The sequence below is a fragment of the Schistocerca piceifrons genome, chromosome 7 (genome assembly GCF_021461385.2).
Source record: "Schistocerca piceifrons isolate TAMUIC-IGC-003096 chromosome 7, iqSchPice1.1, whole genome shotgun sequence".
Taxonomy (NCBI): domain Eukaryota; kingdom Metazoa; phylum Arthropoda; class Insecta; order Orthoptera; family Acrididae; genus Schistocerca; species Schistocerca piceifrons.
The window spans coordinates 81,336,101-81,480,279 of NC_060144.1; positions in this window are offsets into that span (position 1 = coordinate 81,336,101).

The following is a 144,179-nucleotide window of genomic DNA, read 5'->3' on the forward strand; positions in this document are numbered from 1 at the left end:
AAATGCATTCAGATTGACATAAAATATTTAGAATAAAAAGTCACTTTCTAAATTCAGTAAACTTAGACATTACAGCACTGTAATCAAACCTGAACATCCTTATGGAGCATAAACTTTAATTTTAAATAGAAAGAGGGATACTGAAGAAATTCAAAAGAAAGTAAGATTATTAGGAAAATATTAGGCCTCAAAATTACTGATGGAGAAACTTGTAGGTTATAAGAAAATAGAAGAATATACACACACACAAATAGTGACATGAGAAAATGAAGACTTAAATTTTATTGGTACATTAAAAGTATGGCACCTACTAATTTGACAAAACAAATAGTAGAATTCTATAAAAACAGAAGTAAGTCCAAAATGGAGCCAATTAAATGGATCACTGTGTTTAAGGAGGATCGTAAAGCAGCTGGTATAACTCAGGCAGATGTTACAGATAGAAAAACATTCAGACAAAAGATATTTGATTGGAAAGTTGGCCAGGGGGAAATTAGAAAATGGACTGGAACACTGTGCTCTGATGAAAGAAAGAGACTTCATTCTTAAAGGATGAAACAAATTTAGACACAAAGGAAGGCCAACCATCAAAAGTGACATTGATTGATTGAATCTTGCATTGTCCTGTTGGGCTCATACGTGAATAATAATAATGCCATAATGTACATGAAATAAGGTCATTGTAACAGCAGGATTCTCTGAACAGAATTACACTTCTATCGTAGTGGTAACACTCGCAATCAACTAGGCTCTGTGATAAGTCCGATGAAATGTAGGGCAAGTGTTATCAATGAGCACATTTTGATGAACCAGTTATATTACTGTGTAGCCAATGGTGAACAGATTGCACAATATGCAAACATAACCACAGATTATCATTTGTAAGACAAAAAAATTGTATCAAGTGTAACAGCTATAAAATTAATAATAATAAAAATTGTAAAACCAATGGTGAACAGTATGCATAATGTGCTACCAAAATTCCCTCTGTCAGTTATAAATGGATTAATGGAGTCAAGTGTAATAACTATAAAGACATAACACATTCCTTTTAAAAATGGTTGTATCTTGTGCAGCTTACTGATTAACTATTTTCTTTTCATACAGTTAAATGTCAATCTGAAGACGATAGCACAATTCTGTCAAAACTAGTAATTGGAATAAAGGTTGTAAAATCAAGTGATCAAAGTTTTCACAAAAATATATATATATCTTTAAAGGCTGTTAGTGATGTTCCTCAATTATTCCCTCATCAATCCTTTTTTACATGGATGGCCAGTATCATATTTTTGAAATTTTTTGAATCAACAATGTCGAGTACAACTACTAAAATACCTCTCCCATAAAATTTTGGAAATGGCATTTGTTGAGTTTTGTTAATATGTTCTTCAATTGATAGCAGAAGAACTAACTCCAATAAAGCCCAGGAAGAAACATCATGGACAGAATGAAGAGTGCAACCAGGCAGTGGGGAGAAGACACCAAGTTTGGATAACCATCAAGCCTAAAAGTCGGAAGAGTCAAATTGAGAACTAATATAACAGAGGTATCACACTCATAAAATTATGAGACAAACAAAATGTAAACATATTAAAGACACCATATAAATGAAAGAACCAAATGTCAAGAAAATGAAATCACAAGAGTATCACAAACTTTTAGTAGTTATCTTAAAAAATGTGAACTGCCAACATTAGTGCACAGAAATAAATCAGGAAAGTTAGTACATACTAATCCACAATTTGCAGAGATCTTCAATGATATAACTTTTAAATAGCGATGACCCACTGGAAACGTTTGAAGTAAATATGAGTATATCCATTTTAACCACCCCTCTTGTAACAGATCCTCCAACAATAAAAAAATAGAACCCGCAATCAGAGAACTAAATATTTACAAGGCATGCAGTGAAGACCTAATCTGTGCAGAAATCTGGACAAATGCAGAAAAACCTGCAATCATAAATCACTACCAACATGTAGTCAAAATGTGGATCACAGAGCAATGGACCACATGAATACACTGTTCATTATTTTAAAAGAGAAGGTAAAACCAACCCCCATGATTGGAAATAAATAACTCATAAGCAATCAAAACATTAACACACTTCTACAGTTTAAATGTCTTGGAGAAAATGTCAATTTCTAGTATCGTTAATTTATGAAAACAAATGTTGTCAATACACATTAACATCCAATACTACAAAACTGTAACTCTCCTGGAAGCCATTTAAGGCTGCTAAACCCTGTTCCAAAGTAAAAATGAATGAACAACTGATCATCACCTCAAAACTGAAAGAAAAAAATCATCAGGACTTGCATAAACAAAGAATACCATGTTGTTGAAGCTTGGAGAATTGTTTCCAATGAAACACTCTATCAGGAGATTGACACAGTTATCAGTATAACAAAGAGGAAAAGAATCTATACTTTCTTTCATGTCTATTGAATATGTGGAAACAGGATTTCACAACAACTTGTAATGATAAATTTTAGGAAAACGGCAGGAAGACAATGAATCTCGCAAATTCAGCAACACCTTAAGGCAGTTGGATTCCAGGATAGCAGATGCAGAGGAAAAAAATGACCAAGTGACTGCAGGAGGGTATGAGCTCACTTGGACAGAATTTCTAGTTGATGTGAATGGTAGATAACTCTAAATGTGGAAAAATGCAAGTTAATATGGACAAGTAGGAAAAACAAACCTGTAATGTTCAGAAGTAGCATTAGTAGTGTCCTATTCGACACAGTCACATCATTTAATAGATCTGGGTGTAACACTGCAAAGTCATATGAAATGGAATGAGCATGTGAGGATTGTGGTAGTGCCAGTGAATGGTTGATTGGTTTGTGGGATTGAAGGGACCAGACTACTATGGCCATCGGTCCCTTTTTTCATAAACTTTAAACACCCACATGAAATAAAAACAATCAATGGAGATGACAAGAGATGACACAGGACTAGAAAGACACCAACAGAGACCAGACAAAAGGAATTAAAATCACACCGTGACAGTGGTTGGCGGACCATAGGAACAAAAAAAGGAAAAGCCAACCACCAAGAAATTCACTAAAAACCCCAGTCTAAAATCGTATGCCAAAGGCCAGACTCAACACAAAAAAATGACAAATACTTACATCAAGCGATAAAAATCCCCTGCAAAAATAAAACTCAAAACTACATCTGCCATTGCAACACCATATGATAAAAGTGCAGGAAGCAAATCAGGCAGTGCAAATGTCTGCCTGAGCAAAGTTAAAGGCAGACAGTCCAACAAGATGTGGACCACAGTCAAAGCTGATCCGCAGCGACAAAAAGGTGGGTCCTCGCGGCGCAATAAATAGAGGACAACAGAGTCCTTGTAAGAGACCCGCAAGGTGGAGCACCACGCACCGGTAGCCTCCTTGATGGCCCAAAGTTTGTTGGGTGAAGGAAGCGCATGCCATTCTTCACCACAGGTGCGAAGTATCTTCTGCCGCAAAACCGACCTGAGGTCACTCCCCGAAAGGCCAATCCCCAAGGCTCGTACACCAACAGCCTGTTTGGCCAGCATGTCAACACGTTCATTCCCCGGGATGCCTACATGACCCAGGGTCCACACAAAGACCAAAGAGCAACCACAATGGGCAAGAGTATGGAGGGACCCCTGGATAGCCATCACTAGACGAGAGCGAGGGTAACACCGCTCGATAGATCGTAAACCACTCAAGGGGTCACTACAGATAATGAAGGATTCACCTGTGCAGGAGCAGATATACTCTATGGTGCTAGAGATGGCGACTACAGCCAGCCGGTAATGAGTGTTGTTCATAATAATCCCCTAGAGTAAGAGCATAACCGACATGACCAGCAACCATCGAACCGTCAGTACAGACAACATCAGAGCCTTCAAACGTTGCAAGGATTGAAAGAAAGCGGTGGCGGAGGGCTTCAGGAGGGACTGAGTCCTTCGGGCCCTGTGCCACATGGAGCCTAAAGCATGGGTGGGGCACACACTACGGGGATATACGCAGAGGGGCCCAGAAAATAAGTGGAAAAGGGAAAACCTCAAGCCCAGAGAGAAGAGCTCTGATGCGAACTGCGATTGTATGCCCTGACTGGGGCCGCCGTTCCGGAAGATGGACAACCGACTGAGGGAACAGGAGACTATAATTAGGATGTCCGGGCAAGCTACAAATGTGTGTAGCATAAGCACCAGTAATCGTTGACGCCGGAAACACAATGGAGGGACAACTGCTTCCACAAGTACGCTGTTGACAGGGCTTGTCCGGTAAGCTCCAGAGGTGAGTCAGATCCCACTGTGAAGGATGGGGTCCAGCAACCGCAATGCGGAAGGGGATGCCAAACCATAACCCAGGCTCCCATAATCTAGACGGGACTGAATTAATGCCTGTGTAGATGGGTAGACTGATCAGCACCCCAGCTGGTGTGACTCAAGCAGCGAAGAGAGTTAAGATGCCGCCAGCACATTTGTTTAAGCTGCCGAATATGAGGCAGCCGGGTATCGAAAACCAATCCCAAAAACCAATGCATCTCCACCACAGAAAGAGGTTTTCCGTCAAGATAAAGCCATGGCTCAGGGTGAACAGTGTGTTACTGGCAGAAATGCACAATGCAGGTCTAGGCAGCCAAAAACTGGAAGCCATGCGCTACAACTCAAGACTGCGCCTTTCGGATAGTGCCTGCAGCTGCCATTCAGCAGCTGCAATGCCAGTGGCGCTATAGTATAGGCAGAAGTTGTCAGCACACAAGGAAGCTGAGACAGACGTTCCCACCACCGCATCGAGCCCATTCAATCAAAAAGAGGCAGACACTTGAGACATATCCTTGCAGTACCCCATCCTCCTGAACTCAGGAGGAACTATTGGAGGCCGCAACTTGCACACGGAAGGAACGAAGTGACAGAAAATTTAGTTGAAAATCGGGAGTGGACCCCAAAGGCTCCAACCATGAAGTGTAGGGAGGAAGTGATGTTGTCATGTCGTATCATATGCCTTCCACATGTCAAAAAAGACGGCAACCAGATGCTGATGGCTGGTAAGGCCATACGTATGGTAGACTCCAGGCACAGAGCAGAAGAGCAGCCCTTACGGAACCCACCCTGATACGGAGCCAGAAGGCCCCAAGACTCAAGTAGCCAACTCAACCTCTGGCTCACCATGCATTCGAGCAACTTGCAAAAAATGTTGGTGAGGCTAATGGGGCAGTAGCTGTCCACCTGCAGCGGGTTCTTGCCAGGTTTCAACGCGGAGTTTACGAGGCTTTCCCACCACTGCAACGGGAACTCACCCTCAACCCAGATACAGTTGAAAAGGTCTAGGAAGCATCGCTGGCAGTCCACCAAGAGGTGTTTGAGCATCTGACAGTGGACGCCATCTGGCCTGGGAGCCATATCAGGGAATTTCCACTCACTGAACGGAGCATTGTACGATTCAGGGTAGCGCGTGTGAAATGAAAGGCTCCAACGTTCCAACCGGTCTTTCAGGGAGCAGAAGGCCAGTGGGTAATTCGCAGAAATGGAACTCTGAGCAAAATGCTCTGCTAAACAGTTTGCAATTGTGTCGGATTCAGTACAGACTACTCCATTCAGTGAAAGCGCAGGTACGCTGATGAGGGTCCGATAGCCATAGAGTCATCTAATCTTGGCCCAAACTTGTGATGGAAAGGTATGGAGGCACTACTGCTTGCATTGGCGAATGAGGCAGCGGGCTCACGCACGGATCCGTTTAAAGGCAATGAGATGTTCCAATGAGGGATACCGCTTGTGATGCTGGAGTGCCTGTCTGTGATCTTTAATCACCTCAGCGATCTCGGGCGACCACCAAGGCTCAGTCCTCCACCGAGGGGACCCAGAAGAACAGGGAATGGCAGATTCTGGGGCAGTAATGATACTGGTGGTGACCGAGTGAACCACCGCATCAATGGCATCATTAGAAAGAGGCTCAATAGTGGCAATGGAGGTGAACAAGTCCCAGTCAGCCTTATTCATAACCCATCTGCAGGGGTGCCCAGAAGTGTGACGCTGTGGCAGTGACAGAAAGATCAGAAAGTGGTCACTACCACACAAGTCATCATGCACACTCCGTTGGACAGATGGTAATAGGCTAGGGTTGTAGATCGAAAGGTCGATGGCTGAGTACATGCTGTGCACCACACTGAAATGTGTGAAGGCACCATTATTTAAAAGAGAAAGGTCGAGCTGTGCCAATACTTGCTCAATGATGCTGCCTTAGCCTGTTGCCACTGATCCACCCCACAGAGGGTTATGGGCATTGAAGTCGCCCAGTAACGGAAAAGGTGGTGGCAATTGGGCTATCAGCGCAGCCAGGACATGCTGCGGGACATCACCATCTGGTGGAAGATAGAGACTGCAGACAGAAACAGCCTGAGGCGTCCACACCCAAACAGCAAGGTGTTTGTAGATGGACTGATTTGCTGTAAAGGGAGTGAAGGACATAGATACAGACGCCACCAAATACCCTCTCATAAGCTGCCCAGTTCTTATAATAACCCCGATAGCGATGGAGTGTGGGGGTTCACATCACCAGAAACCAAGTTTCCTGAAGAGCAATGCAGAGAAAATGGTGAAGGCTGAGAAGTTGTCGGAGCTCAGCGAGATGGTGGAAAAACCGCTGTAGTTCCACTGGAGGATGACACTGTCTAAGGCCAAGAGAGGCGTGAAGGGACCGAGGAGGCAGATTACGCTGCTGGGTCACCTGCTGCCACCAATTTAGTACCTGTGTGAGTGACATCCATTGTGTCTGAGAGTCCAGTGAGATCTAGGTACTCAGCAGATGCCAGAATCTCTACCTCGCCCTCTGAGGAAGAGCTTGTAGGTTGCGGTGGGGTGGGTGCCACCACAAGATCCTTCATCTTAGAGGTCTTCTTCTTGGACTTTTCTCGTTGCTCCTTGGGTTTCACTGGCTGGGAGTGCTTCACTGATTCAGTCTCCGGGACAGAGGAGGATCGTGAAGCCCTACGACCAGCTGCTTGTGGGCACTTATGCCACTGCTGGGCGGCATCCTTCCCACTTGTGGAGACGTGGGAAGGGAGGGACTCAAAGGACCTCTTGCAAGTGAGAGCAGCTGAAGAAGTTGGACACTTCTGTGGCTTAGAAGCGGGGATTGACTTGCCTGATGGGTGGCGGGGTGTTGCTCCCGAAGTAGATGGCGCTGGAGTAACAGGGTGGGTAGTGCCCCCCATGGGCAAGGGGGCATGTGGAGTTGTACAGCTAGGTGAGCCAACTGGAATTTGCTGAACTGATGGGGCTATCACAGTTGTCATAGCGGTGGCATATGAGGAAGTCATTCGCACAGGATGAAGTCGTTTATATTTTCTCTTAGCCTCAGTATAGGTCCGTCGGCCCAGGGTCTTATATTCCATGATTTTCCGCTCTTTCTGTAAGATCCTGCAGTTTGGCAATCAAGGTGAATGATGCTCTCCGCAGTTGACACAGATGGGAGGCGGGGCACATGAAGTATTGGGATGTTATGGGCATCCGCAATCTCGATATATGAGGCTGGAAGTACAGCGGGAAGACATATGGCCAAACTTACAGCACTTACAGCACCGCATCAGAGGAGGGATATAGGGCTTGACATCACAGGAGTAGACCATCATCTTGACTTTCTCCAGTAATGTATCACCCTCGAAGGCCAAGATGAAGGCACCAGTAGCAATCTGATTATCCTTCAGACCCTCATGAATGCGCCAGATGAAATGAACACCTCGATGCTCTAAATTGGTGCACAACTCGCCATCAGACTGAAAATGAAGGTCCCTATGAAAGTGATACCCTGGACCATATTTAAACTCTTATGGGGTGTGATGGTAACTGAAACATCCCCCAAATTGTCACAAGCAAGTAACCTTCATGACTGGGCAGAGAATGCCATTTTTATCAGTACTGACCCAGAGCGCATTTTGGATAAGCCCTCCACCTCCCCAAACTTTTCCTCTAAATGTTCTACAAAGAATTGAGGCTTCATTGGCCTGAAAGACTCCCCATCCGGTCTCGTACAAACCAGGAACTGGGGTGAATAAGTGTCACTGTCATCCTGAGCCTTACGCTCCTCTCATGGTGTGGCCAGGGAGGGGACCGATTTTGGATCGTATTTCTGAGCTTTGAATTGAGCCCGAGAATGCTTAGAGACTGCTGGCAGCTGCCCACCAGCAAGAGATGATGTACCATGCTTCATTGCGGGTCACCCACCTTGATGCCACCCACTCCGACCAATGGCCCTCCCCACAGGTGCCACCAAGCCTCAGCAAGGGCCACCTGGCAGGATGGCCATTGCCAGGAGTCCTGATGCCCCAGGAAGATGGGCATCTACTCCTTGGCATACGTGGTGAGTTAACGGTGCAGGCATTAGCAAAGTGATCCCTGTGTTGTCAGGGTGCTACAATCAACAGGGTACACGGTGGCCGCACCACAACAGACTGGCTACCATGCTGAATATTAGGTGCAAGGAAGTCCATGGTTATCATCTCTGCAAAAAGCAACACTGCACAGTGCATGGTGGCACCCACGATTGTATCCTCTCCCAAGAGATGGAGAACAAGCTGGACGGCAATGTGACGAAGAGAAAGCTGGCTAAAGGACTCAATGCATTATGGACACAACGCACCATGTAAGGCGCCCTTCCCCAATTGGCATGCTCTTCAGAAGAATTTGGAAATATGGTGGTCAAACTCAAGAGGGGACCATCACAAATAAGCCGAAATGTTTGAGACTCCTTTTAGTTACCTCTTACGACAGGCAGGAATACCACAGGCCTATTCTAACCACTGAACCCACAGGGGGAAGTGAATGGTCAACTTTAGTTTATTGGAAGAATTTGGGAAAGCTTAGTTCATCTGTAAAAGAGACTCCATATAGGATGCCAGTGCAACCTATTCTTGAGTACTGCTTGAGAATTTAGGATTACACCTGGTTTGATTAAAGGAAGATACTGATGCAGTTCAGAAGTGGGCTGCTGGATTTGTTTCCAGAGGTTTGAACTCAAATTGAAACCCCTGGAGGGAGGATGATATTCTATATGTATTCACTATTGAGAAAATTTGAAGCTGACTGCTGAATGATTCTACTACTGCTAACATACATTTTGTGTAAGGACCATGAAGATAAGGTACCTGAAATTAGGGCTCATGTGGAGACATATACACAGTCATTTTTCCCTTGCTCTATTTGCCAGTAGAGCAGGAAAGGAAATGACTAGTAATGGTACACTTTACTCTCTGTCATGCACCACATGGTGGTTTGTGCAGTATGTTTGTAGATGTAGATGCAAGCAAAATGTAAAACTTAATACTCTTGTTAAGAACCACAAATTTTCAGCACAAATGACACATAGAAGGGCTACTGAGATTTCTGACAAATTGAGAAAATTATGATCAGAAAGAGTCAAATAGTATTTGATGAGTTGCAAGAACCAGTCAGTACAATCTTTAAAAAAAAAATTGGATATGCAATGATGGGAATGGTCCCATGTGGCCAGTAAAGTTAGTAATAATAATGATATTTACAATAATAACAACAATAATAATGATAACAATATTAGGTTGGTGCATAAGCTCGAACAATTTTTGTCTTGCATTTTGGTATTCTGGATGCTACGGGTTTATTTATCAATCCTCATTTTTTATTTTTAGTTCACTATTGCTACCCGTGTTTGCAGATTGTCATTTGGAGATAGTGAGTGGAGCTGCGGATGCTAGAAAATGGAGTGCCAAGTGGAGAAATCTGAGCATTTCTGACAAATTCTTCCATTTGAGTTCAATAGTGGGGTGACAGCACTCGAGGCAGCCAGAAACATTTGCGAAATGTATGAGGATAACACCTTTGGAGAGATCATGGCAAAAAAATGGTTTTCTCGTATCAGGGAGAATTGTTTCAACATTAGTGGCTCATCTCATTCAGAAAGGCCTTTGTGGATGAAGATCGTTTAAACACATTACTCTATTGTTGTTGTTATGATCTTCAGTCCATAGACTGGTTTGATGCAGCTCTCCATGCTACACTATCCAGAGCAAGGTTCTTGATCTCAGAGTAACTACTGCAACCTACATGCTTCTGAACCTGTTTAGTGTGTTCACCCCTCGGTCTCCCTCTGCGATTTTTACCTGCCACGCTTCCCTGCAATACTAAATTGGTGATCCCTTGATGCCTCAGAATGTGTCCTACCAACCTATCCCTTCTTCTAGTCAAGTTGTGCCACAAATTCCTCTTCTCCCCAATTCTCTTCAGTACCTCTTCATTAGTTACGTGATCTACTCATCCAACATTCAGCATTCTTCTGTGGTACCACATTTCAAAAGCTTATATTCTCTTCTTGTCTAAACTATTTATTGTCCAGGTTTCACTTCCATACATGGCTACACACCACGCAAATGCTTTCAGAAAGGACTTCCTGACACTTAAATCTATACTCGATGTTAACAAATTTCTCTTCTTCAGAAATGCTTTCCTTGCCATTGCCAGTCTACATTTTATATCCTCTCTCCTTTGACCATCATCAGTTATATTGCTGCCCAAATAGAAAACTCATCTACTACTTTAATTGCCTCATTTCCCCCAACATCACCTGATTTAATGCAATTACGTTTGATTATCCTCATTTTGTTTTTGTTGATGTTCATCTTATATCATCCTTTCAATACATTGTCCATTCCTTTCAACTGCTTCTCCAGGTCCTTTGCTGTCTCTGACAGAATTACAATGTCATCAGCAAACCTCAGTTTTTATTTCTTCTCCATGGATTGTAATTCCTACTCCAAATTTTTCTTTTGTTTCCTTTACTGCTTGATCAATATACAGATTGAATAACATCGAGGATAGGCTACAACCCTGTCTCACTCCCTTCCCAACCGCTGCTTACCTTTCCTGCCCCTCAACTCTTATAACTGCCATCTGGTTTCTGTACAAATTGTAAATAGCCTTTTGCTCCTTGTATTTTACCCCTGCCACCTTCAGAATTTGAAACAGAGTATTCCAGTCAACATTATCAAAAGCTTTCTCTAAGTCTACAAATGCTAGAAAAGTAGGTTTGCCTTTCCTTAATCTATCTTCTACGATAAGTTGTAGGGTCAGTATTGCCTCACATGTTCCAACATTTCAATGGAATCCAAACTGATCTTCCCTGAGGTCCGCTTCTACCAGTTTTTCCATTCATCTGTACAGAATTTGTGTCAGTATTTTGCAGCCGTGACTTATTAAACTGATAGTTTGGTAATTTTCACACCTGGCAACACCTGCTTTCTTTGGGATTGGAATTATTATATTCTTCTTGAAGTCTGAGGGTATTTCACCTGTCTCATATATCTTGCTCACCAAATGGTTAGAGTTTTGTCATAGCTTGCTCTCCCAAGGCCATCAGTAGTTCTAATGGAATGTTGTCTACCCTCGGGGCCTTGTTTCGGCTTAGATCTTTCAGTGCTCTGTCATATTCCTCACACAGTATCATAGTTTCCATTTGATCTTCATCTACATCCTTTTCCATTTCCATAATATTATCCTCAAGTACATCGCCCTTGTATAGACCATCTATACACTCCCACCTTTCTGCTTTCCCTTCTTTGCTTGGAACTGGATTTCCATCTGAGTTCTTGATATTCATACAAGTGGTTCTCTTTCTCCAAAGGTCTTTTCAATTTTCCTGTAGGCAGTATCTATCTTACCCCTAGTGATATATGCCTCTACATCCTTACATTTGTCCTCTAGCCATCCTGGCTTAGCCATTTTGCACTTCCTGTCAATCAAATTTCTGAGGCGTTTGTATTCCATTTTGCCTGCTTCATTTAGTGCATTTTTATATTTTCTAGTTTCGTCAATTAAATTCAATATCTCTTCTCTTATCCAAGGATTTCTAATAGCCCTAATATTTTTATCTACTTGATCCTCTGCTGCCTTCACTATATCATCTCTCAAAGCTACCCATTCATCTTCTAATGTATTTCTTTTCTCCATTTTTGTCAATCATTCCCTAATGCGCTCTCTGAAATTCTCTACAATCTCTGGTTCTTTCAGTTTATCCATGTCACATGTATTTAAAATGCCACCTTTTTGCAGTTTCTTAATTTTTAATCTGCAGTTCATAACCAATAAATTGTGGTCAGAGTCCACATCTACTCCTGGATATGTCTTACAATTTAAAACCTGGTTTCTAAATCTCTGTCTGACAATTATATAATCTATTGAAACCTCCCAGTGTCTCCAGGCCTCTTCCACATATACAACTATCTTTCATGATTCTGTAACCAAGTGTTAGCTATGATTAAGTTATGCTCTGGGCAAAATTCTACCAGGCAGCTTCCTCTTTCATTCCTTACCCCCCATTCCATATTCAACTACACTTTTCCTTTTCTTCTTTTTCATACTATCGAATTCAAGTCACCCATCACTGTTAAATTTTTGCCTCCCTTCACTACCTGAATAATTTCTTTTATCTCATCATACATTTCTTCAATCTCTTCATCATCTGCGGAGCTAGCTGGCATATAAACTTGTACTACTGTGGTAGACGTGGGCTTTGTATCTATCTTGGCTGCAATAATGCATTCTTTATGTTGTTTGTAGTAGCCTTCCCACACTCCTATTTTTTATTCATTTTTAAACCTACTCATGTTTTACACCTACTCGTTTTTTGTATTTATAACCCTGTATTAACCTGACCAGAAGTCTTATTCCTCCACCACTGAACTTCACCAATTCTCACTATGTCTAACTTTAACATATCCATTTTCCTTTTTAAAATATAGGTACTGCATGCTTTAAGCCAAAATCACAAAAATCAGCATCTCTGCTTGCTTGTAATCAATTTGCTCATGAACAACACTGACATTCCCATTCTGTATCACTACTGGTGACAAGAAGCTGTGCCTTTATGCAAACATTAGGGGAAGAAAGGAATGATTGAGGCCAAACAAGTCAGCAACTTCCCAAACAAAGACCTGCATGTATCCACAAAAGATTATGTTACGGCATCTGGTGGAACAGTGATGTGTAATGTACTATGGATTGATTCCCCGAAGTGTAACCATGACTACAGGCATTTATAGTCAACAACTGAGATGTCTTGTACACACAATCCAAGAACAACCACTAGGAAGACAGCTACTCCATGTTAACAACCCTTGCTTTCTGCTAGACTGACAAAAAGCACTATGCAGGAGATGAATTGGGAATTCATTCTGCACCCTGACCTTGTGGCCACAGATTTTCACCTTTTCCTCTCTCTATCTGACAACCTCAAAGGAACTTCCTTTCTGGATGAAAATGCTCTCCAAATATAGCTCGAGGTGTGCTTCACCTCCAAACCAGCCTCTACAGTCACGTAATTGAAAAGTTACCCCAGCATTGGCAGACTGTTATAAATAGTGAAGGCTTCAGCTGCCACAGACTGTGGTCATGAGTGTGTGTGAGTTGTGCTTGTGTGAGTGTATGTGTGTTGTCTGTGTCTATTTTTGACAAAGACCTTGTCGGCCAAAAGCTTATTTTGTGACAATCTTTTTGTTATACCTATCTGTGACTCAGCATGTCCACTACATGGTAAGTAGCAACTATACAGCTCATAATATTTTTACATTCCATCCAGGATTTTCCATTGCCTGATTTTGCCTGATGGCTGTTCTTCCATCCTAACCAAGTGCTGTTTCCCTTTGTTACTATTACAATACTCAGTGCCCTTTCTTCCTTCTCTTCTTTCCTGTGTTTCTCTTGCTACCTTACAAACCACACTGCATGCTCTGCTTACGAGCCACACTGTAGCAACCATCTCAGCTGTGCACAACAGACAGCTACAAGACCACACTGAATGTTGGTGTGGCATCTTATGTCCCACACTACTCCCACCAATATCATTAATTCTATACCTTCAAATTGATCAATCTCCCTGCCTCACTCCCCATATTTTCACATGTTATTTCACACATTTTTCTGGTGCCACACAATCTTGTATCTCATCCTACCAACCTCTCCTCATCCCACACTTCTTCTCAGTTCTACACCAGTTCGCCTACCCCCATGAACCATGGACCTTGCCATTGGTGGGGGGCTTGCGTACCTCAGCAATACAGATGGCCGTACCATAGGTGCAACCACAACGGAGGGGTATCTGTTGAGAGGCCAGACAAACGTGTGGTTCCTGAAGAGGGGCAGCAGCCTTTTCAGTAGTTGCAGGGGCAACAGTCTGGATGATTGACTGATCTGGCCTTGCAACACTAACCAAAACGGCCTTGCTGTGCTGGTACTGCGAACGGCTGAAAGCAAGGGAGAACTACAGCCGTAATTTTTCCCAAGGGCATGCAGCTTTACTGTATGGTTAAATGATGATGGCGTCCTCTTGGGTAAAATATTCCGGAGGTAAAATAATCCCCCATTTGGATCTCCGGGTGGGGACTACTCAAGAGGACGTGGTTATCAGGAGAAAGAAAACTGGTGTTCTACGGGTCGGAGCGTGGAATGTCAGATCACTTACTCGGGCAGGTAGGTTAGAAAATTTAAAAAGGGAAATGGATAGGTTGAAGTTAGATATAGTGGGAATTAGTGAAGTTCAGTGGCAGGAGGAACAAGACTTTTGGTCAGGGGAATACAGGGTAATAAATACAAAATCAAATAGGGGTAATGCAGGAGTAGGTTTGATAATGAATAAAAAAAATAGGAGTGTGGGTAAGCTACTACCAACAGCATAGCAAATGCATTATTGTGGCCAAGATAGACACAAAGCCCATGTCTACTACAGTAGTACAAGTTTACATGCCAACTAGCTCTGCAGATGATGAAGAAACTGATGAAATGTATGATGAGATAAAAGAAATTATTCAGGTAGTGAAGGGAAACGAAAATTTAATAGTCATGGGTGACTGGAATTTGAGAGTAGGAAAAGGGAGAGAAGGAAACATAGTGGGTGAATATGGATTGGGGGAGAGAAATGAAAGAGGAAGCCGTCTGGTAGAATTTTGCACAGAGCATAGCTTAATCATAGCTAACACTTGGTTCAAAAATCATAAAAGAAGGCTGTATACATGGAAGAATCCTGGAGATACTAGAAGGTATCAGATAGATTATATAATGGTAAGACAGAGATTTAGGTTTTAAATTGTAAGACATTTCCAGGGACAGATGTGGACTCTGACCACAATCTATTGGTTATGAACTGTAGATTAAAACTGAAGAAACTGCAAAAAGGTGGGAATTTAAGGAGATGGGACGTAGATAGACTGAAAGAACCAGAGGTTGTACAGAGATTCAGGGAGAGCATAAGGGAACAACTGACAGGAATGGGGGAAAGAAATACAGTAGAAGAAGAATGGGTAGCTCTGAAGGATGAAGCAGTGAAGGCAGCAGAGGATCAAGCAGGTAAAAAGACGAGGGCTAGTAGAAATCCTTGGGTAACAAAAGAAATATTGAATTTAATTGATGAAAGGAGAAAATATAAAAATGCAGTAAATAAAGCAAGCAAAAAGGAATACAAACGTCTCAAAAATGAGATCAACAGGAAGCGCAAAATGACTAAGCAGAGATGGCTAGAGGACAAATGTAAGGATATAGAGGATTATCTCACTAGGGGCAAGATAGATACTGCCTACATGAAAATTGAAGAGACCTTTGGAGAAAAGAGAGCCACTTTTATGAATATCAAGAGCTCAGATGGAAACACAGTTCTAAGCAAAGAAGGGAAAGCAGAAAGGTGGGAGGAGTATGTAAAGGGTCTATACAAGGGCACAATATTATGGCAATGGAAGAGGATGTAGAAGAAGATGAAATGGGAGATACGATACTGCGTGTAGAGCTTGACAGAGCGCTGAAAGACCTGAGTCGAAACAAGGCCCCGGGAGTAGACAACATTCCATTGGAACTACTGACGGCTTTGGGAGAGCCAGTTCTGACAAAACCCTACTGTCTGGTGAGCAAGATGTATGAGACAGGCGAAATACCCTCAGACTTCAAGAAGAATATAATAATTCCAATCCCAAAGAAAGCAGGTGTTGACAGATGTGAAAATTACCAAACTACCAGTTTAATCAGGTGTTGACAGATGTGAAAATTACCAAACTAGCAGTTTAATAAGTCACTGCTGCAAAATACTAATGCAAATTCTTTACAGACGAATGGAAAAACTGGTAGAAGCCGACCTCGGCGAAGATCAGTTTGGATTCCGCAGAAATGTTGGAACACGTGAGGCAATACTGACCCTACGACTAATCTTAGAACATAGATTAAGGAAAGGCATACCTACATTTCTAGCATTTGTGGACTTAGAGAAAGCTTTTGACAATGTTGACTGGAATACTCTCTTTCAAATTCTAAAGGTGGCAGGGGTAAAATACAAGGAGCAAAAGGCTATTTACAATTTGTACAGAAACCAGATGGCAGTTATAAGAGTAGAGTGGCATGAAAGGGAAGCAGCGGTTGGGAAGGGAGTGAGACAGGGTTGTAGCTTATCCCCGAAGTTATTCAATCTGTATATTGAGCAAGCAGTAAAGGAAACAAAAGAAAAATTCGGAGTAGATATTAAAGTCCATGGAGAAGAAATAAAAACGTTGAGGTTCGCCGATGACATTGTAATTCTGTCAGAGACAGCAAAAGACTTGGAAGAGCTGTTGAATGGAATGGACAGTGTCTTGAAAGGAGGATATAAGATGAACATCAACAAAAACAAAATGAGGATAATCAAACGTAATTGCATTAAATCAGGTGGATAATGGAATGTAGTCGAATTAAGTCAGGTGATGCTGAGGGAATTAGATTAGGAAATGAGACACTTAAACTAGTAAATGAGTTTTGCTATTTGGGGAGCAAAATAACTGATGATGGTCGAAGTAGAGAGGATATAAAATGTTGACTCGCAATGGCAAGGAAAGTGTTTCTGAAGAAGAGAAATTTGTTAACATCGAGTATAGATTTAAGTGTCAGGAAGTCCTTTCTGAAAATAAATTGTATGGAGTGTAGACATGTATGGAAGTGAAACATGGATGGTAAATAGTTTGGACAAGAAGAGAATAGGAGCTTTCGAAATGTGGTGCTACAGAAGAATGCTGAAGATTAGATGGGTAGATCACATAATTAATGAGGAGGTATTGAATAGAATTGGGGAGAAGAGGAGTTTGTGGCACAACTTGACAAGAAGAAGGGATAGGTTCGTAGGACATGTTCTGAGGCATCAAGGGATCACAAATTTAGCTTTGGAGGGCAGCGTGGAGGGTAAAAATCGTAGAGGGAGACGAAGAGATGAATACACTAAGCAGTTTCAGATGGATGTAGGTTGCAGTAAGTACTGGGAGATGAAGGAGCTTGCACAGGATAGAGTAGCATGGAGAGCTGCATCAAACCAGTCTCAGGACTGAAGACAACAACAACAACAACACCTGTTCGCACCTACTAATTTCACTCATCCAGTCACATCTGTCCCCCTTCTTCACACTATCCAGAACTGCAACCCACAGTAAAATATTTTTTATTTATATCTTTTCTGTGACTTCACGCCAATTTTAGTGAGTTTTCACATTTCACTATGGTCATACTCTCTCAGATTTCATCTTGTTTGCCCTTTTTTCATCCGTTTCATCCTTTTCATGACTTTTCCCATGTATTTGGGTGTATTTCTGAGAACTTTTTCAGACGTAATTCTAAGTTATTTATGTATTTTTTTTAGATTTTTTCCAACACCATAGATCCTTGCTCCTTCCTTCCATCTGTGTCAGTACAGAAAAGTTTCCTTATCCTTAGCCAGAGCCCATCCCCACATTCTGTTCCTATGTTTAGCTTGACTCTTGGAATCCCACAAAATGGCCTCACCATCAAATTAACCACCCTTCCTTTCACAACGCCCTCCATCTGTTCATATTCTGCCAATCCTTAGCCACATGAACATAGTCCTGCTAAACCATATCAACCGAGCCAAAACCTCCTTGGAATACCTTCTCTCCATGTGTAAAGCTCTCCCACTTTGCAATCACTAATTCCAGGATCCCATAACACACATTGAAACTCTTGCCCTCCAGGAACTAGAGCAACGTGCTCAATGCCACTTCAAAAAACTCTCCACCCTGCTCACTTCCTACTACCACCTTGGAGTACTACTGTCCACAACCTATACAACAGCCTCCAAACCTCCCCCACATCCCCTCATAGCCGACAAACACCATCTCACAGACCTACTACGTTTGCCCTACCCTACAAAACTCCCCCTCACCACCACACATAATCCAGAATCTAAACAGACCCAAAACACAGTCATGAACATTTCCTCCAAAAGCGTTAGCCCTGCAGGAATACCAGTCTTTTCCAAAGGCGTCTCCCTTTCCCCCACTCCCAAATTCAATCATGCAGTACTTGTTCAAGACCTCCCTCCTTCTCCCGGTCCCTACAATGAAAACACTTTTTCACCACCAACTCTACCAATCAGACTCAACCAAACACCAATGTTGAACCCTGCCTGACTCAGTTCACTCCTCCATCCGACTGTGATCCATCCCCACTGCCCCCAAATCACCCCCAGTTAACTTTCAAGAATTTCTTAACCTCAGATCTTGCCTCACCATCATTAACCAACATGCAATCCACAGAAAGAACTGCAGTTCACCATCTAAAAACTGATCCTGACCTTATAACCCTATCTGCAGACGAAGGCTCCACCATAGTTGTTTTGAATTGCAAGGATTACCTGACAGAAGGACTCTGCCAGCTGTCAATTACATCCACCTAAAATCTTTCCACAGTGACTCCACTCCAGAAATTCTACAGGATCTCCAGTCTCTTCTCCTGTAGGCCCATCCAAGATCCTCTCCCCAGAGTCCATCTCTCTCCTCATCCCTACCACTCCATGCACTCCTACCTTCTACATGCTTCCCAATGTCCATATAACCAACCACCCAGGATGCCTCGTTGTGGCGAGTTACTGTGCTCCAACAGAGAATTTCTGCTCTCATAGACCAACACCTTCGGCCTATTACCCAGAACTTACCCTCCTATATAAAAGATACCAACCATTTCCTCCACTGACTCTCCACAGCTCCTGTCCCTTTACAACAGTGCGCTGCCTGTCACCATTGATGCCACCTCCCTTTACACTAACATCCCCAGTGCCCATGGCCTTACCACTATTGAACCCTACCTTCCCCAATGTCCTATGAACTCCAGACCAACAACCTCCTTCCTAGTTGCCATGACCAACTATATACTCACCCACAATTACTGCTCCTTTCAAGGCATTAACTACAAACAAATCCAGGGTACAGCTATGGACACCCACAGGGTACCATCCTATGTCAACCTATTCATGGGCCGTCAAGAGGAATCCTTCCTAAACACCCAGAATCCTAAGCCCCTCACCTGGTTTAGATTCATTGATGACATCTTTGCGATCTTGATCAAGGATGAGGACACTATCCACATTCCCCAGAGCCTCAACAGCTTCTCACCGATTCACCTGGTCCAACGCAACCCAACAAGCCACCTTCCAAGATGTCGACATCCATCTCAAAGGTGGCTATATCACTACCTCTGTCCATATCACAACTACTAACCACTGGCAATACCTCCATTTCAGCAGCTGCCACTTGTTCCATACCAAGTAGTCCCTTCTATACAGCCTAGCCACCCATGGTCATTGCATCTGCAGTGACGAGTGTCCCTCTTGAAATATACCAAACATCTCACTGAGGCCTTTACAGACTGTAATTATGCTCACAACCATGCACAAAAACAAATCTCCTGTGCCTTATCTTTCCAGTCACCTACCACCTCCCAATGTGTCACCATCTGGCTACAGAGAGCATTCCCCTCATAACTCAGTACCACCCAGGACTGGAGCAACTGAATTACATTCTCCACCAGGGTTTTGAGCACCTCTTGTTATGCCCTGAATTGATAAATGTCTTGCCCACTATCCTTCCTATCCATCCCACAGTGTTATTCACCTGTCTACTGAACCCACTCAATATATTCATCCATCCCCACATAACCCTTGCTCCCAACCCCTTCCTTCATGGCTCATATCCCTGGTAACAGACCGATTACAAGCATCACTTATCCCATCAAAGGCAGGGAGGCAGGGCTACCTGGGAAACGAGTTATGTAATCTACAAGATAGTCTGCAAGCACTGTGCTGCATTTTATGTGGGTATGACAACCAACAAGCTGTCGGTCTGCATGAATGGCCACCGACAAACTGTGGTCAAGAAATAACCGAACCATCCTGTTGCTGAGCACGCTGCCCAATCTGACATTCTTCATTTCAATGACTGTCTCACAGTCAGTGTCATATGGATCCTTCGCAGCAACACCAGCTTTTCTGAATAGTGCAGGTGGGAACTCTCCATGCAATATACCCTACATTCCTCTAACCCTCCTGGCCTCAACGTTCGTGAGTGATTGTCCTCACACATTAGCCTCTTCCGTGTGTGTGTGTGTGTGTGTGTGTGTGTGTGTGTGTGTGTGTGTGTGTCTGTCTGTCATCTATTTTTGACAAAAGCCTTGTTGGCCAGAAGCTTACTTTGCAACAGTCTTTTTGTGCCTCTTTTTGTTGTGTCTAACTGCAACTCAATGTCTCCGCTATATGCTGAGTAGCAAGTGTCCTTCACATAATATCGTTACATTCCATCCTGGATTTTCCATTGTTTGAAGTAAAATATTTTATTGATGACTAAAGTCTCTGTTGTGTGTATCTGTTGTGCTTATTAAACTTATGGAAAAATGCTAGGAACCTGTGCACCAACACAATAATAATAATAGTAATAATAAAAAAGGTAAACTTTTTCAAAAGCATCAGGGAACATCACTCAGTCTGACCTTTATAATTGTGTTATCAAATGGTATACGTTGTGGCACTGGAATGAACTTTTGATTATTATTTATATTTAGAAAATTCATTTTCTGTTGGCTGAGCATGAGACACATCTTATCTTACCAGCATTTGAACATTTGTTCTACATAATGTAGGTCGGCAGGAAGTTTTAACTTTTTCTCCTCACATCATAAATGTGAGGAGAAGTGTCTGCACTGGTAAAATTTTACTTTGTGTGAATCAAACTTTTGGTTGCATTTCAAAATAACAATTTTAATCTCATTACCACAATAATGTCCAACATTAAATGCCATAGATCCATAGCAAAGTTATCAGTGATTCCCCAGTGAAAAGAAATTCGAATCTGCTGTAATTACCAATTGTGTGTGTCCACAGCTTTGTGGTTCACGCGTGACGTTTGCACTTGATTTGGCCCCTAGAAGCCACCCAGCCTGCTAATACAACAGCAGTTGTGTGGGCAGCCTTCTTGCTGCACCCCCTGTTGGAACTTATGTCTATATAGGCTGGACTGCAAGGCTCTGCCAGCTCTTTTTGTATTGTTAATTGTACTGTCCCTTGTCTTCCATGTATGTGTGCTGTTGAGCAGTAAATTACAGCATTCTTGCGTTAGAATACTTTTTTGGAAATGAGAACAGTATTTGACTCTATGTGTTCCACTCCAGTCACTAGTCCTTTGAGTTTTATCCATGGAGGCAGGGTCCAAATCTCTTCTCCAACAACTGCAGGTTCTGGCAGTTGCTATTTCCAGTTTAACAACTATGTTGGCAAAACATTGCCAACAACATATCCACCTGTGTTGCCTGAGTACAATGATGCAGCAGAAGACCAGGATGCATATGGAAAACACTTGTAGCAATATTTCTAGGCATATGGGGTAACAGATGTAAATTTGTGCAAGGCCGAGGATTTCACCTCAAGTGTATCAGCGGCTGCATCACCTCGCCATCTTCCAAGAACATTGAAGTCCTTCTTTGGGACAGGTGTGTGAGTTACTTTCCATCAGTCACTGTAAACATACTCATGTTATTGGTGCTTGGGTGGAGTTTTATCACTGCCAAGAATGGCCGAAACAGTCATACTGTTTTCAGTATGGGCAGAAGAATTACACAGACTTGGCCATCATTGTAATTTTGTGACATATGTTCATAAGAAATCCTATGCAGATCAAATGGTTTGTGATGCAGTCATACATTTTGCTCCTGATAGGAAAGTTTGAAAGTGAGCTCAACTAAGTGCAAATCCTATTCTTAAGGAAGTGCTGGACATATCTCAGTAATTTGAAATTTCATGGGCTGCAGGTAGTCAGATAGAAGCCTGGTCCAAAGTTTCAGCAATCAGTTCCTCTCACCTCTCCCAGCCTTCCATTAGTTTGCAAGGGAACATAGATGCTATTGTGGCAGTCCAACAGACATCTCACATTGTATAAATTATAGTTGTTTGCAACAACTATGGTCCGCATTACAGCAGTGACAGCCTCTTGCATCATTGACTTTGTGCCCATACAGCTTCATTCAACACAAATGGACTACTAATCACAATTGCTAGGTAATATGAAATAGGTGCCACAAGAAAGGGCATGTGATTCTGTATAGGACTCCTTTCCAAACCTGAGTGAGGATGCAACAAACATGGATGTAAAGGATGTGTCAACAGTGGTGGTGTCTCAAAGCAAATTACACATTCAAGTGTGTGTGTTTAACAAAAATTGAGAATGCAGGTAGACATGCATGCAGCAGCAACAGTTGACTTACAATAGGCGATGAAGTGGTGTAGCCAATCTACAGATAGGTCCTCACTGATCCAATCTGAATTGCTAACTGCTACTATCATATCAGCATTGTCTCCATGCAGCAACTGAGCATTCATTTGCTTCCTCTTAAAAATAAAAATAAATAAATAAATAAGAAAAACGGAGGAACATACTTTCCTGGAGTACAAAATGTGCTAACAACTGAGTGCAGCAATGATGTCAGTGAATTCTCAGACTTATGTGGATCTGGGTTCTCTCCCACTGACTCCAGTGTCATGAAGGCTGATGAGTTATACCTAAGCAACAGATTCCCATTCTTGGGCAGTTTTCTGCAACATTGACTTACAAGGCAGTGGTTTGTTCATTAACATTCCTAGTTGTGGACAATGCTTGCACTGCAAATGTGTTTGATTTGGACACTTTTAAGCTGTTTGGATTCTACATTAATGATGAAGTGCATTTTGTTTCTGATAGGGTTAGTTATTAGCAGTTAAATGTTCTCTGTGCCAAATTCTCCTCTCTATTTTCTCCAGGACTGGGTTGTGAAGTAGAATTTCAGACTCACATTACAATGAAACAGTCTGCCCACCCCCATTTTCCCCCAGTCTGACCAGTACTAGTAAATTTATGGCATCAATTAAAGGCAGAACAACAACATCTTCAGTCCCTTGATGTAATTCGACTTGTTTCATCCAGTGAATGGTCAACACCACTAGTGATAGTAAAAAACCTGCAGGTAAATTAGTTCTTTGTGGTGATTCTAAAAAATCAATTAATGCACAGTCCATCACTGATACTTAACCTTTGCTGTGCTCAAATGAGTTGTTAGAAAAGTTATGGGGAAGCCATTAGTTATTGAAGATTGCCTTGGTAGAGGCATATTTACTTGATGAGGAAGCTAAATGACTTCTAGTTCGCAATACCCCATTGGGCTTTATCAGTATCAGTGTTTGTCTTTTGGTGTGGCAAGTGCTCCAGCTATTTTTCAGTGCTTTTTATAGTAACTTATTGCTTCAGTTCCAGGCTGCATCAGCCATTTAGATGACATAGTAGTGCCTGGTGCCTTTCCATAGAAACATTTGCAGAACCAGAACCTCTGTGATCTATTTTCTGTTTTACAGTCTGCAGGGCTAAAGTGCAATTTGGACAAGACAAAGTTTTTTCAACTATCCATTATTTATTTGGAGTTTCAAGTGTCACGTGCTGGCTTTAAATCACTGTACTAGCATATTGATGCTACTGCCACATTTCCATGCACCACGTCCATCAAGTAATTACAGGCATTTTTAGATAAAATTGCATACTGCCACAATTTCATACCAGACGTTGCTACTGTGGCACATCCATTCCATCCATTATTATGTAAAGATGTTTCTTTCCACTGGTCCCCAGCTTGTGACCAGGCATTCAAGTTGTTGTCATTCAAGCTAAAGTCAGCCCCTTGTTTGGTCACTTGTCAGCCAGGACAGCAACTAGTGTTCGCAATCGATGTGTATCAGTTTGGCTTTGGTGCCACTCTTGCATATTAGTATGTGGATTGATCTGAACAATCTGTTGCATATGCCACTAAATCCTTAAATTCAGTGCAAGAGTGTTATTCTCAGGTAGAAAAAGAGACTTCGGCAATTGTGTATGCTCTCAAAAAATTTAATGTTCTTCTATATGGGTCTAAACTTCATCTGATCACAGACCACAAACCATTTGTGTCTCTTTTTAACCCTCTGGCATCCTTTCCAGATAAAGCCCCACATCACTTAAGTGGTGAGCTCTTTTACTGTCACAATACAGTTATGAGATACATTTTAGGCCTACAGCACAACATGCAAAGGCTGATGGCTTATCTGCCAACTGGTCCGGATCCACTGTTTGATAAAGAGTAATCACTTTGTTTTCATTTAGACGTGGAAGTTTAAAATGTTATTGTTTCACTATTACAAGCATTAAAATTGCAGTCCTGGTAGCTGTAGATACTGTATTAAGTAAAGTTGTTTCTTTTGCCCAACATGGCTGGCCGGACAAACCTCCAAGTTGTGCTTCTGATCCTTTGAGAGATTATTTTTCATTACAAAATTGGCTTTCTCTTTGAGACAAATGCTGCTTTTAGCTGCAGAGGACACTGCTCCCCAGGTTGTCAGCCTGTCTGCCCTTGAGTGTTAGATGGGTTACTGGGATGTGTCACGTACAAAACTGTTAGCACGCAGACATATTTTTTGGCCAGTCATTGATGGAGATACAGCATGAGTTTTTGAAGTGTGTCCATACTGTATCACCCATCAGGCAGCGCCCTGTGCTTCTCCTGTGCTTCTTTGTCACCATGGTCATACCGACTGCAGCCTTGGGAACGAATTCATTTAGATTTTGTGGAACCTTTTTTGAATTTCTACTAGCTTGTTGTATTTGACATTTATTCTAAGTTTCCATATGTCATGTGTTGTCTGTCTACTTCTCTGGTGGCAACAATTTCAGCTTTGTCAAAAATCTGTGCAATGAAAAGTCTCCCATATACATTACCCACAGGCAATAACCCCTAGTTCATATTTCAGGATTTTGAAGAGTTTTGTAAAGAAAGTGGTGTTCACCATATAACTCCACCCTCAGTTGAATGGGGAAGCAGAACAACTAGTATGAACATTTAAGACTCAGGTGAAAAATACATTTCAGATTTGTCACTAGAAGTAGCTCTGGATCAGTTTCTCAGTTCTTATAGGATCACCACTATTGGTGATAAGTGTCTGGCGATGTGTTGTATGGCCATCAGCCAGGGATTCTGCTACATCTGCTTTGGCTGATTCCAGGCCATCTGCCAGCACCAGCACAGCAAAGTTTTTGGCCTTGCACAGCTGCTTGCACTCATGGGTTTGGTCACCAGCGAAAATGGGTGCCAGCGGTAATGAAGTGTACCCGTGGCTGACAGCTCTGCATCGTCTACATGGCTGAGGAGAGGGCATCGTGATAAGTTGACCAGCTATGACCTCAAGTGGACGGCTGTGCCCCAGGTGTACCTCTGCTGCCTCACTTCCTCTGCCTCCCTGACCTCCTCCTACATTGCAGCCAGTGCCCCCACCTAGTCCGCCACCACTGCTGCCAATTTCACAACTATCTCCTCTGCTGTGGGTGGCCCCTTCAGCTATCAGAGGCCACAGTGGGACACCAGTCCCAGCTCCTCTACTGTCGCAGCTGACACCTCTGTCGCAGGGCCTCCACACAGCCAGCGCTGTCTATTCTGCCACCACCTCCTTCGCTGAGTTTGACCTCAAGACATGGAAATGGAAGCCATGCCAGTATCGCCTATACTATCACGTGGCCAGTCAGAGGAGGGTTGCTGCCGCACCCATCAGCGCTCACGTCACTTACGATGATATGAAATGGTGGCAGTGCATCACATGACTTAATAACCTACTTTGGCCATAGAAGAAAGGGACATGAGAACAGTGCTCACTTCTTTACAAAGGAAGAGGAGAGCTTTAACTATCAATTTTGTGTGGGTGACACTTTGTAGCTTGCACATGAAGTTTGTGCTTGATTCAGCCACTAGTGGCCACCTGGCCTGCTAATATGCCAGCAGTGCAAGAGATGCCTGCTGACTGTGCCCCCTGTTAGAACTTATGTCTATATAGGCTGGAGTGCAAGGCTCTGCCAGCCACTTGTGTATTGCTAATTGTATTGTATCTTGTTTTCTATGTGTATGTTTACTGTTCAAGGAATAAATTACAGTGTTCTTGGGTTAGAACAGAATCCTGTGGGAAGAATTTAAAGATGGAATGTAAGTAAACAAGATACTATAAAGTTTCTTACAAACAGTTGAATGAAAATATTAATTCAATGTGCAGATTAGACATCACTAACAGAAAAAATATCACATATATTTTGAGGTAGCTATTATGAATACTTAATGACTCACCTAGAGATTATATGAGTATAGAAGTAGAGCATTTGAAATCGTTCTTGTTCTTGTGGTCTTCAGTCCAGAAACTGGTTTGATACAGCTCTTCATGCTACTTTATCCTGTGCAAGCTTCTTCATCTCCCAGTAACTACTGTAACCCACATCCTTCTGAATCTCCTTAGTATATTCATCTCTTGGTCTCCCTCTACGATTTTTACCCTCCACACTGCCCTCCAATACTAAATTGATGATCGCTTGATGCCTCAGAACGTGTGCTACCAACCGATCCCTTCTTCTAGTCAAGTTGTGCCACAAATTTCTCTTCTCCCCATTTCCACTCAAAATGTCCTCATTAGTTATGTGATCTACCCATTGAATCTTCAGCATTCTTCTGTAGCACCAGATTTCGAAAGCTTCTATTCTCTTCTTGTCCAAACTATTTATCATCCATGTTTCACTTCTATACATGGCTACATTCCATACAAATACTTTCAGAAACGACTTCCTGACACTTAAATCTACACTCTATGTTAACAAATTTCTCTTCTTCAGAAACACTTTCCTTCCCATTGCCAGTCTACATTTTATATCCTCTCTACATTGGCCATCATTAGTTATTTTGCTCCCCAAATAGCAAAACTCATTTACTAGTTTAAGTGTCTCATTTCCTAATCTAATTCCCTCAGCATCACCCGACTTAATTCGACTACATTCCATTATCCTCATTTTGCTTTTGTTGATGTTCATCTTATATTCTCCTTTCAAGATACTGCCCATTTGAAATTAAAGAATAATAATTTGTAAAAAATAAAGGGTATTTTAAAAAGAACAGCTGGGAACAGCAAAAGAACCAATGGATTTCTGAAAGAGCCATCAACTTTTCATATCTAGTATTAAGAATGGATGTTGATACAAATTAAATATCAAGTTTCTTTCTATAACTTTTGATTTACAATAAAATTCACTAAGGAGGAAGAGGAGGTTAGTGTTTAACATCCCATTCACATCAAGGTCATTAGATATGGAACACAAGCATGGATTAGGGAAGGATGGAGAAGGAAAGTGGCTGTGCCCTTTCAAAGAAACTATCCCAGCATTTGCCTTAAGTGATTTAGGGAAATCATGGAAAACCTAAATCTGGATAGCTGGATGTGGGTTTGAACCCTCATCCTCCCAAATGCAAGTCCAGAGTGCTAGCAACTGCGTCACCTTGCTCGGTAAAATTCATTAAGTGGCCATCATAGAAATATACAGAGTGGTTATATTGAGAATGCCATAACACATAACTACTGTTTAGTTTACTCGGCAGAAGTTATTTTAAAGCCTAATCATATTCATTCAAACAAGATTTGTTGATATTAAATTAATACTTGCAGTTCTTATAATACGAACAGCCATGAAAGCAATTTAATTTTACTTTAGTTCAACACATTATTTATTTCAGTACTATACTGTAGTGATTAGTTTTATTACAAATAGAAAGAATATGAGCAAAATCATTTAACTAGATGAAAAAGTGGTAGGCAGCCAAAGACTGGTTACAAAAAAATCAACTTTTAGGGCTACATCTGGTTCATTTCTGCATATAAGCAATTTATCAAAGGATACGTGCTTTCATATTATGCACACAGACAGACATTATTTTGCAGAAGTGGCTATTTTCAAGAATAGGATGTGAATAACTGCAGCCTATTCTGTATTATTCTCATCCCCTTCCTTCCTCACGTCCCTCTGGCTTTTGTCCTCTCAATTCTGATACAGAGTTAGCAAAGAGATTTCTCTACAAAACAAGACCAGAAGATTAAATCACTTGGTGTCACTTCTGTTCTGTATACCTCCTACATCTGAGCTCACTGCACAAACATACTCTAGTCACAAAACATTTCTTGTTCATCTTACACAAACCCTAGATTAATAGGAATTTCTTCTTTCCCTCAGAACCTCTCTCCTCTTCCCTTTATTTTGTCTGGCTCCTCTTCTGAGATTTTCAGTGTCCCCTTCTTGTCTGTTCTACTGGTGATTTTTTCTCATTTTGTTCTAGTCTTTGTAATTGACCTCTAGCATATTTATCAGTGTCTACTTGCTTCTCTACTTTTTCTTCCTCCTTATCTACAAACATTTGTGTTTGCTCTATTACTTTTCTCATAAGTGATGTAATAAAAAATACCATGTACAACCTAGCTCAATAGTAAGTGAGGAAGAGACTGTTTTTCACAATGGATGATGAATGTACAACTGAGACAGAAGAGGATTACCCATTCACTGACTGTTGAAACAAAGTAAGTGAAATGGAATCAGTAAAACAAATTATGAGGTATGTCCACAAAGTAAGTTCTGTTTGGTTATATAAAACAAGCATGTACAGATACAGAAAAAATATTTATTGTACAAAAATCAGCAACAGTTAAACTACTTTTCTACATCTTCTTCTTCTTCTTCTTCTTCACGCGATCAGGCCCAAGGGACCGCGCGCCACCACAGTTAGAGCTCTCCATCCGTCTCTGTCTTCTGCTATCTGTCTCCAGTTTTCCGTGACTCCCAGCTGCAACAGGTCTTCTCTCACCTCTTTCTAGGTCTTCCCACTGGTCTACTGCCTGACGGGATCCAGTCCATTGTGATTTTGGGCCATCTTGTTGCCTCCATTCTAACAACATGTCCAGCCCATTGCAGTCTTTTGCTTCTCATCACTCCCAAGATGTTAGGCTCCTTGTACAGTTCTTCTAATTCAGTGTTATGGCGTCTTCTCCATTCTCCAGTAGTCTGATCTCTGACTGGTCCAAATATTTTCCTGAGGACTTTCCTTTCAAATGTTAGCAGTCGCTTAAGGTCTTGTTTTCGAGTGCTTCAGGTTTGAGAACCATAAAGTACTACTGGCATTATTAATGTCTTATACAACCGTAGCTTTAGTTGTTGTGAGACACTTCTACATTTTAATATAGGGTCTAGAGGGTGATAGTATCTGTTTCCCGCCTGCAGTCGTGCTTTTATCTCTGCTTCAGTTGATGTTACTTCTGTAAAAAATGATCCAAGGTATTTGAACTCTTTCACATGTTTATACCTGGTGTTGTTCACAATTAAATCTTGAGAGTTCTGGATCTTTCTTCCTATGGTCATACACTCTGTCTTTTCAGAGCTAATTTGTAGACCGATCCTAGCTGCCAATAACTACAAGGTCTGGATACTTCTCTTCAGATCTTCTTGTGTGCATGCTAATAGTGCAATGTCGTCTGCATAGGCCAGATATGTGTAATGTGTTCATTACCAATTTGAATGCCCTTGATGTTTTCTTTGTTGAAATCCCGCATTACCTACTCAAGTGCCAGGTTGAAGAGGACAGGTGATAGCCCATCTCCCTGGCGTAATCCTGTTACAACTTGGATGCTTTCTGTCATTTGATTGCCTACCTTAACCTTAAGTTTTGTGTCATTTAGGCATACCTCTACCAGTTTGACTAACTTCTTTGGTATACCAAACTCTGTCATAGTTCTAATCAGGCTAGGTCTATGTATACTGTCGTAAGCCTTCTTGAAGTCTACAAACAGGAGATGTATCTCTCGTCCGTATTCGTACATTTTTTCACAGACCTGTTTTAGGACAAAAATCTGGTCCGTGGTTGATCACCCTGCCTGGAAACCTCCTTGGTATTCTCCAATTATGTCTGTTGCTATAGGTTTTATTCGTTCTAATAGGCAGTTGGAGAAGATCTTATAACAGGTGTTGAGTAGCGCTATGCCCCTGTAGTTGTCACATACGGATTTGTCTTTCTTTTTATATATGGGGCATATCACAGCTACCTTCCATTCCTCTGGTATTTCATGTTTTACCCAAATTTGCTCGATTAGCTTGTGGATTTTGAAACAGAGGATTTCGTCTCCAGCCTTGAGAAGTTCAGCAGGAATACCGTCCTCACCTGGACTTTTACCATTCTTAAGGTTTTTAATCTGGTTCCTTATCTCTTCAATGGTGGGTGGAGGATATTCTGGGTCTACTGTTACTGGTTCATCAAACTCAAGTAGTTTGGTTGGTTCATCAGAGTTTAGTAATTCTCTGAAGTATTCCATCTATCTTCTTCCAATTTTTTGATCTTCTGTTAACATTCTTCCATTGGCATCTTTTATAAATCTGTGTTGATGGTATGTCCCTCCTTTAAAACTTTTCACTTTTCTATAAAGTTCTTTATACCTATTTCCATGAAAGTCTTGTTCAGCTTCCTCCATGATACTTTTAACATATTTTCTCTTTGCTTTCCTCAATGTGGCTTGGGTCTGCCGACGTGTTTCTTCAAACTTCGATTTTTCTTCTTCTTGCATATTGCTTTGTATCCACAGTAGTTTGGCCCGTTGTCTCTCCCTGATAGCTCCCTCACACTCCTCATTGAACCACACTCTTTTTCCCCTAGTTTGCTTTGGGATTACTTCTTGGGCTGTTTCTTTAATGGTCTCTGCAATCGCCTTCCAGTTCTGATCTACCACAGTATCTACTTCCTCTTCATTCAAAGCCTCAAAACGGTTTGTTAGTGCTATCTTGAAAGTTCTTCTTATATTATCTTCAGTCAGACTCTCATGCTCATATCGAGTGACTCTTTGCATCCTTTTGTGCTTCCTGGCTCTCCATATTGTTTTCATCCTTCCTCTGACAAGGAAGTGGTCTGATCCACATTCCGCACCTCTTGCCGTTCTAACATTTTGTATCCACTTCTTTATTCTCTTCTCTACAATTAGGTTGTCAATTTGGTTCACTGTTTTCCCATCTGGAAACACCCAGGTTCCTTTATATATTCTCTTCCTGTCAAAATCAGTACTACTTATAAACAAGCCTTTTGCAGTCGCAAAGCTAACCAGCCTAGTGCTGTTATCACTGCTCACATCATGTAAACTGTGCTTTCCGATGGTCCCCATCAAGGCTGCTTCTTTCCCTATTTTCGCATTAAAATCTCCAAGGATAATTTTGTAATGTTCACTTGGTACATTGTCTAAAACCGTTTCTAATTCCTCGTAGAAAATATCTTTTTTGATGTCATCGCTTTCTTCGGTTGGAGCATGACAATTTATATATGTGAGTTTGTGTTTTCCCGTGTCTATGGTTAGGAGTGAGATTCTGGGGTTGATTGATTTAAAATCTATGAGAGTGGTACAGAGTGATTTCTTCACTGCAAAACCAGTTCCTAATGAGTGGTTCATTTCTGAGGCTCCATGGAATATGACATAGTTTTCCATTTCTGTAGCTCTGGTTTCTGTCCACCTTGTTTCTTGCAGGGCCAATAGATCAATTTGATACTTATCTGTCTCCCTTACTACACATTTTGCTGCCCCAGGTTGGTATAGGCTTCTGGCATTCCAGGTCCCTAGTTGTATTTCCTTCCGTAGTCCTTGTTCTTGCTTAGGTCATTTTACAGAGATCAGTCCTATCTGAGGCTCTTCTGTGATGCTAGTACCGGTGATTATTTTTTCCAGGACGGGTTGGTAGCCCATCGCCAACCCCCAACCTGGAGGACCAGGATTTTTCATTCGGGGTTTTCTCCCGTAGAAAGATTGGCTTCTCCACGCCTATAGAGGTCTTTCTGCCCTTTTGTACATATACCAGGGAATGACAGGAAAAGGAAATGGTGAGGACAGGTTTGGGATAGGAAAGGGGGGCGATAGATCGTTGTGGGACACACTTTGTCTGGCTCCTCCCCTTTGGCCTGTCCGGCATGGGTGACCCTGCTGGTAGCTACGCTACCGCCAGCATAGCCCTCCGGATCCGGAGCACGCAAACCTCCTCGCCCGCACGGACAGTGCTACGTTAAGGCGGTGTCCCCTGAGGAGGACTTTTCTACATAGCTCCCGAAATTTTGTAGGCACTTGTCATAGCGTGGCACAGGTTTTTGTATGCCTTCCTCATAGAAGGTTGCCGCCCGTGTATTCAGCCATGTGGTAACATGTTCTTTCAGCTAATCATGAATTAATGATCATGAGATTGTGGAACTTCTATAGAAAGGGCACTAAGTGTAAACTTACGGTTGTGCTTAATCTTCATCAGTAACCACAGACGGGCGTCCACTTCATTCTTCATCATGCACTTGATCACGTCCTTCATTTAACAATCTGACCCATCTTCTAACCATTGAATCACGCGTAGCATTTTGTCTGTAAACCTCACAGATTTGCCAATGAATTTCCTTTGGTTTAACTTTCTTTCCATTTTGAAAACAAATCACAGATCCAATTTCACATGTGGCAGCATTTTCAATTATGGCTGATATTATAAAGAAGCACTACAAAGCACATGGCAGCAGCAGCAATCTGAAAATGGTGTACATGTCTTCTCCTTGAGTCAGAGTAAATGCCGTGCATGCTCGGAACTGCAATCATAGTGCTGCCGCAGATAGAAATAGAAATGGAACTTACTTTGTGGATGACCCTCATAAAAAGAAAAAAAAAACCACTTAAACTTTGCTTTATAAACATTAAAGCAGTTGTGTCATAAAGAAGGTAGCTTTTGTTATGTTATTTGAATTCAGAGAAAACAGCAAATGAACCGGGCAGTGTATGTCTGCAGTCTCTCACTAGTGTCGTAACCCTTGTCCTGGCCAATACTTGCCGGCTGACAGTCGAGTCTTGCTTTTCACTGGGGTTGCCTCCCCTTTCCTCCACCACATCTTACTGTCTTGTTTGGATTTGGGAGTGTAGTGGTGACCCACATTTTGTTGCAGGTGGCAATATGACTCAAAAATGAATTATTTTCTTTCCAAACATTGCTGTAAGCCTCTGACAGACCTCCAAACATCTCAACTTCTAATTTTTGGTCAAAAGGTAAGGGACCCTCCTGGAAAACACTTGTCATGTGTCCTGATCACTTGACTGATCTCACAGTTTCTTCCAACCTGTTCTGAATTTCTGATACTCTTGCCTGTTGATTGCCTTCAAGAATGTATCAAATCACATGAATTTTTTCATTTGTAACGTTAATCTGTAAACTTTCAAGAATTCCTCATCCAACCACCATCAGTATTCTGTGCACTGAGCTCCTTTTATCACCTTCTTAGCACATACTTAACACTTATTATCACTTTTAATTGCATTTGTGCCATGATGGCTTTCAGCCAGGTGACTAGCGTGAGTTTTGGTCTTCTTGTAAAGATAAGTCATTTTAGATTATAACGACATTTACTTTGGTTCTGATTGCATGGTAAATAGGTGTATTAGTGTGCTTTTTAAGCATAAAGGTTTTATTTTTCTTTACATAATATAGCAGAAAACATTAAAAGGTAGTACGGTCGGGTTATAGTCGTATTTTCTGTTTTTGCTGCAGCAAATCTATAGAATTTTGTTCAATTGTTCTTTGCTCTTTCCAGTAATTTAACTGTAGCATACCTCTTCATTATTTAACTCACATTTCAGGAAAGTAGCATAAGGTTCAAATTGTTTCAGAAACTTTGCACTGTTGTTTTTGTTTACACACAGTTGCATATAGACCAAATTTGTGGAACCATATTTTCGTGTTTATCTGATATTTAACTGACTTATTCTTAGTACACTGTTTGTTTATCATGAGTGAAAAGCGCTTGACTTGCCATAGAATTGTTAGGTTGAGGTTTTGGTGTGATGGGTGCTGTAGTTTATTCCATGTGGGTGACTGTAGTGGCATGGGAGTAGGGGAACTAAATGAGACTCATCAGTGGTTTTGTAGGAGTTAGACAAGGCCAGGGGATATCTTGACAGGTTCAGGTTAGAGAAGGGTAAAGAAGTGGGACGTAGCAACAGGCAACAGGAGGAACAGGCCTAGAACTTTGTCTGACAGCCTTGTTGTGAATGTGGAAAATAGATTTGACCTGTTGCTTCAGTTAGATGCTGGTGAGCCTCAAGCAGTAGCAGGTGTAGACAGAGCACAACAAACTTTCAGCAGCAAATAGAAAAGTAAGAATGTAGAGAAATCAGTAAAGAGAAAAAAAGTGTTGTTGTTAGGTAGTTCCCATGCAAGAGGTGCTGGCCAACTTTTGCATGATGAACTAGGATCAGAATACCAGGTCACCAATTTTTTAAACCTTGTGCTGGTCTGGAGCACGTGATAGAGGATTTAGGATCACTTTGCAAAGATTTCAGTAAGGAAGACACTGTGGTTATAGTGGATGGGCCAGGACAGAGATCTTGGGTAAAGTATAGAGTGTGACGTGGCAAAGATTGCATCAACATTGAATAATACTAGTGTTGAGTTTGTATCTGTTCTGTCAGGAGAGTTAATTTGGAGTTGGAACGGCTGTTTATGTTGGGTGCAGTGTCACACATTGTTGTGGTTCCTGTTGATTCTCTCAATAGATGGGGTTATATTAGGCATGGCCTTCGCCTCAACAAGAAAGGAAAGGGTAAACTGGCTGGGAAAATAGCAGGAAAGTTAAAGGGAAGAGGCACTGTCATGAATGATAAAATACAGTGGTTATAGGGTTCAGAAAAGACACTTTTTTGGTAGGGAGGACAGAAAGAAACCAAATTTTAAGAGAGGTTAGAATTGAGACAATCCTTCAGTTTGAGGAAGAAGCCAAAAAACATAATTCTAGCTTATTGCTCATCAGCATAAACAGCTGTTGGTTAAGAATTTTCAACAATCAGCAGAAATTTCAACTCTACTCAATTTTAACTCAGTCGGTGTGAAATCTCAGCTGTCTTTATTGCATCAAAATATTTGAGGACTGAGAAATAAAATTAATCAATCAATTATCTGCATAGATGAATTAGAGTCCTCAAATCCAGCTGACATAACCTGCCTCTCTGAACTTCATGTGACTCTTTTTAGTGTTACAGGATTTAGGTTAGCATCTCATTTTTATAGAGTAGAAATGGAGAAAGGAGGAGTTGCCACATTCATCAGGAACTGTCATAAACTAAATAACCTAGGCATTCATAAATTTTGCCTAGAGCAGCATATGGAAGCATGTGCAACAGAAGTAGAATTTCATAAAAAATCCTTCATAATATTAAGTGTATATTGAGCACCTGTAGGTAACTTTAATCTGTTCATAAACCACCTTGGAGCTGTACTGGCCCATTTAACAAACAAAAACAAAGAAATAGTGGTTACTGGTGACTTCAACATAGATTACTTCAAAGACTCTCCCAATAAGAACTTATTTGAGTTAGTAACACTATTATTCAACTTGATTCCCACTGTAAAGTTCCCAACTGGGGTAGCCAATTGCTCAGAAACAGCCATTGATAATATCTTTACAGTAAAGTCCAATGAACAAAATAGACCATGACATGCAGTTCCTTCTGTTAAATGTTAATACTGAACAGGACATAAAATCTGTTAAATTAGAACTCAAGAGGGTAATCAATAAGCCCAAAATTGATTACTTTAGGACACTCCTCAGAGACATTCACTGGACTGATGTTTACAGTCTTCATGGCATGAATGAGGACTGCTAATAAAGTGCTTACCTTATATGAACACTGTTTTCCTCCAAAACTAACCAAGGTTAAACCAAAGTCTACGAAGAAGCCAATGATTACTCAAGGAATAGAGGTATCTTGTAAAACAAAAATAAAACTGTATCTGTCAATCTGAAATAGTTCTGATGTTGATGCTGTAGCAGTTTACAAGAAATACTGCAAAATATTAAAAACTGTAATATGGACATCAAAGCAAATATATTACAAGGAAAATACAGTCATATCAGATAACAAAATAAAGACAATATGGGATACAGTGAAGAAGGAGACTAGTAGAACCAGACATTAACAGGGCAAATAGCATTAAGAGTAAATGATACATTGGTGACAGATGTGTGTAGTGTTGCAGAACTTTTTAACAAGCATTTTATAACTGTTACTAAAAAAGATGGGGTTGTTAGGTTCTGCAGATGCTGACATGGGATATCTCAGACCAGACATTTCAAGTAACTTCCATAATATGAATTTGACCCTCACTACCCCAGCACAAGTAATGTCACCAGAATGAGATTTTCACTCTGCAGTGGAGTGTGTACTGATATGAAACTTCCTGGCAGATTAAAACTGTGTGTCGGACCGAGACTCGAACTTGGGACCTTTGCCTTTCACAGGCAAGTGCTATACCCGAGTTCGAGTCTTGGTCTGGCACACAGTTTTAATCTGCCAGGAAGTTTCGGAAGTAATGTCCATCATAAAATCTTTAAAATCAAAAATGTCTAGTGGGTATGATGAAATATCAACAAAGTTAATTAAAGAATGTAATTCTGAGTTAAGTTACATATTAAGCTACCTGTGTAACCAGTCGTTTATCAGTGGAATATTTCCTGAATGCTTGAAATATGCTGAAGTTGAACCACTGTTGCCAGCATTCTCAAAAATTTTAGAAATAACCATCTTATTACAAATAACATACAGTCAAAGTCACAGTTCAGATTTCTAAAGGGTTCTGATATTGAGAAGGCTATCTACACTTACAGTGAAAGTGTACTTAATTCATTAGACAAAAATATTACAGGCAACCAGTATATTTTGTGATCAAAGGCATTTGACTGTAAATCACAATATCCTTTTAAGTAATTTAGAATATTATAGTGTAACAGGAAATGCTGCGAAATGGTTGGTGTATTAAGCTATCAGGCATCATCCAACTGGGAACTAATTACATATGGGGTCCCACAAGGTTCCATCTTAGGGCCCTTACTTTTCTTGCATATATCAATGACCTTTCATCAGTTACATTACCAGATGCCAAGTTTGTTTTTTTGCCAATGATACAAACATTGCAATAAATAGCAACTCAAGTGTAATCTTAGAAATATGGGCTAATAAAATATTTGTGGACATTAAACACTGGTTCCTAGACAATTCTTTGTCACTAAACTTTGAAAAAACACACTACATGCAGTTCAGAACTTGTAAGGGCTATCCCATGAGTATATGACTAATATGACTAATATATGATGACAAGCATACAGAAGAAGTGGACAGTGTTAAATTCTTCGGATTACAGCTTGATAATAAATTCAACTGAGAGGAGCACACCACAGAACTGCTGAAGTATTTCTATTTGCAATGTGAATTCTGTCACCCTTAGGGGATATAAAAATGAAAAAGCTGGCATACTATGCTTACTTTCATTCCATAATGCCATATGGGACTATTTTTTTGGGGTAATTCATCAAGCCAAGCTAAAGTTTTCTGGGTAAAAAAAATGTGCAATAAGAGTTATGTGTAGTGTGAGCTCAAGAACATCCTGCAGAGGCCTGTTTAGGGAACTAGGGATACTAACTACTGCTTCCCAATATATTTACTCCTTAATGAAATTTGTCATTAAAAATATCTCACTTTTTCAAATCAACAGCTCAGTTCATGGAATCAATACTAGAAATAAGAATAATCTTCACAAGGATTTAAAGTCACTTACTCTTGTACAAAAAGGTGTGCATTATTCAGGAACACACATTTTCAATAACTTGCCAGCAGCCATAAAAAGCTTAACAACCAAAGAAATTCAGTTTAAGGGAAGCCTAAAGGATTTATTGGTGGCCTACTCCTTCTACTCCACTGATGAATTTCTCAGTAGAACCATCTGATTTTTAATATATATATATATATATATATATATATATATATATATATATATATATATATATATATATATATATATATATATATATATGGTCTTTAAATATGTCTGCTTGTGTCTGTATGTGTGGATGGATATGTGCGTGTGTGCGAGTGTATACCTGTCCTTTTTTCCCCCTAAGGTAAGTCTTTCCGCTCCCGGGATTGGAATGACTCCTTACCCTCTCCTTTAAAACCCACTTCCTTTCGTCTTCCCCTCTCCTTCCCTCTTTCCTGATGAGGCAACAATTTGTTGCGAAAGCTTGAATTTTGTGTGTATGTTTGTGTTTGTTTGTGGTCTATCGACCTGCCAGCGTTTTTGTTCGGTAAGTCACCTCATCTTTGTATTTATATATAATTTTTCCCACGTGGAATGTTTCCTTCCATTATATATATATATATATATATATATCTAAAAAGAAAGATGATGAAACTTACCAAACAAAAGCGCTGGCAGGTCGATAGACACACAAATAAAACACAAACATACACACAAAATTCTAGCTTTCGCAACCAATGGTTGCCTCGTCAGGAAAGAGGGAAGGAGAAGGAAAGACAAAAGGATATGGGTTTTAAGGGAGAGGGTAAGGAGTCATTCCAATCCCGGGAGCGGAAAGACTTACCTTAGGGGGAAAAAAGGACAGGTATACACTCGCACACACACACATATCCATCCACACATACACATATATATATATATATATAGTACAATCTAACTTCTGCACCATTTCAGTGCAGTAATGTGTTCATTATAAATAAGTATTGTAATAGTTCTATTATATGTTTATTACCTTATAAATAAAGAAAACTTTTTTTTAAATTCTAAATTCAGTGCATTAATGGGGTCTTAGTAAATGAGTATTGTAAAATGATCCTTTCATATAGTGTTCATTTAAAAAAAAAAAAAAAGAAATAAGAAGAAAAGGAAAGCACGATCATTCCACTTGGGCCCTTTGGGAGGTGTACATTAGCTTATTTGTTTTAGTGGTGAATATTTGGCATGTATTATTGTTTTCCTGACATGTTCTACATCCTGGAGGACCTCCTCAGTACAGATCAATTGGAATGAAAGTACATGTAGTCTAATCTAACCTAATCCAATGATGGTGATATACTGCTGATTTTCCACATGTTCTCATTCTTCCTTGAACTCTTTATGCCAGGCAAACAAATGTGTCCTTGACAATGTTTGATCCCCAAATTGTGCAGTCATTCTCTGCAAAGTTTCCATCATGTGAACTCCTTGAGGAGCAGGAAATTTTAAAATCATTGATTTCACAGTGAAGGGGTGCAACTAGTGCTCCAACATCGTGAACATTACTGACGAAGCTGTTAGAAGTATGTACCAGCTGACTCTCCCCACTCCTAATGGCCCCACCCAACAATACTCGAAGTGCAGGCCTGGTCCTAGCAACTGCTGATGCTCAGGAACAAAAACCCCACTTCTTTTTGATTCACCATCATATTTGTAAACTTTCAGGAAGACTGCAATATGACTGGGATGGAATAAGAAAGAATGACTAACAATGGCTAAGTAAAACAAGGACATCCTTTGAAGTCCCATATCTGTCAAGGAAAATTACTATGAATATTTCAAAATGATATTTAGATGCAATCAGAGATTCATTGAAACTGTTGTGACTCTTCATCTGCGTAGGTTCGGTACCGGCCACATGATCCATTGTCTCATTACTGTCTCTTCACCACAGACAGCTCCAGATATGTGCCAAAAGGTATTTATGCTTTTATGCTGAGACTACATGCTCCAAAGTCACCATCAAGTACTCTGTAGCCATCATATTTACACTTCAGTGTTAGAAGTATGTACCAGCTGACTCTCCCCACTCCTAATGGCCCCACCCAACAATACTCGAAGTGCAGGCCTGGTCCTAGCAACTGCTGATGCTCAGGAACAAAAACCCCACTTCTTTTTGATTCACCATCATATTTGTAAACTTTCAGGAAGACTGCAATATGACTGGGATGGAATAAGAAAGAATGACTAACAATGGCTAAGTAAAACAAGGACATCCTTTGAAGTCCCATATCTGTCAAGGAAAATTACTATGAATATTTCAAAATGATATTTAGATGCAATCAGAGATTCATTGAAACTTTTGTGACTCTTCATCTGCGTAGGTTCGGTACCGGCCACATGATCCATTGTCTCATTACTGTCTCTTCACCACAGACAGCTCCAGATATGTGCCAAAAGGTATTTATGCTTTTATGCTGAGACTACATGCTCCAAAGTCACCATCAAGTACTCTGTAGCCATCATATTTACACTTCAGTGCAAGTGTCCACTTGGAAGCTAGAGATGCCTAACAGAGTTCAGGGGCATTATATGAACTATATCATCACATTGTGTACTCTCCTTTGGAACTAGCAAACTAATGTAGGATGGATAAGGTTGTTGGAGGCCCTATTATTATATGAAATTGTTGTGTGGAAGGATGGTCCCGTCAGTATAAGGGAAGGCTGGGGCAATGGGAGGGGGGAGGAGTACTGTGTTGTCATTAGAGGAGCAGTAACATCAGAATGGATTGTTAAGCAAAGCTCATTGACTTCAAACATGGACTAGTCGCTGGATGTCACCTGAGAAACAAATCCATCAGGAGGATTCCAATCCTTCTAAAACTATCCGAGTTGACTGTTAGTGATTTGATTGTTAACTTGAAATGTAAATGAACAACCACAGATATTTCAAGACCAGGCAAACCTCATATATAGGGACATCGAGCAACAAGGATGTGGTTGTAAAAAATTACATATAATCAGTGGCAAGAAATACTAGTGAGTTTCAAAGTGCAAACAACAGCCCAGCTAGCACACTGACAGTGTTTAAAGAGTTAGAAATAAATGGATTCAATGGTTGAGCAGTTCCTCATAAGCCACACATTTCTGTAGTCAGCGTTATATGACACTTGAGGTACTGTAAACAGCAGTATCACTGGATATGGATGACTGCTAGAAATGAATGATTTGGAGTGTAGAATCAACTATGTCTTGTGGCAATCTGATGGAATGATTTGGGTTTGGAGAATATCTGGAGAATTTACTAACCACTACGTGTAGTGCCAAAAGTGAAGTACGGAGTTGCTGATGTTATGGTAAGGGGGTATTTTTCATAGTTGTGGAGTAATTCCCTTACAGCACTTAACAAAATGCTAATTGCAGAAGTGAAAGACCACATTTTACATCACTGTGAACTTTGCACTGTAAAGAAACAGTTTGGAAATGATGATTGATTGTATCTGCATGAAAATACACCCTGTCAGAGCACATTTGTGAGACAATGGTTTGTGGACAAAAACATTGCTGAAATGGATTGGCCTGCCCCAGGTCCTAACCTAAAACCAATGGAACACCTCTGGTATGAGTTAGAATGTCAGTTTTTCTCCAGATCCCAGCGGCCTGTCACTGCTTTCTCTGGTTGTGGCGCTGCCATTCTTCCACAGAAATTAGAACACCTCACTGAAAGTGTCTGCAGCAGGTTTCAAGCCACCATCAAAGTGAAGGGTGGAGTGGGTGTACACATATTTTTGATAAGACAGTGTAACTTGCTGAAGGAATTTAAGCTCTGCAAAAGGCTATACAACTAAGAAAACTTATTGAATTGCTCTCCCTCTCTCCCTCTCTATCTCTGTTTGAGTAGCTCATGGTAGCTTGTAGCTTGGAAACATGAAAAGAAATTTAGTTAACTAGTCCACGTGGAAGAATGATAAGAATATGAATATTAACATATGAGGAAACAGGTGACGTAGAGGTTGAAGAAAGCTGTAACTGGAACGAAGCAACAAAAAAAAAAAAAATGGGGGAAAATGACAGTAGAGACATAATCTTGCTTTCTAGCCACAGTTAAATGAAATCAGGGAAAAAATTGATCAAATATTAAAGCTTTTTGAAATTACTTATTGACAGTGCATGAAATCATTCATCTGGAAATATTATTGACTCTGTATAGTCCTTCACTTTTGTAACATTATTACGTGTAACATGTTTGATCCTCACATTAATTTTTATTTCTGTTGTGGTCACAAAGAAAAATGGATTCTGACCTGGAACACAAGGGAATGGTTGGTTATCCCATGTACCATTGGTGGTACATGTGAGAGCAGAATAACTGAACTCCTCAGTCTTCATGTAATGTGGTTTACATGCAAGCTGTGCTTTGCTGCCCACAGACATAGGTTTATTGCATGCGGTCTTCTGCCCAAAGCTTGAGTAGCACTTGATATCAAGCAAATCATGTATCAGAGGAGAGCACTGAGCTGGAACAGTTTCTGAAATTTGTATTATACTTAAGAAATGTAATGGAAGTTATAGTAATTTTGTACATATTCTTTAAAATGCCAGATAAATTATTATACAACTTAAATGACAATACATTATTCAGTACCATAATGTAATGTGCTGTACCATAATGTAATGTGCTGCATGAAGAATATTCGCTACTCTTCTCACAAACTGGTGGTGGCGGAGTAAAGATCTCATCAATGCAATAGGAATCATTGGGCCCACTTATGTGATATCCTTCATCACAGAAGAACTGCAACTGTGTGGCAGGAGGTACTTGTGCTCCTGGCTGAAAATCACAAAATTGGGAGTGACAGCCAAGGACCTTGTAGCCACCATTTTCATGCTTTAGTGGAAGTGTGCACTTGGGAGCTGGAGATGTTCCGCACAGCTCAGGTGCTTCATCTGAGCCATCACCTTCACAATGGATGGTACCATCACACACTGCATTCCCACCAACACAGGCACCATATGCACATTGGAAGAAGGCAACAGAGCAACTGAAAGATGGGTGAAGATTGTCTTAATACCTAAAGCTACCACCAATTTCTCTCTGTAGACAAGAATAACACATTTTCATTACTGTCTACATCCACAAAATAAAATGTTGTAACAAGTATTAAAATTAAGGTATACGATATGTCCAATAAAATGTGAAACCATACGTTCAATGTGCTGCACATTTACATAAAGCTATTTGTGTATTGGGCTGCACTTTTTTCCATTTATGTGGCAAAAATATAAAAATCAGAAAACTAATATTATATTTAAAAGAACAGCCACACTGTTGGTAGTCTAAGATATCTGCTCTACAATGTTAAATTTCAAAAGAAAGTGAAAGGAATAATTCCAATACAAATATTGTTTTCTTTTCCAATATTCCACTTTTCTCTCATTACACGTATTCTTATTGTGATAAAAGTAATCTCCAAAACTGGAAATGGTTGCACTAGGGCCTTATACATATATTTCTCATCATGTCCTTCAGCAACACAACTGTTTTCCATCCCATTATGACAGCACAACAATTCATCAATACCAGAATCATCAAGCAAATGTTACTGCAGGTTGGGCCAGATGGGAAAATTAACTGTAGTGGAAAACATGTTTTTGACTGACATTGCCCAACACTCTGGTTCTTAGTCTGGAGAAGAGTTAACATGACTATTTGTTCAGCAAAGCCACTGAAACTCAAACATGAGAATAGTTTTAACAGGAAAGAAGGAAGCCTCAAGATACATGGGTCCTGTACTCCCTTGCTGCAACGAACGATGGGATGCAAGTAACAATGGCGACCTACAGCAATAATGAGCAGGGAAATGCTTCATGCATATGTTAGTGTTTGGTTTCCCCTAAAGGTAATTACAAGTGGTCTCAACACTATTGGATCTTTCTGTCTCTTTATGTAGGGTACATTACATTTATTTGCAGAGAGAAACAACTGCCACTCTCCCCATTAGATACTGACCCTTTACACATCTTCCTACATTTTTCTGCAGTTTTCTTGCATAGCAGATTTCCTACATATGACAGCTCCATCGGCAAGCATCATTATTCACAAACAGAGTCATGAAGCTTCCTACATTATCCACCAGATCAATGTGGAGGCATGCTCTTACACCTACACACATTTGTTTCAGATTCCAAACAAAGTCTGTATTACACCAATATTCTGTCTTCATTCAATATATTGTTTTGATATTATTTTAATGTGATATTAGTTTTGAAGACATGTGGAAACAGAGACAGCAACACAATGAACAACCAGTACTCCAACAGTAACTCGGTAGCACTGCTGCGCATTAGTACTAGGCAATCAGTGAGATGCGGATTGGCACACAAGCAGCTGTATTATTCAGCCACTGCTGGACAACTTGTTATTTCTTGTATTTTGCTATCCCTAATAAAACTTATATTCAAAATTAATATTATACTAGATGAACCGTTGTAAAATTTGCTGTTTTGAAGAGTGCGCGCAGAGCATAGTGTGAAGCAGTCGCCCTCCGTTTCCGGGGTGGCGCCGCTTGGGCAATCACAGCTTTGGTGTCTCCTTCTGGTGGGAAAGAGGAAAGATAGCCTGCTCACGTGCATTTAAGGGGCGCTATGAGCTTGCTAGGTGGCGAGTCTGGTCAGTTGGTCAGCTGGATCAGAGTGGGGCAGTCAGTGTCTGTCTGTTGTCTGGAGTGCTAGTATGTGATAGGCAGCCGGTCTGCTCGAGTTTGTTCAGGCAATGGTCATTGGCGGTTGCATCTATCGGTTGGTCAGTTGTGCACTGAGACACAAGATGACTTGTCCATCTTAAGCGTTGGCGCATGTGAGGTTGCCGTATAGCAAAGGGTAGTGGCTTTGCAGCCAACATGAGAGCAACAGGAGCCAACCTACGACATCGGTCTGGCCGGTGAAAGTTGCGACGCAATGAGATGGGAGATCGGCATGCCTTCCTGCGTCCGTTGAAGCGGCTGGCACCAGATGGTTCGGGAGAGCGTTTTGGGGGTGCTGCACCAGGGCTTCACCAGACATCGTAGTTTATTAGAAGTTAAGTGATTCGTGATATGTTGTTTCATTTACTTGTTAAATTCTACTTGTTTTCTTTGTCAGTCTGTCATCCCCAGCTTGCTCGTCTGTCTCTCGTCTGCATTTGTTGGGCAGTTAGTGTCTGTCTGTCTGTCTGTCTGTCTGTTGGTCTGCCATATGTTAATAGCTGCCTCTGTAATGTTTGTCGGATTCAGTGTTAACGAATTTATAGCTTGAAGTGTAATGGCCGAATTCCTGAAATATGTTTTTATCTTGCCTATCATCTTGAGAGGCAGTATATGTGTAATGTAGAGCATGTTTGTATATTTTATGTAAGACTGCATTTCATGGGTTTTTATTTAAATGGTCATTTTAGTATATAAAGTTGCCACCCTTCCACCGTAAGAGTTTTTCTTTTAAAATCAAGTTGCACCTTCGGTGGCAAGTTAGTTTTTTTAATGTTAGTGTTTTGTACCATTTCCATCCCTCCTACAGGACATAGTTTATGTGCTTGTGTGAGTTGCTAAAATTTTAAGTTTAAAGTAATCTGGTGTGTTGCAGATTTGCACCAGTGTAGCCTTTCAGAGGTTGTTGTGAGCGGTCGTGACTATGGCTGTGTCAAAAGGCAGCGGCAAGGTTCTCAGCCCGAAAGCTCGTACTGTCAAAATTTGTTCTTTCTGTCTCTGAATAAACTGTAACTTGATATTTAGAGGATGCTTTCTGATTATAATTTTAAATCTGTTTCAATAATAATAATAATAATAAAAGGCTTTTAGGAATAAAATTTCCATTTGTTGAAAGAAATTTATTTTCATCAGTTACCCACTGGCAACTACTTCCACGCTCACATAGTGTGATTAAATGTGTTAATGCTCTTGATAAACTGCTAGTAAATAAAGCAAATTCTTAAGAGAAGGTTTTGAAAGTAAATTCACGGTTCACTAGACTAATCCAGAAATGGTACATCAAACTGACACAAATTTCTGATGTACCAAACATTTCATTCATAATGAGAAATTTTTTACTGACATTGTGTGTCAAATTAAGCACATGATAAGCAGCATTTATTTGTTCCCACTCCACCTAAATAATGCACACAATTAATTTGAAGTACCTGGAAAAATATCAGGGAAATAACCCCTGACAACTCTTAGGTGAATGATCCTGTAACACTATCATGGGTTACACCCAAAATTACTTTTCTACCCAATGATTTTAGCTACTTAAGAAGAGTGTGTTCAATTTTATCTGCTATAAGGCTGTGAATCCGCTCACAAAGCTGGATTGATATTCCATTAGCTTGTATTTTGTTCACCAAGTGTCATTGTAGAACCGTTTCAAATGTTTTTTTGAAGTCTAGAAATATGGTGTTGGTGCTGTTATCTGGCACAATCTCATGGATTGGCAGAGTAAGCTTAGATTTAGAAGATCTTCTTTTCTGTAAAATTCATGTTGATTCTTACAGAAGAGATTTTCATTCAAAAAGGTGATAACACAAGAACATAAAATGTGTTCCATACTCTCATAAGACTGGCATCAGCAGTATGCTCCTATACTTGAGGGCATCTGCCTCATCACCCTTCTTGAAAATGGAGATGACCTGTATGTACCCTTTTCCAGTCACTTGGAAACCTTGGTGACCTACAGTAAACTGCTGCTGGATGTAGGGCAAGTTCTTCCCCAAAAACTGAATAGAATTGTACAGGTATATTATCAGGTCCAATAGTCTTTCCAATAGTCTTCATGTTATACAATAATTTTAGTTGAGTTTCTATTTTCTATCACTTATATTAGTGTCTGTCATTTCAGCATTCATGTAATGATTGAAAGGAGGAAATGTATTATTGTATTCTGCTTTGAAACTATCTCAAAATGTGTACTTCAATATTTCTGCCTTGTTTCTTGCAGTACTTTCCTAGGTCCCCATTACAATGGCAATACTATCACCAATGTCTCTTGTGAATAATTGCCAGGACTAGTGAAGGTGCCAGTGCCTCCTTAAGGATACAGAAACAACTTTTTTCGTCCTCATACCAAGAAAGTTTCACATCTCTTGTAGCAATTCTTATAGTGGCCATGAGCTGCAGCTGAAATCTTCTATGAAGCATCTGTAATAGAAGCACAGTTCAAGGAAGCCTCTCACACCACAAATGTGCCAAGTACTTGGAAAATCCGCTGTTGCACTTAAATTTTATGAATTAGGATGAACTATTTCCATTGACAAGGTGCCACAAGATTTCCATTACTTGGTCAACAAAGTGGCACTTCTTTGGAGTTTGGTTAAGACCAGCATCATGAACACACTTCAGCACAATTATAAAGTGGCTTTGGTACTCTTCAAATGTCTTCGACAAAACGACAATGTCATCCAGGTAGCAAAGGTGTGTCATCCATTTATGATGTCAAAATGACCACCTGGCATAATTCTGAACTGATAGAAGTCTCTTTCTTGTCAGCTTCATTAACTCTGATCTGCCACAAAACAGTACATAGTGGAGAAATAGTTTACTCCCTTCTGGCAGTCCAAGGTGTCATTAATTCATGGAAATGGGTATACACCCGATTTTGTAATTTTGTTCACCCATGAGAAACAGATACAGAAATGCCAAGTGCCATTTTTCTTTTGCAAGAGGATCACAGGGAGGACCAAGTACCCTCTGATAGCGGAATGTTGAGTTGCAGCATCTTCTCCATTTCCCTGTGAATCTTCTGTTGTTCAGCTGGAAGCACCCCATGTGAGCACTGATTAAAGGGGAATAATCCTCAGAGTTCACATGCTGTTACATGTTGGGTCCTCTGCTCTGCCTTGTCTCCTTTCCAGACGTGACTGCATCATAAAATTGATGCAAAATGACCAATAGCTGCTGATGCTGTTCCCCACACAAGCCAGGGCTTACTACTGGTTGTATGTTAAGAGTCCACCCTAAACTAGTATAGTAATACCCAATACAGTAAATAGTTTGGAAGTAACCAATACTCAATATCCAATTTTAGGGCTGTCAGAGTCCGTATATTTATCTTCGTACACTTTTACCTTGTTTATGTGGCAATTGCGCCTACAGCTTATGACTATTGAGCCACATATAATAGCTTCCAGAGAACATTGTATATACCATTTAGCATAACCTTGCAGCATGCAGAATACATTAGCTAGCCTAACTCAAAGACACTGTTATCTTTGGTTTTGTCGGTATGAGATGGATTTTTGGAACTCGAGGTTTGGGGGTTCTTTTTGTCACTAGTGTAGGTTGGGTAAGGCTGTGACATAAATATGGTGGAAGACACTTGATTATAAATTTGGTGAAAGACAATAAGTTTCATTTTATATTTGTGTAGAAATGTCGTTAAATGTGAGAAGATTCATTAAATAGTCATGTGCATAAACTAAAGTAACACTTTTTCTCTAAAAGACAATATACCACATGTTGTCACAAAAACCAATAGTTTCATCCTGACATAAAGAAAACCATGGGAACCTCTCAGCAGAACCACTGCTAGACTCAACGAAGCCAATATATATACTATGAAGACAATAACAAAGCCATCATCGTAAAAGCTAAGTACCCACACTGTTCGTACTTGTTAACGACCTCAGTCTAGCTTTAAATTTGAACCTCCTGTAGATCCTAAATTTACCTTGTGGACAAAGGAGTAGGACTTGAATACTATCTAACTTATAGACTGTGGAACTTAAAGAAGGAAGAGGTCCATTAAAATCTGACCTTTCTGGAGTGATTTGGCTATCCATATGCACACATCCTTAGGAACAAGTTCTATATATTTGTGGCATCTCATGACCCAGAGTTGTCCTTGTTTGCTATTGATAGTTTGTCCTTGTCCACTAATGATGGTTATGATCATCACTGGCATATAGATTATTTTGTGAGGAGCATTCTCCTCTGCATTCAACTAGAACATTATATTTTATCTGAATATCCAGACTGGCTAGAACCTGTCTTATTGATGGTGGTGTGGTATGTGATTGTTCAATGTTGCACAATAGCTCTGAACAGTTGTGTAAACTTAGAGAAGTAGCTTCATTAATTCGGAACTCCAAGCTTCCACAGTCAATGACTGCTTGTAAATTTTGCAAGAAGTCCCATCCAAGAACAACATTACTGCTACATTATGGTAAAGTGACAGATTCCATTACTTATTTTCTTTTCAGATGGGCCCACAGTTTAGTTATTCTCATGACACAAAATCCTGTGGGTTGAACATGTTTCCCATTTGTCACTTTCAGCACAACAGCCATAGACTTCTTTAGCTGGTGCCACTGAGCATTCAGTATCATATAAAATGGCATCCAGAATCACCTGGTGTCTGGAAACGTTGGTTGTTGATAACACTGTTGACAGAATTTTCTGATACATTGGCAATAGTCATCCTTGGAGGATTTTCATCTGTAGCAACCTTGCCACCCTATATGGTTACCTCATTTAGTTTTCCTGACTTTTGCGGCTAAGTGAGAAACTTTTGATAGCAACACCGGCTCTGTCCTATATGTGGACTGTAGTCATCTGCAGTTCCTAGTGTACATAGAATTGGACTATTCTTTGATGCAATAGTTGTCAAACACATATCTTCATTCTTTATGGTAGCATACAAATAAATGCACCTTGTTTCCTCAATGGAAACATAACAATGCACTGTCCTAGATTTTTCAATGTTGCTTTGTCTGTGAGGCATTCAAATTGTCAGTAGGAGAGGTCAAGAACATTGAATATTGTCTGTCGCTTACAGTATAAGTTCAGTGGTTCTGCTGCATCCCTTGCTGTCATCTGCCATGTAGATACTGATGTCAATGATAAATGAAACATCTCTTGAATTAATGACACTGACATCTAGTTTCAATCTTTCAGTGCAGCTACTCTCAGTGCAGCTTTACTGTATGGTTATGTGATGATGGTGTCCTCTTGGGTAAAATATTCCGGAGGTAAAATAGTCCTCCATTCGGATCTCTGGGTGAGGACTACTCAAGTGGACGTCGTTATCAGGAGAAAGAAAACTGACATTCTACGGATCAGAGTGTGGAATGTCAGATCCCTTAATTGGGCAGGTAGGTTAGAAAATTTAAAAAGGGAAATGGATAGGTTAAAGTTAGATATAGTGGGAATTAGTGAAGTTCGGTGGCAGGAGGAACAAGACTTTTGGTCAGGTGAATAGACGGTAATAAATACAAAATCAAATAGGGGTAATGCTGGAGTAGGTTTAATAATGAATAATAAAATTGGAGTGGGGGTAAGCTACTACAAACAGCATAGTGAACGCATTATTGTGGCCAAGATAGACACAAAACCCATGCCTGCTACAGTAGTACAAGTTTATAGGCCAACTAGCTCTGCAGATGATGAAGAGATTGATGAAATGTATGATTACATAAAAGAAATTATTCAGGTAGTGAAGGGAGACGAAAATTTAATAGCAATGGGTGACTGGAATTCGGTAGTAGGAAAAGAAAGAGAAGGGAACGTAGTAGGTGAATATGGATTGGGAATAAGAAATGAAAGAGGAAGCCACCTGGTAGAATTTTGCACAGAGCATAACTTAATCATAGCTAATACTTGATTCAAGAATCATAAAAGAAGGTTGTATACATGGAAGAAGTCTGGAGATATTGGAAGGTTACAGATAGATTATATAACGATAAGACAGAGATTTAGGAACCAGGTTTTAAATTGTAACACATTTACAGGGGCAGATGTGGACTCTGACCATAATGTATTGGTTATGAACTGTAGATTAAAACTGAAGAAACTGCAAAAGGTGGTAATTTAAGGAGATGGGAACTGACTACACCTGAGGTTGTACAATGTTTCAGGGAGACCATAAGGGAACAATTGACAGGAATGGGGGAAAGAAATACAGTAAAAGAAGAATGGGTAGCTTTGAGGGATGAAGTAGTGAAGGCAGCAGAGGATCAAGTAGGTAAAAATACGAGGGCTAGTAGAAATCCTTTGGTAAGAGAAGAAATATTGAATTTAATTGATGAAAGGAGAAAATATAAAAATGCAGTAAATGAAGCAGGCAAAATGGAATATAAACATCTCAAAAATGAGATCAACAGGAAGTGCTAAATGGCTAAGCAGAGATGGCTAGAAGACAAATACAAGGATGTAGAGTCATATATCACTAGGGGTAAGATAGATACTGCCTACAGGAAATTAAAGAGACCTTCGGAGAAAAGAGAACCACTTGTATGAATAACAAGAGCTCAGATGTAAACCCAGTTCTAAGCAAAGAGGTGAAAGTAGAAAGGGTGAAGGAGTATATAGGGGGTCTATATATGGGTGATGTACTTGAGGACAATATTATGGAAATGGAAGAGGATGTAGATGAAGATGAAATGGAAGATATGATACTGCGTGAAGAGTTTGATAGAGCACTGAAAGACTTGAGTCGAAACAAGGCCCTGGGTGTAGACAATAGAAAATTACCAAACTATCAGTTTAATAAGTCATGGCTGCAAAATACTAATGCAAAGTCTTTACAGATGAATGGAAAAACTGGTAGAAGCCGACCTTTGGGAAGATCAGTTTGGATTCCATAGAAATGTTGGAACACGTGAGGCAATACTGACCCTATGGCTTATCTTAGAAGATAGATTAAGGAAAGGCAAACCTACGTTTTTAGCATTTGTCGACTTAGAGAAAGCTTTTGATAATGTTGACTGGAATACTCTCTTTCAAATTCTGAAGGTGGCAGGGGTAAAATACGGGGAGCGAAAGGCTATTTACAATTTGTACAGAAACCAGAAGCCAGTTATAAGAGTCGAGGGACATGAGAGGGAAGCAGTGGTTGGGAAGGGAGTGAGACAGGGTTGTAGCCTGTCCCTGATGTTATTCAACCTGTATATTGAGCAAGCAATAAAGGAAACAATAGTAAAATTCGTAGTAGGTATCAAAATCCATGGAGAAGAATAATTCTGTCAGAGACAGCAAAGGACCTGGAAGAGCAGTTGAACGGAATGGTCAGTGTCTTGAAAGGAGGATATAACATGAACATCAACAAAAGCAAAACGAAGATAATGGAATGTAGTCAAATTAAGTGGGGTGATGCTGAGTGAATTAGATCAGGAAATGAGACGTTTGAAGTAGTAAAGGAGTTATGCTATTTGGGGAGCAAAGTAACTGATGGTGGTCGAAGTAGGGAGTACATAAAATGTAGACTGGCAATAGCAAGAAAAGCATTTCTGAATCAGAGAAATTTGTTAACATCGACTATAGATTTAAGTGTCATGAAGTCGTTTCTGAAAGTATTTGTATGGAGTATTGTATTGGGAAGAAGAGAAATTTGTGGCACAACTTGACTAGAAGAAGCGACCGGTTGGTGTGACATGTTCTGAGGCATCAAGGGGTCACCAATTTAGTATTGGAGAGCAGCGTGGATGGTAAAAATCATAGAGGGAGACCAAGAGATGAATACACTAAGTGGATTCAGAAGGATGTGGGTTGCAGTAGGTACTGGGAGATGAAGAAGCTTGCACATGACAGAGTAGCATGGAGAGCTGCATCAAACCAGTCTCTGGACTGAAGACCACAACAACAGCAACAACAACAACGTAGAATATTTGGAATTTTCTGGTTCACATGAGCAGATGGAAATTATATTACTGTGAGAGCTGAATGATTATTGTGAGCCATTGGTTTAAGTATTTAAAAATATAGTAGCTTAAGTGAATGATCTTTTATTATTCCAAGTTAAAGTCACCCACTGAACTGTTGTGATATTTGAAAGTTTCAGATTTCTTTATACAGGAGAAACACAAGACAGTCAGATCCTAAAGAAGGGAGCAAGGTCATTGTAAAATTAGGTAAGTACCAGACTTAAAATTTTCCAACGTGGGCATGACTAGTTTCAATTTTACAAAAAAATAAGAACAAACAACCACAAAGTTGATACATCAATGGAAATATAATCAATATTGCAAAAACATGTCACATGTGGATGCTTACTCTGATGTCTATAACTATATGTCTGAGCAAGATGGCACCTATGGAAAGGGATAGTGTGTTGCTCTCATCAAAAACGGAAAAGCTGAACAGTTCGTTGTGTAAAGAATGTAATAAAAAGATGGTGAAAGGAATCTTATGTGTTATGTGCAATTACTGGTTACATGAAAGGGGCACCAAAATAAACTTATAATACATCAGTGATGATTATTTATGGACATGTCTCGGCTGTTTACATTTTGAAACATCCCAACCAGAAAAAGCAGTGAACACAAAAAGTGAAATTATCAAGATGTTACAAGGTGATATTGAGGAATTGAAAAGTGCAGTCTTGACTCTAAAGCAAGAAAATGATAAATTATTACGAGAAAAAGAAATTAGTCAGTCCAAAAACTGTGAAACAAAAACAAAACAACATTGTGACAATTCCTGTGCATATACTAGCAGTGGACCGATAAACATCAAAACGGTGACTACAGATAAAGACAAAATGATAAATAACATAAGTAAAGTAATAGCATTGGTGGACAGACATGGTTGTGGACTAGCAGAAATCTTTCACCAAGACAACACAACTAAAATCAAGAGGTATTACTAAACCAAATGTCTCATTTTTTGAAGTAGGAAGCTAGCACAATCTGCCAATTGTACCAGTCTTAATCAAAATTATTTCATTGTATTATTAGGAGGGTCAAATGATAGAAATGAAACTGAAAAGGCCATATGAGGTCTTAAAAGATGTTTAAGCCACCTTACTCACACAAACATGGTAGTATTCAATATTCCACATAGATATGGTTTACCAAAATGGTCCTGTGTGAACAAAGAAATTGCAGAGGCAAATAAACATCTGTTAGGAGTATGTAAGCATTTCAGAAACATGGTGAATATAGCCATTAGCAATATTGGTCGAAGATTTCATACTGCGCATGGCCTACATCTTAACTTTTTGGGGAAACAGGCAATAGCCAAACAAATAGCCAATATTGTATCAGAAAGGTAGAAAAAATGCTGTGATAAAAAGCTGATTCTTCGTTGACATTACCCTCTCGATTCAAGTACACAGAAAAGTTCAACGGACTCTAAATCAAAACTACAAAGTCATTCTTCATTAGAGGAAACAAGGGAAAATGGAAAACAATACAAAAAATATAAACCAGTCCAATGCCACTGAAGAAGTGAATCTGACATCAAAAACATAAAATAATCCTTTGCAGGAGAAAAAGAAGAGAGCAAAATCACCATCTAATGGTGAGCAACAGAAGAGGAATAAGGCAGCAGTTCCAGTGCCGAGAGGGAAGATTACAGCCTCACCAGAAGTGAAATGCTCAGTGTCAAAAGAGCCAACAATAGTTCATCTACAGAAGAGAAATACAGTAACTCCAGCTCACTTAAGTGATTTTTTTTCTGATGGGAGCCAGAAAAAGGACAGAAAGTTAAGTACAGGAGGAGCAAATATCTCAGTCAATGCATTAATAATTACACATCAAAACATTCCATCAATCAAAAACAAACTCTTAAACTTACAAGTAGCTATAGAAAGCAGTGGTACAAGACCTACTGTTCTCTGTGTAACTGAACATTGGGTAAAAAACAATGAAATAACTTGTATAAACTTGGACAATTATAAGTTAGTATCACACTTTTGCAGAAAGAATTTAAAAAATGGTGGTAGCTGCATATATGTTAGAGATTGCACCTCCTGCCCTGTAACTGCAATTCCATTGGAAAGGTATGCAACAGGAAAACATTTTGAGTGTAGTGGTATAAGAATTGAACTGCAAAATGTAGTCTATGTAATAATGTCTTTATATAGAGCTCCCAGTGGTGATTTCAGCGTGTTCATAAAAAACGTTGATAGGCTGCTATCACAATTTTGGAAGAACAAGTTAATTTTATGCGGAGACTTGAATATTGACTCCCTATCTGAATCAAAATACAAAACGAAACTAGAGAGCCTACTTATAATGTATGGTTTACATAACACAATTCAAAACTATACGGGAATAGGTATGAACACTCAAACTGCCTTTGATTACATAATTACAAATATCCAGTCTGGCAGATATAATTGCCTTGTAGAAGACATGAATTTATCAGATCACAGCTTACAGACAGTAATACTAAAAGAAGTAGGGAAATTAGATTCACTCAGCTTTATCCCTTACAGAGATATGAGAAGTTCTAACATAACAGACCTAAAGATAAAACTACAAAATGAAAAGTGACCAGAAATGTGCTTATCTAATAGTGTTAGTGATAAATATAACAGATTCCTAGATATCTATTTAAAAATCATTGAAGAATGTTTGCCAACCAAAATTAAACCAATAAAGAAAAAGTGAGGAAATCTGCCATGGCTAACAAAAGGTCTATTAGTATCCTGTAAAAAGTTGAAACTTCTTCATGCAATTTGGAAAGCTCCAGATAGGCCTATTCATTTTGTTGAATATTATAGAGCCTATAAAAAGATATGGTATAAAACTTTAATAGCTGCAAAAGAACTGTACAATGGAAATGTTATTACACAAGTTCCCAACAAAGTCAGAAGCACTTGGAAGATAGTAAACAGAGAAACAGGAAAGTCATCAGGAAATAATAATAAAAGCTTAAGCCTAAAAATCAATAATGTTATAACAGAAGATCCAATAATCATTAGCAACACTTTCAACCAATATTTTACCAGCATCTGCCAACAACTTACACAGGGTAACAATAGTGATTCTCTGCAGGCCCAAAAACTAGTTGAGAATAAACAAAAGTCACCCAGTAACTCATGTTACCTGTATCCGGTAAATGAACAAGATATAAGAAAAATAATAGAGAAACTAAAAAATAAAGCTTCCACAGACATAAATGGCCAATCAAATGAAATTTTGAAGCTAACTGCTAGGGAAATTACTAAACCCCCTCTGTCACATAGTCAACTAGTCTCAAAAAAGGAATCTTCCCAGATAGAATGTAGATCGCCAGAGTACTACCATTATTCAAAAAAGGTGATCACGTGTACCCAGTAATTACAGACCAGTTAGCCTCCTTCCCATTTTGCCAAAGATCCTAGAAAGAATAATATTTGTTAGGTTAATGGCATTTTTAGATAAAAACTGTATCATAAATGGTAGACAGTTTGGATTCCAGAAGGAAAAATCTACAGTGTCAGCTGCATTTGAACTTATTAATATAATCTCTGCAGGCCTAGATCAAGGCCAAATCCCAGTTGGTATTTTTTCTGGCTTATCTAAATCATTTGATCTTGTCAACCACCACATATTAATAATGAAGCTACACCACTATGGAATTAGAGGAACTGCTCTTGATATCAAAGTCATTTCTGCAGAACAGAAAACAAGCAGTGCAAGTGTCACACAATCAAGGGAAAAAGCTATCAGAACTACAAGATATAAAACATGGGGTGACACAGGGTAGTATTCCAGGACCCCTCCTTTTCCTTATATACATAAATGATTTACCTTGTAACGTACATTCTGCATGTGTGAGATTCATTAATGCAAAAACTGTGTTTTCATGTGAATGTGATCAGGGAAGTTGTAACGGATTTAACGCCATGTTAGTTGCTTACGCTACCGGATGTGAAATTAATGTGTTACAAAGTGTGTTGTATGAATTGCAAAGTGCTAAAAAAACAATAAAAGTCCTAAAAGCAAAGCTTCGTGAATGTGAATTGAATGGAGTATCATCACTTAACACAAACTCCGAAATCTACAGCACATCTATTCTTCCAAAAACGAGCGAAAATTTTAAAAAATACGAACTAAAAGCAACTAAAAAGATCGCTGTACAAAACAGATACAATGCTCGGGAAATATGTGACGAGATAAAATCTTGCGGAGAGAGTGTGGAAGCAGTAAGTGTCGTGAGAACTGAAAGTAAACAAGCCTCCGAAAAGTTCGTTACACCTAACATACAAGCAACTGTTAACAGAAACCTTGAGCGAAAACTTAACAACTCAGCCTATAATGTGCTCAAAACGTTAAAATCTGTTAATAATATAATACATAGAGACTGTGAAAAGAAAGAAGATCGTATAATAGACTGCAAAACTTCGGAAGACTTGAGCACAACAAATAATGCTTTTACTGTACATATACTTGCCGACAGTCTCGGAAAAAGACTGGCAGAAACCCTATATAACTCAGGATGCAGTGTTACTAGCGTAATAAAACCTGATGCTCCACTGAAAGAGATCGTCAACAACTGCGAAAATCTGAGTATCAAGATAAAGAAAAATGATTGTGTTCTAATCCTAGGGGGCGGTGTAGACGTCCGCTGCAATGATATATTATCAGCAAGACGAGCGCTAAGAGAGACGCTCGAAAAGCTCAAAAATGTACATGTGATGGTAACCAGCATTCCATACGATTTTTTTAAGAAATCTCGTGTTAACGAAGAAATAAAAAAAAACTAACAGACTGCTTCACAAAATAACAAAGTGCTACCCAAATTCAACATTTGTCCAGCTAGATTTCAGGAAACATCATTTCATAAACAGTGGAGATCTCCTAAATAGAGCAGGACAACTGTATGTCTGTGCTCAAATTATGAAAACAATAAATAATTTCAATGATCAACACAAACTGCCTGGTATCCTCACCATAGCAGTAACTGAGCAAATGGAAATTTGCAAGGAAACGTCTAAGATGAGAGAGATACCTAACATACCGGTACCAGTATCTGAAGGAGTGGTAGAATATGGGGTACCAGCAGAAATGTCAGGAACATCCAGCAGAGTTGAAGAGGAAACAATTTCTTCAGATGAGAAAGCCTACAAACCTAGTGTAAACTCATGTGCACCTGAAACCTCCAAGGATGAAGCTGTCAGCACATTCGACACACTCAATGCTTCATGCTCACTTGTAACTAGGACTGCAACCACACCAACAGCCAAGAACCATTCAATTAGATCCAGAAACTCATCAGCTGCTCTGCAGACATCTCAAAGGAAGAGCCTCAGGATAAGAAGAGCTGCTGTGCGTAGTGACTATTTTTTATGGGACCTTCGCAATTTGAAGAAGAAGAAAAGGCAGAATCTTTACAGTGTCAGCAACAAGAAAGTACAAAGGTAAATAGTGCAGCAAATCCACTACATGAAACTTTAACAGTTGTATACCAAAATGTGCAAGGACTAGAAAGTAAATTAGCTGAAATAGAAGTTCTATTAACTGACTATCTAAAAGACATTAACATACTATGCATAAGTGAGCACTGGGTAAAAGAAATGCAAGCGTCTAGCATAATTATTCCAAATTTTGAAATGATTAGCAAATTTTGTAGAATCAACCATAAAGGGGGTGGGACATGTATTTATGTTAGGACAGGGGTAGAATCAAAAGAAATTAAATGTAAACTAAAATGCATAGAAAAAGATTTTGAATACAGTATATGTGAGCTAACCAAATTAAAAATTACTATTGTGTGATTGTACCGATCACCACTGGGCAACTTTGCCATTTTTATGGAAAACCTTGAGGGACTGCTGAATGAACTTAAACATAATGTAATTGTTCTTGGTGATTTTAATGTTAACTTTAAGAATGATTGTAGTAAACAACAGCAACTGTGCAATCTGTTTTTGTGTCATAATATGATGGCAACTGTAAATGAAGTTACCAGATGCGGAAATATGTCTGAAACTGTAATAGATCAAGTATTTATAAACAAGGACAAGTGTGAATATAACACTGAAGTAATTGACACTGGTTTCTTGGATCACAAGGGTATCAAACTGAGTTTAAATGTCACATCTTACAAGGACCCTGTTATCAATAACAATTACACAGAAAGGAGATTTATAAATTATGACAGCATAAGAATTTTTAATTTCATTCTGGAAAATAACAACTGGGGTAGTGAATCAAGTGGTGATGTCAACAGAAAGTTTGACTCATTTCTTGAAAGCTACAAACACTGCTTCGATGTTGCCTTTCCTATAAAAAGAGTCAAAACTAAACATAAAACCAAAACATGGGTTACACAGGGGATTAGAAAGTCATCAGACACTCTCAGAAAGTTAAATAAATCAGCCAGGAAGAATGTAGTACTGAAAGCACATGTGAAATGTTATAGAAGCCTGTACAAGAAAGTAATAATTGCAGCTAAGAAGCTTGATAATGATACCTATATTGAGAAAGGGAACAACAAAATGAAGTCAACTTGGGAGGTAATAAATAAAAATATAGGTAGACACAAAAGAAAAGATAACAGCTTTGTCATTAAAAGTGGGGGTAAAACTGTTAAGGACCCACTTCAGATTGCCAACATATTTAATGAACATTTCACAAATATAGCCATAAATTTAATTAAAACTAAATACAATTCCAATAGCAAGGTAAAAATCCCCATGCATGACATGACAATGTTCCTTTATCCAGTATCTGATTCAGAGGTACTAAATGCTATAAATAAGTTAAAAAATAAAATGTCATGTGGGTGTGATGGGATTCCTGACAAAGTCATTAAGCAAAGTGCAAGAAACATAGCCTCGCATCTCACTGAAATTATAAATGAATCTTTTAAGACAGGGGTGTTCCCATCAAAACTTAAAATGTCTACTATAAAGCCACTTTACAAGAATGGTGATAAATATGATGTTAGTAACTTTAGGCCTTTATCAATGTTGTCAGGTTTCTCAAAAATAATAGAAAGGATAATGTATCAGAAACTATACAAATTTCTTATTAAGAATAGAATATTGGTTAATGCACAAAATGGTTTCCGTAAAAATAAATCAACTGAAACAGCTATCTTCAATTTTTTGCAACTTGTTCTAAATTCCATAAAAAGAAAGGAATTAAATTGTGGATTGTTTTTAGACTTATCAAAGGCCTTTGATGTCATCGATCATAAGTTACTGCTTAGGAAGTTATATGCCTATGGGGTACGTGGAGTTGCCCACAAATGGTTTGAATCATATCTGTCAGACAGGTATCAGAAGGTGGAGATAAGCCAGGCAGATAGGACATATTCATCAAGATTCGAGAGAGTTTTGTATGGAGTACCCCAGGGATCTGTATTAGGCCCATTACTGTTTTTAATATTTATCAATGACCTACCAAGGCATCTATCTGAAGCAGAGGCAGTACTGTTTGCTGATGATACAAGTTTGTTTGTTAAAGCAAATAGTGAAGCTGACTTACAGGAAAAAGTCACATTAGCAACAGACGAAGCAGACAGATGGTTTAATGAAAACAGACTCATTGTGAATGCCAAAAAAGCAACGTGGATCAACTTCAGACATATTACAAATAAAATAAAAACTAACCTTACAGTAGAACTGGGTAAGTGTAAGATTGAACAAGCATCATACACTAAATTCTTGGGAGTAAGGTTTGATGAACACTTAAGATGGGAAAAGCATGTAATATCATTGAACAAAAAATTAAGTCAAACGTGTTATATACTTAGAATGCTTAAAAGCTCATGTAATATTAAAACAGTGTTATGTGTTTATTTCTCATTCATGCACAGTTTATTAAGATACGGCGTACAGTTTTGGGGGAACATCAGTCTAACAAAACACTCATTTAGACTACAAAAGAAGGCAGTCAGAATAATAAAAGGTATAGGATATAGAGACTCTTGTAGGCAAGCTTTCAAAGAATTAAAAATCATGACACTACCATCTTTATACATATATGAAAGCATATGTTTCTTAAAAGAACACGAGGAATTTTCTACATTAAACAGAGAATTTCACAACTACGAAACAAGGAATAGGAATGATTTCCACAGAGAAATTCATAAAACAGCTATGTATCACAAAAGTGTACTATACCAACCCAAAATCCTCTACAGTGCTCTCCCCAAAGAACTAAAAATAATACCAAAACTGTACATATTTAAAAGAGAATTAAAAAACATGTTATTGAGCAATAGTTTTTACAGTATTGAAGAGTTTGTGAATCGTTGACAATAAAAGCGCAGTTAATATTTCCCTGACATACTAAATATGTGTAATTGCTCACATTTAAATACTTGCTGTTTCTATGAAAGTGTGAAACTGTTAATGTAAGAATGTAAATAATCTTTGATGTGAGAATCACTAACTTTTTTTTTTTTTTTTTTTTGTACGTTGTTATCCTACTTGTGTATTTTTATGTTGATGTTCTAAAAGTTCTATTAAAATTGTAATATCTAAGTGACATGTAAATTCAATTACAAATTTTCATGTATATGTATTTTAAATTGTAATGTTTATTAACAAGTCCTATATCATTTCGATGATGTACTACAAGGACGCTAATAAATTGAATTGAATTAGACAGTGAATTGATACTCTTCGCAGATGACGCAACAAGCATAACTGTGAGACCAAGCTTACAGGAGGCCATAAGTAAAAGTAATCAAACAGCTGAAATGATCACCCACCGGCTTGAAGTGAATAGGTTAATTCTCAATTATGAGAAAATTAATGCAATCCTATTTAGGAACAACAAACTAAAAACAAGTGAACTGACAAATTTTCAAGAGCTAAATTTTTAGGGATCACCATGAATAGTTGTTTAGGATGGAAAGATCATATTTCCAATGTAAGCAATAAACTGAGCAGTGCTATTTTTGCTCTGAGACAAATTAAGCCACTAATAACTGAAGATGATGCGTGCATGGTGTATTTTTCATACTTCAATGCTATAATGAGCTATGGTATAAAAATCTGGGGCCATTCAACTGAGGCAATTAAAATATTTAAATTACAAAAGAGGGCAATTAGAATAATAGGAAACAAAAGAACAAGAGATAGTTGCAAGCCTCTTTTCAAAAATTATAAGATTCCAACCTTCTATTGCTTGTACATACATAAAATTCTGCTCCTCGCTTGCGATCATAAAGATAAATTCAACAAAAATGAAGATTTACACCACCACCACACCAGAAATACGAAGAAATTAAGAATTCCACAGCTAAACACAACTCAGTATGAGAGAAGCTGTGATTACTTGGCAGTAAAGTTGCACAACTCTTTACCACCACACATCACTAATGCCAAATCGAAAGATAAGTTTAAACAGTCAATCAAAGAACTGCTATTAGAAACCCCTTTATATTCAATCAGAGAATTTCTTTCAAACGAAAATAACTGAAGCAAACAGGCATAGTACACTAAAAAAATTTACACAGGTGTAGAGAAAATGAAAAAGTAAAATTTGTTAACTTCTTAACAGCATTGTTTTATCTAAATATTTTGTTTCCTACTGTATTATTGCTTTTAAATTTTATTTATAAATGTAAACAAAATGGGATCTACAATGTGTATGTGCTATGTGACTGTATTAAACCATATATAAAAAAATGATGGACCCATAGTACAGAATTATTGCAATTAAATGTTCTGTAATTTAGGTACATAGATTATATATGTCTACTAAAATCCGGTCAGTTTACAGTATCTAAAATTTTGTAACTATGATGTTAACTTCCAGAAATGTTGTGGCTAAAATTTATTAGTTATCTTAGCAAAACTATAGTTAGAATCAGTAAAAGTAATGTATTTTATTGGAAAACTGACAAAGCAAACATGTACATGGACTTACTCCATATATGTACATCGTAAGCTGCTAAATAAATAAATATGCAGAAATTATCATCACTGATGCACGCCAAAAAGGATATACCAAACTTGCAACTGTGACTTACGTGAAGACTAAGTACTAAGTCTCAGTTTTCTTCATAAATATTTCATCAGAGTACAAAATGGTGACAGATGTTGTTAACTGTGATTCTCTTGCAAGTGAAACTTTTTTTTTCCAAATGTATCTCTGTGAGAGACTGCTGGCCTAGCTATAAAATCCCATAGTAGAAAAACCATTTGAAATTTAATTATTTCTCATTAGTGAGGCATATGACTCAGTTGACAGGGAAAGACTCTGGGAAGAACTGTAGAAGATAGATATAGAAGATGGATACGTTAATGTTATAAAGACAATGTACAGAGGCCACAACTGTAGAATTAGAACACCATTGGGGAACTCTGAATACTTCGAAATAAGACAAGGACTTAAGCAAGGAAGTATTCTATCTCCTGCGCTTTTTAATGTTGTGATGGAGGGAATGAATAGGCCAGTTAAAGATATAGTAAAAGAAAAAGACAAAAAGATGATTTTTGCAGATGATATGGTAATATGGGGTGATAAAGAGGTAGATATACAGTTACAGCTTGATGCGTGGAAGGAAATGAAAAGGTATGGATTAAAAATAAATAAAGATAAGAGTGAAGTAATGGTATTTGGAAGAGAGAAAGGAATCAACAGAAATATTACCTTGAATGGAGAACCCCTCAAAGTGGTAGAAAGTTTCACTTATTTAGGGAGTGAAATATCTATGGATGGAAGAATAACTAACAAAATTAATAGGAGGTTACAGAAGGGAGGCAATTTCTACCAAACAATAAAACATCTGATTTGGAGTAATGAAGTTTCAGAAAGAGCAAACCTCCTTATGTATAAGAATTATTACATCCCTATTGTCACCTATGGTGGAGAAACATGGACAATGACAGAAAGGGACTGGAGCAGACTGCAAGCAGGGGAAATGAAATTTCTCAGAGCAGTTAAGGGAAAAACAAGAATGGACAGAGTAGGGAATGTAGAGATTAGAAAGGACCTCAAACAAGAAAGTATGAGAGAAGAAAGAGATTAAGATAGTATGGGCATGTTAAGAGCATGCATGGGCAGAGACTCCCCAAAATTATGGAAGAACTAAAGATGGATGGGAAAAGACCTAGAGGGCGCACAAGAACACGGTGGAAAATGGGAGTGAGAATATCTGTTGAAAGGAGAGGTGTGACCTGGCAGCAAGTGGAGGAAGAAAAGTGGTGGGAGGACCGAGCCAAATCGAGAGGACTCGTCAGCACCCAGACCCGGCAGTAGCTGGAGCGGGATTCGGATATAGATAGCAAAACCATTTGAAACTTAATTACTTCTCAGTAGTGAGTGCATTTGTAGGGCTGCAACTGCTAATACTGAACAATAATTAAATATTTGAGGAAATCACAATTCAAGAAATATTTAAAAGAACTTGTCTGTAGCCATATTGTCTAGGGTTGGCTTGCTGTCATCTTCATTTCATTAATGGTCCAGGTTCTATAATTAGTTTTTATTAAAACACATATCTTGCATACTCATGTTTTTAAAGTAATTTTCATAAGCAAAACAGCAACTCTCATAAAAGCTGCAGTTTTTATGGGCACCCTCTAATAACAAGACATACATACTGAGCATTTACAAAACTCAACTAAGAATTCCTTGCAAGGAAGTCTAAAATTGAACTCAAGAGCTGAAACATTCTATACTGTGCAGTGTACAAATAAAATTGTACTATACTGTGTACAGTGTTCTGGCACACTTCTGAATACTGTTTATAAAATATGAATGCCTGCCAGAACATTCTAGATACCTGTAGTGTCAATATACTTATTTTATTTACATCTGATTTAATGTACTTGTAGGAGTTGCGGTACCAGTGGGAGTGCATACATGGTAAACGGCACATGGAGCGTGACAGACAAATCCTTACTTTGTTTGCTGGACAGAATTACACTGTGGTCTACACCAGTCAGAGGTTTGGTGACTGCTGAAGAATAGGATACAAACCGTCAGCTTTGCCCAATGATGTCAGAATTTGTCAGAGATGATTTATTACACAGATTTAACAGCAGAGACAAGTGTTCATAAACAGAGGAGCACGAACAGAAAACAAATGGTAGACGTATGTCATGTCCAGTAACATTTTGACCATAATGTTAAGGATATGGCTTGTTTGAGTCTTAATACTTCTGTACTAAGAAAAAAGGGATAGAAGTAGTGGTGACATAGTATATCTCAGTTGAGGTATATATGAGTTTTACCTCGAACTTCAGTCGATCTGTCCGGGTAACTGCAGTACGGGATACAAATTTAAGATACATCAATTTCTTCATCTTCGTTAGCATTAGTATCCTATTCTTCAGTTGAATTATATTGGTCAGGTGAAGTATGGGATACAAATTTTACAGGTGGTGTTTCTTCTGACACCACTACTATTAGCATTCTGTTCTTTTGTAGATAGTATTACTAAGGAAGGTGAAAAGACCTATATAGGTCAACTGAAGTATGGGATACAATTTTTTTTGCCTTAGATACTAATAATATCAATTGAAAGTTATCATAGTCTTGCTAGTGGCAATAAGAAAACCAAAAGCAGTGAAGTTTGTATCCCATTCTTCAGTTGAGCTGTATACGCCAACTGAAGAATAGGATACTAGTACTAGCAAAAGGGAAATAACAACATGTGTAATATGTGTATCCTGTACTTCAATTGACCTCTATAGCAGTAGTATCCTATATAGGTCAACTGAAGAATATGATACTAGTGTCAGCGAAAGAGAAAAATAGCAACATACATCACATCTGTATCCTGTTCTTCAGTTGACCTATATAGGTAAATCACAGCAATGCTACATATGTCACTTTTTTCATCTAGCTAGCACCAGCATCCCATATTTCAGTTGACCTGTATACGTAGGGACAGAAATTTTACATATTTCGGTCTTTTCGCCTTGAGTAGTGCCACTATAGGTTTGAAAAAATCATAGTGACACTAGTACTGGGAAAGGGAAAAAGAGCAACAACTGCAAAATTTATATTCCGTTCGGCAGCTGATGAACCCATACTTAATGCAGAACAGTGAGATAGGACAAAGAAATACATCCAAATAGACAAATTCAGCACAACATAAAAATAAAAAACTAAACTTATCATATGCAAACTCCTCTGCAAAAAAATCAAAGCTCTCCTTGAAAGACATCAACAAAAATCACATACCTATATACACAAGAAACACAACATCACATAAAAACACACATACACACATACATACAAATATGTAAACCCAGAAGTTCACATCAACGAAATGAAGTAAAATAAAAAAAAAAAAATAAAAAAATTCCACAGAAGAAAATTATGTAACTTAAGAAAATGTAGAATGACGGATCAAACCCAGAAAATCCAAATTAATATTTTAACCATCTCAACCAAATTCACCCTTCTCCTTAATCATCAGTTACCCTCACCCCCCATCCCTGTCTGAAACTCACTAACAAATTTTGGACGATGCATTTGGCCAACATGTTTAAGGAAACACTTAAATGGGCAATATGTATCGCGTACACGACACCTCCATGAATGTTCATCTAAATGTCTCTGTAGTGTCAAAATTCATCATTTCCCCCTCCCTACAAAGATTTTATGGCTGATCAGTAACCCTCTATATTACTCATACAAGCCCCAGGTGATGATGATCTGAATTCAATATTATGATTGACAGCAAGATACTGAAAATCCCTATCCCTATATGAAGAAAAACCATTGGAAATAATTACAGAACCCTCTGCAACATGATCTACAATTAATTTCATCAAAACTTTTTCATTTGATTAGGAACTACTTTAAAAACTACTGTGTCACATTCTGGACCTGAAATTGCAGCCCCCCCCCCCCCCCCCCACTTCCACGCAAACCCATAATCCTAATGCAGGTCCCTCCGTTGTACTAGGTTTTGACAAAATGAGACACATCGATTTTGACTATAACACCCAGTCCTCTCCAATGGTCCCCTATACTTTATATATTCCCCAAATTCCCTACAAAATGAATGCCAGTCTAAAACCGTATGCTCACGCACACAACATTCACACACACACAACCACACAGGGTAACTCAAACACCAACAGTATGTAATTTTTACTATATCCCTCAAGGCCAGCTTCGATTTCTCAAACCATGTTCCTTGTCTAATTGAGCACCATAGTCAATGTGCAGACACACTTATCAGGCACATATGATCGCCGTACTCATAAATCAAATGTAATCAGCAAGAAGACCAGACTTTTGCTAAAATAGAATGGTTGTCATCATGTCTATGCCAAAAGCCTCCTTTAAGTCTCCCATATTCATGGGAACAGATAAATCCATACCTACAAATGAAAATGAAAAACTAAACACTCTTTTACATGAAAAACTATTCTTCCAAATTATGTCAAACTCATTAAGAATGACATTAAGTACTGAATGAATTGGAAGGAACCAATTATTTGTATCAATGAAAACAAAAAAAATCAAATGCAATGTCTAGTGCTGTCTTTTAAAACAACATTCTTTTTTTTTCAAATTACAATTATGACACTTATCCACATTATCCACAGCAGACAATTGATTTGTTATCTATGGCTCGAAAGTAAACACATTAATATCTATGAATAACCTATGATATCATTGGTCAAAGCTGACGGGTTGTATACCATTCTTCAGTTGACCCAAGGTTTGAGACATGCTAACTTGTCACAGATATTTTAGTTCACTCTGTTTCACAGGGCAGCAATGTTTATTTTGTCATTCAGAGGCAACGTACAGTTGCTATGTTGCCACAGAGTCTCCCTCCCTCTCCCGTAGTGTGCAGAAGGGAGAGTATTGCAAGGAGGTGAGGTCTCAGCATTGATCTGTGGTGGTGCAATGGCCACAGTAATGCCATGGATCTCATAGTCTCTGAGGCAGGTAGGAGGCCAGAAGGTGCGTCCACATAGCAAATGTAGCCAGTAAACCGGTGTGCTTTCATCTGTAGCAGCCTTGGCAGAGGGTGTTGAGGGTGGAGTGATCAACAGAGTAGCTCTATAGTTGGGACAGACACACCGTAAACCAGTGCAGTTATGATGATGGAGTCCTTGGCAATGAGTCAGGACATCAGTTCCACTGTACCCACGTTGGTCGGTGAGGTGTGGTGGTAATGATGCAAAAATCATACTGCTCCCAGATCTCCTGTCTTTGTACCATGAAGACGACCAGATTTTCACTGACAAGTATCACCGGTAAATCCTCAGGGAGAAAGTTGGAGAGGTTGAGCAACAGTGTGAAAGGGGTAGAAGATGGTTGGTAAGGTGCACGGCTAGATGGCATCTACATATATTACCATCTTTCAACGAAACCATTAGACTGCGGGAAATACGTGGTGGTATGGAAACAGTGGCACCCACAAAGATAGCACCATTCATTGAATAAAGAGGACTCAAATTGTCTGCCCTGGTGGGTAGCGACTGACAGAGGGCAGCCGAATTTTGCAATCCACCTGTTGAAAACTTTGGCAATAGTCTCAGTGGATATATCAGCAGTAGGTGTGGCCTAGACCCACCACATAAATCAATCCGTGATATAATGTAATGCTGCTCATCCAAGACTGGAAATGGTCCTATTATGTCCATGTGGAACCTCGCCTTGGGAATTGGGGATTTTGTCAAGGCGGAGGGCTGAGTGTGGCAGCCTGTTTTGCTCTGTTGGCATGGGATGCATGTTCTGTTCCATGTGGTGCAGGCTTTCTGCCTGTGCAGCCCAACAAAACATTCTATCACTAAACATACAGAGGACCGTACACCAGAGTGTGTGATATTGTGGATGAAATTGATGATTTGTTTACAAAAAGGTTTCAGGACAACTGGTTGCAGCACACATCACACCAAATTGGTTTAGGGAAGCCAGGGAAGGTATGTTGTGCAAGTCTGAGGTCTGTATCTAGGTCATGAAGGAGACTCTGTAAGTCTTGATCTGAGTCTTGAGCCTTGGCGATCTGGTTGTAATCAAGCCAGGTGGAGGTAGAGGTGATACGCGACAAATAGTCCATGACAATGTTGTCTCTGCCTTTGACGTAGCACACATCAGTTGTGAACTGTGAAATAAAATCCAGTTATCAATAACACTTGGCGGAGGGATCCTCAGATGGGTTGTGTAATGCATCAGCCAGAGGATGGTGATCCACATAAACAGTAAGACGTCTGAGCTCTATCTCTTCTTGAAAGTTGCAGACAGCCTCATAGATGGCAAGTAGCTCACAATCAAAGATTGACCATTTATGCCGTGTGTCTGAAAGTTTGAGGCTAGGGAAAGGGCTATCTTCTGTTGTAACATGGCACAGATAGCAAGGACAATCACAGCCACTGTTTTAGTAAGATAGGTATTGGGAGATGAGACAGTGTAGTTGCATGCAGTAAGTCATCCTTGATTTTATTAAAGGTGGACTGCAGAGCATGTGTCCCTCAAGGTGGCATTTTCTCACAGTATTCTTCCTGCACAAGACTTCAGTCAGAGGAAGAAGAGTGTCAGCTGCGTATGGGATGCGTCTCCTGTAGAAATTTATGACACCTAAAAATCTGCGTAAATCTTGTTAGGTGGAGGGGGGTGGCAAGAGTTGTATCTGGTCAGTCTTCTCCAGTGTTAGGCAGATGCCTGACATGTTTAACGTGATGGACAATGAATGTCATGTAGGCTTGCTGTATCTGACATTTGTCTTCATCAGTGACGATGCCATGGGCAGCTAGTCTGTCAACGACTTGTTGTAAGTGAGCCTCGAGCTCTTCCACTGAAGGTGAGAATACAAGGTCGTCGAATGTAGGCATAACAAAGTGGTAGACTAAACATCACTTTTGTCACTAAAATGTTGCCATGTTTATGTGGTGTTTTTTAATCCATAATGCATATCCAAAAACTCAAAGAATCTGGAAGGTGTAGTGATTGTCTTCGGTATGTCCTCTTGCGCCATGGGAATCAGGAGAGATGCTGTTTTACACTCAACAATGCTGAATATTTTGGCGCCAGCTAATATTTGAGCCAATGGTCTTGGCACAATGGTAACACCAGTTCCTGTCAGATGACCAAAGTTAAGCACTGTCAGGCCGAGCTAGCACTTGGGCAGGTGACCATTTGGTGTGCTGAGCGCAGTCGGCAAGCAGGGTGCACACAGCTCTTGTGAGGCAAACTGAAGAGCTGCTCAATAGAGAAGTAGTGGCTCTGGTCTCGTAAACTGATAAACGGCTGGGAGAGTGGTGTGCTGACCACATGCCCCTCCATATCCGCGTCCAGTGACGCACGTGGGCTGAGGATGATGCTGCAGCTAGTTGGTACTGTTGGGCCTTCATGGCTTGTTCGGGCAGAGTTTAGTATCTAGTATTTGAGTGAAGTCCTCTAAGTTATGGACCAGATAACTGTCTATAATAGTTCAGTCATTGAGCCACCAGTAATTGCCACACAGGTGATTTGTCTTTCTTTAAAACGAGCTTTATATGGGGGCCTGCCTCCTTTAGTTTGTCCATGGTGCAGGTGCCCTTCACTGCTCTAAGTTTGTGGGGAGGGAGGTGTGACAGTCTACATTGGACAAGAGGTTGGGTATTGTGTTTGTACAAAGATCAGTAGCATGGCAAAGAGCAAAAACTGCATGTGGCCTGATTGTAGGGTGCACGTATGTGGTCGGAAACATGCCATGTTATAGAGGACAGTCACTGGGCAGAACAGTGGGTGCACTATCAGAGTCATGCACAGAAGTTGGATACAGCACTTCACTAATCTGTTCAGATTCCCTGTAGATAGTCTCTCAAAGTACATGGGCATCCTTCAAAGAGGCAGACGTGTGGCATGGCTGCTGTGAACATTGTAGGACAGCAATGTTGTGCTTGGGACCATGAAGTGATCCTGCAGTGTCAGCGATATGCTGCCTAAGGTCCACGTTTTTGTGTCTCGTGATATCATTTATGGTGTGCAGTGAAGAATAATTGGACATCAGAGAGCAAAGACTGCTGAAGAGCACTGAACATTTTAGGAGGAGGTCCGCTGATGTACCTCCGTATGATGAAGAGGTGGAAGGTGGACAGGAATGTTTGAGGAGAACTTTGCTGATAACTCCAATGACTGGGTAATAACAAACCATGGGTGAGGTCAGGAAGCAGGTGATGGTGATGCACAGAGACAGCTCCCAGGACTGGCTCGTCCATCTCAGCAACGAGGAAGGTCCAGTGCATGCGGCTCTCAGCCCCCGAGTCCAAAGTAGTTGAGATGGTGCCAGTGACTATGATGAGAGTGTCATTTGGGCACATAATTTGAGCAACGGTGTCAAGAGAGTAGTCCTTGTGGGTGGTGCTGACATCAGCATCTGTGTCAGTAAGTATGTAGGTTTGCATCAGATAATCATAAACAAATAACCATGAACCATTGGAAGGGTGACGTGAGTTGGCAGAACTGTGCAAGTGCAGTTAATTAAGGCATTTTGTGGTTGTAGAGCAGCCTGGCACACCTACAACAGGCCACTGTGCTCATCTGGGTAAGCCAGAGTAAGCCAATCTCAGATATGTCATGGCTGCATGGAGCAGAAGCAGTGGTGGTGGCCGGTAGCAAGTGGGGGGCTCGGGCTGATTCAGTGGTAGTCAGTTAGCCTCATAGCCAAGTGGGTCAATGGCCTTACTGACGTCAGAGTAACTGTTAATGGGAGTATGATGCTGTACCAGGGGGTGAATTTTGTGTTAAGGGTGTCATTCTCATGTTACACCATTGCTGTCTGGAGTTGTGTGGGAAGTTTCAAAAGCCACAGTGTCCAGAGTGGGCAGTCAGGCATCAGCATAGGATCAGTCTGCATCCATAGGCATTGCCACAGTGGGGATGGTGGTTTGTCTCTAAGGGGAGCATGGGAGGCACTACAGTAGCAAAGCCTTAGTCATCTCATACTCGTTGCTGCCAGGAGTAGGTCACTGATTATGTTTGTGTCGTCATCGAAGTGGCTGAGTAAAAAAAGCACTTGCATAGAGTGAACAATACTGCTGGAAGGTTGGTATGGAATGAGGCACTTTAAGACAAGGCCAGTTGATTTGGAGATTGTGGATTGTGCAAGTAGGACCAACCAGAGCATGGTGCTGACCGATGCAACCAGCATGGGAGCGATGGAGCATGTAGTATGTAGTAGCTGCATTCTTTTGGAAGTGCCTGTCTGGTAGCAATGTAGAAGCATGCAACACGAATAGTGCCAACGTCATGTCATATGGAGCACAGAGCTTGAGCAACATACTGTACTGATGGGGCAGTCACAGAAGCGTGGTGTTCCATGGCTTGAAAACCAAGGTCACAGGCACAGGATGTATAATACTTGGTCAATCAAATGGGTGCATCCCATCACAGTGAGTGGCATACGAGACATCAAAAGCGTGCGACACGGCTGGTGTGGATGTGGCATCAGATACATGGGTTGACACCATGCAGATGTAACCTAAAGTGGTGAATGTTGCAAAAGTTCAGGCCTCCTGAGTATGTCAGTACTGCATGCAGAATGTACCTGAGAGGCCTGGGACGTGAGGTGTGTGATGGTAGTTACATTGAACATGGTACGCAGTGCAGGAGGCATGGCTAAAACAAGTGCGGCATCATTGTTCAGTGCACTGCAACAAACAGTGCGGAAATAGTTGCAACATGAGACTCAGACAACATGGCAGGATTGGCCGTCATAATTTGCTGTCCATCCTTTGTAATGATAGACAAGATAATGACAGAGTCCATTGTTGATGTGTTGGAAAGGAGCCATTAAGAGCATCCATATAGCATTGTGCCTGGAGAATACCACTCTTAAAGTCACGGGAAAGGTGCAGAAGTCTAGGATTAAGTGCAAAAACTAGGAAAACACAAGGTAACAGTTGCAGGATAAGCAGGTCACCATTGCTTGTTACTCTACTCGGTAATGTGTCTGTCTAAATCATTGGACAGAAATTCCTCTAGCCCATGTTAGAAATTACTTTGCAAACTGTCACACAGAATGTTATTATTAAATCGTGGCACTGTTTGCAAAATATCCTTGGTGCCATCATAGACACAGTGAGGCAATGTGGAAAACAATGGCAGCATTTTTGAGTGCCCAATCAGCATGGAAGATTTGCACAAAATCACAATGTGGCACAATAGATTGGGTCATCAGCAAATATTATTGTTTTGTGTGCATCAACATTCAGGCTCAAGTCATTAATATACAGGAGGAAAAGTAGGGGTCGCAATACTGAGCCCTGTGGAACACCTTGCTTTACAGTTTTATTACTTGATAGTATTTCGGTTATTGAGTTGCTTTGTCTATTAGTATATTTCATGCTTATCTGCCAAATGTAAACAATGTCCTGTAACCTTCTATTTTAATTGTAATTATTTGACATACATATTGTTGCTTTTGTAAAAAATAATGAAATACATGAACACAACACCAGGAAAAATGCAAACCTGCATGTTATACATACAAACACTCAACTGTGTAAAAAGGGAGTTTTCCACATGGGCCTCCAACTGTTCAACAATCTTCCCACTAGTATTAAGTCCATCGAAGACAACATAAAATTTAGCAAAGCCGTGAAGTCATATTTGTTGTGTCACTGTTTTTACTCTGTAAATGAATACTTAGAACTGTAATCTTGCTGTTTGTGTTAAATTGAAAACATTGAGCAATATAATACATTAGGATACTATAAGCTTAAGTTAATATATGTTAACAATGTTAAATGATATTTTCCGACATCTGCAACACACTGTGTACCATCAGATCACATGGAATAAATAAATAAAAGTGATTTTACATTAAATGAAAATTATTTTCATAAAGTCAACAACATTTTAATAATCAAAAGGTAACTGTTTAAGTAATGAGTAATGAATTTTATTCTAGTACATCTTAAATACAAGTCAATATAATGGAAGGAAACATTCCACGTGGGAAAAATTATATATAAAAACAAAGATGAGGTGACTTACCGAACAAAAGCGCTGGCAGGTCGATAGACACACAAACAAACACAAACACAATATGTCTGCTTGTGTCTGTATGTGTGGATGGATATGTGCGTGTGTGCGAGTGTATACCTGTCCTTTTTTCCCCCTAAGGTAAGTCTTTCCGCTCCCGGGATTGGAATGACTCCTTACCCTCTCCTTTAAAACCCACTTCCTTTCGTCTTCCCCTCTCCTTACCTCTTTCCTGATGAGGCAACAGTTTGTTGCGAAAGCTTGAATTTTGTGTGTGTGTTTGTGTTTGTTTGTGTGTCTATCGACCTGCCAGCGCTTTTATTAAATACAAGTCATTATTTTACACATTTACATGACTTTTCCATGATTTGATCAAGTTAAATGGCAGAAAGTAACGTGGCTTTTGAGAGACATTCACCAGCAAAATTATGTTTCCACTCATATTTTTCCATTCTAAAGTCAAATTAATTTTATGCTTACATGTAACAACTGACAAAATATTCTCACTAAAGTAAAACATTACAGATAATGCTCCAATGTATTGTGTGCTGCATTAGAAACCATGTACTGTGCATTGTAAAACTAAAATGGAGTCAGAATTCAAATCCAAAATTGATATCTAACAGTTCATTTTGTGTACCTGGACTGAATCTTGATCCTTTAATACATCCATTACTACTGAACTTCTGAAAATGTCGTGCACAAAAGAGAAAAGTGGTTCAGTGCAGAACTTATTTGAAGGGAACCATTCAGGACTACAACTGAGTAAGAGCATTGAAAATTTAACACATTCATGAAACAAACTATTGTTAGATTAGTTTAAGTAGCATGACTAAGGTGATACTGGAAAAGTGTAATGCTGTAAGAAGTGAGCTAGGAAATCAAACTGTCAAAAACTTATATAATAAAAAATGAAATAGGGAATCAAAGTTTGACATTCAAAGAAAACCTGAATAGCCAAATCACTGCAGTAAAAAATGAACAAAGAGATCAAGCTGAAAATGTAAATTGAAAAACCAAAAAATTGGATGACAAAGTCGCCAATACAGAATCCAAGGTTCAAATTGTTGATCAAAAAATAACTGATTAGGAAGCTGAATTGAAAGCTAAGATTTCAAATTTGGAACTTAATTTCTGTAATAATGTTGAATGCAATGGTAGTGGCTGAGACACAAAAATTTTGTAATTTAAATGAATATGTTGTTGGAGCTGAAATAGTCATTTGTGAGAAAGACAGTGAATGTGAGAATAGTGTATAAACTTTGGAGAATAATTTACTTAATGTTGATGAACAATTATGTGAACTGCCTGAATGTATTGCTTCAAAAACCTTTTTTAGTACATAATGTAATATATTGTACAACATTACATGGAAAATTGTCAGAGAGGGTGTGTTGCATCCTTTCAATTTCTTACACTACCGCAAAGATAATTTCAATCCTGATATTATTGCCAATCTTCAATTAACACATATGGAAAGCTCTTTGGGAGGGTAGGTGCTATCTTGGGCAAATTGAACTTGTACACAGGAGTTAACATATCAAGAATTTGAAAAAGAGTTTTCTTAATAAATTTTGGTCAGAACCAGAATTGGCCAGAAGTAAAAGCGAATCCTCAATGCACTAAGTTACAGGGGCACAGAGGGGGATGAAACAATTTTGTAAAAAACAAGTAAAGGAACTTGTCCATTTGAACCATCCTTTTGATGACTGACTAAAATTGATGCACTGAAGAGAATATTACCTGAAAGTATTTTGTAGTGGTTAGGTTATGAGCCAGATCAGTTGAACAACTTCTAAAATGATGAAGCACGCTGGGTAGGGCTTTTGAAAGAAATTAACAGGGTTAGTGACAAAGTCATTTCACATAGGAAGGTTGGAATGGAAATTGGATTAATAATAATCATCACAGGAGAAATTAGTGGAATAATTACAGGAATCAGGAATAGGGTCCACCAAAGAATTATCATACTAATAGAGGGAGGCCAAGGACAAGGAATCCAAAAGAGGCAATACAAGCTGAAATCATAATCAGCATCCATCTCATAATTTTGGTCAAGTTGCTAGAATTACTGAGCAGGTGCGCTAACTGTAGTTACCCTAGCATTACTACACCATCACTGCCACTACCATGGCCCACTTCACACAGTTTGAGTAGCATGTTGTTCGGCTGCTCCAGGCTCCCAACACAGGTGACAAATCATGGTCCAGCACCTCAATCACCTGCACCTGATTGGTAGCCGCACCTCGCAGGCAAATGCTCTTTATGTGGCCATGCACCAGATCCAGCCAGTAGTCTTAACCTGTCACCAAGCTGTCTGTACCTGTCACCAAACGGTCTGTACTTGTCTTGTACACGTCACTACACTGTATTGTACTAGTTACTTTTAAGCTGTGACACTATCACCTATTCAACAGTGGATTTCTTATAACCTGTCATTTATTGTGTTTAGATTCAGAATACAGTGGCAGCAAGTAGAACTTTAGTTTGCTCAACTTTGGAAATTTTGGGTCTACAACTTCAATGCTGTTTTTTCATGTGATTCTCCATGAATGTGGTACTTTCATTGCTTCTACAATGATGGCAACTTCTTATAGTCGTCTTAGACCACCTAGTGGCTTCATTGACAGTACAGGCTTCACCATCCCTCTGTGTACCACCATAGTTTCCCACCATCTGACGTCCCTGCTGCAGATTGGCAAGCTACTGACCACCGGCTCTGCATGTTGGGTAACGGACGCAGACACTTCTAAGGCTTTGTTTTTGCCATAGATTTCTCCTCACATGAGCTAGTTGCTGTGCCAATTAGCCCCCTTTTTGGGACTGACTTCACTCTCCTTTGATCTCATATAGTTTGTTGTCTCCTTGTCATCACTCGTGCACCTATGCCATTGCCACTTGCATCAAATTCTTCTTTGTACCACAATCAGCCACATCACTCTATATGTCACTTTCTTTCTCAGCCCCCTAACAAATCCTAGGCAACTCCATGGTCAGGTATGTGATCCTTCCCCTAGCACCTGAGGAGGAAGGTTGCAGTACACCCTTCACCATCTGGATCCATCTTTGAAGCAGTTTACGATGATGTGGCATCAAATAGAAGGGGGGATGGAGGAGGGGGGGGGGGGGGGAGATCTAACAGCATTAGTGAACAACATCAGCACATAGCAAAGTAAGCTTGCCAAGCGAAGAACAAGTTGCTGCCCTGCACACAAGGTAATCTAGTTGCAATGGGCAACACCATCAGGAACAACAACAAGGATCCCACTGGTGTTTCCATCATGCCCCTAGTGCTTTGCGCAACATGAAACTGTTATCAGTACATCTGGACACCAGAGCAGCTGTATTTGTAACTGAACTTTCAACTGCACGCATGGCTGGGCTTCCCACCACTTCCTGTTATCAGTACATCTGGACACCAGAGCAGCTGTATTTGTTCCTGAACTTTCAACTGCACGCATGGCTGGGCTTCCCACCACTTGCTTCCATAAAACACCATCTAGTCAGCTACAATAAAAAGCTTATTCCTGTTCTTCGCGCCAATTTATGACTGCCACAGCTTACAAATCAGTAGTCAATCCTTGCAATTATTTGTCTATTGACAATCCTCATACTAATGATCCGTTTGACTTTGATGCTTTCGTTTCTTTTTAATTTCATTTTCTTGCTACATACTCTGTCTTTTCAGCCAATATTGTGGCACACTAATACAGACACATTGTCTCAGTTGCCCACAGGGCCCGCTTCATTGTCTACTTGGGATAACTAGTGTTTTCACCTTACCACAGAAGCACGACAGACTATTTATGTTTTCCCCACTGCCAGTTTCAGGCGTATATCTGCATTAGCTGCAGGTCCACTGCTTTGACAAATTGATTACAAGGTAGAACACCTCATCACAGCCTGCCACAAGTGTTTAAATCGACATCTGACACCCCTTGGCCAGCACCCACACCGTATTAGGACCGAATCCATGTCAACTTGGCTGGACCTTTTCAGGCACTTATTTGGCTACTGATTATTGATGCCTTTTCTGTATCTCCTTATGTTATGAAACCTTCACTGGTTATCAGCCAAGTTGCATCATCTTCTAGCTGCAATGTTTCAATCGATTGCATATCCATCATCTTCAGGCAAAGTGTCGGGACACAGTCTGTTGCGCACCTTTGTAGCCACTGTGCCAGAGGAATTGCACTTGGTGCTCGGCACCACCAGTGGTGGGGGAGAAGGGTGTGTGGGTGTCGATTCCCGGTGTCTGTTCATATCAGTGCCAGCCGCGGTCCCCTTCAGACCGAAGCATTCTTGCCAAATTTTCCTAATTGCAGGATCTCAAGCTGTACTGAGATGGTAATCACTGTCTCGATTAATTAAATTTTCGTGCAGATCAATCTCTACCGCTTCTTTTATCACCGAATCCCAAAATCCGCTGGCGCTGCATAACTTCTTTGTTTCTTCAGATTCAAAGGTATGCTTTTCATTGATCCTGTGTTCCACCACCATGGACTTGTCAACCTGTCCAAGATGCACGTTTCTTATATGTTCCGTACAATGCTGTGTATTGCAATGTTGCGTCTGCCCTATGTACTGCATTCCACATTCGCATCCTATTCTATAAATACCAGGTGTCATTAGTCCTAGTGGGTCTCTGGTCGATCCAAGAATATCCTCGATTTTCTTTGCTGCATGGAAGATGGTCTTCACTCGGTGCTTCTTAAGGATTCTTGCAATCTTCGCTGTCGGTGGTCCCGCATACTGCAGGAACGCACTTCTTGTGTCATCCTCTTCCGGTCTCTCTCCTCCTCTCTTCTTATTGTTCCTCAAAGCTCTTCCTATTAGTTTCTCACTGTAGCCATTTCTTCTCAAGGTTTCTTTTGGGTGTTTTAATTCACTCAGTAAGCTCTTCTTGTCACAAATGGACCCCGCCCTGTGTACCAAGGTGTTAAGTACAGAGCTGCGTTGCGCTGGATGGTGACAGCTCATAGCATTGACATATAGGTCCGTATGTGTTTCCTTCGTATATACCGAATGTCCCAGCGTGCCTCCTGCATTTCTTGTAACCAGGATGTCCAGGAAGGGTAGGCTTCCGTTTTTCTCTATCCCCGTGGTAAACTTGATGTTTTCATGTATACCATTGAGGTGCTCCAGGAACTCAAGTAGTTTTTCACCATGTGGCCATACCACAAAGGTGTCATCCACATATCTGTAAAATGCTTTCGGTTTCAGTGGAACCGTGTCCAATGCTACCTCCTCGAAGTATTCTGAGTATAAATTAGCCATGCTTGGTGCTAAGGGGGAACCCATAGCAACTCCATCTATTTGCTCATAGAACTTGGTGGTTAGTACATGCCGAAAGAGTTTGACTGTGTCCTCATCGAAGTGTCCCTTGAGCAGTGCTAGAGAATCTTCCAGTGGCATCCGTGTGAATAATGACATCACATCGAAGCTGACTAACAGATCTTCTTCATCCGAGTGCATTTCTTGCAGTACCTTGACGAATTCTGCCAAGTTTTTCATACGATGGGGACAGTTCCCTATGAGTGGTTTTAACAGCTGTTCCAGATGTTTGGCAATGCCATATGTCGGCACGTTTATTGCGCTTAAAATCGGACGTAATGGAACCTCTTTCTTGTGAATTTTTGGTAGGCCATACAGGCTTGGTGGTGCTGTCAGCCCTAAAGTTTGGCATTAACTACTTCAAATGTTATCTGTATGGCAGAAAATTTACTGTGGCAGCTGACCTATCTGCCTTGTTATGGATATTGAATTTAAAAGACTCCAGTAGCTGCCTGTCATATTGGGCTTTAAAACAAGCAGAGTATGGCTACAAAGTATGACATAAACCATAATGTGGATGGCCTCAGTAGAAAGGTCTGAATAGTGTAGGCAGATGAATTAAAGGCCGAATTAAAAGACACCGAATTCAAACACATGCAAGGGAAAGATTCTAATTGTCATCAGTATGCTACACTGCCTGATTTCATGTTAGAAGAGGCTACATTGAACCACAAAGTCCTACTGGGAAACCAGTTAGTGATACCAAACTCATTCCAGAACTGAATAATTGCTCAATGTCATGATAGCATGCAAGTCTGCAATAGCAGTAGACATGCTTCGAATGCCTATATTGCTATGCAGTTCTGGGCTCAGTCGACTCCAAGATGTTGGTAAGTATATCCATGCATGTTTGCCTTGCACCCAGTGGTCACAGCCAATGTGGTCACATATTCCTTTGCAAACTTTACAGAAGCCTCCAGACCATTTGCAGTAGTGACTTCTAGTACGATGGGACCTTTTTGCCAGATGCAGAAAGAGAACAAGTACATATTGTCCATAACTGATACTTCCCCAAATACCTAATATTAGTGCCAACTACCAATATGATGGCTGAGACTGTTACTAAGGCATTTGTAAATCACATGGTGCTACCATTCAGCAGCCCTGATGCTATTCTAACTATTCAAGACACAATGTTATGCAAAATGCTTAGACTTAAAAATTAGCAAACTACACCCCTCCCCTTTCACCATAGGCAAATGGCTGTGCAGAATGGGCTCATAAGATGATTAAACGGTTGTTGTCCTACATGTGAACTGATAACATGCAGTCAGGGAAAAGTACATCTCTTCTGTGCAATCTGCATTAAACAGCAGAATTCACAAATCCACAGTACATACTCCCTTTGAAGTAGTGTATGACCACCCCATGAGCTCTCCCTGTGAGACAGACCAGCTAGCTCAGGAGTGGGATTGAAAGACGTGAGAAGTTTAGCACTCTGACAAAAGTAGGCTGGTATGAAGTTCAGTGTAATAATATGAAGGCAACAGCCAAACAGATATTGAGAAAAATAAAGAATACCCCTCCCCTTTCACCATAGGCAAATGGCTGTGCAGAATGGGCTCATAAGATGATTAAACGGTTGTTGTCCTACATGTGAACTGATAACATGCAGTCAGGGAAAAGTACATCTCTTCTGTGCAATCTGCATTAAACAGCAGAATTCACAAATCCACAGTACATACTCCCTTTGAAGTAGTGTATGACCACCCCATGAGCTCTCCCTGTGAGACAGACCAGCTAGCTCAGGAGTGGGATTGAAAGACGTGAGAAGTTTAGCACTCTGACAAAAGTAGGCTGGTATGAAGTTCAGTGTAATAATATGAAGGCAACAGCCAAACAGATATTGAGAAAAATAAAGAATAAATGCTGCCTCCCTGTCTGCCAGGAAAATGGGTGCTGTTGCAAAACATGTTAAAAAAGGCAAAACTAAGTAGTTCACCCTGTCTTCTAAAGGCCTTTATGTTAGCAGAGTGAGGGTTGTAGTGTAAAGATAAATAATAATTGCATTGTTCATAATACTTGTATTCACAGAGGATGGTTTATGTGGTACTCACACAAACAGGAACTACCACTCAAAGATAGTTCACACCTCATAAACAGTGAGGACAGAGAAGAAACAAGGAGCCAGATTACCAACACAACACTATCACTTAATCTGGCAATAATTTCAATTTATGAACAAGGTACATATGTTGCTCTCTAGCAAGTGGTTTACTTAATGCATCAGAAGTCAATCTCTTCAACTGCTAGTACTTAACAATAGTCTCACTTCTTTTTACAGATTGTCTAAAAAATTGTCCTTCAGCACAAATGTGTTTCAATCTAGAATGCAACACAGGATTTTGTGACAGTCTAACAGAACTCTGGTTGTCATGGGAAATGATTATAGTATTTTGATGCTTATTATTTAACAATTTTCTTGTCAGCTCTCTCAAATATGACACCTCTTTGGCTGCAGAATTGCAAGCTGCATATTCAGCTTTAGTAGTTGAGATTGCAACATGCTTCAGTTTCTAGCTCTCCCAGGATGATATATTATTCTCCAACAAAAAGCACATCCATATTGCAACAACCCTGTAGTTAAATTATCTACAAAATTTGAGTTAACAAAACTAGTTGTATGTAAATCTTTGAAATCAGCTTAGAAGCTATGGAGTACTACCTTCACAATAATATTTTCTTTAATTTCTCAGTTTTGGCTTTCAAATTTTATCTTTACTCTTTAATCTGGCTTCTTTGTTCTGGTTTACAGCCATATTAAGATTTATAATTTACACTTTAGCCCTTATTTTTCTATCTTTTCTGTGTCCTCTAGCAAAAGAGCTCCTTGTATGGGGTAAAGTGCAGTGCACTAGCTTATGAGACAGAGAGGTGTGCCAAACCTGGATCAATGGATTGAATCTGCACAATAGATTAACAACTGTGGGCTGATACAATGGCCAGCATGAGCATTGTTTTAGGTGGTTCCCCACAAAGCATTGTTTTTAGATGGTTTTCCACACACTTTTAGGCAAATGCTGGGCTGGTCCCCAACTACTGCCTCAGAAAATATGGTACATAAACAGTTAAAATGTGATAACACAGATAGCAAAGTTTACACAATTCACAGACAGATGAGACACACAACTTTCTTCCCTTTAGTTACTGTGATGACTAGAATCAGGAAGGGCACCTGGCCACAACGATAAATAATGAAATAAAATTTTCCAAAACCTGAGAAAGCAGACCCATTATTAGATAGGATACATGATAGGGAGTAGGAGAAGAAGCAGTGTTTTCTAGAAAAAATAAAATCAATCACAGAGAAATATGCAAATTTTTCCAGATCACATTGTATTTCCACAGCTGTACACAGGAATGGCAATTTTTAGCTAAGCAATCTGACAATTTTCTTCTTCACAACAAATAGCAATAATAATAATGCTTTTCTTGCATCTTGAAACATAGAGGAGCAATAAAAGCCCCAAGGTATGTGGTGTGAAGATGAAACTGAAGTGAAAAGTGAAGTAGTTGTATGGAACCAATAGATAGAAAAATTTAGGATGAGAGTAAGCATAAATAAGAGCAAAATAAGAGTATTGACAGAAGGAAGGAATGAACGAGGAAGATAAAACTGAATGAAAAAATTTAAGAAATGAGCAGAAGTTTCAAATACTTAGGAAGTGTGATCACATAAAATGGCAATGCTGAAACGAATTATCAGGATGTAAGGGGTACGCAACGGAACAGACGCATCTGAAAACAGTGTGAAAAGGCTTTATATTCACCTTATTAAGTGCTCATTTTAGCATAGGCGGATGGTACAGAATGCATATGACAGAGATGAAAGTTGTAAGACATATCACAGGCAAAATAAGAAAGGATAGAACTAAAAATGAGGAGATAAGAATAAAGACAGGAATTTCAAACCTTCAAGATGAGATAGAAACAACAGAGCTGAATGGTAGTGACATATTATGAGAACTGGAGAGAAAGGAGAGCCAAAAAAGGTATATTTCATAGGTTAATTGGAAGGAAATTATGAAGAAGGAGAGAGGAAGAGATGGTCAGGGAGGAGGAGTCCATAGGGAAGACACACACACACACACACACACACGTCAAATATATAATCAGCTACACAGAAGATTGGAACTAAAGTGAAGTTGTGTGCAAGTATGTTTCAGGGACAGTTCCATTGTCTATACAAAAGACAATCAAGGATCCTTCTGCAAGAGGCAAGAGATTCACAACTATGATACATGAAATAAGGCTGACATTGATACTCATGCTGCTGCCTATGCAAGACACTGGACAGTTTTCCCACAGCAGCCCTGAAGATGTTCAACCATCTAACACCAGGGGTTCAAAAATTGCCACTAAGGATGTTCAAAGCTAGACTGACTCATATGCTCAAGCAACAGGCACTATATTCTGTAAGCGAATTTTTCTCTACAATTGAAATTGTAGACTGGTCAACATGATACCATCCATCACATGTGAAGCCACAAACTGGAAATATTTAAGAGCTGCAAATTGTTGTTTATAACCACTGTTTATAACATCAGTATTGTATAATGCTTCTTGTCTGTTGTCTTTGTTTTAGTAGTGGTTTTTATATATAATCACTAAGATGTACACAGACTGTCTGGCCATGACCACTGAACAATGTTAACTTAGTACTAATAATAGAAATATGTCCTAGTATTGACTGACTTATTATTTTTGTTTTAGAGTATCCATTTCAGTATCATGGTTCAAATTGAACTATCACATTCATTTTATTGTGGCAATGTTATTGCAGGCTTGACCCTGTCTGTGCAGCCATGGTTGGTCAATGACACAGAATTGGTAATGAAGATAATAAAGTCTATGTCACACTGAGAAGTTGGAGGGGGAAGGGAGGGGCAAGGATCCAAAGATTTCAAATAATTAAACAGTTACTGAAGATGAGCACATTGCTCTCAGTGACAGTATCTGCAATAGGGCAGTCAAGTGGTTGGTCATGCCCACATGAAATCCTATGCACAAACTGCCAGATAGCTGATGCATGACTCATTCGTTTCTTTGCACATGGTGTACACAAATCCCACTATGAAGTAGAGCCTTTAGGGATGTGGTTGTGTGTAGTTGTATAATATGAACACTAATGTTAACTGCAATTTCCATCTCTAAGTCCAAATATTGTAATAAATTTTGGGAGAAGTGCCTAGTAAGGTACTTATGTCACTGAATATCTGGTGATTTACAGTGTTCTACCTGATGCCTACTAGCAGTCTGTTAAACACATTTGTAACAGAATATAAAACTTCAGTCTGAACACCACACAGGAATGGAAAACTCTGTATCCTGCAACTAGTGCATACTAGTGTGAGTGTGCCAAGTGTCACTGCACATGTGTGTTTGAATCAGCTGCCAATGGCATCAGTGCAGGTTGGCTGCTAGAAGCCGTCTGTGGGAATTGCGTGTGCAGTGAGATCTTCTACAACTCTCGCATATATACGTGAGGAGCAGCACTAACTGATCTTTTTGTATGTCCTTCCAGTGTACTATTCACATCATTGTATTGTGTCTTGTTACACGGGGATCCACAAGACTCTGTTTTCTGTTATTGTTCAGTGCTTCATAAATAAAGCCATATTTGTGTTACTTGGACACTATCTTTTAAAGTTTCTTAGGCAGCCATGCTATGCCCTGATTGAACGGCTTACTTCAACTGTGACCACTTTGACAGCTTCTGTTAACAGACAGGGTACCATCCCACCCGTCCATCCACCTATGTTCCCTCCACATGATGAGTCAGCCCAGGACTGGGGTACCTATATATACATAAAAAAAGACTCAGACAGCATGTTTTTTGACTTTCATGCAAAGCTTTCTTCCTCTCCTGGATTTCACCTAAGGTGTATCAATTACTGTGTCTGCTTGCCCATTTACAAAAACCAGCTGCTCTTACTTTTGATCACATGTCCAGTTTACTGTCTAGCTATTGTCACAAATGAATGCGTGTCATAGCAGTGCAAGTTGAATTCTATCATTGCCACAAGAAACCAAACCAGTCATACAGAGCCCAGGCAGCCAAACTTAAAGGTCTTACCCGCAAGTGTCAATTCATTACTGATGCCCATAATGACTCTTTTGCAGATTCTATGGTGCAAGACACAATCATCTGTTTAGCTCCAGACCAGGAAGTGCACCAGAAGACTTTATTCTGTGAAAACTCTTGCTGGCAGAACTTTTGCCAATAGCACGATCTTTTGAAGTTTCTTTTGCAGCAGGTGACCTAATTGAAGTGTGGGCTGATGTGGCAGTAGTGTCACAATATGTGGCCACTAGGATGACAGAGAAAGTGGCAGTGATGGTGATAAACATGCAGACCCAGCACCTAGCTCACCAAGGCTGAGCCAAGCAGCTGCAACTGCCACAGCACCAGCATCAGCATTCTCTGTTTCTGTCTTGTGCTTTCTGTATTGTCCAGCAAGAACATTCAGTATGCCCTATGTGCTGGGTTACTTGTAATGCTTGCCAGATGAAAGGCCACATCAACTCCATGTGTCATTCACCAAAGGCTGTTCAGAGTATGCACATGGATGTAAACTGTGTGATGGCAGTGCTTGTGACTTCTCCCAAGTTGTTTATCAAGTTAAGTGTTTTTTGCCAAGTGGTCCAGCTACAGGGTGACACAGGTTCTGCAGTGGCATTATTGAATTCTCAGACCTATGTAAGTTCAGGCTCACCACCATTGACATTGGGCAAGTGGAAGCTGGTCAGTTGTAACAAACAAAACATTGCATTGTTTCAACAGTTTATGTCATCTGCCTCTTACAAGTCAATGGTTTGTTCCATTACATTTTTGGTAGTTGCCGATGCCAGTGTTGACAACTTGCTTGGGGTGGACGCATTTCAGACATTTGGCTTTTCTATAAATGATGCAGCTCACCTAGCATCCGATCAGGTACCGTATTCTCAATTGGAAACACGGGTGAGTAGTTTTCAGACTTGTTCTTGGGAGGTATAGTGTGTGCTATGAATTTTTCTGCTCATATTTCTTTGAAATCCACAGTTTTGCCTCATTTTTGTCATGTAAGTCCTATTCCTGTCGCCCTGAAAGATCAAATGAAAGCAGAGTTGGATAGACTTCAATCTCTAGAGGTAGTGCAACCTGTTATGCCCAGTGAATGGTCATCTCCACTCGTTGTAGTTCAGAAAGCATCAGGAAAACTATGCCGCTGTGGTGACCTCGGTATTACTGTCATTACACAGTTATTTGTGGATATGTAGTCTCCTGCAAACCAGTGGAACTGTTGGTGAAACTACTGGGTCACCAATACTTTTCTGAAATTGATTTATCTAATTCATATCTGCCCAGGTTCCTGTGGACAAAGAGTCTAGGCAAGTTTTGGTTTTGCACACCCCTTTTGGTCTATCAATATTTGCACCTTCCTTCCAGTATGGCTAGCAACCCTGCTATTTTCCAACCATTTCAGAGCAACTGACTATGCCTGTCCTGTGCTGAATTAATCATCTGGATGATACTGTTGTCATGGGGTCCTCCACAGCCCATAACTTGAAACATCTCTACTGTTACGTCTATGCCTCACCTTTCATCCACAATGAAGTTTCAGCCTTCCTAGGGAAAACAGACTACTACAATAAATCCCTGCCAGGGATCACTACATAGACCCATCTGTTGCATGTCTTGTTGTGTGAGAATCCTCCTTTTTGCTGGAGCCCAGATTGCAAATGTACTTTTCAAATGTTGAAATTCAACTACTCTGGGTCCCTTGATTAGCTATGTTCTTTCCAGACCAGCACATAGTTTTGGCAACTGACATCTCACATTACAGCCTCGGTGTGGTCCTAGTGTACCAATGTGCTGACAGCTCTGACCAACCTGTTGCTTTCACCTCTAAATCTCTCCCCCCACCCCAGCATCATTACTCTCATGTAGAAAAAGAGGCTCTCGCCATAGTCAACACTCTAAAGAAGGTTCTCATGTCTTATTTTATGGCTCCATGTTTCACTTTGTTACTGACCATGAACCCCTGATTCCCTTGTTTAGCCCTCACACTTGTTTGCCTGATGAGACAGCACACTGCCTACAGTGGTGAGTACTGTTCTTGTGTCACTACAATTATGGAATCCTTTTCAACCTACATCTAAACTTGTCAGTACCGACACTTCTTCCTGCCTTCCTATAGGTTCTGATTCTGACTTTAATTGTTAAGAACTGCTTAGCCTCCATCTTGATATTGAAACACAGGCTGCAGTCAAGGGTTTCCCAATTACAAACTTGCACATAGCACCTGCCATTGCCACTGACCCAGTTCTCTGCCAGGTGGTCTGGTTTGTTCAACTGGGCTGGCTAGGTAAATCACCAGGACCCCTTGCACAACTATTTTTCCTTACAGTATTGCCTATCTGTTTTTGACAGTGTTTTGCTATTGTACATGGAAGACCTCTCTCCCAGAGTAGTCATTCCCACTGTGTTACAATATAAGATTCTATGCCTTCTCCTCAAGGGTCATTGGGGAGTTTTGGGCACTAAACTGTTATCTAGGAGACGTGTGTTTTGGCCAGGGACTGATGGCAAAACCGTCCACTTAGTCATGGCTTGTGAGCAGTGTGCACAACAACAGGCAGCTCCCAATGCATCTCTGTCCCCCTGGTCCACTCCACGCCAGCCATGAGAACACATTCATGTGGGTCTTGAATTTCTATTTTCTCTTGGTTGTGGAAACATGTTCCTGCTTTCTTTACATTCTCCAATGTTCATCGACATTGGCTGAGGTCACAATTCGTACACTTTTCAGGATTTTTCTATGGAGGGGTTGCCTTGTACCTTAGTTTCTGATAATAGGCCCTAGTTCGTTTGTCACACCTTTCAACTGCTTTGTTCCCATCATGGTATTCATCATGTTATGGCTCTGCCATTCCATCCTCAATAAAATGGTGAGGCAGATTGACTAGTGCGTATTTTAAAGTCCCAGATGAAAAAGTTAGTTGTGGATTCCAAATGATGCTCTTCTCCATTTTCTGAGTACCTATCACTTACGCTTAAGGGGGAGCAGAGCCTAGCTTCGTTACTTCATGGCCAGCATCCATGCACACTCTTCCAAGTTTCTGTGGCCTGTGCCACAACTGCTGCTGTTAGGTTCATCTTGCTGCTTTACGCTGGAATCACTAGTGTGGGTGCGAGGGTTTGGTCACCAGCCCAAGTGGATATCGGATACTGTTGTGCACTGCCATGGTCACTGTCTGTGTGACATCTGTATGGGCAACAGGCTGGTGGTGTGGCACTCTGACGAGCTGCACCCCTGATTGCCACTGGAAGCTAACGATTCACAGGTCCAGCCTCCATCACCGCAAGCCCACCCCGGCACACTCTACCTCAGGCCCATCTTTGCCTGCTGTGGAGGCACTGCATCCCGTTGGATGCCACTTCCCCACGTGGTGCCCTGAGACTCCTGCTTCCTGGAGCTAAGCACCGGTCCATCTCTGGCCTCAGGTCTGTTGCTGCAGCCTGTCATTCTGGTCATGCTGCCTCCACTTTCTCACTTGCCAACATTGTATCAGCCATCATCGCCAGTGGGTCCAGCCCCATCTCCTCCACACGGGGACATGCCTACTGGTGACGATGCAGAGATGGTGATGGCACACTCTTCTACAGTGCTATCATCAGGCATTACACAGATCCACTGCCCTATGGCGTGACTGCATCCTTGCACGTTCTAACTCTATACTCCAGCGTCTGCCAGGCACATTGTATCACCCCCTGCAATTGGCATAGCTGCTACCACTCCAGATCTGATTGATGTCTCTCTTGTCCAGCCATTGGCATCCCCTCTGTCACTTGGGTGCCTGCTTCACACAACTAGTGTGTGTGAATGTGAGTGTGCAGACCGTGGCGTCACTGTGCATGAGAGTTTGAATTGGCTGCCAACAGTATCAGCTCAGACCAACTACTGGAGGCCACCTGTGAGAGGCATGCACACAGTGATGTCTTCGCCTTACTGTCTGCCATGGACTGATGCATATATATGCATGGAACAGTGCTAACTGATCCTGTTGTACACCCTTCCAGTGTACTGATTACATCAGTGCATTATGTGTCGTTAACTGGGGATCCATGAAAGCCATATTTGTGTTACTTGGGCTGGTCTCATGTATTACTTGCTGACCACAGAAAATATTTAAATTTCTTGTACTGTTATTGCGAATTGCACAGTTAATTATAATTCACTCTTATCATTAATCACAAATACCACTAGGCAGTAAATGTGTTGCCATTTGAATATAAGAATTCCCACTTTAGACCATATTCTTAATGTATATTTCTATGGACTAAATACATTTCAAATTGTAACACCTTCATCCCTGAAGATTATGAAATAGGATATTATTTAGTGAAAAACTACAAACAATCCTGTCTGCAGATAAACAAACAGAGTAATTCCCAGGTGTAAGACAGATAGAACAGAGATTGCTATATAATTTAGCAACATATTGATGCCACCAACTTGTTGTATATGTGGATGCTTGGAAATTTCATTCATGAAGTTTCTCTCATTTACTGCAAACTCGCTGATCACTACTTTGGCTACTTGCAAATAAATAACTTTTTTTGTCTGGAACTGTGTAGTATGACCGTTTTGTAAGATTCAGAGTAAAGCTGTTTGCTGTCCACTGGTTGAAGACCTGTTCCATTATTCTCCTGGCTTTATTTGGACATAGTATTAGTACATCTGTCTCATCAGCAAAACTAACAGTTTTCAAACCATGCTTCATTGTTAATTTTAATCAGTTTAATTGGTCCTTCACTGTCTCTGTTAAACCATATATTTATAGGAAAGGAACAGGGATTGATCAAGTACCAAACATTGAAGGAATTCACATTTAATCTTCCCTAATGCTGAGTTTCATTTTATTCTACTGGTAGCATTTGTAAATGTGGCCCTTTGTTTATGCTGTCACAGTATGACTATCGATGTGAATGGAAATGATGCAGCATGTGCTTGAAAGCTGCATGGGACATGTTTTTGCACATGGGAGTTTAGAAAAATATGACAAGATACTTCGTAAATTGAGAGTAGTAGAATACCAGTTTGGAGGAAACTGAGAAGGATTTAGAGAAGAATATTCCTCATTTCAGGTCAAGACAAGATGTGGTCAAAATCTAACAGAAGATGTGGTTAAGCTGTTCCTGTATATGATGATACTGGGGAAGAAAGGACTGGTGGTGGTGGTGGGAGGGGGGAGGGGGAGGGGGGGGGGTGCCCCTTTGCTGATTACTGAGGGTGATTGGAGTGTTCAGGAACACACATTTTCAATAAGTTACCAACAAACATGAAAAGTTTTAACTACTAACAAAGTTCAGTTTATGAGGAACCTAAATGATCTGTTGGTGGTAATCTCCTCCAATACTACTGACAAAATTCTTAGTAGAACTAACTGAAGTGTACATTATTAATAATACCAAGGATCTGTAACAGGAACACTGGTATATCTCATTTTTGTTAAAAAAAGGGTAAACCTCATTGAATGTAGTGGACAGCACCTGACAGTGAAGGACTTAGTTACAGCACCAACATTGTGTGTAATGGATCACTCAGTTCTGCATGTGTGCCATTCAGTTCTGCATGTGTGCCATCCACTAGTGGCTATGCTGTATGGCAGGAAAGGATGACAGCTACTGAAGTAGAGGTGTTGTTGGTGGTTGGCAGGTTTTATATGCCCAGAGGTCTTTATGAAGCCAATGGAGAAGTCAAGATCAGTTTCAAAGGGGGCGACTAGCTGAGCTGAAGAACACTGTATAAAAAAAATAACATCAAGGATGTTACACTTTTAAGGAATGAGATAGACTCTCTTACCGCTGGGTCTAGATCATGAAGACATCACCAATGCATGTTACCTAGAATTTTGGGCATTTGAGGAGGATTACTGTAGGTTGTACGGAAACAGACTGGCTTGTGAGGGTGGCATGCAGGCACCTACAGATGTATCACTTTTCTGTATAGTTTCCCCATGAAACACGAGTGGAGAATTATGTGGATGCTCATCTGTATAAAGAATGAGGTGGTGAGAGTGGACCTAGGAGGACAATGGGGGGAGGTGTGATATTGTTTATGATAGTACTGGCATGAATGGGGGGATTTTAGTGTATAGAAAGATGTCCACAATAACAATTAGGTAGCCAGGTCATAATGGGGTAGGGTTGATGGAGAGGAAATAAATGAAGTGGTCCATTATTTACGCCTGTTTTTTACTGTGAAACATAGTAATTTAGGTGAATCTTTACTAAGGATCATATATGGGTCTGTGTCAGTGTGTAGTATCCGATGTATACTGCACAGAGGTGTAGTAGCTGATGGGTCCAAAGTAAAGCTCAGTTCGCTTCTTACATGAATAACATTGAATAAAGTGTGATAAAAGTAAGAAATTGCGTAATACTAACCGTTTTAATATGCAAGTCTCTTGATTTTCATCAGATCTATCTGAACAGTCAATAGCTCCATCGCATACTTTGGAGCGTTCTATGCATTCTCCATTTTGGCACTGGAAGTTTAGTGTCCTGTAATTTTATTATCATTAATGAGAATTATTATATTGATTGATCTGTAATTACAAACACCAGAAAGTGTGAATCACTTACCCACAGTTCTGTCTTCTTACTCTGGACACAGACTTTTCTGCTACTGATGAAACTGTTAAGGAAATAAAAACAAAACTGTTTCAGAAAAATTGGCAGTGAAAATATTCTAAAGTCATTACATGTTAAATGAACAAAAATTGTACAAGCAAATAAGCGCAATCTGAGTTTTTTGTCAGTTAACGTGAAAATTTGCAGGACACTTCACTGGTAACAAAGGTCTACATCTACATCCATACTCCACAAGTCACCATACAGTGCATGGCAGGGGTACCTTCTACCACCACTAGTCCTTCCCTTTCCTATGCCACTCACAAATAGAGCAAGGGAACAATGATTGTACATATGCCTCCATATGAACCCTAATTTATCATATCTTCATGGCCTTTACATGAAAATGTGATTTTACAGTCAGCCCTAAATACCAGTTCATTACATTTTCTCAACAGTGTTCTGTGAAAAGAATGTCTATTTCCTACCAGGAATTCCCATTTGAATTCACGAAGCATCCAGTAACACTCCTGTGTTCACCAAACAACAAATCCAGCACCACTCATCTGAAATTAATTGCTTTTGTTTTCTGCTTTGGTGCCTTCCTTTATCCAACATGGTGGGGAGCACAAATAATATAACTGCATTCTAGAGGTTGTAGTAGTGTTCTGTAGTCAACTCCTTTACAGATGAGTTACATTTTTTTTAAATTCTATCAATAACATGAAGTCTACCATTCACTTTCCCTACTACTATAATATACTCATTCCATTTCACATGCCTTTGCAACATTACATCTAGATATTTGATCAATATGATTATGTCAAGCAGCACGCTACTAATGACATATTCAAACATTATAGGATTGCTTTTTCTATTCATCTGCATTAACTTAACATTCTCCTACATTTAGAGCAAGCTGCCATTCATAACACCAACTAGAAATTCACACACAGACAAATGTCAGAGTGTTCTGGTTTCTTTACGTGTGCTGTCAGATTGTCCCGCTTTCAGTGGTTGTTCAAGTGGCTGGATTTGTAGTGTAATCAGTGCTCACTCACACTGCAGTATATTGTGAGATTTCAGTGGTCACCTGAGTGACCTTAGCGGTTGCATGTGCAACAGAATATGTCAGTGATTGTGGTGATTGCCTGAGTGACAGACTGTGCACAGTATTTTCAATGGTTGCTTGTGTGGTAGGCCATTTTCAGTGACTAAGTAGTCACCTTACAATGGGGTAATGTTTCAGGAAAATGTGATCGCTTCTGTGACTAGTTTGTTGTAGCAACAGAGCTATCAATGAATGTTAATCTAACTGGTAATTGTGTCTTATGTGCCAGAACAGCCTGTTCTACATATATGTAAATTACCCCAAAACAGTAAATATTGTCAAGTGTTTCAGCATAAGAAAATAAGCAAGAGAGCTGAAAGATTTACTTTATATTTCATTTCTGCTGTTTATATCACAACTTTGGTAAGTATGCAAACATCATACTTTGTCTACACATATCAACCATTCAGTTTTGTATTGAAATATACAAAGTTAAAAACTAAGTTCTGGTCGAATGTGGTACATTTGTGTCAATAGTATTGACAATGTTGACAGTTCTGTCAACAATGAATGTATATGTTCTCTGGACAAGTTAGTCAGTCAGTCAGTTTTGTACTGTATGTTCATTTTGTAAAGAAAGACATATTGTATTTGACTTTTCATTAATAAACTTCTTTAACATAGTAGCAATTCATGGTCTGTAAAAAAATAAAAAGAAGTTTGTTATTTGGAAAAGTAGTTGTGAACTATAAAGATCATTATTCAGAAAAGTAGTGATTGGTTGTGAACTAAAAATAAACTGTTATTTGAAAGGCATGATTTGTGACATTGGACATGGCTGACATTAAGATAACAGTGTTAGATGGAGACAACTATGAGAACTGTAAAGGGTGAATGGAAATGTATTTGAAAATGAAGAAATGCCATACAGTGGCTTCAAGAGCAAAAAGTAACATTGGCAACATTGTTACTTGGGATGAACAAAATATGATAGCAGTGAACTACATATATTAAGTGATTTTGAACAAGCATCTGGAATTTGAGTATGATAATTAAACTGCATTTGAGATAAAGAAAAACTTCGACAAATTATAAGGAATTGACAGTACTGAAAACTGTATGCTAAAACAAACTGGATAAAATGAGGGTAAAATACTATAGTGGCACGGCAACATTCTCCAGGATTTTTTCAAAAAAGAAAAACAGGGAATGAATTAAAGATAGAAGATGCAAAGGTGACTGAAAACGAAAAACTAAAGTAAATGAAAAGCAAAAGTACATGTTGAGAACTTTCGAGGAATCTTTGATTTATATTTGGGAGTTAAATGAAATTTTGAAAAGAAGAACACACACTCAGATAAGTTAAAAGTAACATTCAAATGATGGATTTAAAAGACAAGGATGGAGGTGAAGGTGAAAAATTCAGTGCACTTCAAGTTAAAAAGTAAACCAGTATGAGCTATAAGGCAACCAAGACATTTCAAGAGGAACCGTCATCAGTCAGGAACAAGCAAAGATTCATGGACATACAGTGAACATCTTCAAGAAGGCAATTGTGGCAGTTGGCAACTGGAGTGTAATGAGCAGTATAGGGGAAAGAGCAGTGTAGATGATGTAACAAAAGTTGATCACATGGCCAAAGAAAGTGGTATGGTTTGTGAGGTGGTTGTCATCTAGGACACCAAGGATATCAGTAGAATGGAAACGGCATGAGCAGCTTTGTACAATCCACGATGGCATGTAATTATGTTGAGTCAGATAACAATATAAAAGTTGACTGTTTATTGTTCAGCAGTTGCACAGATCATTTTGTTAGTTATGAAAACTATTTTTCAAAGTGCATAATTTTGAAGGAGACTCTGAATGTAGAAACTGCAACTGGCAAAATTTTGCTAGCTATGCAAATAGGAAATATAAGTTATTTTTAATTTTATGGTGACATGATTTTAACTGAAACAAAAACTGTATTGTGAGTTGAAGACGTGGATAGAAATTTGATTAGCTATGCTAAAGTAACAAAAAGGAGACAATTGTGACCTTAGGCAATATCTCAAAAGTTTTTTTATAAGGACAAAAACTTACTTGTGATTGTTTTCAAGGAAAGTAGGATATAAAAAATGACAAGTAAAATTTATAAAAAATAGATTAATGTGAATAGTTTCAGTAGCAAAGAGAATAAAATGCATAATTTACCTTTTTGAAAACAACAGAAGTAAAACAAAAGAAACAGAGATTATTCATATTGATTTGAATGGGCCTCATTACATTCACAGTTTGCCTGGGGAAAAATAAGTTCTCACTCTTATGGCTGATTATAGTGGAACAACAAGTGTCTACACTACCAAATCTAAAAATCAACATTATAATTGTTTTGTGGAATATGTTTACGAAATTTAACTGGTAAAACTATTAAGAAACTGTGATGTGACAACTGGAAGGAATGTTTAAATCCAGACGTTTTTTTATTTATAAGACATCAAGGAATCATCTTAAATGTATGTTCTCCCTATGTACATGAATTAAATGTTTACATCTAAATGATAAAATTGGTTAATTATGATTAAGTCATGATGCCTGTCAGCTGAAGCAAGAGTAGATAGAAGATCTGGCCTGTAGTAGTTTCTGCAGATGCGTACCTTAAAAACAGAACTTTAGCTAACACTATTGAAACAAAAACACCTTCTGAGATAGAGTTTCGGAAGGAACATAATGTTAAACATTAAAAGTTGTACAGAAGTAGAATTTTTGTATGTGCACCAGAACAGTTGATAAAGAAAGTCAAAGAAGGGTCTTAAAGCAGCCTTGAGGATCTTAATAGACTACAGTGAAGTTTGGTACAGGGCACTGATTAATAACAATAAAGTTATAGTTGCCAGACATGTTGACATTTTGGGAGAGAATGTCAGGAGTACTGATCTAAAGACACTGACTGATTCATGGAGTGAACATTTTAGTTGTTCTGAGTGCAGATCTATAGACAATGAAACTGTAAATGGGCAAATGGAAGAAAATTTTACCAAAGGATGTTCTAGCAATCATGAAAATGAAAAAGAATGTGAGCTGAGCAGGTCAACTAGAGCATATGGCATGCCTGATAGATTTAATTATTATGTCATGAGTAACTGTAGTGTAGGTAGTCCAGAAAATTTTGAGGTGGCAATGAATAGTAATCAATCAAAAATTTGGAAGCATGCAATGGATAAAGAAATTTAAAACTTATATAAAAATAAAACTTGGGAATAGCATTTTAATCAGTGACTGTAAATGTTATTGATATAAAGTGGGATTTTACAAGAAAATCATATAACATTTGGAAAGCAAGGTAATTGTAAGAGGCTTTCAAGAAAACAAAAGTGAATGATTTATTCACCAGTTGCTATTATGTAAAGATTGAACTATTGTTGTCATACTGTTCTCAAAGAACTTTACTGTAGAACAAATGGTTATATAGGTTGCATTTCTAAATGGCAAAGTTTTCTCACAAATTTATCTAAAGCAACTTCCAGGATACTAGGAGGACATAGGCAGAATTTGTAAGTTATTTAAGGTGTTAAATGGTTTGAAAGAAAGTCCTCCAGCATGGTAACATTGTTTCGATGAGTTTCTAAAAGGTCTACATTTTAAAAGAAGTAAATATGGTTATTATCTTTATGTATTTGTGACTGCAAGTTATGTGATCTACATAATTGTGTTAGATGATGATTTGCTGATTTGTGGTACAAGTAAAGAAAAAATACAAGAAACCAAGAATTTGTTAGCCAAGCGATTTCAAATGAAAGATTTAGGCAAGGTAAAGAATCATCTTGGGATAAAGATTGACAATATTTGTGCACAGAACAGAGTGACAGTCAGGAAAGCTATACCAAATATCTTGCTAAAACATAGCACAATAAACGTTCAGAGTTGCACAGTTCACCAATGGAAGTAAATTTGAAACTAAAACCAGCGCAGGGTGCAAGTCATGATATGAAATACAGGAACTTGATAGGTGCTTTCCTGTAAATTAGCTCAGGAACACAGCCAGATATAAGCCATAATGAAAACTATTAGAGTAGATTTCAAAATTGTTACAATGATATTCAGTTTATGTATGCTTTGCGAAAACTGAAATATTTGTATCTAACGAAAGGTTTGAAGTTCATATATGGAAGGACTGGAATTATTGATTTCTTAGATCATTAGGTAGATGCAGATTGGCCAGGGTGATTGTGTAGATCTTAAGTCTACAGCACACTATTAGCAGTAGTAGTAGTAGTAGTAGTAGTAGTAGTAGTAGTTTATTCATCCAGAGATAATGTACATTGCATGGATTTCGTCAAAGAATACATAGTGTGTGTGTGTGTCTATATAAAGGGTGAACAATATTCTACACAATACAAATGTACATAGTGGACTACACAACATCAGGCCGCATTGAAATAGCATGTACAACTTTGATTAATTGCATTAATGTATGAGAAAGACTTTTTACATGGAATACACAGTTGATATTTAGATATAACACATAATAATTCTAACACTTTTGTACATATTATTTATTTACATCATAGCAACAGTAAGATAAAAATTACTATTGGCACAGAGTACATAAATCTAATTTTTTGTATGAAGCTATTCCAAGTATTCATTAACACTATAATAGCAGTTGGTCATTAAAATTTGAATACTGCTTCTTTAAATGAAGACATTTATTTTTATTTCTTTTATCTTTACCGGTAGTTTGCTATGTAATTACATTATCTGGAAGTGTAATATTTTGGAGGTCTAAAAAATAAGGTATCATAAAAAAACTACTTTTGCTGAATATGTTGCCTGTCCGAAACTGTCACAAAGATTATGTTAATTCTGGATTTTTGAATATTTTATGCATAATCTGATGAGTCTTTTAAAGTATATGAAGACAACTCTCGGACAGGCAGTATTATTAGTGAGCCATGCACGGCTCGTGTTCGTTCCGTTTATTGCTTGACATCTTGTCTTTGCAGTACTCCTGTCCCGTTTCTTATTTGATTTGCTGGCATCACTAAGTTGCTGGCTTGCCTGCCCGTGAGTGGCAGCAGCAGCACTTATCAATGAGAGCACTGTCCTATCTCTGGAGTGACCGCTAGTATTTCCGGGTCGTCGTGTGTCAGGTGTTCAGTGGGGACAGAGTAGCAGTGAGGTCCGGACAGCTATGACTCGGCCGACCATTGCCAGCACACATGACTTCAGTGGGGACGACCTCGGTTGGTCGTTCGGTCGGTCGTCTCGTTGGATAACGTTTATTTGGTGGCCCCCCCCCTCTTCCGGGTTCTCTGTGTGTGTCGACTTGTGATTGTTCTGGACTGAGGTGGTTGGTCGGTTGGGACAGAGCAGCGAGGAACTCTCCGCGGCGTGAGGCCAGGCCGGGACCGCTGGCTGCATGCACACACTGTCGGATCGTGAGGCTCCAGCTGCGAGAGCGACAAAGTTTGTTTCCCACTGAAGCTGGATGCTGAAGCTGAGTGTTATGAAGCCTCAACTACTGTGACATCTTTCGTTCATTTGCGGGTTGTTGCTCCCTGGGCCATTTGGGCTAGCAGCAATGTACAATGTGTTGGGGTTTTTATAAGAAGGAGGGGGTTTATTTTAAATTGTTAGTCTGACTTCTTGTTCAGGCCTTCAGCTGTTGTTTGAAACTTGTTTTTGGCCTTCAGCTGTGCAATAAGTTAATATTTCTTTAATTAGGGTTTCAGCCATTCTGTTGTAAGTTTAAGAGGAAATTTCTTGGTTGGAAAAAGTCTTTCTTAATGTGTTTTAACTATAGTAGTCCTTCAGACGTATGGTGTAGGCCTTCAGCCATTAATTGTTTTCAATTGCATGTTTCTTTTTAAAAAAAAAATAAAAAATTTTACCTTCTATTATTAATTACTTTTGATTTGTAAGCCAGGCCTTCACCTGTTCTTGTTTTGGGGTTAGTTTTGGGTCTTCAGCCCCAGCATCTCAAGTTCTTTAACTAGGCCTTCAGCCATATTCTTTAATTGTGGTCTTTTAAAGCAATGTGTAAATGAGTGGTTCTTAGAAAAATAAAGTTGTGTGTTTGATTGCGCAACTCACCATAACTGTTTCAGGCCCCATCCACAATCGAACCTTATCCTGTGCACTCTCTGAGAACCTACCAACCAGGTTTCAGTCAGATATGGTAACTTTACTAAAATTTCATATTATATTGAAGTACACTACCAGTTTGTGAATTAATGTTATAGGAATGGAATTACAGACATTTGTAAAGCAAATTCATAAAACAATGAGAGAGATATTTTCACTACATATTTGAGCACCTTCAACATTTCATGAAGTGCTGAATGTAATTTCATTGTGATATAAATGTAAGGATATGTGTTGGCATGTGGTACATTTCTGCCAGTACTGTTGACTGTATCTAGAGTGCTCTCAATAATGGGTGTATACATTTACTGGGCAACAGGAAGTCAGTTCCATGCTATGTGTTGATGTGTAAAGAGAGATTAAATTTCATTTAACTTTTTGTTAATATATGTTCTTAACAAGTTCAAAATGAACAAACAACCCACTTGAAAATAAAAAAGTAACTGATATAAGAACCTTCTCCAGTGCACCCAACATAGAATTTTAAAACATCATTCATTTGAAACCTAACTCGTACTGTGCATGCATGATGTAACATCAACAGATACACATTATCAGATGAATTCAACGTACCTAGGCTTTCAACTAGCTAACAATGAAATACCACTGGACATCTGTCAAAGAAAAATATTACTTACTTGATCTCTAATTAGGTTGCAGACGTACTGCAATCATTCATAGGAAGCTTACAGTAAGAGTTATGTTGTGTGATTCCTTGAATGCATGGAAAAATGCGGGGGAAATGTCTATTTGTCAGAAATGCATTGCCTGCAAATCACTTGAATTTGAGTCTGCTGGAAAGTTCACAGAATGTTGTACTCCTCAGTACTGAATAGTACAAGTGAGGCTATGAGGGACCATATGTCTTTAAAAAAAATAAAAAATAAAAGAAATTAAAATTTTGACTCATTCAATTGATTAATGGCAGATGTAAAATCTAATATGGCGTTCTTGAAAAGGTCATAAAAGTGGCCAGATGTCCTAATTTAGCTGCAACAGTCGAAGTTTTTTGAGTACAGTCCCCTTGTTCCTATTGGGTTCTGCTAGGCCGTGTGAATGTTCTGTTTTTAGAAATCAATGGAGATTATAGGTCATGTTGAGGTTTAGTTTATATCTTTTTATATGTCATGTAAGGTTCAGTTTATATCTTTTTATATTTTTAGCACTGTACAAGTATTGATAGGCATAACAAAAAGATTACCATACAATAACCTTTCGGCCAACAAGGCCTTTCTCAAAAATAGACACACACACACACACACACACACACACACACACATGGCATAGTACAAAGACACACACACTTGAAAACGGGAATCATTTCCTGAAACATGTTGCATAAATTCTAAATAAAAGAAAATCATGACTGGTATCAGAAAGTTATTATATAGCAGATTGTATGTGTGTGTGTGTGTGTATGTGTATGTGTGTGTGTGTGTGTGTGTGTGTGTGTGTGTGTCTGCAATCTCATCCCAGACACCTGGATCAATTTCAATCAGATTTTTCACAGAAACAGCAGGCCTCATGAGTATCAGTACTGTTGGACTTATAACCTCCTAGCTCCAACAAGTGTGGCGATACAGGCAAAAACGCATTTTTCACAGCCCCTGCCCTGCACAACAGGCATATATGGCAACACTATCGGCCTGCCAAATCAACCTGCTTTGCAGTGCAACGTACATCTCAGGGGCAAGAAACTGTTTTCCGGGCCCCAACAAGTAGGCTGCCCCACAAGACAGGCGTGCTGTGTTGGGCTAGTATCGGCCTGCTTTATCAACCTGTTTTGCATTGTGGCCTGTATGTCAGGGGCAAATAAATGGTTCTCAAGCCCCTGAAGGGCAGCTTACCTCAAATGACAGACATGTTGCAGTAGTAGTATTGGCCTCCTTTATTGAACTGTATTGCAGGTGCTACAAGTGCCAATGAACATGGCTGTGACAGGTTGAGATGAATAGAAGAGGGGATGGATAGAGAGAGGGGAGGAGGGGGAAATGCATGAGGCAGGTGGAAGGTGTAGAGGGGTAGTGGGCAGATAGAAAAGGAAGAGGGGGAGGCAGAGATGGAAAGAGAGAGAGGTGGAGGATGTGGTCAGAGTGAGGAGGGAGGAAGAATTGTTCAGAAAGAGAGAGAAGGTGGAGGAAATGGACAAAGAGAGGAGGTGATGGAGAGCAAAAGAGAGAGTGTGGGGAGAAGGAAATCCACAGATAGAGAAAGGTGGGGGGATGAGCGGACAGACAGACGGAAGGAGGTGGACACAAGGAGGGGGAAGAGGACGTATGTTCAATAGACGTGTCAAACGCATATGCGAGTGAAGCTGTGGGGAAAATGCTAGTTATCAAACAAAGTCAAACCTTTTTGTTACAATAGAGTTGATTGTACAGCTAATTTAAGGAATTTTCACTAATAAAAGATTTTCTGGTCGTGTATGCCCTTATTTACAGAAAATATGTGTGTGATTTCCCCTATGGTCTTGTTTTGTAAAAATTTCTTTAACATTTCGAGTCAGATATTGTGTCTCTTCCGTGGGAGAACGCTTAAGAAATATACTAATATTACTGTGCAATATTTATAAAATGTACCCGCAACTAAAACAATGTAAGCAACAAAATATTGCACAAATTCATCCACCATAAAATATTGGTAGGGCGCGCCGAGAATAATTTTCACCCTCTCCAGAAAGTAAACGCAGCCAGCCTCTAATACATGAAAAATTGAAAGTGAAGAGCTTCATTTCTGATGTTCGAAGACGACGGGAGCCGTGCCGGATCAACAACTCACCTGGCACAACCACCTAAACTTTCTTCCAGACAATCCATGGCGTACGATTGCGGTGTCCTGTTGACAGTTGGTTGGAATACCGCAGTTTGAACGTTTATACGTTTACCAGTGGAATAACGTTAAAGGGTGCGGAGTCAGTATTACGTCGTACTACGGGGTGAACATGAAGTTGCAAAATATGATACAGAAATGCTTAGTACCTCAATTAGACAAAATTATACTCTTCAGCTCTGCACATATCGCACCCCTAGTGAAGATGAAATTAGACCCATAGCATTTAACAAGGGAAAGCCGCTTATCGCTGGTATAAAAAAGCCCATTTTCTGTAGCGTTTAGGTAACAGCAAACACAGGATGAGTCAGCGTTTATGAACAGGCGAGAGCTCTGTTGTTGGCAGATCTACTGCTATAGCACACTTGTCTGTCATTACATACTGCATACGTGATCTGACAAATTGCACCGATTGGTTGAAATGTTGCTGTTAAGTCGTTCTTAAACGTCCATCGCAACAATTCAGTCAGTAAACATATGCAACCTACATTATGATCAATATGATTGACGACTGTAACGTATGCAGAAGAAGACTGAATGTTTTTAATTTCTTTTTTATAAAAACCTAGCTAGGTGGGCAAGGACATTATCGCAGCCGGGTAAATTCCTAAGCGACGTTCAGTGTTACGATCGTCTGCCGCATGGGTCAGTAGCATAACTAGAGAAAGTCTTTACGTTGAGAAGTTCGACAAACTCTGTGTACAATCCTTGCGGGTATGAGTAAGCATGTTTGTACCGAAATTACTTTTCTGCAGATTTTTCACATATTTTGGAGATTTTGTACAATATTACTTAAGAAAGTGAAACATAGTACACACAACAAATTATGTTTCACTGTAGCACATAAATCACAAATTTTATAGTCTCTGTAAAAATAATTGAAAGTAAAACAAAATCTGTCTTATTGTTCATGGCAGCTATTGTGTGTAAGGTAAGAAACAGATTTTATTTGGTCCTCATCAATTATTAAAGTGTATAAATTATTAATTCGAAGTAAAAGAACAAGAGCAGTAATTAAGTGTTTAGAGCATATTCCTCTCCAAGAACTGATGTTCTGATTTTACTTCCCATTTACTCGCATTGAGTAACGCAGACTCATTGATTACGGCACTGAAGTCAAACTTAGCAGCTGTGTCGCATTCTATCGACAAGATTGAATTTGCCTGTCTACTTCACCAACATTCGACTGTAAGTATTTAATTTGCTGAAGCTGCGTTGACAAGATGCTGCAGTTACTAGAATTATATCATAAATATTCTCAAAACTATTTTCATAATCATCTAGTAACCCGTACTTTTTAAAAAAAATATCCAAATGAGAAGATGTGCCTGCACTGTTTCTGCAAGAATTTGATAGCCGCTAATTCGTTAACCATCTCAGTTCCATCGATATTTCTGCAACATTTATCATCAAACTCTGTTGTATATTTTGCAAAATATGTGTTAGGTCCCTCTCTCGAGACGTCCCCGACAGTAAATTAAAGTGAGATGAAATTGTGTTATTACATTTGTCATTTGTTTCCCATTTGAGTTACTGTTTTATCGAATACTTTGAAGCGGTGTAGCTTAAATAGTTTCACTCAGGTCCTCAGTTGGCAGAAGTCGGAAAAAAACGAAAACTTTCCGTCGCACAGCATACTCCACAGTTGAATATGAGCTATATCAACCAAGCGCACTGTTGACACATAACCCATGTGACGCCTATTCGGAAGCAGTCACTTCCTTATAGTGTTACCTGTCGAAATACCGTGACATCATCGTGCTTTTACAGTCTCGGCCTCGGCCCGAGGGAAAGGCTTCTTCTTAGCGACAGTAAATAATACCGTAACACGAGGGATAAGAGAACTCATGTACGTCTTCCAAGTAGTTCTTAAATCGTCTTGTTTTGTCAGTGTTCGTCCCCTCTATAGTCCTATCTTACCATGGCCACAGTAAGGCCCTGAGCAAGCATCACCTCGATGAACGCCACATGCCATGGCGTTCATCACTCCATGACGGTGCCACATATACGACAGAACATGACGTAAAGTGACAACGTTACTATCGTGAGGCTCGTAAGTTAGTAACCGATCTGCCCGGACAACTGGCGGTACTTACAAGCAGTGAGCAGCAGCGGTAGGGCCCACAACTTCCCTCGACGGAGGCCCATCGTGTACTGCCTGACATCACGATGACGAAATCTGTAGCGGCCTTTGGGCAGACAGGGAAATACCGTTACGGCGCTCAGTTTAACCCTCTAACCGGAACATATTTTATTCGGCAGTTAGACGGAACATAGATCTCGTAGGCCGGTAGGACTTATAAACCACACTTTTCTCCCTCTTTTTGACTTTTTCGCTGTTCCACATCGTTTTTATCAGTCTTCAAGGTATAAATAAACATAATACTAAGTTTTTAAACCACAATCTTTGCTGTATTACCAACAAATACAAAATTATTACTAGAAACAACTTCAATCTGCAGTATCTGGTAGTTTACATTTTATTCGTTCAATAATTTTTCGTTTTTACATTATGACAATTACATGTACAAAAATTGAATACCCACAAATAATACAACAACAAAATTTAAGGTTTATTTTTCATGGCACAAGTTTTGCACACTTTTCGCGAACACTCCAAGCACGTTGGCTCTTTGCAACAAATACACTTGTATACAGTTTTCCTCTTTTTTTGGTATGGATAAAATTGACAAGTTTTTTTCTTTTTTCAAGCTCGTCCGTTGGACATGGAGTGTCATCAACTCGAACTAAAAAGTATCACGTTGGCTAACAGTTTGTTATTCTTTTGCTGCCTCTTCCTCTACAGATGAAATAATATTTCCTAGTTCTTTGAGACAGGTTGGAGGTCGCCAGTCGGGATTTCACGAAATCGTGGACCAAATATAGAGAAACTCTTTTCAGGAAATCAAAATGTCATATGGTTTCCGTTTCTTCAAAAAGTCCGTAAAGAGTACTTGCATTTGATCCAGCCATGGCCACCATGCGGTAAAAAATTGCCAACGGCCGCCTTCTTGTTTTACGATTACCAGAATAAACACTGCACGTCATATCTAATGTGTCTATTCCAAATGGTTCAAATGGCTCTGAGCACTATGGGACTCAACTGCTGAGGTCATTAGTCCCCTAGAACGTAGAACTAGTTAAACCTAACTAACCTAAGGACATCACAAACATCCATGCCCGAGGCAGGATTCGAACCTGCGACCGTAGCGGTCTTGCGGTTCCAGATTGCAGCGCCTTTAACCGCACGGCCACTTCGGCCGGCTTGTCTATTCCACTTTTTGTTGTGTTATAAGAAGTTATGATTTCAGGTCTACCAATTGCAACGTTAGTGTAGTTGGGATGATGCATTGTCGATAGAAGAAGTACTGCCTTAATTTTTTGGTAACATAAGAAAGCAGGGCAATGTCTTTTGTAAAGCCATAAAGGATAGATCCAATTTCACTAGCACTTGTTGCTTGTAGTTCGGCTGGTATCTGGGGTTTGTTCCTTTTTTACTGTCCCAACTAATGTCAATTTGTGAGCTAGTAGCTCTTGAGCAAGTTCTAAAGAGCAAAACCAGATGTCGCAACTGATATTTCTGTTTCTGCCGTAGAGCCCTTTAGATAGACAGATTACGGACTGAGTGGGGATGCTATTTTTTTTCTGTTTCAGAAAGTGTGGCTCCATCACATCCTTTGTCGGAGAAGATATAGGTGTTGTGACTATATGCATAATGTGCATCTGCCAGGCCAATGGCTTTGATGTCATATTTTGCTAGTTTTTTGGGCATATATATATGGAATTTAACCCGCCCTCTGAAAGCCACCAAAGTTTCATCAACTGTTAGAATGCGCTCCAGGGTTATAAATTTGCTGACAGTTCGAAATAAATTTGTTAAATGTGTCGGTAATAGCAGCAGCTGGATCATTTTCCTCCTTCTGTTTCCTTGCGGCCGATTCATCCACTCGAAATGCTCTAAGAATACTCTTAATCGCTTTTCAGTTATAACTGATCGAAAAATTGGCCTCCCCAAGACCGGAGTGGAAACCAGCGAGGTCATAGGCCCCCTCGCAGATCCAAATATGCTGAAAAGAACTGAGTCGAATCACAGCGTTCATTTTATGCACATTAGTGTCTTTGTACGCTATACTTTCCACTAGTTCCATAGCAGAACGCATTTTCGCCAACTTTTCATTGGTATGAATTACAATCGTCTCATTCATGTCGTCGGTAAAGACAAGGCGCCAAACTTCTGGCATTGGCTTTTTTCTTTGCCACAGCGAGGGCAAGACCTTGTAGGCTATCTTGGATAGCCGTACTTTTAGGACGTACAGAAACTGATGACCTTGTGAAACATTTATTTCTTCCGTGGTAAGAAACTAGAAAATTCAAATATTTCTCGAATGGTTTCATCACCGCGACCATCATCATCGGGAGAGTCATAGTCATTATCTGTTTCATTATGAGGATCTAGGGGCATTCGGAATGTATAACTCATGTGAATCCACTTCCGAGTCGGATTCTTAAGTAATCTTGAGAGTGTGCGAGGGCTACAATTGTATTCGGCCGTTTTGAAACGTATTTCGGACCTTGCATTGTAAACCTTTATGGAAAACAGGAAAAATGTACTTTAACGATTTTTAGTGGAGGTATTTCTATTGCTGGGACAAGTTTCCATAGTAAATTGGATTACATGTGTGAATAACGGAATAATTAGAAGCTAAAATGGGAGTTGTAATAATTTTTTGTCCCACTATGAATACAAAAATATTATCCGTAGTGCCGAAGTAAAACTTCCAATAAAATTGATGAAATGTTCCGACAAAGGAAACAAAACTCTCGGAAGAGGGGAACGCCGGTCAAATAGACCTAAAATACGTGACGCTTTTGGCAACACGTGGTCGGAGAAACCGGTAAAAACTTCACACTTTTAGGAACACCCGGCCTGTCAGACCGGCAAGAGAATGCACATTTTCGGAACACGGTCTCACAGACCGACAATATGTAACAAAAAATCTACTTACTGGAAAACATTGAATGCGCCGACAATGAGCTGTTGACAAGCTGCAGCTCGGGACCCGACTCCAATCAGCTTTTCCCCTCCCACGGGCACCATGCGACGCCGTCACAATTGTTAATGTCAACTATGGCGGTATCTCAGACCAATGTTCCGTTCAGAGGGTTAAAACGTCATTATTTCTGCCGTATCATGCTGCATTCTGATAGCGATAAAACTCTTAAATACATACAGATATGAGTTTTGATCTGTATTCAATAAGGATGGTTGCAGCTGGAGTCCAGCTTCCTTAATCATTTGTGATAATTTCTTGAAACTGATATGCATTTTACAGACTATCCGTTACTGTATAAATACGAAATGGAAGCAGCCTTCCTCAACTGCTCTGTAGAATACCGCTGTGATTTAATTCGACAAGCTAAAACTGTTTTAACCCGCGATCACTCACATTGTTAGAAAAAATCCAACATTTATGATTTTAGTTAAATATTCCAGCACATTTAAAAGCTAATGAACTGACGATCTAGAAATGCTTTCTCCTATATCCCTTGCTTCAATTAATCTGTGATTCGACAATCAAATTTCAACAATAGCTTGGTAGTTGTGCTGTTATTTGATGTGGTGCGCACTGTTAGATTTTTTCTAACACGCGAGTCTTTACGTAACAATTACTTCTTCTTTCGTGGAATACCAGCTTGCTTCACTTTTAATCTGTTTCTTGTACTTGTAACATGCGGCTGTGTTCGTTTGTTTTCTCCTGAAAGTATTCATTGTATGTTACAACTTTTATAAGAAAAGTAAGTAGTCTTATTGGGTTTTACGAATTAAATGAAGTAATTGTTGCGTACAGAATACCTGACATTCTCTGTCGGATATGAAAATATATAAAACTTTTCAGGGAATAAGTCGTGTCAGAGGAACAGATATTGACGTGGCTAGATGAACCACTAGACGAGACTACTTACATAGAGGGTCTGTCATCAGATACTGACGCACCTCCTGAGCATACCGCAACAGATCAGTCAGACAGCGAATCTGATACTTCTGCTACAGCTTTTTCTCAATATACAGATCGTGAAACCTTTCAGAATACTGTAACACAGCTTCCTGGTGTGAAGGGCGTTGCAAAAAATTGTAAAAGAATTTTGCAATGCTGGAAATTATTTTTTCCAGATAGTGTAATTGGTCGCATTGTGGAATACACAAACCAAGAACTTGACGGAATGGCAGCATCTTATTCACGGAGTGCTCGAGACTTCCCACGGACAAATTTTGTATAGTTATTTGCTTTCTTTGGTGTATTATATCTCGGAGGAGTGAAAAAAGCACAGCATCTTAATACTGATGAGCTATGGGTCACTGGTGGAATTGTACCGGATTTCTTTATTGCATTGATGAGCAAACGAAGGTTCCACACACTTCGCCAAGCCATACGTTTTGACGACAAATCTACGAGAGCTCAGAGACAGGAAACAGATAATAAGGCACGTATTAGATAAATATTTGACGAATTTGTGGATGTTTGCAAGAAGAGCTATAGTGCCAGTGCATTGACAACGATAGACGAGATGTTAGAACCATTCTGTGGACGTCACAAATTCAGGGAGTATATAGCAAACAAGCTTGCAAAATATGACATTAAGGTATATGCGCTCTGTGATGCCAGAACTTTTTATACGCTAAATATGGAAGGATATGCAGGCAGACAGCCTACTGGGCTATATCAAGTACCCAGTGATGCAGAGAATGTGGTGTTACGATTGATTCGACCGAATGACAAAACAGACAGAAACGTGACACTGGACAATTATTTTACATCTATACCATTGGCTAACAAAATGTACGCCAATCATTGACTCACAGTAGTAGGTACTCTACGGAAGAATAAAAGTGTAATTCAACCGGAACTTCTGGACGTACAGTGTAGGCAACTAAACAGCAGCATATTCGCATTTGGAGAAAAACCAAGCAACAACTGCTTGATTTGCTCATACGTCCGAAAAAAGAAACAGAAAAAGAATGTTGTAATGTTATCCACTATTCACAGCGACGATGCTATAGACGCTGACAGTGGCGAAGCTAATACACCTGAAGTCTTTACATTTTATAATATCACCAAAGAAGATGTAGATGTTGTCGACCTTTTGAAATCAGAATATTCTGTTTCAAGAATAAGCAACCGCTGGCCTCTTACATTGTTTTTCAACTTGTTGAACATCGGGGTAATAAATGCTCTAATTATACACTCCTGGAAATGGAAAAAAGAACACATTGACACCGGTGTGTCAGACCCACCATACTTGCACCGGACACTGCGAGAGGGCTGTACGAGCAATGATCACACGCACGGCACAGCGGACACACCAGGAACCGCGGTGTTGGCGGTCGAATGGCGCTAGCTGCGCAGCATTTGTGCACCGCCGCCGTCAGTGTCAGCCAGTTTGCCGTGGCATACGGAGCTCCATCGCAGTCTTTAACACTGGTAGCATGCCGCGACAGCGTGGACGTGAACCGTATGTGCAGTTGACGGACTTTGAGCGAGGGCGTATAGTGGGCATGCGGGAGGCCGGGTGGACGTACCGCCGAATTGCTCAACACGTGGGGCGTGAGGTCTCCACAGTACATCGGTGTTGTCGCCAGTGGTCGGCGGAAGGTGCACGTGCCCGTCGACCTGTGGCGGACCGCAGCGACGCACGGATGCACGCCAAGACCGTAGGATCCTACGTAGTGCCGTAGGGGACCGCACCGCCACTTCCCAGCAAATTAGGGACACTGTTGCTCCTGGGGTATCGGCGAGGACCATTCGCAACCGTCTCCATGAAGCTGGGCTACGGTCCCGCACACCGTTAGGCCGTCTTCCGCTCACGCCCCAACATCGTGCAGCCCGCCTCCAGTTGTGTCGCGACAGGCGTGAATGGAGGGACGTATGGAGACGTGTCGTCTTCAGCGATGAGAGTCGCTTCTGCCTTGGTGCCAATGATGGTCGTATGCGTGTTTGGCGCCGTGCAGGTGAGCGCCACAATCAGGACTGCATACGACCGAGGCACACAGGGCCAACACCCGGCATCATGGTGTGGGGAGCGATCTCCTACACTGGCCGTACACCACTGGTGATCGTCGAGGGGACACTGAATAGTGCACGGTACATCCAAACCGTCATCGAACCCATCGTTCTACCATTCCTAGACCGGCAAGGGAACTTGCTGTTCCAACAGGACAATGCACGTCCGCATGTATCCCGTGCCACCCAACGTGCTCTAGAAGGTGTAAGTCAACTACCCTGGCCAGCAAGATCTCCGGATCTGTCCCCCATTGAGCATGTTTGGGACTGGATGAAGCGTCGTCTCACGCGGTCTGCACGTCCAGCACGAACGCTAGTCCAACTGAGGCGCCAGGTGGAAATGGCATGGCAAGCCGTTCCACAGGACTACATCCAGCATCTCTACGATCGTCTCCATGGGAGAACAGCAGCCTGCATTGCTGCGAAAGGTGGATATACACTGTACTAGTGCCGACATTGTGCATGCTCTGTTGCCTGTGTGTATGTGCCTGTGGTTCTGTCAGTGTGATCATGTGATGTATCTGACCCCAGGAATGTGTCAATAAAGTTTCCCCTTCCTGGGACAATGAATTCACGGTGTTCTTATTTCAATTTCCAGGAGTGTATATAAGGTAACCATAAATGACTTATTCTACAGAGAATATTCATCATGGAATTGAGTATGATGCTTACAAAAGTCCACATGATCAAATCCATGTCGTTTCCGAGTATATCCCTTCGCATGAATGAGAAAATAAAAGGTGTTGTATACATTTGCAAACTACCGACAGCTAAAGAAGAAAATGAATCAAGAGAAAAAACAAGACGTCGCTACTGCCCTAAAAGGAAAAACAGATTCACACATCGCTTCCATCATTGTTCCATCCCTATCTGTAAAGCACATACAGCATCGAGAGTTTTTATTTGTCAGGAGTGCATGTCACAAGAAGCCACATCTGAAGACTAAAAAGGACTGTGGTTAACCTTAATTCATCACTTGCTATAAATATTACGAACTGCTGTTCACACAGGTGTTTTAATTCTTATCAAAAAAGTTTTGAAATCTTTGCATGTTGAAATATTTTTAAGTTAAGCAAATTACATGTTCCATACCATGTTTATACTACACTACAGGCCATTAAAATTGCTACACCACGAAGATGACGTGCTACAGACGCGAAATTTAACCGACAGGAAGAAGATGCTGTGATATGAAAATGATTAGCTTTTCAGAACATTCACACAAGGTTGGCGCCGGTGGTGACACCTATAACGTGCTGACATGAGGAAAGTTTCCAACCGATTTCTCATACACAAGCACCAGTTGACCGGCGTTGCCTGGTGAAACGTGGTTGTGATGCCTCGTGTAAGGAGGAGAAATGAGTATCATCACATTTCCGACTTTGATAAAGGTCGGATTGTAGCCTTTCGCGATTGCAGTTTATCGTATCGCGACATTGCTGCTCGCGTTGGTCGAGATGCAATGACTGTTAGCAGAATATAGGAATTGGTGGGTTCAGGAGGGTAATACGGAACGCCGTGCTGGATCCCAACGGCCTCGTATCACTAGCAGTCGAGATGACAGGCATCTTATCCGCATGGCTGTAACGGATCGTGCAGCCACGTCTCGATCCCTGAGTCAACAGATGGGGACGTTTGCAGGACTATCAGCTCGGAGACCATGGCTGCAATTACTGTTGACGCTGCATCACAGACAGGAGCGCCTGCGATAGTGTACTCAGCGACGAACCTGGGTGCACGAATGGCAAAACGTCATTTTTTCGGATGAAGCCAGGTTCTGTTTACAGCATCATGATGGTCGCATCTGTGTTTGGCGACATCGCGGTGAACGCGCATTGGAAGCGTGTATCCGTCATCGCCGTACTGGTGTATCACCCGGCGTGATGGTATGGTGTGCCATTGGTTACACGTCTCGGTCACCTCTTTTTCGAATTGATGGCATTTTGAACAGTGAACGTTACATTTCAGAAGTGTTACGACCCGTGGCTCTACCCTTCATTCGATCCCTGCGAAACCCTACATTTCAGCAGGATAATGCTCGACCGCATGTTGCAGGTCCTGTACGGACCTTTCTCGATACAGAAAATGTTTGTCTGCTGCTCTGGCCAGCACATTCTCCAGATCTCTCCCCATCTGAAAACGTCTGGTCAATGGTGGCCGAGCAGCTGGCTCATCACAATACGCCAGTCACTACTCTTGATGAACTGTGGTATCGTGTTGAAGCTGCATGGGCAGCTGTACCTGTACACGCCATCCAAGCTCTGTTTGACTCAATGCCCAGGCGTATCAAGGGCGTTATTACGGCCAGAGGTGGTTGTTCTGGGTACTGATTTCTCAGGATCTATGCACCCAGATTGCGTGAAAACGTAATCACATATTAAGAAATGACAAAATGTATACGCAATGAATACAAAATATATTAACAAATTACATAAATTGCACACGCACTGTAAAACTCTTTAGGATTTTTACACGAACTGAATACATTAAGAAAAGAAAGTGCACACGCACTGTAAAAGTTTTTAGCATCTCGTTTTTTTTATAAGAACTGAATACATCAGGAAATGAAATAAAGTGCATACGCACTGTATAGGTCTGTAACATTTTACAAGAACTACGAAAGGAATGGGAAGGACAGCATCATGGTTGTAGCACAGTAGGTTGCACGTAGCTGCACTGAAAGTCCGTATCTTTCTACAGAAGCACAACACCAGGTGAGCCACTCTGAAGTTGTCTTCCCTGAAGTATTTATCAGTGTAGCCAAGACACTGAAATGTTGTATTAATATTCAATGTTATCATTTTAGTAGTACATTAGGTACACCAAGCAGTAGGACCATAATAACACCTCCATCGTTCAAGGTGGTGGACAGCTTGATATGTCAACACCACATTCTTGTAGAATCCATACTCTTACATCAACGTAGAATTAGTGCAAAAACCAAATATAGTGCTCCATGATCATGAGGATGGGCAGGACATACGGATATAGTAGTAATTGGTGGTAATTAGGTCAGAATGTGAAGGACATTAAGTCTTATGCTAGTCATAATTCAGAATTACATTAGTGTATCAACTGATTTGAATAATTATTGGCACTCATTGGCTAGTTACTAAATATGTAGTAAGTATTGAGTATTACAAAACACTATTCATAACTCATCTCATTGCAGCAATTATTGGCATAGCATTTATGCATAAGTCATCTCATTACAGTAATCACTGGCATTCATTTATGCATAAGTCATCTCATTACAGTAATTATTAGCACAGTATTTATGCATAAGTCATCTAGTTACAGTAATCATTGGTATAGCATTTCTGCATAAGTCATCTCATTACAGTAATTATTAGCACAGTATTTATGCACACGTCATCTAGTTACAGTAATTATTGGCATACCATTTATGCAGTGTTACAAAACAGCACTCATAACTCATTTCATTACAGTAATTATTGGCATCATGTCATCTCATTACAGTAATCATTGGCATCATAAGACATCTCATTACAGTAATCAGTGGCATTTATTGGCTAGTTACTAAACATGTAGCAAGTATTGAGTATTACAAAACACTATTCATAACTCATCTGATTGCAGTAATTATTGGCACTCATTGGCCAGTTACAAAGTATTCATATAGTTTTACAAAACATTATTCAGTATTATTCACAAGTCATCATTCAAAACAGGAGTTATTGAGTGTAGCATCAAGCTACAGGTGTTTATATATGATATAATGTAAGTGACATAAGACATATTTAAAATGTAAGACATTGTAACTAATACTCAAGGTCGGTAGTCGACTAATACATATACACAATGGAAGCAATACATCAGAAAAATTTGCATTATATTTAGGACTAGAAATATATCTTAAACTGGTAGCATTATTTAGTTGTATACTGGTAATAGTCGTGACTGATAATAAAAAATTGTTTGTACTAGCAATGCATTGCGTTGGGATCGATAGTCAATTGCTGGGGCATGAAAATATTTGCTTTTGACTTATTGCTGGAAATAAGAATTAATAACGCTATTTTGTCGAAAGTCGACATGTTGAGAAACGTGGCTGTTGTACTTAAGGTTTATAATATATATATAAAAAAAGCTACCAGCCACATGTAGAATTAATAACATCATTCGTCACGAGTCAGCTGTAGCAAGGTTATGAAACAAGTACAGTGTATGTGATCACATTCATAAATGATAGACAAAACTGGGTAAAAAAATGCAAGTATTACAACAGGTTTCATATTAAGTGCTTGTAGCATATTAATATCATGAAAATCTTCTCCTGGAAAAAAAATACAAAATGGGTTATTGACTTGAAAGCAGAAAATGTATATTATAGTGAATGTGTATGTGCTCTAGCTGTCTTTCTCAAAACATTCAGTCATTATACAATGTGACATAAGACATACTGTCAAAACAACCTGCAACAAATACTTAAATAACTACATAGCATTTCTTAACTAATAGAAAATATATAAACTTCATCATTATCATCATCTGCAAAGAAAAACTTCATTATTCATATTACCATAACTTCATTATCATCTTCTGCAAAGAAAAACTTCATTGTTCATATTACCATATGCTTCATATAACTATTCATCACCATTTATTATCATCAGCAAAAAATAGACACTTCATTATTCATATTACCATTTACTTCATACAACTATTCATTATCATTCATTACTTCCTATAGTATTGAGTTTCTTACTTCTAGCATATTTCATCACTAAAATTAACATGTGTAGTTGTGTCTGACAGCCTGCATCAATCGCCTCGTATTCTGAAAGGAAAATAATTAGTTAAGACTGCTATTATACAGCGTGTATAGTATTTCCTTGTTAATGCTTGTTAATTCTGATCCATTTGCTCTTAATGTCAATATATTGCGTTTTCTTTCTTTCATTCCGATGGTGAAATTTTTATTTCATAGTAAACCACTGTGGTTTGTTTAATTTATTTCTTTTACACGTTATTGCTTTCTGAAAATGATGAATAAGGATTAATATCTTGCATTTAAATCATATACCCATTAAATAAAAACTTGTTTCTAGTGACATGACTAAGCATACAGCATAGCATGACAGAAAACGCATTAGGTCAAAAACATAGACAGTTTTCAAGTGTAAAAAATATACACACAGTATCGTAATGTAGTAGCAAAAAATGTAGAATAGGCAAGATATTGAGATATCATAAGGAAAAATGTCAAAGTCAACTGGTGTTAAGGATTTCATAGTGCATACAGACAAAATTCTACTTTCGTTAGGAAAACAATCATACATACACAAAAAATGGAAAATGTGCACGGTCTGATGTCTAACTACAAGAAAAGCGACCTGCTAACCTTACCTTGCCGGGCACTTGCCAAGAAAAAAATATAATCATCATCAGCAAGTGGTCATATAAATATCTGGAGATGGCATTACAGTGTGATAAATCATAAAGTATGTTCATTCAATAAACGGTTTAATATTGGAGACATGGTGGTTGCCCTTGCTTTTCCTGGTTCTCAAAGTTTCGACATGTGCTACATTGGGGTGAGGAATGCTTCGTATTCTATATGGACCTGCGTATAGAAGCTCAAATTTACTGCATCTACTCTTTCTTCTGTTGGATAAATAATGCGTGCGTACTAATATCTTCTGTCCACTGTGAAAGTCACGGCGTGTACAAACCTGTTTCTGCTGTCGTCTCCGGCGCTCTGCGGCACGTTTGATGTTGTTGAGCGCAATGTCAATTATTTCATAGTGACGTAGTCGACGAGATATAGGAAAAGACACTAATTCTTTAATTTTGTTAGGTGGTCAACATTTTTCAATATAACAGTCGGAGATAGCATAGTAGATTCATTTGGTATCGAGTTAATTGCATCCTGAAATGAGAGTATGTGTGTGTCCCAATCAATATGTTTTTTATGGCAGTATATTCTACATAGTTTACCAATTTCTTTCATCAGTCGTTCACAAGGGTTCGAAGAAGCGTGATACTTGGATATATAGATCGGAGAAATATTTCTAGCTCGTAACATACGGGTCCATATCGCAGATCGAAATTGTGGTCCATTGTCGGAAATTACTTTCAATACATGCCCTACATTAAATAAAAAATGTTTTACAAATGCATTCAAAACAGATTTAGCAGTAGCTTTGCGTAACGGAGTGAAGGTAACAAATTTCGAACTGAGTTCAACAGTGACAAAGATGTAACGAAAACCTCTATTAGATCTGGGAATCGGACCAAAAATGTCTACAGCGGCCATTTGTCTCAATTTAACGGGTACAATGCGATGTAACGGAGGAATATGTGAAGTCGTGTCTGATTTAGCTTTTTGGCAGATTTTACATGACGCTAAAACTCGTCGAATACGTTTCTCCATGTTCGCAAAATAACCGTTCTGTATCAGTATAAGAAAACATTTTCTGGCTCCATAATGTGCGTAACTTAAATGAGTATACCAAATTAATTTGTTAACAAGCTGGTCAGGAATACATAATAACCAGTTGTTGCTGTCAGGGTGAGAGCGGCGAAACAGAATATTATTGCGTACATTACAATGGTTTCTAATGGTAACATTATTCTTATCTTGCCAAAGGCGTTTAATTTCTTTCCACACGTTGTCTTTGCTCTGCTCTTGTGCTATGTCTCGTCATGACGATGAAATGAAATTTTCAAATGCGACTTGTTGAATATACATGACGTTAGAATTTGCTTGGCAGAAGTTGGTTGCGATGTCTTGCTGATTGTTGCTGAGAGAACGGGATAGTGCGGCTGCTACAATATTTTGTGTACAGGGAATGTGAACAATTGTAAAATTAAATTCCTGTAAATAAAGTTTCCATCTGCTTAACCTGTCGTGTGTAAATTTTGCGGAAAGTAAAAACTGTGTATCTCTATGATCTGTGTAAACGGTCGTATGTCTTCCATAAAGAAAATGCCTAAATCTCGTAAATGACCATACAACACATAATGTTTCAAGTTCTGTGACAGAATAATTGCGTTCAGCAGGTGACAGAATGCGACTTGAAAAGGAGATGTTTTTAATTACTGTAGTACCGTTTTCTTCAATTTCCTGAAAAATGTTTACGCCTAAAGCGGTGTTAGAACTGTCGGTGGCAATGGAAAAATTTCTAGTAAGATCTGGGTGTGATAAAAAAGGTGCATTCAACAAGGCATGTTTCAAATTAACAAATTCAGAATGTGGTTAGCTATCCCAGGACCAAATGGCGTTTTTACCCGTCAACTGGCACAATCTAGAGGTGTCTAAAGCAGAGTAATGAATAAATTTATGGAAAAAGTTAAGTAAACCCAAAAAGCTGCGTAGTTGTTTCTTCGTCGTAGGAACAGTTATGTCATGTAAAGCTTGAAGTTTTTCCGGGTCAGGCGCAATGCCTTCTGCTGAAATTACATGTCCAAGAAATTTTATGGAAGTTTTGCCAAAGTGCGATTTTTTAAGATTAACTGCGAGTCCTTGTGCACGAAAAGTTTGCAACAGTTGTTCCAGAATCAGATTATGTTCAGACCAGTTAGCTTCTGCAATAAGAATGTCGTCTACATACGTTGTGATTTGGTCTTTAAGTTCAAACCGCGAATAAATGCAGCTGAAGAAATTGTTAGAACGAACGGTAATTTGCAAAATTGATAACAATCACCAAAACAGGGAAATGCTGTGTACTTTCTGCAGTTCGGATGGAGCTGAATTTGCCAAAATCCCGATTGCAAATCTAATGTGGAATAAATAGCAGTACCATGAAATTTCTGTAAAAGTTCTTCTAGTGTCTGTGGGCGATAATAATGTCATTGACATGACGCGAATTAAGCACGAGTCGAAGTGAACCATCCTTTTTCTTAACAATATGGAGCGGGTTTATGTACGGACTAACTGCCGGTTCAATAATTCCTTGGTCTAGCATAGCTTGTAATTCTTTCTTAACTTGGTCTCTGTGGATATAAGGAATGGGATAATGTTTAGCTTTAAATGTGTCGTGCCGTTTAACTTGAAATTCATACATAAAACCGGGCATAGTACCAGGGACGTTGTCAAAAACTGGAGCTTGCTGTAAAAGAATATTGCGTAGTTGAGTACGTTCGTCGTCTGTATTTGCACTGCTTTGTTTTACTTTACCAGAAATCATTTGCATAACGTCATAGTTGTGTTCGGTTAACTGCCTGTTCATCTGCAGATAAAGCGTGCTGAAATTCTAATGCCAGTTGTAAATTCTCATCCTTTAACATTAAACAGGAATTTTGAAAGTCAATAATTGCGTCATGTTGTACCAGAAAATTCGTACCTAAAATAACGTCTGTTGTCAATAAGGGAACAATCCAAAAATTTGAGTGGAACGTTTGACCTGCAATACAAAACGATAAGTGTGTCTGTAATTTTACATCTACACCTTTACCAGATACTGCTCCTTTTACTTTAGTTTTACCTAATGGTAACGTAGGATAAATATTCTCTTTGTTGCATTCGTTGAAGGTTTCTTCATTTATAACTGACATAGGTGATCCAGAATCGATTACTGCTGAAAATGTGGATGATCCAATCTTTACTTCAATGACAGGATGGGAAATGGTTTTTTGAATAACTGGTTTTTCATGCAAAAGAATGTCTCGGATGTCGTCAAAAGTAATAACATTTTCGTGAACAAGAGTCTGTGTGTCAAAAGTATTGCATACGTTGCTCGACTATTTGTACTGTTCTGTTATTTCTTCCTGACGTATTAGGTTCGGGATGATACCGACTGTCTGGTTCATTCATAATAATCTGTTGTTGTGGATGATTCTGCTGCTGGTAAGACCGACTGTTACGCTGAAAACTGTGCTCATTACTTTTACATCTGTCATAATAATCATTGCTATACGGCGCGTTGCGATACGAGGTGAAATGATGTGTCTTCTGTACGTAGTGATTTCCTTGTTGCTGTGCGTACTATTTGGTGTGGCCGACGCTATACGTGTAGGTGGCGAAACATTAAAGCTTGGTCGACCTTGTACACCAAATTGTTGGTTAGGTATGCTAACCGGCTGGTTTTGTTGCTGTTGTGGGCGAAAGCCTCTATTGTTATCAAAATGCGTTTGCCGTTGCTGATAATTTTGACGGTACTGATAATTAAAATTTTGTCTGCTATTAAAATTCTGGTGGTTGTCATTCCTAGATCGTCTATCACCTTTGCTATTGAAATTGCGTGGCTGGTCGTAATTACTGTATGCTTGTTGGCCTTGGTTATGATGTGAAAAATTTTTGTTTATGAAAGAATAGTCTGATTGCTGAACTTCCAAAAGCTGTAGCAGATCTCTAAATGCCTAAATATTTTCTTTCTGCTGTCCTGTTAAAAGTGATACTCTTAACGATCGTGGTAATTTGGAAATACACAATTGGATAAGTGCTGATTCATTGTATGGCTCACTTAAGTATTGGTTTTGTTGTACCATGTGTTCAAAAAATTGCGTTACAGTGGGAAAATTTGAGTTCTCATAATTCGGTAAGCTAATTAATTGATCCTTGATTCCGCGCTGTGTCGTCTTCGACCAATACGCTGACAGAAAAGCATTTTGAAATTCTTCTACCGAGTAGCATTGTCTCGCGATCGGTCTCATACGAGTTGCCGGTTCGCCTTCCAAAAAACTGCAAATAAATTCAAGTTTGTGTGTTACGGGCCAAGTTGGTGGAAAAGCAAAGCTAACTTGTTGTATCCTATCCAAGGAGTGAATCTGCGTTCAGTCATTCTTAAATACCTTAAATTTTCTCACGGATAGAAAGTGCTTATAATCAAAATTATCGTCTCTGTATGTCTGAGCAGGTTCAGGATTGTATGATAATCTTTCTGTGACTGTTCGGAATCTAAGTCACGTACACTCTGTAAATTATCTAAATTACACTGGCTGTGTGAATGTGACAAATGTTCACAATGTGGCGTATGCTGTGACGTGTTAGAGGCTGAAACATTTTTTATTTCTGTCACTTCTTGCTGTAAAGACGACACTTTTCTACGCAATGGATTATTGGACGAACTTATCTCACTGATTGTCTGCTGTAAATTTTGGAATTCGGGTGTTTGATTGAAAGAAATTGGCAACGTATCGTCTGATTTGGTGTCATTGTTATTTTCGATAACGTCAATACGACTGGCCAATTCATCAAATTTCTCAGTCAGTTCTTTGACGTGGTCGTCGCTTTTAGTGTCACAAGCATTAATTTGTTTTTGTATTTTACGTGTGGTTTTGTTCAATTTCTTAACGTCTGATTTGATGGCATCAGGATCCTGTATTAATTCTAATTGTTCAAGTCTGTTGGTCACTGTCTGAAAGGCTACTGTGTGTGTGTCTGTTTTTGTTTTAAGATCGGAGATTTCATCATGCAATTCGGTGTTCAGCTGTTTGATTTCGTCTGATACTGTAGCAATATTGTTGTCTACGTATGTTTTTGCCTTCGTAAACGTTTTACGCTTATCTTCCTGTCTCTGTGCAGTAATTGTTTCCATGACTTGTTTCTTTACTTTGTTCTGTTCCTGTATCAATTTACGGTAACGCGTTTCACTGTTTTGTAGGTGGTGATTAAAACGTTCGTCAATTAGGCTGTTTTGTTGTTTCTAATTTCTTGTCGACTTTCGCGTCCAGCGTGTGTGAAAGTTCTGCTGACATTAAACTCGTCGCGTAACTGTGTTGCGTTTTCAGAACATTGTTTAGCGACTGCACTAATTTCATCTCTAAGTAATTTCGTTGTGGCTGCATGTGTATTGCGTATCTCTTTATTATTATTCCTGGCACAGTCCTTAATTTCCTCACGTAACTGTTTTTTAGTTTCACTACATTGCTCCGCAACGGCTGTAATCTGTTCAGTAAGCTGTTCAATAGAGGTGTCAAATTTTTCAGTAACTTGTTTGAACGACCTGTCGTGTTTTTCATTCGACTGTTTGAAACTTTCGTTAAGTTGTTGACATTGTTGTCTTGTTTTTCATTCGACTGTTTGAGATTTTTCATTAAGTTGTTGTTTGAGATTTTCATTATTTTCATTAATTTGTTGTTTGAGATTTTTCATTAAGTTGTAGCAATAATGCCATAACTCGATCCATGCCAAAATTAGCTGCTGTATTCACTGTGCTGTGTGATGGTGTAGCTGCATGTGTCTCGTTTTGTGTACCGGTAACCATTTGGTCATTGTCTGATTCACAAAAAGGTTTGCTAATGGGATATGCACTGTTGGTCACTACATCGGAACCAAATAAATTTGACGTGTTTTGTGTATATTGTTCACCTTCGTTAGAAATATTTATCTGTTCACTGTGTAAATTTCGCAAATCTGATGGGTTAACCTGGGCAGCGTTCATTGTAACGGAAAGTGCCGCGTCATCAATTGTCGTTAAATTTACAGTGGACGCAATTGAATTTGTTTGCTCAACATTTAGATTAGAATCATTACTAGTGATCGGCACGCACTGATTATCTGTAATTAGAGGATTATCACTATTACACTGAGTGTCGCTAGTATTATCGGTCAAATTATTCGAGTCGGCTTTTTCACTCATTGCACATCGCGATGTACTCAAAGTTAAGCACAAAATCAAACAAAGACAAAGCAAAATGGAACAAATACAATTACAACTAAGAGCAATAAATTGCCGATGATCTGTGAAAGAAAGAATGACAAGTTAGTAAATGCGTCGCGCCAGATGCAAACTACCTTTAACAATAGTGTAAATAAGAGCAGATATATAACTGACTACTTCTCATAAATTCACAAAAATACGATCCTGGCCGGTTTTCGACAAGTGTAACCTCCCCACAGATAAAATAATACAAATAATATTCACATTTAGTGTAACCTTCCAACAGAAAAGTTCCGAAACCTCCCAACAGTAAAAAATATAACTATAACATTGACATTTATCGTAACCTCCCAATAAATAAATTGCGCAACCTATCAATAATAAAATGCGACTAATATCTCAATAAAATTGCCACTCACTTATAACCTTTCAATAATTGACTGAATTTAAACTGGTAAATTTTGGACGTCAGCAGTGCTGCGTCATGGCCCTGAAAATTCATTATGAATAAATTGAAAAATCTTACCTTAATTAGGTCGCCGGATAACGCGTATATATTTGCTCCTATAAGAAATTTTTCTGGCGCAGCTAAGGGCAATGCTGGCCGATAGATGACCAAGGATTGGAGAAATTAGCAAATTCTTTAAATTGAAATGAATGATTGTCAAAAGTTAGTTTTTATGAGAAAGATTATTATTAAGAGATTTTTTTAAAAATTTACATGGGATTTGATATAACAATACTACATATGAGCGAGGCTTTTAAAAAGAGATGGGGCCCCTCCACGCCCGCACCAACGTGGTGACCAAACCAAAAGTTCTACTGTCACCTCCGTAAACATGTTAGTTGTCTGGTAAGTGGATCACAGGATGCTGGGCTGTGATGTTGTCCGTGCGTCTGGGTAAGACTACGCATTAACACGGTCCATCAGGTGATAGATAGTGGACGAAACGCGAGTGAGGGTAGCGATTTGAAGAGCAGAGGGAAAAAAGTGCCATGGCTCGTGCCGTGGGAAAAAAAACCTCTGCGACAGTGGGATGGGTAGTAAGAGCAGTAGTGGCTTACTAGCTGCGATAACTCATGCAAGGTTGGATTTGTTAGTATAGGTATCATGCATCATTACCGTGACAAGCGATGGCTGTGTGTCCCAGTTGCTGCAGCTGCTACATTCCTGGAACAATCAAGATCGTTATACAGTAGTGGGAGATCGGCCATAGATCATCTCACTGTGTGGGGGATGTGTGGAGCTTGTTTGCATGCAGTGTACAGTACGGCTTCCCTGTGTGGTGCCAGTTATTCGGCAGTGTATTTCAGCTGGATATCCAGTAATGGCGTCTGATTAACAGGGGCTCGCCTCTGCCGTTATGTTTGCGTATGCTTGGCCATAGATGTTATGTCCTTACAAGTATGTCTTTTGGTCTTTTATGTTTCCATCTATGGTTGTGGTCGTAGTTCCCCAGATTCAGAATAAACGGGTTCTGCGAATGTCTGGAGTTTCTGTGTAGTCTTGTGGTGAGTTTGTGGATTACCTCCGTGAGAGTCTCAAGTCGGTATTCCCGGTGAAGGTCCGCGATGCGTGTGTATCGTGGAGCATTGCTTATGATTTTGCGTACTTTGTTTTGTATGAGCTGCAGACGGCGCAGGCGTGTAGGCGCAGCGTATCCCCATACAGGAGCTGCGTACGTCATCAGGGGTCGGATAAGTGTCATGTACATGGACCTCGACACCCTTCTGTTCAGTGTGCTACGCCTGTTGAGCATAGGATAGAGCTGTTTGAGCCTCGCGCTAACTCGGTTGGTCATGTGTTGTATGTGGTCCCCCCAGAGTAATTTCCGGTCCAGCCAGACACCGAGGTATTTGACTTTCTCGCGGAAACGTATTGGACGTGCATGTAGAGTTATTGGTCTGCAGTAGCGGTGTTTGCGCAGTTGCTTCGGTCTTCTAGTGAACAGAACAGCTTCGCACTTGTCGACGTTTACTCTAACACGCCATTTCTCCAACCAAGGCTCGGCCAATCCGACTGCAGTCTGTAGGCGTGACGTAATGTTTGATGGTTTCCAATCTTGGGCAAGGATGGCTGTGTCATCGGCGTAGATTGCCATCATTGTGTTGTGTGTGGTTGGGAGATCGTTTATGTAGAGGTTAAACAGTAGGGGCCCTAGGATGCTTCCCTGGGGTACTCCCGCGTGTATACCGTCTCGTGTTGATTGTTTTCCCTGCACGTCAGTGTTGAAACTCCTGTCTGTGAGGTATGATTGTATTAGACGCAGCAGCCCGTCGGGGAATCCCACGTCGCTGAGTTTGCGGATGAGGCGGTTATGCCATAGACGGTCGAAAGCCTTTTCGATGTCCAGGAACACTGCCCCTGTAGCTTTGTTTATGTTGAAGCCATGTGTTATATGTTTAACGTCCCGTAGGAGTTGTTGTGTTGTGGAGTGGTGATTCCTGAAGCCGAATTACTCCGGTCTCAGGATGTCATTTGTTATGCATAACTTTCCTAGCAGCGGAATGCCTAGTGATGCGTTTGAGAATCACCTTCTCAACAATCTTACTGAGCGAGCTCAGAAGGCTGATGGGTCGGTAATTTTGTGGGAGGCTGTGGTCTTTCCCCGGCTTCCTGAACATTAGGACCTTGGCCGTCTTCCAAAAGGCGGGGAAGTGTTGGTGTTTTAGTATGGCATTCGTTATGTGTGTTAGGTACTCAGTTGCTTTATCCGTGAACTCCTGGAGGACACGGTTTTGAATGCCATCATGACCAGGGGCTTTCCTAGCAGCGGAATGCATTATAGCCCAGGAGACTTCGGCTGTGCTAGCATGTCGAATGTCGTCGCGTGATGGTTGGGCTAGAATGCATGTAACCTCTTGGTCAGTAGCAAGTGTGAACACTGGATCTGATGGTACCAGGTTCGGTGTGAATGGCGCTGCGAGTGTTCGGTCCATTAGTTCTGCTTTCTCTTCCGCTGAGTATGCAGGTCCGTCAGGCCCTTCAAGCGTTGGGGTGTATATTTTCTCCCTGGTGAAGTGTCGGGCTAGTTGCCACACGCCAGGTCATGCGGTGTCCAGCCCTTCGAGTTTTTGGTTCCACTGTTGTGTTCTATGTGTTTGTATTTTATCGTGTATGATGCCCTGTAGTCTGTTAATGTGCCGTTTGAAGTACGGGCGCCTGGTGCGCTGCCATTGTCTCCTGAGGCGATTCCTCATTGAGATTAGGCCCAGGATTTCCTGTGGCAGGCCCGCACTGCGTTGTTGTGAGGTGCGATCAGGTATGGTGCCTGCCATTGCGTCCTGGACGGCGTTAGTGAGGGTTTCTACTGCCTCGTCAATTTGTGCTGTTTCATTAATTTCGTGTATAGGTGGGATGTGGCTATCGAGCGTTTGCTTGAACAATGTCCAATTCGCACGCCCGTAGTCCAACATCTTGCGTTGTTCCATGTGCTGCAGTGTTTCCTCATTGTATAGTATTACACGTTGGTGGTTTGAGGGCAGATCGTTTTCAACGGCAACGTTGAGTGTCGCTGTAATGCCCTTGATGAGGGCCATGTCTATCACGTCTGGCCTGTGTCCCCTCTGATAGGGAATGTGCCTCGGTTTGGTCGGCGCTAGTATAATGTAGTTTCTGCCTATAGTCCATGAGACGAGTGATTGGTACTGACAGTTCCGGCGGGCAGACGGCGCTGTTGCCGAACGTGGCTCACAGCACGCGGCGCCCTGTCTGCTACACGCATTCTCTAGCAGCAGAAATAAAAGCGAGACAAAATACAAGTCGTATTGGTACGCGTGAATTTATTTAAAGTTGATGCTTGAAATATATTAACTCGAAAACTGATAAGAGCTATTTAGTACAAGTATCTAAGATGCTGAAACATAATAAAATTATTTGTTAAACTTCACAACTGTAATGAAAACTATTTTCGCAAGTTGTTGAACATTAGCAGTTTTGGTTCCCATTGTTAAGTATTAGCATTATTAATTTGTTCTACTACAAGCTACAGAATAATTGGTCAGTGTATTAAGAGTTATAATCTGAAGAAAGTACTCACAATATGATGATCTGGTTGTAGATCGATAGCAAACTCCCTCCTTACATTCCTGAATACGTTGTAGTTACTGTAATGGAAAAACACCACTCACATCACTGTCAGAATTTGATTTGACATTGTCTTCCTCAGCACTACTCGAACTATCACTGCTCTCTCCCAGATGTATAATTAAATTTTCGATGCATTCTTCCACAACCCCTTCGGTTTTGGTCGCCTCTCTGATGGCACTTGCAGTGCTGTTTACAATTTTAGCCCACGTCTCGCTTGTCACTTTATTGATAGCTGCTGGAAGGAGAGTTTCCACTTCAGAGATCGTGAATTTTTTATTGTTTGCAGCAATGTAATTTTTTATCTGCGCCCACACTCCTTCAATTGCATTGAAGTGACAGTGGTATGGAGGAAGCCGAACGATTTCATGCCCGTGCCTTTTAGCAATCTCGTCAATTACATATGTTGGAAATTGGGGTTTCTTTTGTGCCACAATTTCGAGCAGTTCCGCCGTCCTTAAATCTTCTTTTCGCCGTTTCAACCACTGAATGATATCGTCTTTTTTGTTGCCAAGGTTGGTGCCTTATCGTGAACAACGGAATGATAAGGCGCATTGTCCATAACAATCACTGATGGACTTGTCAGATTCGTCATAAGCGATGTCTCGAACCATTCTTGAAATACTACACTGTTCATTTCTTCATGGTAATCTCCCGTCATTTTTGACCGAAACATTTTCAAGCAGTTTGGCACAAAACCTTTCGATGTTCCTGCATGTAAGACAATAATACGCCCTCCTTTGCCAACAGGCACTGCCATTGTCCCCTCGGGCGTTCCATCATTCCAGCCTCTACGTAAAGAATGGCTGGCATTGACCCAAGTTTCATCTAACCACACTATACTTTCGAATTCCACACCCATGATCCTGCGCAGAAATCTGCACCGCCATACAACTACATCTGTCCTTTCCATTAATATTTTGCGTCCGTTAAACAGTGAATAGCTGAAGCCTATGTCTTTCAGCACTGTACGCAATGAAAATTTGCTCCCTTTAAAAAGATCGTCTTTCTGAAGCGACACCTGTAATTTAGATAGAGTGGGATGTTCCCTTCTCTTAAAATAGCTGTATATATGACGACGAATAGCGTCTTTCTGAAAATCGTCCAAAGCTGTCACCTGCTTATTTCTCGGTCGCTTCTTTCCTGGTGTGTGCAGCTTTGTTGTGCCACTCTCGTCACAATCTACACTATGCTGTTCTTTCCCTATCTTTACAACAGTGTTCTTACTTATTTTCAATGCTGCTGCAGTTCTCTTCACAACCTGAACAACAGGAATTAAGGGCCCACCTTTGTCCTTTTCTTTCTCAAAGTAACCCCTCACAGAGCACACGAATTCACGGGCCTGGGTGTGTAGCACACTTTTCTTCCTCCGTTTCACTTCTTGTGTTGGGCTGGTACTTCCCGCCGCACTAGACATTGTTTACAACGAAACATAAACAAAGAAACACTAAAAACAACAAAAACGAAATAAACTTCTGACAAACGACGAACGACCGCACCGCCTGCACGCGAGACACTGGTAAGTTTCATAAGCGCGCGCGACCGGGTTTCAGAGCGGCAACGTGGCCCTTGCTACCCGCTCAGCCAGGCCGTCATTGGCTGCCTGCCTGCGGTCGCTAGGCAACGGAAAGGCGGTACCGAGCTGTCAATACCAAAGACTCGTCTCCCAGGCTATAGTGAGTGTTCGTACAGAGTTTTTGCCGTTGGGATTTCGTATGCGTGAATTCCATTCTGGGTGTTTTGCGTTCAGATCTCCAGCGATTATTACTCGCGGTGAAATATTGAGTAATGTGCTGATATCGCGTGTTGAAATGCCTACAGGGCCGTTGTATACCGATATCAGTGTGGTGTAGGCTCCGTTGAAATTGACTCTGACGGCCGTAGCCTTGATTTTTTCCAGTTCAAGGAGCTCTATGTTTGTGTGCTCAATGTTTTTGTGTATGACGATTGCAGTTCCACCTGCCACGGCGTCGCACGGTCGGTCGGTACGATAGACACAGTAGCCAGGAAAGTTTAGTTGTTTGTGCGGTTTAAGTTTAGTCTCGCTCAGTAGCGCGAAAAGGATTCCCTTGCGCTCCATGAACGCGGCAAATTCTGCCCTTTTGTTGTGGATCGAGTCTGCATTCCAGAACAGGATCTGTGACAGTGTGTGCGGGTCTGCGTTATGGGCCGGGTGTGGCATATTATTCATGTAAGAGTGTGAAAGAGTGTTGTGATGGCAGTGTGTATGACAGCCCAGTATTGCCCGGGTTCGGCGCTCATGAGCTGGGTGATGAGTGTAGTGACGGCCGTCAGCACCTTGGTAAGGATTTGAACGGTCGTGTGTCGGGGGAATAGTGTTTCCAGTATTCCCCCAGGTGGTGTGTTGGTGTTGGGTGTGGCAGCCTGAGGTGCTGTTGTGGAGTTAGCGGCCGCTTGTGCGGGTATTGGTGTGTTGTTAGGAGCGGCATTTGTGCTTTGTGACAGAGCTTATGGCGCCTGTGTTACTTCTGTGGTGAGGGGGATGGTAGTGTGAGTTACAGTCTCAGTGTCTTGTTGACTGTTTTCCTGTGTGTTGCTGTTCTGTTGTTGCTGCGTGGCCTGTTGTGGTGATTTCGTATTCCCCGCCCTGTGTTTGCGTGTACGTCTATTCCTCCTCTGGGCTTGGGGTTCGGGGGGTTCTTGTGTGGATGTGTTTTCCTGTATATGGTGCGTTTCTTCGTAGCACGTGATTTCCGGGAGTGGGGTCGTGTTGTTTGGGGGTATAGGTGTTGGTACCGATGCTTGTTGGGTTTCAGGTGTTGTCTGTGGCTGTTGTGTGGCTGTTGTAGCGGCTGTTTCACGTGTGTGAGTAGGGCGCTGAGGTTCCGCAGCCTGGGCCGTTCCGCCAGGGCGTGCAACCGTGGCAAACGTTACGCCGTTCCTTACTGGGTTCGGCGCTGGCCTTGGGCGTGGTATGTCGTACAGTACCCTGCTCTTGTCTTGTTTACGCTTCAGCGCCTGTTTGTATGAGCTGCACTGTCTTAAGTTTGCCGCATGGGCCCCACCGCAGTTGGCACAGCGTCGCTGGTTTGGCTGTGTTTGTGCGCAAGTGTTGGATCTGTGATTGCCAGCGCATCTGCGGCAGCGAGTTGCCAGGCCGCAGCGGAGGGCCGAGTGGCCGAACCGCTGGCAGTTGTTGCATTGTTGGGGGACGTTGGGTGGTTCATAAAGTTCTACACGTACGTCCATCTGCAGAAAGCTCTTTATCTGCAGGATGGCGCGGGAATCAGCCGTGTCGGCTAACTCAATCATGTAGTGTGGTAACGGTGCGTGTGTACGGAACCCTGTCATCCGGGAGGCACTTTTACAGTCGAATCCCAGATAACAAAGGGCCGCCTGTACTGTCTCGTTGGGGGTACTGGGATCCACTCCCTTGATCACGTACTGCTGGGTTCTCTCGTCCAGCGTTCTGTACGTGTACTGCTGGGTTCTCTCGTCCAGCGTTCTGTACGTGTAATGATCGATCTTCCGATCTTTGAGGAAGGTCAGAAAATCTTTATATTCGTTGTCTGTGGCAACGTACAGTGAGGCCCTATCCCCCGAGTACTTTGCATGTAATGTGCTGTTTATGTGCCTTTCCGCGAATGCAGTGTTAAGGGCACTAAGGTTCCCATAGTTTTGTATAACGACTGGGGGGAAACCAGTCTTGTGTTGTGTGGGCACCGCTGTGGCTTTGTGTGCTTTGTTGTTATTCGCCACAACTGTGTTTGCGTTTTGTTTTGTGTTAATGTTGCTAGCCTGAGATGAGCTAGTGGGTGTAGGCAACAGCGCCTTTCGGTTGCCTAGCGAGTTTGGTTGCTCGCTTGTTTGTGCTGGTGTTTTTCTGGGTCTGCGTTTTGGGCCCTCCACCTGCCAGGGCTCTGTGTAGTGGTTTTCTGTGTCCACATCCGCCGCCGCTGCCTCGGTCTCTTGAGGCTGCGGCGTCGGTGGGAGAATGGTACAAGACTGTCCAGTGACAGGTGAGTGTAAAGTGATGTTGAGTGTAGTTGTTTTGGTGGGAGAGACGTCCGCCCCGAAAAGTTCGGTGATTAGCCGGCGCGACTCGAGCTGCTTTTGCGCTTTCGCGCCAAGCTGTCGAGCGTCGCCAGCCGCTCCCTTGCCTTCGGTAGCGGGCGGGGCGCAAGTTTCGGCGGGTGCAGTCGATCCTCGCGCCTCGTGTGTTGCAGTGTTGCTGCGGGTGACAGCAGCGTCCGCCATCTCGCACTTAGGATTATTTATTGGGTGGGAAGGGGGAAACGACAATTTTGCTTTTCTCGATAGGCAAGAGAAGTGTCTCTTGGTCCCTACTTTACGCTAACATGCGCTGTTCGTGCAAGCGCGGCACCTAAAGGAGGTGCGGAAGAAGAATGGCCTGCAGCACGCGGGCTTGGTCCCGTGAAGGAGCCCTGGTACTGCCTCAGAGTCCCTAAAAGAACGTGAGAATCATGTTGGGGGCGTTGGCTCCGCCATAGCTCCCCACGACCGGCCCAGCCAACTCGATACACACGACTGACTCGCTAGCAACCACTACTACAACTGCTACACAGTTCCTAGTGCAGTCAACAGTGCTCTTTGGTCTCAGATTCTCTTATAGCTTACATATCGCAGGCAGCGCGTGAGCAATCCATCGAAATTACATCTGCTCGAGTCTGCTAGCAACAAATTCCTTAATCATAGACCTCTTACAACGTGTGTATTACAAATATTTCAGACACGTGAAATAACATTACAGGATACAGCCTTTCACGCCATTTGTTCACATGTCGGGAAAAACACGATCAGTTTACATTCAACGACAACAAGCTATAATTAAAGACAACATTGCTGTTTTTTACACTGTGGCAGGTCCCATTTTACCAATGCGAGGCTATATTGCACTGGCGTTTACAAAACGTAAAACAAAGAAAAGAATTATGAGACCATGTCTTGTAACAGAAACTTCTAACATCACCTATTAGAGAACCCTATAAGATTCCTCCATTACATCAAAAACAGAGACTGTCCTTGTGCTGACATCTGACATTTTTGCTCCATACCTCCCCTCTACCAACTTACATGTAAAGTTTCAGCCACCCATACTGGAAGTAATAGTCCAAACCCAGTAGACTATCATTTGCAACAGCGTCAGATTCTTGTGTTTCAGTTTTGCAAGCAATTTGATCATCACAAGTTGGGAAAAAACACTATCATTTCTAGGTTCCATTGCTGTCTACTTTACAATAAGAGGTTATGAACTATGAAATAACACAGGACTTGCGGTAACATACACTCCTGGAAATGGAAAAAAGAACACATTGACACCGGTGTGTCAGACCCACCATACTTGCTCCGGACACTGCGAGAGGGCTGTACAAGCAATGATCACACGCACGACACAGCGGACACACCAGGAACCGCGGTGTTGGCCGTCGAATGGCGCTAGCTGCGCAGCATTTGTGCACCACCACCGTCAGTGTCAGCCAGTTTGCCGTGGCATACGGAGCTCCATCGCAGTCTTTAACACTGGTAGCATGCCGCGACAGCGTGGACGTGAACCGTATGTGCAGTTGACGGACTTTGAGCGAGGGCGTATAGTGGGCATGTGGGAGGCCGGGTGGACGTACCGCCGAATTGCTCAACACGTGGGGCGTGAGGTCTCCACAGTACATCGATGTTGTCGCCAGTGGTCGGCGGAAGGTGCACGTGCCCGTCGACCTGGGACCGGACGGCAGCGACGCACGGATGCACGCCAAGACCGTAGGATCCTACGCAGTGCCGTAGGGGACCGCACCGCCACTTCCCAGCAAATTAAGGACACTGTTGCTCCTGGGGTATCGGCGAGGACCATTCGCAACCGTCTCCATGAAGCTGGGCTACGGTCCCGCACACCGTTAGGCCGTCTTCCGCTCACGCCCCAACATCGTGCAGCCCGCCTCCAGTGGTGTCGCGACAGGCGTGAATGGAGGGACGAACGGAGACGTGTCGTCTTCAGCGATGAGAGTCGCTTCTGCCTTGGTGCCAATGATGGTCGTATGCGTGTTTGGCGCCGTGCAGGTGAGCGCCACAATCAGGACTGCATACGACCGAGGCACACAGGGCCAACACCCGGCATCATGGTGTGGGGAGCGATCTCCTACACTGGCCGTACACCACTGGTGATCGTCGAGGGGACACTGAATAGTGCACGGTACATCCAAACCGTCATCGAACCCATCGTTCTACCATTCCTAGACCGGCAAGGGCACTTGCTGTTCCAACAGGACAATGCACGTCCGCATGTATCCCGTGCCACCCAACGTGCTCTAGAAGGTGTAAGTCAACTACCCTGGCCAGCAAGATCTCCGGATCTGTCCCCCATTGAGCATGTTTGGGACTGGATGAAGCGTCGTCTCACGCGGTCTGCACGTCCAGCACGAACGCTGGTCCAACTGAGGCGCCAGGTGGAAATGGCATGGCAAGCCGTTCCACAGGACTACATCCAGCATCTCTACGATCGTCTCCATGGGAGAATAGCAGCCTGCATTGCTGCGAAAGGTGGATATACACTGTACTAGTGCCGACATTGTGCATGCTCTGTTGCCTGTGTGTATGTGCCTGTGGTTCTGTCAGTGTGATCATGTGATGTATCTGACCCCAGGAATGTGTCAATAAAGTTTCCCCTTCCTGGGACAATGAATTCACGGTGTTCTTATTTCAATTTCCAGGAGTGTATATTTTAAACACACAATCGTGACGATAATAATAAAAACAGTCATGATTCCATGAGAATAGATACAGTCGATTTCCGTTAGTTTGATGGGTAAAATCGGTGTAGTTTGAGAGCATTCCGATTGTTCAAATTACAAATTATCATGCATGAGGGCATTCCATTCATTTCAGATATATGAAATACTGATACAGATCAGCATCTATACAGTCACGTAGTGCGTTCGAGAGCACTCCTCAGCGTTATTTTGTAACATCCATGGTAGGTAAAAAAATATAAACTGTCGGCATCCTAACTTTAACCAGCCACACCGCTCGTTGTAGTAGAACATCCTATAAGATTTTACCATGTCTCTCTCTTCTGATATATCGAGCAACAAATACCATCTGTCTGTTCACATGAGCATATACATATACACGTATTACTCCACTGGAGAAGGTGGCCAGTGATCAAAGTCACTTGAGCAGACCTGTGTAAAGTTTTGTTGCCTGTACTAGAGGAAGCCCATATTCCACAGACTGTCAATCACAAGAGAGGCTCCCTTTGTTGTTCTTTCATAAGCAGTTTAATACATTGTTTTTCAGCTGTAACACATTGAAGCAATATATGACTACAGCTTTCTACGTCACCAACACTGCGTTTTTCTACCATGACTTTGAGATGTGTGTCAAGTGCTAAACAGACATTAACATGTTTCAGTCCATTAGCGCTCACAGAAAACTGAACATCGCATGGTGTAAACTAAGCTGCTCCCACAAGACACAGGATGGTAGAAATAAAACACAGAGGCGATGTCTCTTATTGAGAAAAATGTGGGAGAGTTTGCAGCATTGTCAAACAACCTATACAGTTAATCTCACCTTCCACAGTGAACGGTGTTGCAGATGTCTCGGTGTTCCATTTCAAAGAGTTTTGCTTTCTCATTTTGAAGTCACGTACATGATCATTGTTCCGGTGTTGACAATCGCTGGAAGGTGCTGTTCTCAACAAATGTGGGGTAGTAGAAATAAAAAGAGGTACTGTTATCTTATTGTTGAAAAGAAAAATGTGGATGGCATCACAGAATACGGAAACAGGACGAGTCTGCAGCATTGAGGAACGCATCCAAGCAACTGTCTACATTTAATCCCATGCTTCACAGTGATAAGCAACAGGTTCCTATTGTTCTGCCAAGGCTCGTTCCATTTCAAACAAGTACTGTCAGTCAATCATAATCTGGTAATAAACAGTGTATCAGTGGGCTGATAGGTCCGCAGCTCATGGTGTAGTGGCTAGAATTGCTGCCTCTGGATCACAGGGTTCCGCGTTCGATTACCAGCCAGGTTGGGAATTTTCTATGCCTAGGGACTGGGTGTTTGTGTTGTCCTCTTAATTTCATCACCATTCGTACAGTGGCTAGTATGGACTGTGTAAAAAAATTGGATTGTGTAACAATTGGGACTTTGTACAGGCGCTGATGACCGTGCAGTTAAGCGCCCCAGTATCAGTTGCAAAGCGATTTAGAAAAGATTGCTGTATGGTGTGGCAGGTGGCAGTTAACGCTAAATAATGAAAAGTGTGAGGTGATCCACATGAGTTCCAAAAGAAATCCGTTGGAATTCGATTACTCGATAAATAGTACAATTCTCAAGGCTGTCAATTCAACTAAGTACCTGGGTGTTAAAATTACGAACAACTTCAGTTGGAAAGACCACATATATAATGCTGTGGGAAAGGCGAGCCAAAGGTTGTGTTTCATTGACAGGACACTTAGAAGATGCAATAAGTCCACTAAAGAGACAGTTTACACTACACTCGTTCGTCCTCTGTTAGAATATTGCTGCGCGGTGTGGGATCCTTACCAGGTGGGATTGGCGGAGGACATCGAAAGGGTGCGAAAAAGGGCAGGTCGTTTTGTATTATCACGTAATAGGGGAGAGAGTGTGGCAGATATGATACGCGAGTTGGGATGGAAGTCATTAAAGCAAAGACGTTTTTCGTCGCGGCGAGATCTATTTACGAAATTTCAGTCACCAACTTTCTCTTCCGAACGCGAAAATATTTTGTTGAGCGCAACCTACATAGGTAGGAATGATCATCAAAATAAAATAAGAGAAATCAGAGCTCGAACAGAAAGGTTTAGGTGTTCGTTTTTCCCGCGCGCAGTTCGGGAGTGGAATGGTAGAGAGATAGTATGATTGTGGTTCGATAAACCCTCTGCAAAGCACTTAAATGTGAATTGCAGAGTAGTCATGTAGATGTGGATGTAGATGTAGATGAAACCAAACATCATCAGTAGACAGATGGGATAGAAAAGCAACGTCGATATGAGACGATGTACTGTAATAAGTACCGCATTTGATAGCACGATCAATTTCAGCGATTTTATCAGTTGTTTCATAATTTCAGTGCCAGCCAGTGACACAGCAGAATGGTCCCCAATTTCAGCATCATCACTAAACCATCCTGACACTATTTTACAAGTACCACATACCAGATTGCGGATGCAGGCAGATGACTGTGCAGTATGTACATTTGGTCATATACACCAAAGTATATCAGACAGCGTCCTATACCAATGCAGTTAGATTATCTACATATTTCTAGCACACAGATCTTAGTGCAGCATTAAAAATAATATAATACCCAGGGAGGCAAAACACATCAAATAACACCTCTTGCAAACACACATCTTCAGCTTTCATTCCTTCCTGACCTGCGTATGTAACGCGAATCCAGTAATCACAAACATTCAGGTGTAAAGGAATATTCTTTTGAACACACCTCTGTAACACTGCAAGCGATGTTAAGCAGAGCAGCGTACCTTCCAGATATGCTGAATGGCTCCATATGGAAGCAATGCCACCTTAAGTAATGAACTGTCCACTATGGGTGGGAGACTGTAAACTCTAATTGGAACATATTCGATCGCCGCAGTTGCAAGAAGGACTGGACTAATGGAACCCTCACGATGAATAAACATCACCTGAGAATCAACCTGAGAAAGAAGCTCTTGCGTGGGACCTTGAAACAGCACACAAAAGGCAATCAAATCAGAATCAAAATAAGCATTATCTACCTGATCAGATGTAACCCGAATCATATCAACCACCCAACCAACCATGAACTTCTAGAGCACAGTTGCACATGCACACGACGTGTACTCTTGTCAAAACAGAAACGAACAAGAAAAATAGATACATATGTATGTTCAGTTGTAACATGACATAAGAACAGACAAAAAATTAGCACTGGTCTGTTATAGCAATGGCTGTTGTTGCCAGTCCCAGAGTGGTCTCACAGCTAGTGCTGGGATCGATCAGGGTCCTCTCTGACCAATGGCTAAGTGAAGAATACACACCAGGTTGAAGTAAGCAATCAGCAAAGTGTCAACAAGCAAACAATAGTTTGCCATGCACCTGCTGTAAAGCACTGCCTCACCTCTTCCTCTCTCAACTGCTGGGCTGTGTACTGATGACGGTGCACTGGCATCATCTACACAGGTCACTTTCAATAAGATTCCATGTGGAAGTGACAGTTGTGCACTAGCTGGAGTGGTAGTGGGTTGAAGAGGATATAGCCATTAGCAGAGGCCGCCGTGAACTTTCTTGGAGTGAAATAATCTGCAGACTCCAAATTTCGGTAAAAAGATCATTTAAGTTGGTTTCCTTTTCGCTTTGGTGAGGCAGAGGAGTGCTCTGAAGTAGGGTTTGAATGACGTATTGCGGATATTTTGATTTGATCATAACATTGAATTTCTTAGCTGCCTTTCTGGCCTGTGTTCCTTGTTGATTTATGTGGGTTTGGATCGCTTCCTAGAACAGAATACTGCATGTCTACCGGTTCTGATCATTGTATTTGTGTCTACTATAAGTTCATTGACCCTATGGTTGTCTAAGATTAGCAGATTTTTGCTTTGTTCTGGCTGTCAGAAATGTAACATTAAGAGTTTTACTTAACTGGATATTTAATTGGTTATGTACATTGATACTGTATATATTTTAGTGTAAAATTTAATCTATCACATAGTCTTAGTAAAAGTGAGTACAAAAATATTATTTTAGTTGAAATTTTCGTCCGTTTAGTCATATTGTTTGAGAAAACAAGTTTCCTTTATGTCAGGATAATTTTAGTGAGTATACATGTATTTGGAAGAACGTTAAGTGTGTAATCAGAGTGTGTTACTGAGGCTTAACTACTATGTATTGGGCCCATCTTATGTGTATCGTAAATGCTTCTAGTTTTTCGAGGAAGATGAATTGTGTTGACGTTTATGTGCTTAATACAGTGGTCAGTTAATGTGGCTCTTGGAACACCATGCAAACTCGAGAACTCATAAATGGAAATGAAGTCCCATGCTTTTTGACAGAGTGTAGGGGAACGATGCGGGAGACTCGTACCGCCGTACTACCAAGGTCATAACGGAGGTGGTTTGAGATTACTAACAATTTTTTAAAGTGTTACTTGTCCACGTATCTCCAGCACATTTCGCATCCAATCCCTATGCTCACTACCGTTTCATTGGTTGCAGAGTATGGTTATAATCGGTCTGGTCAAAAATTAGAAGTTACTGTGCTTTAAATGTAAATGTAAGAGCCTTACTCTGTGCAGTTTGTTATAGTTGCTGGTATGAAAACAATGGAATGTGCTATTATGCATGTTACTATGAATCCATACTATCCATGACCATCGTTTGCTGCAAGGGCAGATTGGAATCTGAAGGCTGCGCAATTGCATGCCTCCATAGAGATGTGGTTTGGTGGGACCAGTCTCTTCCTTGGATTAGTTTTACCTTTAATACAGTGTCACAGAACCAAGCCAATGAGACCGCTGCTGGCATATGTGCCTAATTTTCCTCTTTCCCACTTGTGATGCATCAGTGATTTGCTTCCTGAAGGCAGGAAACCTAAAGTCATTAATGAAACACCATATCCACAAAGACCAACATCCAAGCCGCTCATCAAAGGGAGGAATGCAAATATAACAGAGGAAGGCAACCAAGTTTTCTTTGGCCTGGACATAAAGTTTATATACGAAACATATGGATAGTAGGGACATGGATATGATTTCACACAAAATATTGCCCCAGTTTACTGGGCCGGGGCAGATCCTGAGACTCGTGACACAGGTTACTCTCCTGGTTAAAAATCTGCAGAAACAGAAGGTCAACAGAGTGCGCTTGTCACAAGTTAGGTGTAGCTAAGTGGGTGCTCACTCGTATGGTGTTGTGGCCCTCTAAGCTGTAATTAATTGGTTATGATTTTACGATGATACCTCCTATTGCCCCAGGAGTATATGTGGTCATTCATCTGCACAAATTTCTTGCGAATCGTATGATCTTTAGTGGTTCTTTTATGCATCTTGGCCTTCCTTCTTAGCGCTTGGGTCCAAGTTGGAGCCACTATCGCCAGATCTGGTTGAGAGATTGGTTCTGTGCTCTCTGCTTTGTTTTCGGCTAGGTGGGGAAGCCACAGAAATGTGTTGATGCAGTCTTTAGACGTCGTTGTTTTACAGATATTTTGGTTTCGTCACAATGTTGAATTTCTTAGCTGCGTACCGATTGATATTGCTTGTTGATTCATATGGTACTAGATTGCGTCCTAGAGTAGAATGTTGCGTTTCTACCGATTCTGATCATTGTATTTGGTCTAGTGTAAGTTCACTTACTTTTTGGTTATCTAATAATAACCGGTTTTGCGTGCTTCCAGATGTCAGTATGTGGCAGTAAGAATTTTATTTTACTGGTTATTTAGTTGATTATGTATGTTGATGTATTTTAGTGTAATACTTAATCTAGTGCAAGGCCATATATAACTACTGTGTCGAAATCTTTAAAGCGCATATTATTTCGAATGAAATTTTGTCCCTTTATTCATTTCGTTTAAGAAAACAAGTTTTCTTTATGTCAAGATAATTGTAGTGGACACATTGTTCTGGCGTAACCACAAACGCCGGAACGAAAATGCGAAACGAAAGACCAGAGAAGGCAGTGAAAAACGGCTGCATATAAACGCAGCTCCTGCTAGCGAAACGAAAGACCAGAAAAGGCAGTGAAAAACGGCTGCCCGAGTCTGCAACGTGATTAGTGCTACGTTGTTGGCATCAAGTGTTTCCTTGGACTCTGTGCGTACCAAGAACTGTGCTGTTTTCACGTCGCCTCTCGCTAGCGAAATTTGCAGTAAAGAAAGTAAAGTATTGTCAGTTTGCTCTCTGGAAATCAAACTACTGAAGTCATTTGTTTGAAATTGTTGTGTAGCATTCTGAAAACGCTGTATCCCGTAGGCACCCTATTAGCGATGAGTGGGCAAGACCCCACAACTGGCGACGAGTCTGCAGCCCAACTATGTGCCGACGGCCACGACCATATTTTTGCAGGCGCCTTCATTCTCTCTTGCCTCCACTTTGCAGGGGCGCTCGCTCTGCTTTACCCGTTTCTTGTCGTTTTTCCTAATCAGTGTTTCCAGGTGGGCGTTACAGAAAATTTCTTTGATTTTTCTTGTTATTTCCATTGCTTGCCATATATATTTTTTGCATTTGTCTCTTCCAATATGCCCCCCCCCCCCACTTGCCCCGCCCCCTGCTCAGGCGCCTCAGTCGCAAGCCCTAGGTGCCAGACAGCTAATGCAGATCTTTCAGTTTCAGACTACCCACATTTCTACACTTCTCAACACGGTGCAGCAGCTATTCGCCAACGCTGCACGCCCAACAGAACCAGCTCCGCCTACTACAGCTGCTATACCACTTTTTCGCAAATTTTGTGAACAGGATGGATAATGGCTCGAGTGGCTCTCACAGTTTGAGGCGCACGTTATCGCCCACAACGTACCAGGTACTGTGAATCTTCCCTATCCATTATCAACGGTAGCAAGTGCAGTTCTCCTTGTCATTCAAAAACTTTATCCTCACGCCACTCCAGGTGAACTGTCTTATAAAACGATTGTCTCTTCGCTAACTACATGACCAACAAGTGGATGTGGTAGCAGCTAGGTAGCAGTTCTTCAATTGCAAAAAAACGGTCAGAACAAACATATCGCGAGGGTTAAAAGATTTGCATGATCTGACAAGAAAATGCAAATTTAAATGTGCTTGCGATTCTTTACATTCAGATGTAATGTTGCGTGAGGCGATCGTGTACAATGTGCCTGATTTCACAATCAGAGGACAGATTTAAAAACAGTCCCATCCATCTTTTCAGCAGGCAGTGCAAATCCTAGAACAGCACGATTCCAGTGCCTTGTCAGTTCATTCATTTGAGAAGCCGGCTATTTGTTGGGTTGAGTCCCCTTGTTTGTGCTCGCCCCATTCCCCACCGACGGCGTTCGCTAGCCACGCGAAGTACACAACCTTCCACGCCGCGTACGCAGTTCGCTAAACAAGCGTTCGATGGCGCCGTTTGTAGTAACTCCAAAGGCAGACAGCGCTACCTTCATTTTCCAACCATCTATCTACAAAGTAATCAGAAAACTCGGAAAGCCTGGGGATATCTGGTGCCTGTGAATGTACTTCGAGCCAGCCAACACATACGTCTTCAGGTGTTCAGAAACGCCGGCGTAGCACACATGCGAATTTGTTGTCCCACTTCTTCATTCTCCCTCTATTCATCAATAAGTCGTAGATCTCGTATTTTTCTCCAGGGAGACTTTTTCACGTGAAAATAACACCCATGCTATTCCACTGTCGATAGTACAACTTTAATCGAAGAAGTCTCTTCTGATTCGAAACCTACGGTCACGTTAGCAGGTTTCCATTCTGGAAAACTTTCCACCAAATTTCGGAAAAGACAGATGTACGTCTCTTTTTCTATTGTCTGGCAATAATTCAAACGCAACTGGAGAGATGTTTGTCCCTTTATTTGTGCTCCCCAAGTCAGCGTGAATGGTGTTCTGAGAAAACTGAACTTAGCATCCATGAGAAAAGTTTTGTTTGCTTCTCGTTATGATGTGGTTTTTCCCTCTGGTTGTATAAAGTTCTCTTCGTTGCTTACTGCTCTGGCATTTCAGTGACAAAATCATACTCTCGATTATGCAGACGTCTCAGCTCCTCTGAATATGTCCAGAATTCATTCTGGAAACATCCCCCAGGCTGTGGCAAAGCCATGTCTCCGCAATATCCTTTCTTGCAAAAGTGCTAGTTCTGCAAGTTTCGCAGAAGAGGTTCTGTGAAGTTTGGAAAGTAGGAGACGAGGTAGCAGCGGAAGTAAAGCAGTGAGGAGGGGGCTTCAGTTGTATTTGGCTAGTTAAGACGGTAGAGCACTTGCTCGCCAAAGGCTAAAGTCCCGAGTTCGAGTCTCGGTCCGGCACACAGTTTTAACCTGCCAGGAAGTTTCCTCTGAATGTATTTTGCAAATAGAAGTGTCTTACTCTCGTGCTCTTCTCTTTGCTTGGTTCAAAGTCTTCCTTACTTCCAACCGAGCGTCATTCGGTGTCCACACTGATGCTCGAGTGAAAAAAGCACCATCCAGTTCTAGGTTCTAAGCATTCCGCGGCAGAGGTTTTATTTCTGTATTGAACAGCGCCATGTCACAGACCGGTCTTCTTTCGTTCTCTTCACTGTGTAAGAGTAACCTTCATAGCGGCACCATGGCTTCCATATCGGAACTACTGTGACAGAAATACAAAAGTAGCACGATATCAACTCTACGAGAGCTAGGGCGGCACTAAGGCCGTCCGTGCAGTCAGTTGGCTACTGTGGTAGAGGTGGTCTATCGGGGCGCAGTTCGGCCGTGTCTAGGGAGCAGATAGTTTAATTACGACGGTCCGGGTGCAGGTAAACCGTGACACAAAGGGACCACGTATTGGGCGCAAATTTCACAGATTTCTGGTTGGGCGCAAATTTCACTAGGCGCAGTTTTCATGGAGTCACGGAACACGAGCTCAGATTAGGTAAAGATGAGGAACCTTTCCCCACCCTCCACCCCCACCCCTATCTTTATATTTCTCTTTTTTAGCAGAATGAATTGCGTTGTCATTCGTGTGGCTGTTGCAGGGAGGTGTAAAACTCTAGATCTGATGGCTATTAATAATTCTTCTTGAGTGTTACCTGCCATTCAACTCCATCACATTTCACATCCCCTCCCCCTGTTCACTACCATTTTAAAGACAAAACTCAATTCCATATAATTTCACCAAAAATCTTGTCACATCTAATTTCACATATTGTACAGCCTACTTCACTCTCGATTTACCTTAATGTGTTCCCCATTATGTAATGCACCATAAGACAAAGAAACGACTCATCACGAAGGAATTATGAGAAGGAAACCCGTATGTATGATGTGCATGTATAGACAAATAAATGCCTACAATTTCAGAAAAATTGGATGAGTTATTCTAAAGAAAGAGCTTCTCAAATTGAGCACGTCAACTAAGTATTGAACCCCATCTGGCCCTTACGCAAGCAGTTATTCGGCTTGGCAATGATTGATAGAGTTGTTGGATGTCCTCCTGAGGGATATCGTGCCAAATTCTAATTGGGGCGTCAGGTCGTCAAAATTCCGAGCTTGTTGGAGGGCCCTGCCCATAAAATTCCAAACGTTCTCATTTGGGGAGAGATCCGGCGACCTTGCCGGCCAACGCAGGGTTTGGCAAGCACGAAAATAAGCAGCAGAGACTCGCCGTTTGCTGGCGGGCATTATCTCGCTGAAAAGTAAACCTAGGATAGTTTGCCATAAAGGGCAACAAAACGAGACGTAGAATATCGTCGACACTGTCAGGTGCCGCGGATGACAACAAAACAGGTCCTGCGATGAAAAGCAGTGGCTCTCCAGACTGGCAGGCGACACTCAGGTTGGTTCCCACCGCTGTTCATGGCATCTTCATACACATCTTCAGGCACCAAAATCTCCTCTTCCTGCTATGTTTCGCCCTCTAATTTGTCCTCAAACTCACATCTTTACTAAAAACCACAGATCGAACCGGGAACTGATATAGTTTTACATTGTCATTCTGCCAGACGAAATTGTTCCTCTTGTCAATCGCTGAAGAGCTGCAAGGTGAACGCGAAACTTACCCATTCGTTACCATTGTCTCAGCAGATTTACTTTTCAACTTTCTCTCCCCGCTTGCTTTGGAAACATGATCTGTTACAACCACCTCATGCATATGACAAATGTGCTTCTCTTTTGCACAGACGCTGCGACTTGCTTCTACAGCACTCTTTACATCGTGTTGACCAACAGTACAATTTCTGTCATTGGAAACAACCAAGGCGAATTTAGCTATTTACTATCCCTGGACAGAGAAAAATACTTCCGCCCCTCATTTCGCCATAAATTCAGGCCTACCACCTCTTCTTCTTCTTCTTCTTCTTCTTCTTCTTCTTCTTCTTTATCGTCACCTTGTCCCACGTCACGTAGGGTCAGCGTTGCTTTTCTGGATCCTTCTCCTCCATAGTTCTCTATCCATTGCCTCTTCCTTCTTCCATCATTTCTCCCTTAGGTCCCCGGATATCTTATCCTTCCACCTCACCTTCGGTCTTCCTCTCCTTCTCGCTCGTTCAGTCTTTATATCTTCAACTCTGTTTCCGATATACTCTTCCCCTTTTTCTCTGTAAGTGTCCGTACCACCCTAGTCTGCTCTCTTGTATCTTCTTCCCCATGGGTCCCACTTTCACAGCCCCTCTAACAAATTCATTTATAATCCTGTCCCTCCTTGTTACTTCACACACCCACCTCAGCATCCGCATTTCCGCCACTTCCATCTTCCTTTCCTGGACTACTGTGATTGGCCATGTCTCTGCCCTGTATGTCATAGCAGCCCTTACCACTGAATTGTACACTTTCCCCTTTAACCCAATGCTCACCTTCTTGTCACACAACACTCCACTCATTTTCCTCCAGTTGTTCCAACCGCAATTTATTCGGTGTTGTATCTCGCTTTCCAGTCCTCCATCCCTCTGTACGTACGACCCCAGGTATTTAAATTTGCAGACCGATTTCAGCTCATCACCCTGGATCTTGCAAGACCTCATCTGCACATCCTTCAGTGCTAAATATTCTGACTTTGTCCTGCCAATTTTCATCCCTCTTTCTTCTAGTGCCTTCCTCCAATCCTCCAGCTTTTCCTCAAGTCTGTCGATGCAGTGCTCACAAAGAACCACATCATTCGCAACATCATATTCCACGGTGCTTCCTTCTTCACACCTTTCACCAGCACATCCATAACCAGGTCAAAGAGGTAGGGACTAAGCCCAGACCCTTGATGTAACCCTACTTTTACTGGAAACTCCTTTGTCATGCCCACACTACTTCTCACCTGTGTCATTGCTCCTCTGTACATTTCCTTCACTAACCTCACATACTTCTCTGGCACGCACTGCTCTCTCATGCTTCTCCATATTTCGTCCCTTGATACTCTGTCATATGCTTTCTCCAAATCAATGAAAACCATACGTAGATCGGCTTGTAGCTCCCCGTGTCTCTCCACTATCCGTCTTAAAGCATGTATTGCATCAGTCGTTCCTCTTCCAGGTATGAACCCAAACTGTTCTTCACATACCACAGTCTCCTCGCGTAATCTTGATTCTATAACTCTTTCCCAAATTTTCATTGTGTGCACCATCAGTTTAATACGTCTATAGTTACTGCAGTCCTGCTCGTCACCTTTCCCCTTAAATATTGGGATCAGTACACTAGCTCTCCACTCGTCTGGCATCTCCTCCTGTAGCCAAATCTTCTTCATTTGGTCTGCCACCAAGTAACTTAAATTTGAATGTAACTGAATACTACGACTGTTGTTGCTGCTGCTACTGCTTCTGGTAATGACGATGATATTAAACTCATTACACTCAAGTCAGGTAAAGCTGCTTACGGCGAGCTTTCTTTGTAGCCAATTCGTCAATTACATCTTCAGAGTCTCCACTGATCAGCTAGAACATTATAGCAAGTATATCCACTTTTGGCACGGATAACAGTGGCCGCGCGTTGTGGCATGAAACCAAAGAGGCTTTGGCAGGTCGCTGGAAGGAGCTGGAACCACGTCTGCACACACACGTCACGTAAATTCTGGGGATGGGGGCCGATGAGCTCTGACGCCACGTTCAGTCATATCCCAAATGTTATTGGTCGGGTTCAGACCTGACGAGCTGGGGGGCCAGCGTATTAATTGGAACGTGCCACTGTGTTTCTCGAACCACTCCATCGCACTCCTGCCCTTGTGAACATGGCGCATTAATTTGTTAAAAATGCCACTGCTGTCGGGAAACATGAAGGGGTGTACTTGGTCTGCCACCAGTGTACGACATTCCTTGGTTGCCATGGTGCCTTCCAATGAGCTCCACTGGACCCATGGGTGCCCATGCGAATGTTCCTCAGAGCGTAATGGAGACGGCGCCAGCTTGTCCCCGTCCCGCATTAGAGGTGTCAAGCAGCTGTTCCGCTGGAACACGACAGATTCGCGCCCTCTCATTGGCATGATGAACAAGGTATCGCGATTCATCAGACCATGCAACGCTCTCCCACTGTGCCAACGTCCACTGCCGATGGTCATGTGCCCATTTCAGTCGTAGTTGCCGACGTCGTGG